Consider the following 114,847-nt stretch of genomic DNA (forward strand, 5'->3'; position numbering starts at 1 on the left):
TTTTCTTTCTCTTGCTGGGGAGATGCAAATGTTCAAAAACAAATTACACCACTAAGTGGCTTGAAATGACAATAATAAATGCTCGTGCTTCATGGTTTCTGAGCTTCAGGAATTCAGGAGAGATTTAGCTGGGTGCTTCTGAAACAGTGCCTCTCATGATGAAGCTCCAGGGAGATGCTGGCCAGAGCTGCCATCACCTGAAGACTTTGCTGATGTTGGAAGATCTGATTCCAGGCAGATGGCTCAGCTGGAAAGCTGGTTTTGGCTGGAGACCTGTTTCACGGGAACCTCTCCTCAGGGCTGCTTGGGTGTCCTCACGAAATGGCTGCTCACTTCCACAGAATGAGCAATGCAACAGAGAACAAGAGGGAAGCTGCAATGCCTGGTTATCATCTGGCCTTGAAAATGACATGCCATTACTTTGTCCTCATTCTATCATTTGGAAGTATTCATGGGGAGTGAAAGTGAGTCTCACCTTTCGAAAGGAGGTGTTTCGGTTTGCTAAAGCTGCCAGAATGCAATATACCAGAAGCATATTGGCCTTTTTTTTTTTTTTTTGCATGGGCAGACACTGAAAATGTATTGGCTTTTATAGTGGAGATTTATTGAGTTACAAGTTACAGTTCTAAGGCCATGAAAATGTCCAAATTTCAGCACCAAGAGGATACTTTCACTGAAGAAAGGCTGATTGCATCTGGGTTTTCTCTTGTCACATGGGAAAGCACAAGGTGACATCTGCCAGCCCTTTTCTCCCTGCTTTTACTGCTTTCAGCTCCAGGTTCTGGTGAACTACTCTCTGAGATTCTGTCTGTCTCCAAGCATCTGTGTCTTTCTACTTTCTGTGTCCACAGAGTTTTCTCTCATAAAGAGCTTCAGGAAAGGATTAAGACCCACTTTGAATGGGTAGGTTCACATCTCCATGGAAACAATCTAATCAAGAGGTCCCACCCACACAATAGGTCTGCCCCCACAAGATTGGGTTAAAAGAATATAGCTTTTCTGGGTGCTTCCAAACCAGCACAGGAGGTGAGGTAAAGAATTTACAGATGTATTTTAAAACCACTACACTGTCCGAATTGGCTGTTCCAATCAACATTCCCATCAGCAACACATGTTGTGCTGGTTTGAAAGAATGTATGCCTCCTAGAAAAGCCATGTTTTAATCAAAATCCCATTTCATAAAAGTAGAATAATCCCTGTTCAATACCATATGTTTGAAACTGTGATTGGATCATCTCCCTGGATGATGTGATTTAGTTGAGTGGTTGTTAAACTGGATTAGGTGACCACATGTCTCCACCCATTTGGATGGGTCTTGATTGGTTTACTGGAGTCCTATAAAAGAGGAAACATTTTGGAGAAAGAGATTCGGAGAGAGCAGAGAACGACATACCCACAAGAAGCAGAGTTCACCAGCCAGCAACCTTTGGAGATGAACAAGGAAAATGCCTCCTGGGGAGCTTTGCGAAACAGGAAGCCAGGAGAAGAAGCTAGCAGATGATGCCGTGTTCCCCATGTGCCTTTCCAGATGAGAGAGAAACTCTGACTGTGTTCACCATGTGCCTTCTCACTTGAGAGAGAAACCCTGAACTTCATCAGCTTTCTTGAACCGAGGTATCTTTCCCTGGATGCCTTAAATTATACATCTATAGACTTGTTTTAATTGGGACATTTTCTCAGCCTTAGAACTGTAAACTAGCAACTTATTAAATTCTGCTTTTTAAAAGCCATTCTGTTTCTATATATTGCATTCCGGCAGCTAGCAAACTAGAACACATGTATATTCCCCATACTCACCAAATCGTGATTTCATCCCACTTTACATTTCACCATGTTGATGTGTCAAAAAGCGGCAACTTATTTGCATTTCCTGATTAGTAATGAGACTGAACTCTACTTTGTTTACAACCAGGGTACTTCCTTCTCTGGGAATGCTCAGTAAATATCCTTTGCCATTTTTCTGGCTGGTTGTCTTTCTAATTACTATTGATTTTTAGAGGTCCTGGATACTAATCTTTTTTCTGTTGTATACATCGCAGATTATAGTCACTGATTCAGTAATTTGCATTTCTTTTACTGTCCCAGTAGGTGATGATTCTTCACAGTATTTATGAAGTATGAAGTTATTCTTCCACTTTCATGTATTAACTTTTCATGTCCTTTCCCATTTAACTATTGGAATCTTTATATTCTGTTACTGTTTTCTATGAATTTTTTAGATATTAAGGCTGCCATTTGTTATCATTTAGTTGCAAAAAAATGTCTTCGCCTTCTTTTTAAGTTGACTGCCATCAAATTGCTTTGCAGGCAGGTCTGCTGCTCTTTTCCTTTGTGATATCTTCCACTGGGTTGAGGCTTAGAAAGTCTTCCGTCATTTATAACCATCCTTTAGCCAGTCTCCCTGCTTCCCATTTCTCTCTGCTCCAATGCTCTCACTTTGTGTTTACCGAGCACCAATTGAGTACCAGACCCTGTTCTGGGTGCTGGGATACAGCTGTGGAGGAGCAGATGAAGTTCTTTCAGAGGAGTTCCTAGGAAGTGCACACATCCACGGGAGGATATCAGAAAATCTGCACACCACAGCTACAGAGGCCTCCTCCTATCCTGCCACTTTCCTTCTCTAGAACTTTCCAGTGGTGAACCACTGACCTGACCTGGTATATTTTGAGATGGTTCTTCCAGCTCAGAGATGTGTCCCCTTTTCCCCAGCCCCTTCCCTTGCTCCTCTGGCTGCCTACTTCTCACCTGTTTCCACCCTCTTCATCCACCAGACCCCTTCTCCCACCTGTGAAGGTACTCCCTTCCCCTCTCCCAGAATGGGCTTCCATCTGTCCCTCTCATCTTCCCAGCCACACCTCCATCCTTGCAGGCCAGCTCTGCCATCGTTGCAGATCCAGGGGTCATGCTGCTTCTCTCTTCAGGGTCTCTCTTGATACGTGGTCCTCAGCCCTTATCCCCAGTCACCTCTGTGGGTGCCTTTTTTCTGGGTGCTCCTGATGTGTCCATGCTTCTGTCCTCAGCCACTTCTCCTGACCCCATACTTTCCCCCTCAGTGGGGTCCTCAGATGGCATTGGCAGGCCCCTCAAACTTCTTGGGGCCAAGAGGGCCTCATCTCTATTCCCAGTCAGCTCCTGCTCTGCCTTCCCTGTCCCCCACCATTCCTTTCGGGCTCTCCACTTACCTATCATTTGTCCATATCCTGGAACTTGCCCCTTTCCCAGGTTTCCAGCAGCACCAACCTCTGTTCTCACTTCCTGCCTCTCAGCCTCCTAGTCCCTGCTCTGCAGAGCAGCTTGTGCAGCCCAGGCCACTATGAAATGCAAATCAGCTTCTCTGCTGCCCTCGGGGTCAAGTCAAGCCTCCAGGGGGAACCTGTCTGGTCTCCAGTACTCCCTTCAGGCTCAGAAAACCCTGGGGCCCTCCCAGTCACTCACACGGCTGGTTCTTGCCTCCATGCCTCATTCACACTGTCCCCTTTCCTGGAATGCTTTTCCTGCTCTCCAGAAGTCTCCGTCTGTTGTACAGCTCAGGGGTCACCTCCTCCAGGAAGCCTTCCCAGGAACGCACTCATTAGGAATCTCTGCTCCCTGTTGGGTTCTCTGGTACTCTCTGGGACATCATTCCTCTTTCATTTATTGTCTTCCCCTCCCCCTTTCTTTTTAACCATTAGCACTCCCTGTCCACACCTCACCCCACCCCCTCTATAGGTCACCCCCACCCCATCTATCTTGAGACCCTGCACTGTGACATCTGCACATGGCCATCAGATGTGGTGTTGGAGGACCCGGACCCTCTTGGATGCGGTGTGGAGAAAAACAAGCTCCAAGAGTCCCCTCGGGACGACTGAGACAAGGCCCGAGATTTTGGAAACTGGACTTAGTCCAGAGTCCAGGTCAAAGGAAAATAAAACAACTTGTTCACACAGGTTTCTTCCACCTGACTTCCCAGGGCCTGGCCCAGACTTAGGCGTCTCCTTTCTCCAAATCCACCTAGAGGTTCGGCTACTGGTGGAGGAAGGAATGAATGAGGCAGGGAAAGAAGGAATGAATGAATGAGTGAGCGGGAGGGAGGGTGGGCGTGAAGAGGGTGGGGGGTGGGGGATGAGAGAGGGAGGGAGGGTGGGAGTGATGGATGAGTGAGGGGGGCAGGAGCGGGGGAGGAGGACGCGGATTTACGCTGAGGGACCCTTGCCAGGCGGGGGTCGGTGGTCCTCAATCCTCCGCGCGCTCCCCCAGGCGCCCGGCGCTGTGCGGGTGGGGCCTCCTCCGCGGAGCAGCTGCGGGCTCCAGCCCCTGTCTCCGGCCTTCTCTTCGCCTCTGCGCCTGCGCGCGGCCCACGTGACGCACCCTCCCCGCGCCCCGCCCCCGCCCCGCGAGTCGGCCTCGGCCTGCGGCGGCTCCCCAGGTGAGCTGCGAGGCGCAGGGCGGTGTCGGCGGCGGGCTGGGGAGCGCCGGCCCGGGAACACTGGCGGGGGCGGGCGGGGAGGGCCGCGGCGAGCGGTGTGGGCGCACAGGGGCGCGGGGCGGGCGCGGTCTGAGGCGCGGGGGCGGCGGCCTGAGGCGAGCGCGCGGCCTGACGTGGCGGGGGCGCGGCGGGGGCGCGGCGGCGGGGGCTGGCGGGGGGCGGGGGCCCCTGGGGCGGCCTCTTCAGCCGGGTAGGCCAGTGGCCCGCGGCGGGCCTCAGCGTGACCTTCCCCGCGGCGCCCCGGGCCTGCAACAGGCGGCTGCGGCGGGGCTTCGGGGCGCGGGGCGGGGCCTGACGCCACCTAGGGCCTCAGTTTCCCCGGCCGCGCGCTCGCGCTCTGGCCACCGTCTGAGGGGTTCAGTGTGGGGGTCCTGAGGGGACGCGGAGACCGCGCCGTCAGGGGCCAGGTCCTGGGGCGCGAGGCGGGGTCCCGCTTTCGGGGAGATTCCCCCCCCCCCCAGCCTCCCTTCCTGTCCTCTCCTCGCGTACCCCTGGCCCATCGCTGTAACTCTTCCTGCAGGCTGCCTACATCCGGGGTTCGTCTTGGGGCTCCTCGGAGGATCACCTTAGGACCCAGTAAATGGTTGTGCAGTTGAAATTCTTTCTGCCAGGCATACCTTCATTATAATTATTTTTCTGTCCAGTCTGTACTTGATGGGGGTCTAAGGCTTACTCTTTGATTCTCTGAAACTTTGGAAGGCATCGAGTGGGAATCTGGGATCTGGCTGGAGGGATCTGGGATCTGGCTAGAGGGATCTGGGGAAGAGCCTCAGGGTAGTCCTTTGTAAAATACGTCGGGAGGGGAGGGTGCCACAGCTTCAGCTTGGAAGAGCAGTCTTTATTCCAGAAAACAGGTGTGAGAAGGGAATCATAAAGGGTGTGCTGCATTTGGCTTAATTTTCTGTTTTTTTAGAATGCTGTCAATTGTGGAAATATGAATTTATCTATATATGTATAACTACATTTACTATATATTAAACTATATAGTAAAAACTCTGAAATGCGTTTTTGCATTTCAGTCAGAGCAAAGACTATAAAGAAACACTATTGGTGAGTTAGGCAGTTTCTCATGCTTCTCAGGTTCTCGTGCTTTGCTGCTTGGAGAATAAGTTGGCATAACCTGTATGCGGGGCAGTTTGACAATATCCTTTAAAATAAAAAATATTCGGTGTACAGGTGGTTCACTGGTAGAATACTCGCCTGCCATGTGGGAGACATGGGTTCAGTTCTTAGGCTGTGCACCCCAAAAATAAGAAATAAATTAAAAATATACTTTAAAGTAAAAATGACTCAGTAGTTCTGTGGCTCAGTAATTTCCCTCAGATAACTGCCACATGTATGTTGTGGCATGCATAGTTGAGTTGCGGGGCCAAACTGGTTGCAATAACAAACTGCAGGAAACCCAGATGCCCCTCCACAGAGGATTGTTCAAATAAAAATGGCTTTCCATATAATGGACTGTGCAGGAATAGGGTATATTTTCCTGTGCATCCCCTTCCTTCTGGAAAGTGGAATGATAGTTGCGTGTGGGAGAAGATTAGTTAGGATGTAGGTGAAAGAAAAACTTAAGTTTCATGGTATACTTTTCTACTGTACCTTTTGAACTAGAATCACGTGAATGTATTAACACACTCAAAAATAAGTGAGATTTTATTAAATATTTCAAGCTGACAGAAAAATACAGAGAATGATACACCACCTGTCCCATTCAAATCCTAATGCTTTGTCTTGCCTTTTCTTTTTTAAGAAATAAAACCTTTGGTCCTTCCTGGAGGTAACCATGACCTTGAATCTTATTTATCATTCCAATGTTTTTGTTCTGTTTTATACCATCATAACATCCATCTGTAACCAATATAGGGAGAGCATTGTTTTACATGTTTTCGAACTTTTTGTAGGCACAATTGTGCAATTTGCTGTGCCCTCTCTGTTTCTCTCTGCATGACTTTGAGGTTTTTCTGTGTTGACTGCTGTGGTTGGAGTTCTCCTTGGCTCACTGAAACTATCTTCTGGTATTCTGTTGAATCTCCAAGGCAGATGTTTCTGGGGTGGCTTGTGTTTGCTTTACGAAGAGGGTTCTCATATGCTGTCTTGAACATGTTGCGCTCTGTCGTGTGCCTTCTGAGCAGGGAATGCTTTCATTTTTCTTTACACACCCCTGAACACCTAGCTTAGTTCCTCAAGTTGTGCTTGTTAAATGGGGGCTGGGCCTACTCAAGGAAACAGCCTCCCAGTTTTGTGGACTTGTTTTTGCAGTAGGCATTGAGGGGTAGCTGCCTTCCACCTCTTCCTTTCCAAAGAATGGGGGGCTGCTGTGCTCCAGGTGGCGTGGGGCCCCCGCCTGGGGACTGGGTGTTTGTGATTGCAGCCAGTCTTCTCTACTGAAGAGGAAGCCAAGGCTTGGGGTTTGGAGCTAAGTTCCCAGAGTCATGTTGTCAGCAAGTGGTGCAGCTGGCCCTGGGCTGAGCAAGTGCATGAGATAAAACGCCAGCCGTCCGGGAGCTGGAATCTCCTGGGTAGGTGAGCCTGCTGTGATTGATGGAGTGTGGCCCTCGTGTTCTTTGTCCTGGGGAGAGAAGTGATTGAACTAGACCTTGACCAGCTCTGGGTTGTAGAGACAGAAAAACTGAGGCAGGCAGGTGAAGGCGGGCAGAGGGTGATGGGTGTCCATTTGGGTCTAAAAGCTAGCAACAGGATGTTGACGGAAGTACAGCTTGAAGGAGAGTTGAGCCAAATTTGGGGAGCCCCAAGTGGTACTAGGAGGAGGCCATGCTTGAGAAGTCAGGAATCAGAGGAGGGACGTCGTGGGACGGCCGTGTGGCCTGAGCGGGGAAACCGGGAAAGGATCAGACAGCAGGATAGCGAGACAAGTTTGGATGTCATTGCAGGGGTTGAACGAAGGTGCTGGCTGGGGGTGGAATGTGGGAGTGACTGTCTGAGACAAGGGACTAGAGAAGAATCGTAACTAGAGGCTCTGGTCTCAAGAGACGGGATAATTGAGACTGTGGGGCTTCTGACGTAGAAGGTGGTGTTTGTACCAGTAACAAAACCAGAACAGTCGGAGGGCTTCTGGCTGGATCAGGTGTGGAGCTGGAGGAGGTGTGTTTGAGGTGAGGGTACGCTCTTGGAACCGGGTGGGCTGGAGTATGGTGTGTTGAGTGAAGGGAAGGGTCAGAGAGAAGGGTGCATTGCCATGGGGCAGTTTCAAGGCAAGGGAGAGTCCCAGGTGAAGAAGTGGGCAGTGGCTGTACCTCGGCCCCTGCCATCTCTGCAGCCTTGGTGCAAGAGCCTGCCCAGGGTGGTGAGGACGGAGAGGGACATGGGTGGAGGCCCCACGCTGAGAGGCAGGAAGGCAGTGAAAGAGCGCACATTGGGCTGTTTTTTGTTTATTTAAACACAGCAACATACAAACACAAACATTCTTCCCATATGATCATTCCATTCTTGGTATATAATCAGTAACTCCCAATATTATGACATAGTTGTATGTTCATCACCGTGATCATTTCTTAGAACATTTGTATCAATTCATAAAAAGAAATGAAAAGAAAAAAGAAAAAAACTCATATATACCACACACCATACCCCTCCCTCTCGTTGATTGCTAGTATTTCCATCTACCCAATATATTTTAGCCTTTGTTTCCTCTATTTTTTTCTATACCCCTTATCACTCCCTTTCATTGATCACTAGCATTTCAATCTACTAAATTTATTTTAACATTTGTTCCCCTTATTATTTATTTATTTTTAATCCATATCCCACTAGGCTGTTTGATGGGAAGCAGGAGAGGGGCCGGAGTGGCACTGATGAGTGTTCAGAGCAAACAGGCCTTGGAGTAGGGAGGCAGGGGGGAGTGAGAGCAAGGCTCCTGGGCTTGGGGGGTGAGGAGGGAGGCCTCCTCTTTTCACATTTACATTAGAATCGTTTTTCAATTTTTCTTGTAAAGAATAGTGGGGAATTGGAGAAGAATTCCACATATTTGGAAGGGCGCGGTGGAGTGATGTGCAGTGGAGAAGGCGATGTTCACAGCCTTGGAGGAGGCAATGCGGGCCCCAGAGCAGCCTGCTGTCCACAGGCTGTCCTGCTTGGCTTCAGAGTCCATGGCAAAAGTGTGTTGGCAGTAGGTTTGTTTTACTGATTGGATTTCCTAGGCTCCTGTTCAAATCAGTTTGTATTCTTTTAACATAGGGACCCGGTTGTGAGAAGGTAACCTGCGATTTCCAACGTAGTAAAGATGATGTCCGTGTGCTCATAGTTACTGTCCTTGAATCTCAGAACCTCAAGAAAGAGAATAGACCCTTGAACCCCACCCCCACCCCAGTCTCCTGCCCATCAGTCAGGCCTTGTGGTCAGTGTGTCCATTCACGCTGTGTGGGAGGACCCAATTTTGTTCCTTCTCAACAGGAGGAAGGAAAAGCTCTAGAGAACTTGGTAGTGCGGTGCTATATGTTCATCATTTGACTAATTTTATAATACCCCAGTGCGTGGGGATTTTTTTCTCCCTTTTTGCAGTTGAGGAACCTGGCCTAGGCCTGTCTGTCTCCTAAGCCCCTTTTGTCACACAGGAATGCTGAAGAACCCAATATGGGATAGAGGTTCTTGGGGTGAAGGGACAAGTGTAATTAAGAGGAAGGCCCAGTTCGGGAGGGGAGAGGGAATCGGGGTCTTTGAGACTCTAGAGAAGGTACAGGTGACCTTGAGGCAGGGACAGCAGGTGCGCTGGGAGCACAGCCAGCCGGTCCCTGGAGGGCTGGGGGCTGGCCTGCTGCTCACCCCTGGGCCTTCTGTTTTGCCAGCAGACCCACGTGGCGAGGTCTGGAGTCTCAGCATGGCGGAGGACCAGGAGCTCACCCAGCTGAGCAAGGCGCCCCCGCAGCCCACACACCAGCACTGCATCAGCAACACATACCGCAGTGCACAGCACTCCCAGGCCCTGCTGCGGGGGCTGCTGGCGCTGCGGGACAGCGGCATCCTCTTTGACGTGGTCCTGGTGGTAGAGGGGAAGCACATCGAGGCCCACCGCATCCTTCTGGCCGCCTCCTGTGACTACTTCAGGTGAGGTCTGCCTGCAGCCTGGCTCGTTTTGTTACATTTCGTTTGCAAAGGAAGTTCTCTTCTATTCCTACCTTGCAGAGAGTTTTTATCCTGAATTGCTATCAATCTGTTTTTAAATGCCTTTTCTGTCTCTACTGAGATGCTTTTTAAAATATATAATGAACTTTATTTTTAGAGCACAACTGTTTTTGTCATGAAAATGGCAGGTCGTCCCAGGCACGGTAGACAGATGTACTCCTGTGGCGTGCACCTGGGCCCCCTGAGGCCCTCCCTCTGCTGGGCAGGGAGAGCACGCGGAAGCTTTCACCTGCACTTCCCCCATTTGCTGCAGTAACTGTTGACAAGCCTGAGAGAAAGAAGGGGTTTTGGAGTTGTTTCATTTCCTTTCAGCCATCCCATCTCTCAGGCATGTTCTCTGTTTTCCTTTTTCATTTTGTGAGCAGCATGCTTTGGTTTGGTATTTTCATAAAATGAGTTTTCTACTTGAAGTTTAATATCTTGGTATAAAACAGATTTTTTTTTCCTAATCTGACTTTCATTCCCCACCCTCCCTACCCCCGACATTTGTATTTTGAAAAATTTCACACCTACAGAAAAGAGGAAAGGATAGTACAGTGAACACCCTATACCACGTGTTAACTTTTTGCTACCTTTGCTTTCCCTCTCTCTATACACACACCTTTTTATAAAAGACATCATGACACTTTAGCCAAGTGTCACCCCTTCCCCTGTGTTCATTTTTTTCCTAAGAAACTTTATTGAATTACAAATTTAAAAATGGATCACTTAACTTAAAAGTGGGAGTAATTTTAGTCTTTTCTTAAACTCGCTCTTTTCAAAAAAAAAAAACTTTACCTTTGAAATGACAATGCAATAGGTTAGTCTGTGAACTGACAAAGTAAAGGTGGGCTGGTGCCAGGGAGCCAGTTCTTACAAATATGGGTTTTAACATGGATGTTCAGATATTGTTTTCTTTATTACATCAGACTGATTTACAATAAGAAATGGGAAAAAAGGGAGTGGAGGGGAGTGCCAGGCATGGACTGAGGTCTTTTAGTGGTGTCTGCCAGAATGCAGGTTGAGTTTGATAGCATGTGGCCTTCGCAACAGCGGCCTCTCAGATGCACTGGAGCAAGTGCACGTCCAAGGAGCCTGGCAGAACAAGCATACACACCTCAATAAAAAGTAAAATTTTACTGCAAGAATTGTATATAAGACAACGAATGTTACAGCCATACACCCAGTTTGGTCAACAACCTTCTACAGCATGTAACCAAAAAGATCAGCACATAAGACTCAGAACGAAAATATTTTCCATCAACCTCGATATGAAAAGACTACAGCTGTTAATGGCTTGTACGATCCTTAAGCTTAACTCCTAGGTCAGTTTGGATTTCCAAATCTAAATCAAGTCTTGAACTGTTTACATTAACTACTCTATAATAAAATGCTAACATTTTCTACCCAGCACATCTTCCTATGAAGTACAAAAATGGTCCGAAGCTTTCATTCTTTGCTTATGCAGGGATTTTGTAAAAAAAAAAAATGCTAAACTATGACAGTGTTCTTCTGCAAAACTAAAATCAACTACAATGTGAAACAGGTAAACAAACAACAAAATCAAACTGATTTCAACAAAGTAAAGTCATGTTTCCAAAAGTAAAATCTATTAAGAACAGGTAATTTACACATACAAGAAATCACAAGAAATGGTGATCATGGTTAGTTAACAAATGCAAAATATCTCATTATCCCACGCTTCAGAACATAATATTTAAAATCAAATTCATATGCTGGTTCAAATATGTACAATTTAGATAAGCTGGTCAAGTATTATTTGAATACATACTACACTTGATAAATCTAAAATTATATTACCTTTTATTCTCCTTTAATATTTGCAGGTAATGCCAATATGGAAAAAAATGTGATTTCCATTAATGTATAAATAGAAAAGAATAACATTTTTAGCATAATGTTTCAGACTGTAAAAAAGTTAAGGTATATTTCCCTTTAAGAAGAAAAATTGAGTGCCAGAAGTTTAACTGATAAAAGTTCAATATCTTTTGTTGTTGTTGTTTTGGGAAAAAAAAAAAAAAAGTTCAATATCAACTTACTTATAAAAATGAAAAAAGTATTCTGAAACAGATACCATACAGTTACTTTATGGTCTCCCTACTGCTCTCTGAAACTATGGAAGGTATTTAAGAAAGGGATGTTAGGTCAAAAGCAGATTAACTCAAGGGGTGTAGGTGCTTTAAAAATCTGATTTGCCAGAAAACTGATTGCTTGGCAGAGTTTTTTTTTTTTTTTAACTTTTTTAAATGATAAAATATAACATATACAAAGCAAAGAAAGAAATAAGCAGTAATTCTTTTCATTCTGTTCTACATGTATTATCAGCAATTCACAATATCATCACATAGTTGCATATTCATCATCATGATCATTTCCTAGAACATTTGCATTAATTCAGAAAAAGAAATAAAGAGACAACAGAAAAATAAAACGAAAACAGAAAAAAAAATTATACATGCCATACCCCTTATCCCTCCCTTTCATTGATCACTAGCATTTCAAACTTAATTTATGTTAACATTTGTTCCCCCTATTATTTATTTTTATTCCATATGTTCTACTCGTCTGTTAACAAGGTAGATAAAAGGAGCATCAGACTCAAAGTTTTCATAATCACACAGTCACATTGTGAAAGCTTTATCATTTATACATTCATCATCAAGAAACATGGCTACTGTAACACAGCTCTACGTTTTCAGGCAGTTCCCTCCAGTCTCTCCACTACATCTTGAATAACAAGGTGATATCTACTTAATGCATAAGAATAACCTCCAGGACAACCTCTCAACTCTGTTTGGAATCTCTCAGCCATTGACACTTTGTCTCATTTCACTCTTCTCCCTTTTGGTCGAGAAGGTTTTCTCAATCCGTTGATGCTAAGTCTCAGCTCATTCTAGGGTTTTTCTCAATCCCTTGATGCTGAGTCTCAGCTCATTCTAGGATTTCTGTCCCACATTGCCAGGAAGGTCCACACCCCTGGGAGTCATGTCCCATGTAGACAGGCGGAGGGTGGTGAGGTTGCTTGTTGTGTTGGCTGGAGAGAGAGACCACATCTAGCAGTAATTTTTTAAAGCACAAGTAGTTTCAGAACAGATCCCAGAATTTGTCATGGGCCACCATTCCACCATCTCAGATTTTTCCTTGTAGCTACTCCTCAACACTTGAGGCTAGAAGGAATATTAATATAGTGATTCAGCAGTTGTACTCAATTGTTAAATCCCATTTTCTCTGTTATACCTCCTCCTCCTTTAATCCTTCTCCCAGTCTATAGGGATCTTTGGGCGATGCCTGTTCTGACCTTTTCATTGTGAGAAGGGGTGCCAACACTAAAGAATAGGGGATAGAACTAACTGATAACCCTGAAGAGGCTGGTCTCTCTGGGTTTAAGGATTCATCTGACCCAGGAACCCTCTGGGAATTATATGTCCCAGGAAGGCAAACCTAATGCATGTGACCTTTGTAGATTCTCACTTTGAGCCCTGAGTGTTCTTAAGAGTCAACAGGAGTGATGTTGCTCTTTGTACTCGTGTGTAAATGCAGTTATTCTTTTTACATCTGCCACAGGTGAACAAGTTGGTCTGGGTTCTGCTCATTTTGGCCATTTGATGCTCCCTGTGGCTTCTTTGGTCAGGTTTTTCCACATCTCTGAGCTCATCACTAACCGTTTCCTCTGCTGTCATTTGAGCCTTTAAGTTAGGAAGAATATTCTCACATGGTACATTTTTCATTAAATTTGGATTCTTTGCATCCTTAAGATTTGATATCCTACTTCATACTCTATTTTTGTATTCCATGTCCATATTCCTGATTTCTTGATGTATAGGTTCCTCGGTTTGCGACCCTGCTTCCTCATCCACTCTGATAGCAGTGTAGTCACCTGTTCGGAGAGCTCAGCAAACATCTCCCTACACTTTAATCCAACAGGACGAGAAGTGTTTGGTTCCCAAGGAAAAGATGAAACATGAGTATCTCGAGCATTTATCTCATCCTTTGTGCTTACATTGCCACCGGAGCTACTTTCTTCTCTTGCATTAGGGCTGTTCTGCAAGGCCATGGCAGTTCTTTTTTCTTTTCTTCAGAGTCTATCAGTTGATGGTTCATCTAGTAATTTTTTTCCAGGATTTGTTGAGAGACTTTGTAAAGATGTAACTTATTCGTCTTTACCTGCGAATAGCATTAGCTGACATTCCAAGTCTCATGTACATTAATAATTCTCAAGTCTTGGGAAAGTTCTTAAGCTTCTTCAGCACATCCAGCACTCCAGCCGTGTTCTTCTGCTCCATCTTGTCCATCTTGGCAATGTGGACCACCTCGTCCTCCATGCTCTGGCAGAATGTGGGCACATCCAGGTATTGGGGCCGTAGGGATAGCATCCAGGCACTCGGCAAGCCCCACATGCACTGCTCTGTTCTTGTGATCCTGGCTGGAAGGTCCACAGGAGCCCTGGTCACTTCTTGGGGCCTCTGGTTCCCTTTGGGTGCTGAAGCCCAAGTCAGGGGGTGATCACTACCATGTTTGTGTCATCAGCACAGCTGTGATTTTCACGACTTCCTGGCCATTGGCCATGCAGAGGCTACTTTAGATCCCCTGCCCTGGCCTTTCACCTTCTGGCTCACACCTTCTCATCCCTCAGGTCCCAGCCTCTGACCTTCCCTGTGGGGTCAGACTCTAGCCCAGCATCTGGCCTGTGGGAAAACTGGTGAATTTTCCATCTCGTGGAATGGGTTGAACGCTGGCTTTCATCCCAGCTTAACACTGTGATTGCCACAGATACTCCACAGATACTGTGGTGCAATGAGCAGATGTGCGTTAGTAGCAAGTCTGTTCACCATTACCACCCATTGTCTGTGCAGCTCGGCCCCTGGGGGTGGGGGCTGCTACCCTGGTTTCCCACAGGTGGAGGTTCAGATGGGGTATGTGCCCACCCAAGGTCTTTCCATTCCAGCTCACATTCTGGCAGATTATCTCGTCTTCAGTGCTAGGTGGTAGTTCTCTCTTTCTCATGTTAGAAATTATTGAGTAATATATTTCTTTATAGTTTAAGTGAAGGAATTTATGGAGCAAGAACCTCAGTAGTGGCTTGGCACAGACATATCCAGGAGTGGCAGTGGTGTTCCCTCAATTCAGTGTGGGGTTCAGCTGGGGTCGTTAATAAATTGGCTTTAAGATATGTGCAGGATGGTGTACGCAGGGCAGCTGGGGCCACTTGCAGAAGGGCACTAAGCCCTGAGAGGGCTCCCAGCCCAGCACTGGGACCCACCAGCTGAGGGGCTGTGACAAGAGAGCAGCAGGAGACTGGGGAGGTCAGCAGGGCTTCCGTGGTTCCCCTTTTTTTTAGCCCTTAAGTGTTTGATTCTTGTCATCATGCCACTCTAGCTAAAGACCGGTCATGGACACCTTCTTTCCCTTATTGATTAGAAACGTTCTGTGGCTTTTCCCCTCTAGAACCACTTCCCAGCCCCTTTCCACAGTGCTCAGAGTGGTGCTCTCGTCTCAGGCATGGTGGCTGTGCATGACTGCCACCCCCACACCCCCATTGCCTTTCTCTTCCACTATGAGGGGGCAGGGAGAGTTGCAGCATTATCCGGTGAACCCAGACTGACCCAAATACACATGAGAAAGAAATGCCTCCCAAGGCTCTGTGATCTGTTACTTGAGTCTGGTTACACAAATAAAGGGTTGTTTTGTTCCTACTAAGACGGTGAAAAGGTAAAAGATTTATATAATGCCTGTGCTGGTTTGAAAGGATGTATGTACCCTAGAAAAGCCATGTTTTAGTCTAAATCCCATTTCATAGAGGTAGAATAATCCCTATTCAGTACTGTATATTTGAAACTGTAATCAGATCATTTCCCTGGAGATGTGATATAATCAAGAGTGGTTGTTAAGCTGGATTAGGTGATGACATGTCTCCACCCATTCGGCTGAAGTTTCTGAAGTCCTATAAAAGAGGAAACATTTTGGAGAATGAGAGATTCAGAGAGAGCAGAGCAGAGTGACATAGCCACGAGAAGCAGAGTCCACTGACCAGCAACCTTTGGAGATGAAGAAGAAAAATGCCTCCCGGGGAACTTCATGAAACAGGAAGCCAGGAGAGGAAGCTAGGGATGACACTGTGTTCACATGTGCCCTTCCACCTGAAAGAGAAACCCTGAACTTCATCAGCCTTCTTGAACCAAGATATCTTTCCCTGGATGCCTTAAATTGGACATTTCTATAGATTTGTTATAATTGGGACATTTTTTCGGCCTTAGAATGTAAACTAGCAATTTATTAAATTCCCCTTTTTAAAAGCCATTCTGTTTCTGGTCTATTACATTCTGGCAGTTAGCAAACTAGAACAATGCCTATCAAGGGGAAGGGTAGAGAGAAGAGTGTTTCAGACAGTCTTTCTGGAGGGTATGCTGGCAAGGGCTCCCCAAAGGTTAGAAACCTGTACCCTGGGGCCCATGTTGAGCCTCCAGTGCCTGCCCTGTGAGTGATGTACCTGGGGCTGGGGAATGCACGTGCAGAGGCCACCGCGTTGTGGGAGGTGGCTGCGTGCCCAGTAGCAGGGGAGGGCTAAGGGTGACTGTATTGGTTTGCCAAGGCTGCTGGAATGTGGTATACCAGAAATGGGAATTTATTCAATTACACGTTAAAGTTCTAAGACCAAAGAAATGCCCAAATTAAAGCATCCAGAAAAAGTACCTTCAAGGAAGGCCAATGTCTGGCACATGGGAAGACTGGTGTCTGCTGGTCCTTGTTCCTGGTTCTGTTGCTCCCAGCTTCTGATGCCAGTGCTTCCTCTCTAAGCATCTGTGGGCCTTCACTTAGCTCCTCTGGGACGTAACTCTAGGTTCTGACTTGTTAGCATCTCATGGGAAGACACATGGCAACGTCTGCTTGGTGTTTCATCTCCAAACGTCTGTGTCTAGGTGTCCAATCTCTGTCACACTCTAGGCATCCTCAGATGTCTGTGTCTCTGTCGGCTCTGAGCTTCCTCCACGATGTTCTAAAGGGCTCTAGTAAACTAATCAAGGCCCACTGTGAATGACTGGAGTCACATCTCCACCTATTCAAAAGATCACACCCACAACTGGTGTGTCGCATCTCTATGGAAGAAATCTAATCAAAGTTCGCACTCTGTCCCCACACGTCTGTCCCCGCAAGATTGGATTAGGAAGGAGAAGAGCAGCACAGCTGCCGGAAAATGAGGTTGTTGGTGGGTTCTGAAAGGGGGCAGCCACCATGCCCTGTGAGGTGAAGAAGGGGAGTGCCCTGTGCTGGAGGAGCCCACCTCCGTGAAACTCTAGAAGGGACTGAACTCTGGGGAGAAGGAACTGAGCACTTTCATCCCTTTACTGGATTATTTGAATTATTTTATAGAGAACCCAAGGTTCACCATGTGCCCTTCCACTTGAAAGAAAAACCCTGAACGTCATCGGCCTTCTTGAACCAAAGTATCTTTCCCTGGATGCCTTAGATTGGACATATCTATAGACTTGTTTTAACTGGGATATTTTTTCAGCCTTAGAACTGTAAACTAGCAACTTATTAAATTCCCCTTTTTAAAAGCCATTTTTTTAGCATTTTAATTTTAGTAACACATATACAACTCCAGTTTTTCCCATTTTAACCACTTTCAGGGGTACAATTCAGTAGTATTAATTATGTCCATGGTATTGCACTACCATCACCAACATCCAGCCTCCAAACTCTTTCATCACCTCTGACAGAAGCTTTATACCCGTTAAGCAGTAGTTCTCTCTTCCCCTCACTCCCAGACCCAGGTGACCTGTAATCAAACCTGTCTCTGAGTTTGCTTCTTCTAGATAAGCAAGATCATACAATATCTGTCCTTTTTGTTTGGTTTATTTCATTTAACATGATGTCTTCAAGGTTCATCCAAGTTGCAGCATGCATCTGAATAACATTCCTTTTTACAGCTGAATTATAGTCCACTGTGTGGCTATACCATATTTTGTTTATCTGTTCATCTGTTAATGGTCACTTGGGTTGCTTAGGACCTACTTTTGAATTTTAAGAGATATTTGAAATCCTGTTTGGTGCTCCCCCCTGCTGGTGGAGATGCCATAGTGCATCGTGACCAGGGTTGGGAATTGCTGCCCCAAGGCCTTGAATGTTTGTGAATCGATCGCCTGGCCCCAGGGCTCCCCAGGAGTTGTCACCTCACTGCTTTTTCCTGTCTCATCTCCTACGTTATGTGCATGTGTTCTGGTGTTCTCCAGCCTGTGCTGCCATCCTCTGTCTTTCTTGCTGTGCAGAGTTACCTTCTTTCAAGGCCCATCCAAGTGCCCTCGCCTCTGTGGGCCTTCCCTTTTCCAGCCAGAGGGATGTCGGCCTCTGGCTCTTGGGCCCTCTTTGTTTGTCCCATCCCTTCAGAAGGCTGTCTGTGCCTTGGCTTTTGTTAGTCAGTTTCCATTGGACTTCTCTTTCGACTTCCGTGAGCCTGCCCTCTCCTGCTTTTCTTTGTACCTTCTCCTTGGCTGGTTTCTTCTCTTTTGGGCCCCAACAGTCAGAAAGACCCTGGGCTCTGTCCTGTGTACAGCCTTCCTGGGTAATGTCATCCTCCTTAGTTTTCAGTGCCATCTGTGAATAATAAGAGACTACTTTGCTCAACTCAGTGTGTATAATTTTGAAAATTTGGATAAAGCTGATAACCTTGTAGAAAACATAAATTGCCAGAAACCCTGAAGAGGAAGAAAGCTGTTCCTCCTGAAATCATGAGGCCAGTATGTTTTCTGGGGGCAGTTTTGTCTTTTCTGAACAGACTCCAGTGCCATTTAAACTCTTGCGGAACAGAGAAAAAGGGATGTTTCCAAATTTTTAAATGAAAGTTACATAAAACTGATACCAGAACTGGACCGACAGTCTACTGACAGAAAGTTTGCAGTTCTGTTATAAATGACAGTGTGAAAACCCTCAGTGGGACCTTGTCACATGGAAGTCGAGACACGCATAGCACAACTTTCAGAGTAGTATACTTGGACCCTGGTAGCATTTATTCCTTGAAGAAAAGGGTAGTTCCATGTGAGGAAATCTTTAATATAACACTTGGTAATAGATGAGGAGAGATAGCACACAGCCGTCTGCCTGTATGGTAAATAGGCATGTGACAATTTCATCATCCAATCCTGCAGTTTAAGTAACTTTCTTTGAATGGGTGAAAAGGTATTACCTGCTCTTTTGGTTTGCTAAAGCTGAGGAAACGCAATATACTAGAAATGGACTGGCGTTTAACAATGAGGATTTATTAAGTTGCAAATTTACAGTTCTAAGGCCATGAAAGTGTCCAAACTTAATTTGGCATCAACAGGATGATACCTTTTCTGAAGACCAGTTATTGGCGGGCTTGGGCTTCTCTGTCAGATAGCAAGGCACATGGTGATGTCTGCTGGGTTCTGCTGCTTCAGCTCCTGGTTTCAGTGGCTTCCTCTCAGGTTCTCTGGGACTTTTTTCTGTGAGCCTCTCTTAATTTCATCTCTTAGCTTTTATATTTGTTAATTCACTTGCAAAGGATAAAAGTAAAGAGGTAAAAAGTAAATAAGAAGGAAGAGGATTAAGACCCACCTTGGTTGAGGTGGTTCACATCTCATTTGAAATAACTTAATATGTCCCATCTACAGTAGTTCTGCACCCACAGGAATGGATTAAAAGAGCATGGTCTTTCCTGGGTTGCATAACAGCTTCCATCCACTGCTTCCTCTTCTACCCCTGTCCTTTCACCCCATCCTCCCCATGGTAACCATTTCTTAAACCTTCTTATTCATCTACAAAGTGTTTCATTTTTATAAATACTAATCCACAGTCCCTGAACTGCAATTCTGAAACCCCAAAAGTCCTGAAGTGAAAAGTTTTTTAAAAAGAAGCTTGGCATAAATCCACTGAACTACAAAGCCCGCTCCAAACTGATAGAAGGCTAACACATTTTTTATCCTTAGTATGAGTCTTTATATGATGATTTGGAAACATTAAGGTATTTGAAAATGAGGTACTGACCCGGATCCATTGGGTAACAAAATACCTGGCATATATACAAAACTTCTCAAGTAGAAACCTTCTGAGTTTTGAAACACACCTGGCCTCAGGGCTTGGATGAGAGATTACGACCGGAACCAGCAGACACATGGAAGTGCTGTTTTTCCCACCTCGTGTTCGTTCTGCACCTTGCAGTAAGTCCTGGAGGTGCTGGGTGGAGCAGTTGCTCAAGAGAATTGGTAAGAATTTATATTACAGGCCTAGTACAGTCCTGGAAAGCCAAAGAGCAAGCCAGCCAGCCAGCTACACAAAGTGAGTTAAAGTCCTGTGTAGTTCAGCAAGAGAAAACAATCAGTGCGATATACCACATTAATAGAGGGAAGGAAAAAACCGTGTGATCATTTCAGTGGATTCAGAAAAGACATTTGATATAATCAGCACCCTTTCCTTTAAGAACCCTCAGAAAACTGGTGAGAGGACAAGCAACCCAATTTAAAAATGAGTAAAAGACTTGAATAAATATACAAATGCCAATGAGAGCATGAGAAGCTACTCAAGACTTTTAGTTGTTAGAGAAATGCAAATCAAAACCACAGGAAGATACCGCTTCACACCCACTAGGATGGCTCCGGTCAAAAAACCAAAACATAATAAGTGTTGGTAAAGATGTGGAGAAATACTTTCTGTGTGCTCTGTTGGCCGGAATGTAAAATGGGGCAGCCACTGTGGGAAACTGCTTACAGTTCCTCCAAAATTTAAATATAGAATTACCCAGCTGTTCTTCTCCTATATATACCCCAGAAGAACTGAAAGCATTAGGGAACAGCTACTTGCACACCAGTGTTCATAATAGCATCATTCGCAAAGCTAAAAGATGGAAAGAACTCTGTATGGGAAGAGTTTCTTTGTCAACAGGTGAATGGATAAACAAAATGTGGTGTGTTGTAAATACCTACTGAACGGAATATCATTCAGCCATAAAAAGGAATGACGTGAGCCATGCTGTAGTTGAACCTTGAAAACAATATCTCAAGTGAAATAAGCCAGAGACAAAAGGACAAATAGTGATTTCACTTACGTAAGATACCTAGAATAGGCAAATTCATAGAGATAGATTAGGGGTTACCATAGGCTGGGAAGGGGGAAGAATAAGGAGTTATTTGCTTAATAGGTATGGGGTTTCAGTTTGAGGTGATGAAAAAGTTTTGGAAATGGATCATGTTTCTGGTAGCACAACGTTGCCATTGTACTTGATGCTACTGAATTGTACATTTTAAAAATGGTTAAAGGGCAAGTTTTGGGCTACATGTATGTTACCAAAATTTAAAATGACTAGGGTATGTGACAAAATGCCCTGAGGGGCTGAGCCTGGCATGAGGGGCAAAATCAGTCACCTTCAGAGCTACAGCGGCAATCACCTGGAAGGCTCAGTGGGAGGAAGCCCGATCTGCAGCAGCAGCACAAACGTGGAATGTCTGGAATCAACTCAGCATACGCGTGCCAGGTGTATGGGAAGATGCCTTGTGAGAGCTCCAGAGGGGACAGTGCACTGTGTTTGCTTTGGGTGGGGAAATTAAACATTTTACAAATGTGCAGTCCTTGATAAATAAGTCTCTGTGGACATGTTTCCAGTGAATTTACCAAGAGTGTTTATTGAGGGGAATTAGACAAGCAGATTCCCAGTGTGGAAGGCCTGGTGTCTGGGAGCAGAGCTGGGGGAGAGACTTCGGCCACAGACCGTTACATATTTCAGATTTTGCACCACATGTGCCTATCACCTAGTGAAAAAAATAAATAAAAAGTAAAAAGAACTACACGCTGATGTGACTGTTAGATTGAAACCTTTAGCCCGTGTCTCCTCTGACTGCAGCCTCTTACCTCTAAACAGCTTATTAGCAGTCTCCACTTGGATCTGAGGCCAGTATCTCTCACTGACTGTGCCAGGATGGAACTCCCACTCCCCTCTCTAAACCTGCTTCTCCCAAATTTCCACTGTCCCCCAGCTACTTCCTCCTGGGCTCTGTTCCTTTCACTCTCAGCATGTTCTCTCTACCCTAGAGCCCCTCTGCCCTTGGTCCAGGTCACCCCTCTGTCCATATACCCAGGGGAACTTCTGTCTGATGAGTCTTCCCACCTCTCCAGCCCCTTCTTCCTTACCCTACCCATAGGCCCATATATTTCACAGCCACCAAGCCCCCAGGACCTGAGAAGGCCTTCACCTCCACAGCTTCCTTATCCTCAAGATCTCTACCCCAAACCTGTCCTGCCCCAGAGGTACTGGTTGCTGCATCCTGGCCCTGTTTTCACCCTCCTCACTTCCTCCCTTCTGTCAGGGTTTTCCTTGCCTCTGGGCTTGGGGACCGTGTCTTCTTGCCTGGAGTGTGCACCCTCTGGCTGGCAGTCTATCCTGTAGGTTTCTGCTCTTCAGAGAGGCTTTGGCCCTGTTCCCCAAGAGTTCTCCGCTCAGCTTCCCCATTTCTCCTATAGCAGACCTCCCTCTTAGCATTTTACCGATCTGTACTACCTTGTTTGTTTTTTTCTTTCCTTTCTCTATTGTTGGTCTTCCTTTTGTAGTGTTGAATAATTCCTTACAAAGAGGAATCTTATCTGTTCAGTTTACTGTTACTCCTTCAGCACTTTGAGTGGTACCTAGCATTTGGTAGGAGCTCAGTAAATATATGTTGAATGGAATGGATTTTATTAGTTGTTTCCCTTTAATTTATTATTTCTTTCAAAACATGCTCTGGAGCTCCTGCTGTGGTCCAGGTCCGGGACTGATGGCTGCAGCAGAAAGTAAGCTGAGCCTGGTCCCTGCCTGTGGGAGGCTGACATTTGCCTCCTGGGCACACAGAAAGAAGAGAGACAGGGCGCAGTGTCTGGTTGGGCTATGTAGACTTGAGCAGGAACTTGTGGGCTCTTTTGGTGGGGTGAGTAAAGTGGGCAGTCTGCTTACTCAGCATGGAGAGCAAGCCAGCATTCCATCCTGCACCTTTGTGCTGAGCCAGCTCCCTCCTGTCCGAGCCCTGTGGCCAGGTGCTTCATTCCTCTTGGAATGCTCCAGCTTTCTGCGGCCTGGGCTTGTATCCCAATTGATAATAACTCCATTGTCTTATCTCTTCACTTTGCAGGGGAATGTTTGCTGGGGGATTGAAGGAGATGGAGCAGGAAGAGGTCCTTATCCACGGCGTGTCCTACAATGCCATGTGTCAGATCCTGCATTTCATATACACCTCCGAGCTAGAGCTCAGCCTGAGCAATGTGCAGGAAACCTTGGTTGCCGCCTGCCAGCTTCAGGTGAGGCTTGCCTTCTCAAGCAGGGCAGACCTGTACCCAGGTGGGCTCTCCCCAGGGTGCCTGCCCGGCAGTGCTGTTGGCATGAAGGTGGGTCAGGAGGGCGAGGACACCGACAGGCCTGGACAGCTAAAGCAGAGCTTCTCCCAGTGCCTCCTGGGCTCATGCCCCTCTTTTGGGTCTGTTCTTTACCTTTTTTCTGATTTATTTGCCTCTGGGCCTGGGTCTCCCCGCCACTGAGAAGACCTTGAGAGCCAGCTTGGGGCATCCGGGAGCTCTGGTCTTTGGCAATGCTGAGCTTCCCATCATTGCTGCCTGGGCCCTTTCTGCATGTCTGCTATACCTAACCTCTGATATCTTTAAGATTATTTTGCCTTTAAATAATTGTTTTCCTACAGAATTCAGAAAGTTTCCCGAGGGTTTGATCTTTATCTACCTTTATGCTGAGCCAGTACAGTACAACTTACATTGTAGAAGTTTCTGTTGAATATTAGTTCACCCAGGGCTGGGAAGAGCTGTCAGACGGCCTGAGACATCTCTTCCTACATTTCTTGAAAGTGAAATGAAATGCTGCATTGAGTTCATTATTCTCACCCTTTTTCTGGTCAGAGTGCATTCAGATCATTGAGGATCCTTTGGAGGCCCAGTCTGCATGCCAGCCCCTGGCCGCCTATCATGCTCTGTCATCCCCATGTGGGCAGGAGGGAGGCTTGCTGGATCAATTTGGGCCCCTGCTCACCTCTCCATATTCACATGCTGGGGAAGCAGCCTTTACAAGGGAAGAAATTCTCCTACAGTGTTTTGTTCAGGGCCCTTTCTGTCCCCTCTGCCTCTGACCTTACAACCCTTGACTTCCATTTTCAGCAGCCTTCAGCACATCTCCCCCAAGAGAGCCCACATCAGCATGGCTGAGGCCAGGCTATCCGTCCACTCCTCCCCTCACCCCTGCTGCCCTGCTTGTGCCCCCCTCCCGCTTCGCTGCTCTGGTTGTGGTACATCAGAGCCTCCGTGTCTCCTGAACCTTTCCATCTTCATTTCCTCCATCCAGGTTGTGACAGCATCCTTTTAAATGTTACTAATAGCACTCTCCTCTATTTCCATGTCCTTTCTCCAGGTCTTCTTTCTCCCTCCCAGATGCTCTCTTTGCCTCCTCCTTCTGTTCCCCTGCCTGATCACACCCCCTGATACCAAGTTATGTTACTAAAGATGGTTTTCCCTTTCTGTCTCGCCCTGCCACTCGCAGCTGTGGCTTCAGCCCATGCTCCTTGGAGCCCTGGGTGCTGTGGCCCCATGCCTCACTTCTTGAGTAGCTCTGCTTTGTTATTTTATTTAAGTGCCCAGACCTCCCATCTCATGTTTTTTCCTATGCTCAGTGACTGCCCCGTGTGTCCCCTGCCCTGGACCTGGGTTGTAGTTCACACTCTCCACCGTGTCCCCAGAAACCCAGGTCTCAATCCCAGCAAGACCGTTACAGTCAGGTGACTCTGAGCCATGACTCCCGCTTCCCGGCCCATTATGGGCTTCTGCCCATGATGGGCTGAGGGTGCTTTCTCCCCAGCACACGGCCCTGCTGCTCTGAAGGAAAGGCCTGGAGGAGATGGGCCACACTGGCCTTCTGCTGGGACTCTTTTCTCAAGGAGCTCCTCTTCAGGCTACTCAGATGCTGTTTTCTCTTACATTTCAACCAGAACTTGGTCTTCAGCATCCTGACTCATGACAAATAAGAAGTAGTGTTTTAGGAAGAAGAGGCAAAAACAGAAGACCCACTAAAGGAGAAAAGAGATAATAAAGGAAAACCTGTTAGGACCTAACAAAGCAGTGTGGGGATATTTGACTTAGGGCAAATGTTTGCCTGATAATTTTCAAATTTCCATTCAGCCCTCAGCAGATCACCTGGCAAGAAGTAAATGTCTTTTTTTTTTAATTAATTAACGGAAAAAAAGAAATTAACCCAATATTTAGAAATCATACCATTCTACATATGCAATCAGTAATTCTTAACATCATCACATAGATGCATGATCATCGTTTCTTAGTACATTTGCATCAGTTTAGAAGAACTAGCAACACAACAGAAAAAGATATAGAATGTTAATATAGAGAAAAAAATAAAAGTAATAATAATAGTAAAAAAAAACTAACTTATAGCTCAGATGCAGCTTCATTCAGTGTTTTAACATGATTACTTTACAATTAGGTATTATTGTGCTGTCCATTTTTGAGTTTTTGTATCTAGTCCTGTTGCACAGTCTGTATCCCTTCAGCTCCAATTACCCATTATCTTACCCTGTTTCTAATTCCTGCTGGACTCTGTTACCAATGACATATTCCAAGTTTATTCTCGAATGTCGGTTCACAGCAGTGGGACCATACAGTATTTGTCCTTTAGTTTTTGGCTAGACTCACTCAGCATAATGTTCTCTAGGTCCATCCATGTTATTACATGCTTCATAAGTTTATCCTGTCTTAAAGCTGCATAATATTCCATCGTATGTATATACCACAGCTTGTTTAGCCACTCTTCTGTTGATGGACATTTTGGCTGTTTCCATCTCTTTGCAATTGTAAATAACGCTGCTATAAATATTGGTGTGCAAATGTCCGTTTGTGTCTTTGCCCTTAAGTCCTTTGAGTAGATTCCCAGCAATGGTATTGCTGGGTCGTATGGCAATTCTATATTCAGCTTTTTGACGAACCGCCAAACTGCCTTCCACAGTAGTTGCACCATTTGACATTCCCACCAACAGTGGATAAGTGTGCCTCTTTCTCCGCATCCTCTCCAGCACTTGTCATTTTCTGTTTGGTTGATAATGGCCATTCTGGTGGGTGTGAGATGATATCTCATTGTGGTTTTGATTTGCATTTCTCTAATGGCCAGGGACATTGAGCATCTCTTCATGTGCCTTTTGGCCATTTATATTTCCTCTTCTGGTAGGTGTCTGTTCAAGTCTTTTTCCCATTTTGTAATTGGGTTGGCTGTCTTTTTGTTGTTGAGTTGAACAATCTCTTTATAAATTCTGGATACTAGACCTTTATCTGATATGTCATTTCCAAATATTGTCTCCCATTGTGTAGGCTGTCTTTCTACTTTCTTGATGAAGTTCTTTGATGCACAAAAGTGTTTAATTTTGAGGAGCTCCCATTTATTTATTTCCTTCTTCAGTGCTCTTGCTTTAGGTTTAAGGTCCATAAAACCGCCTCCAATTGTAAGTTTCATAAGATATCTCCCAACATTTTCCTCTAACTGTTTTATGGTCTTAGACCTAATGTTTAGATCTTTGATCCATTTTGAATTAACTTTTGTATAGGGTATGAGATATGGGTCTTCTTTCATTCTTTTGCATATGGATATCCAGTTCTCTAGGCACCATTTATTGAAGAGACTGTTCTGTCCCAGGTGAGTTGACTTGACTGCCTTATCAAAGATCAAATGTCCGTAGATGAGAGGGTCTATATCTGAGCACTCTATTCGATTCCATTGGTCGATATATCTATCTTTATGCCAATACCATGCTGTTTTGACCACTGTGGCTTCATAATATGCCTTAAAGTCAGGCAGCGCGAGACCTCCAGCTTCATTTTTTTTCCTCAAGATGTTTTTTGCAATTCGGGGCACCCTGCCCTTCCAGATAAATTTGCTTAATGGTTTTTCTATTTCTGAAAAATAAGTTGTTGGGATTTTGATTGGTATTGCATTGAATCTGTAGATCAATTTAGGTAGGATTGACATCTTAACTATATTTAGTCTTCCAATCCATGAACACGGTATACCCTTCCATCTATTTAGGTCTTCTGTGATTTCTTTTAACAGTTTTTGTAGTTTTCTTTATATAGGTTTTTTGTCTCTTTAGTTAAATTTATTCCTAGGTATTTTATTCTTTTAGTTGCAATTGTAAATGGGATTCGTTTCTTGATTTCCCCCTCAGCTTGTTCATTACTAGTGTATAGAAATGCTACAGATTTTTGAATGTTGATCTTGTAACCTGCTACTTTGCTGTACTCATTTATTAGCTCTAGTAGTTTTGTTGTGGATTTTTCAGGGTTTTCGACGTATAGTATCATATCGTCTGCAAACAGTGATAGTTTTACTTCTTCCTTTCCAATTTTGATGCCTTGTATTTCTTTTTCTTGCCTAATTGCTCTGGCTAGAACTTCCAACACAATGTTGAATAATAGTGGTGATAGTGGACATCCTTGTCTTGTTCCTGATCTTAGGGGGAAAGATTTCAATTTTTCCCCATTGAGGATGATATTAGCTGTGGGTTTTTCATATATTCCCTCTATCATTTTAAGGAAGTTCCCTTGTATTCCTATCTTTTGAAGTGTTTTCAACAGGAAAGGATGTTGAATCTTGTCGAATGCCTTCTCTGCATCAATTGAGATGATCATGTGATTTTTCTGCTTTGATTTGTTGATATGGTGTATTACATTAATTGATTTTCTTATGTTGAACCGTCCTTGCATACCTGGGATGAATCCTACTTGGTCATGATGTATAATTCTTTTAATGTGTTGTTGGATTCGATTTGCTAGAATTTTATTGAGGATTTTTGCATCTATATTCATCAGAGATATTGGTCTGTAGTTTTCTTTTTTTGTAATATCTTTGCCTGGTTTTGGTATGAGGGTGATGTTGGCTTCATAGAATGAATTAGGTAGTTTTCCCTCCACTTCGATTATTTTGAAGAGTTTGAGGAGAGTTGGTACTAATTCTTTCTGGAATGTTTGATAGAATTCACATGTGAAGCCGTCTGGTCCTGGACTTTTCTTTTTAGGGAGCTTTTGAATGACTAATTCAATCTCTTTACTTATGATTGGTTTGTTGAGGTCATCTATTTCTTCTTGAGTCAAAGTTGGTTGTTCATGTCTTTCCAGGAACCCGTCCATTTCATCTAAATTGTTGTATTTATTAGCGTAAAGTTGTTCATAGTATCCTGTTATTACCTCCTTTATTTCTGTGAGGTCAGTAGTTATGTCTCCTCTTCCATTTCTGATCTTATTTGTTTGCATCCTCTCTCTTCTTCTTTTTGTCAATCTTGCTAAGGGCCCATCAATCTTATTGATTTTCTCATAGAACCAACTTCTGGTCTTATTGATTTTCTCTCTTGTTTTCATGTTTTCAATTTCATTTATTTCTGCTCTGATCTTTGTTATTTCTTTCCTTTTGCTTGCTTTGGGATTAGTTTGCTGTTGTTTCTCCAGTTCTTCCAAGTGGACAGTTAATTCCTGCATTTTTGCCTTTTCTTCTTTTCTGATATAGGCATTTAGGGCAATAAATTTCCCTCTTAGCACTGCCTTTGCTGCGTCCCATAAGTTTTGATATGTTGTGTTTTCATTTTCATTCGCCTCGAGGTATTTACTAATTTCTCTTGCAATTTCTTCTTTGACTCACTCGTTGTTTAAGAGTGTGTTGTTGAGCCTCCACGTATTTGTGAATTTTCTGGCATTCTGCCTATTATTGATTTCCAACTTCATTCCTTTATGATCCGAGAAAGTGTTGTGTATGATTTCAATCTTTTTAAATTTGTTAAGACTTGCTTTGTGACCCAGCATATGGTCTATCTTTGAGAATGATCCATGAGCCCTTGAGAAAAAGGTGTATCCTGCTGTTGTGGGATGTAATGTCCTATAAATGTCTGTTAAGTCTAGCTCATTTATAGTAATATTCAGATTCTCTATTTCTTTATTGATCCTCTGTCTAGATGTTCTGTCCATTGATGAGAGTGGTGAATTGAAGTCTCCAACTATTATGGTATATGTGTCTATTTCCCTTTTCAGTGTTTGCAGTGTATTCCTCACGTATTTTGAGGCATTCTGGTTCGGTGCGTAAATATTTATGATTGTTATGTCTTCTTGTTTAATTGTTCCTTTTATTAGAGTATAGTGTCCTTCTTTGTCTCTTTTAACTGTTTTACATTTGAAGTCTAATTTGTTGGATATTAGTATAGCCACTCCTGCTATTTTCTGGTTGTTATTTGCATGAAATATCTTTTCCCAACCTTTCACTTTCAACCTATGTTTATCTTTGGGTCTAAGATGTGTTTCCTGTAGACAGCATATAGAAGGATCCTGTTTTTTAATCCATTCTGCCAATCTATGTCTTTTGATTGGGAAATTCAGTCCATTAACATTTAGTGTTATTACTGTTTGGATAATATTTTCCTCTACCATTTTGCCTTTTGTATTATATATATCATATCTGACTTTCCTTCTTTCTACACTCTTCTCCATACCTCTCTCTTCTGTCTTTTTGTATCTGACTCTAGTGCTCCCTTTAATATTTCTTGTAGAGCTGGTCTCTTGGTCACAAATTCTCTCAGTGACTTTTTGTCTGAGAATGTTTTAATTTCTCCCTCATTTTTGAAGGACAATTTTGCTGGATATAGGAGTCTTGGTTGGCAGTTTTTCTCTTTTAGTAATTTAAGTATATCATCCCACTGTCTTCTAGCTTCCATGGTTTCTGCTGAGAAATCTACACATAGTCTTATTGGGTTTCCCTTGTATGTGATGGATTGTTTTTCTCTTGCTGCTTTCAAGATCCTCTCTTTCTCTTTGACCTCTGACATTCTCACTAGTAAGTGTCTTGGAGAACGCCTATTTGGGTCTATTCTCTTTGGGGTGCGCTGCACTTCTTGGATCTGTAATTTTAGGTCTTTCATAAGAGTTGGGAAATTTTCAGTGATAATTTCTTCCATTAGTTTTTCTCCTCCTTTTCCCTTCTCTTCTCCTTCTGGGACACCCACAACACATATATTTGTGCGCTTCATATTGTCCTTGAGTTCCCTGATACCCAGTTCAAATTTTTCCATTCTTTTCCGGATATTTTATGTTTCTTTTTGGAATTCAGATGTTCCATCCTCCAAATCACTAATTCTATCTTCTTTCTCTTTAAATCTATCATTGTAGGTATCCATTGTTTTTTCCATCTTTTCTACTTTATCCTTCACTTCCATAAGTTCTGTGATTTGTTTTTTCAGTTTTTCTATTTCTTCTTTTTGTTCAGCCCATGTCTTCTTCATGTCCTCCCTCAATTTATCAATTTCGTTTTTGAAGAGGTTTTCCATTTCTGTTCGTATATTCAGCATTAGTTGTCTCAGCTCCTGTATCTCATTTGAACTATTGGTTTGTTCCTTTGACTGGGCCATATTTTCAATTTTCTGAGCGTGATCCGTTATCTTCTGCTGGCGTTTGGGCATTTAGTCAGATTTCCCTCGGTGTTGGACCCAACAAGTTGAAAGATTTTTCTGTGAAATCTCTGGGTTCTGTTTTTCTTATCCTGCCCAGTAGGTGGCGCTCGTGGCACACGTTTGTCCGCGGGTCCCAGCAGTAAAAGGTGCTGTGGGTCCTTTAACTTTGGAAAACTCTCGCCGTGGGGGAGGTTCGCCAGACGAAGTGGCTTGGAAGAGTGCCAGCCGGCCCGGGGGTCCGAACGCGGGGAGGGTCGCCGGTCGCCGCAGCCCGGGAGAGCGCCCGTCCGAATTTCCTAGTCGGCCCGGGGCGCCAAGCGTGGCAGGAGGGCACCAGCCGCCGCGGCCCGGGAGAGTGCACCCTTCCCAGCCGGACCAGGGAGTCACGTGTTTGTAAGGGACCCCCCCGGTCACCGTTCTCTGCGGCCTGGGGATTTCCGATACAGTTCTCTCAGTTGGTCCCGGTGGCCGCACGTGGTGGGGGCGCCAGCCGCCACGGCTTGAGGGGTCCGCCTGCCCAATTCTGCCAGCTGGCCGGGGAAGGAGGAGGGGAGGGACTCCGGCCGCTTGCCGCCCCGCCCGGGGAAGCCCGCGCCCCTCGGCGATTTCACTGGAGCGGGTTCTCCCAGCCGGTCAGCCGTTCCAAGATGGGGTACGCTGTCTTTTTGATCTCTGTCGTGGCTCCGGGAGCTGTTCTGTATCATTTCTACTCCCCTAGTAGCTGTTCTGGAGGAGAAAAGGTGAGGATGGCAAGGCTGTCGAGGATGGTGGCGGAGGAGCCGGTGAAGGCGAAGAGGGCACGGTGGTGGTTGGAGAGACGCTGGAGCAGGAGGAGAAAGGGAAGGATAAGATGGCGGATGGAGCGCCGCCGGAGCAGAAGGGGAAAGAGAAGGGCAAGATGGCGGCGGGAGCGCCGCCGGCAGAGAAAGAGGAAGAGGAGGGCTAGATGGCGGCGGGAGCGCCGGCGGAGAAAGAGGAAGAGGAGGGCTAGATGGCGGCGGGAGCGCCGGCGGAGAAGGGGGAAGTGGAGGGCCAGATGGCGGCAGGAGCGCCTGCGGAGAAGGGGGAAGAGGAGGGCCAGATGGCGGTGGGAGCGCCGCCGGCCGAAAAAGAGGAAGAGGAGGGCTAGATGGCGGCGGGTAAATGTCTTTTTTTTTTTTTTGGTTTGGACAGGCACCAGGAATCGAACCTGGGTCTCTGGCCTGGCAGGCAAGAACTCTGCCACTGCACCACCATTGCCCGCCCAACAAATAAATGTCTTTGAAATTAGGAAAAAGAATATTTTAAATGTTTATTAATAAGCTTCAGATACCAGCAAAATTACCCTATGTGCAATAGTTAATTTTGATTAATGAGGTACTCCCATTTTAAGAGAAATTCTAAATCCTGTTTTCCTAAAGAACTTGGGAATACCTGGCTTATGTTCCTGGCAGTTTTTCATGGAACACTTTATTTAATTTCATTCTGCCATGTTTTGATTCTATACTCCTCGGATGCTTTTTAACAGTTCTTGGAGCCCTGAGGTCTAATTCTGCACTCCCAACTGAACCCCATTTTCTCTCTCACCCACCTTCCAACCAAGTGACACTTATTCACTTTGTGCTAACTGCAACCTAATGTGTCTCTGCACGGGGAGCCTGAGGAGGCCTTCCCCTGAGTCAGGTGTCTGGGGCGGGACTGTCAGTGAACACTGCAGGGGATTCTGACGCACGTGGGTGGCTCCCACCTGCTCTGGAGGGAAAGGATGGCCTGCAGCTCTGGTTGAGGCTATAGCTACAGGATTTCTGTCAGAAGAAAAGAGCAGGGCATGGTTTTGCTTCCAGCACTTTTGGAGAGGCTGACTCTTCTAGAGAGCCCAGGGGTAGGGGGTGGGGTTGCAGGGCCCTTCTAACGTCTGACATGGTGACCATTTCTGCGGCTTCCTGTATCCCTGGAGTTCCAGTACTTTTCATCTGGAAGGTAACTGACATAGGCTAAAGGTCTACTATGTGCCAAGTAATTCCTGTGCACTGTCACTTTTAATTTGTTCCTCTCTTCTTTAGCTGGCCCCATTTAATAGATGAAGAAGCTAAAGCTCAGACTAAGTCAGTTTTTGAGTCAGGATTTAAGCCCAGGCAGTCTGGCATGAACCAGATGGTCTCAGGTGTGACAAACAAAAGTGTGGCCCTGGGCCTGGGTTAGGAAAGGTCAGGAGAGGTCTGCACAGCTGGGAAGGGCTTGGGCTTTGCTTTCCTCCTGGGGGCCGGTTGCAGTGGGCACCACACATACTGCATTTCTGCCGTTATTCTCAGTCTCCTTCCCCAGATGTAAATCCCCAGCCTGGGCTTGAGTGGGTGTCATTCTTTTTCCAGATACCAGAAATCATTCACTTCTGCTGTGATTTCCTCATGTCCTGGGTGGATGAGGAGAACATCCTCGATGTCTACCGGCTGGCGGAGCTGTTTGACTTGAGCCGTCTGACCGAGCAGCTGGACACTTACATCCTCAAAAACTTTGTGGCCTTCTCGCGGACTGACAAATATCGCCAGCTTCCCCTGGAGAAGGTCTACTCCCTTCTCAGCAGCAACCGCCTGGAGGTCTCCTGTGAGACAGAGGTGTACGAGGGTGCCCTGCTCTACCACTACACCCCGGAGCAGGTGCAGGCCGACCAGATCTCGCTGCATGAGCCCCCCAAGCTTCTTGAGACGGTGCGGTTCCCCCTGATGGAAGCTGAGGTCCTGCAGCGGCTGCACGACAAGTTGGACCCGAGCCCGCTCCGGGACACTGTGGCCAGCGCCCTCATGTACCACCGGAACGAGAGCCTGCAGCCCAGCCTGCAGGGCCCACAGACGGAGCTGCGCTCGGACTTTCAGTGCGTCGTGGGCTTTGGGGGCATCCACTCCACACCATCCACTGTCCTCAGTGACCAGGCCAAGTACCTGAACCCCATGCTGGGAGAGTGGAAGCACTTCACTGCCTCCCTGGCTCCCCGAATGTCCAACCAGGGCATCGCGGTTCTGAACAACTTTGTGTACTTAATTGGTGGGGACAACAATGTCCAAGGATTCCGTGCTGAGTCCCGGTGCTGGAGGTAAGAAAAGGCTCTTGGCTGTGCTTCTACCTTCAACTGACACTGGGGTGCAGGAATCAGGGATCAAAAGGGCTGGGGGCATCCAGTGCTCAGGTCGGAGATATGTCCCACAAGGGCAAGGCAACCTGAGCAGGAAGGTTCCTCATCAGTCTTTTATGTGGTTACAGCCTGTCAAGCTGCCAGAATGCAGAAACAGAATGACTTTTAAAAAGGGGAGTTTAGTAAGTTGCTAGTTTACAGTTCTAAGGCCGAGAAAATGTCCCAATTAAAACAAGTTTATAGACATGTCCAATCTAAGGCATCCAGGGAAAGATACCTTGGTTCAAGAAGGCCGATGAAGTTCAGGGTTTCTCTCTCAAGTGGAAGGGCACATGGCGAACACAGTCAGGGTTCCTCTCTCATCTGGAAGGGCATGTGGTGAACACAGCATCATCTGCTAGCTTCTGGCTTCCTGTTTCATGAAGCTCCCCAGGAGACATTTTCCTTCTTCATCTCCAAAGGTCTCTGGCTGGCGGACTCTGCTTCTCATGGCTATGTCATTCTCTGCTCTCTCAGAAATCTCTTTCATTTTCCAAAATGTTTCCTCTTTTATAGGACTCCAGAAACTTATCAAGACCCGCCCAAATGGATGGAGATATGTTGTCACCTAATCCAGCTTAACATCCACTCTTGATTAAATCACATCTCCAGGGAGATGATCTGATTACAGTTTCAAACATACAGTATTGAATAGGAGATTATTCTGCCTTTATGAAATGGGATTTAGATTAAAACATGGTTTTTCTAGGAGATATACATCCTTTCAAACCAGCATACAGGGGTGCCCCTATTTTATAGAATAAAGTTTAGGTTTATTCGCAGGTTGTGGATGGCAGTGAGATGAGAAAAGGAGGGCCTGCAATGCCTTCCTTCTCTCGTGTTGCCTGCTCCTTCTCAGAAGCTCGCTCACATTAGACCATACCCTGCTCAGTCTTGTGGAGAGGGGCTGGCTTGTGAGTAAGCAGGGTGCACTCAGACTGGCTGAGCATAAGGTGAAGGGGGCCTTGGTAGGAGGGGCAGTCAGGCCTTGGAAGGTGTGGGCCTGGGTGCTGGGGAGTGTTGGGCCTTCCCTCTTGCTCTCTCTTGAGCTTTGCATCACTAATCTCCCCTTGGCATGTCCTCTGAGGTCATCTCTTTAACCCACGAGCCGTGGTGGAAGGCGGTATCCTGCTACTGACACCAGAAGGGCAGTTGTTGTCCCATGGGAGTGGTCAAGGCTGACATGCATCACTGAGCCCCATGCCAGATTTTCTTCCCCCAGGCCTGTGGTCAGGCATATCTTGGGTGTGAAGTTTGAGAAAGGGTTTCGTCGACTGCTGTGGTCTGTGGGGTACTTCATGCTCTATTAGCCTGAGGCTGTGATCCCCACAGCTCCATCTTTTTGGGAAGAACAAGGGAAAGAGGTCAAGTCTCCACAGCCTCAGATACCAAGCAGATTCCCAGGGGCTCCTCCACTCTCTTTGGCTTGACTCGTTGGGATTTTATGCATGTGGAAAATCTCCACCTCTGGGAGCTGAAAGATAGTGCTGCAGAGAGAGCACTCCACCAGCTGCTTTTCTACACCTGTGAGCTGGGTGCTGACCGAACTCATATTCACGATTCCGTTTTCCAGGGTAAGGGTGGGTAGGGCTGGCCAGGCTAGCCCGCTCAGAGTCAGGGCAGAGACCACGGCCAAGGTGGAGGTGGCCACTCCTTGGTCACCTCCGATGTCCTGGCCTCAGGAAGTGGTTGCTTTTGTTTAGCTGATGCGACCCAAACTCAGCTTGGCAGCTCACTGTGAGGAAGGTAAGAGTTCTGAAGGGAGCAGACGGAGGTTGCCTCCAGCAGGTGTGGCAGCACCAGTTCCAGGTCCCTCTCTGGCTGGATCCTGACACTTCTTTTTCAGGGTGCTCACCGGTGTTCCAGTCTCTGCCCAGTGGGGGCGGGGACGCAGTATACCAGGCCAGGGGCCTGAAGGCTTTTGCACAGGGCCATCCCTGTAGGTGACAGCTGGGGACTCTTCCCTGCCCCTGCACTCCATCCTCTTGTTACCTGCTGTTGAGTTCAGGTCCTTTCAAGATTGTGGCGTCAGCTTCCCTTTCGCGCACACCACTGCATGTGCTGTGAGCCGAACTGGAGTTAGTGCTCATATTGGCCCCTGCAGTCAGTAACCACAGCTTCAGACACCAGTTGAGGGTGGTGAGGCCTGCTGGGATGAGAACGGGATGGGAGAGGGGCTGAGGTGGGGGGTGTGGGGGCACCGCCCTTGGGAACCCGGGCCTGCCGTCACTACAGAAGGAACAGTTCGTCACCCCCTTCTGGACTCTTAAAACTTCCAGATGACTCTCTTTTTTTTTTTCTATTCTAATATTTTTATTTTTTAACTTTTTGATTTGAAATAATTTCAAACTTAAAGAAATGTTGCAAGAATAATGTAAGAATGCCCTAAACACTTTACCCAGATTCACCAATTCTTTACACTTTGCCACATTTGTTTTATTATCCTCTACCCCGTCTCTATACATATATATATATTTTTCAGTCATTCGAGTGAATTGCTTATGTTATAACCCTTGTCACTTAATTATGTCAGTGTGTATTTCCTAATAGCATACATTTGCTTATGTTAACCACATACATTCAGGAAATTTAAGTGATGCAATACAGTCCATATTCCAAATTTTTCACAGTTTTCATTTTTTTTTTTTTATTTCCCTTTAATCTGGAGCAGTGTTTCAGCCTTTCTTTGTCTTTCATGACATTGACATTTTTTAAATACAAGCCGGGTATTTCGTAGAATACTTCTCAATTTGGGTTTGTCTGAAGTTTCCTCACGATAAAATTCTCAAAATGCGGTTTGAACTGAGTTGCTATGTAAATGAGACCAGATGACTCTCTTAATGTGAATGTTCTAACAGTTTGGTTCTCTCTCCTTTTCCTTTCAGTAGTTCACCAGCCTTCAATCTACAGATTCTCAGAATATAAGAAAACCAGACTTCAGGTTAAATTAGGATTTGCATTTTGAGCAATTTGCTGGGTGGTGATTTAAAGCAGTGGTACAGGAACTGCATATAACAAGTTACCTGTCTTGGAGCAAGTTGCCTTTGCCTCCAGGATGCCACTGCCTGGCTTTGATTTCTTTTTTTTTGATTGGCCCCATGTCACCCACGTTGTTTTTCTTTGAAACTTTTCTGTGCCTGCAGGCAGCCCTGTGGGTTCTGTTTTTACTGAGCACTCTCAGCAACTTACCTAGGAGTGGCTGTGTGTCCTGACTCCAGTTAAAATATCTTGTTTTATTTCCTTTAGGCATTTCCATGACCAATATTTTTTTATTTTTAAATGGGTATGTAATATAAATACTGAAGAAAATATGTTTACTAAATTTGGAAACCCCAGAAAATTTTTATGCCAACTTTAGATTTCACCCCTAAAGTTGCAATGGAACGTTCCAAAGAGTGAATTAAAGTGACTAAAACTATTTATATGCGTGTTTATGACAATAAAGCTTATTTTTGTTAGCAAAATACTTCTTACTAGAGGATTTATCCTGACAAAGTGGAAAGTAATCCAGTAAAGAGGATGATGTGGATATGTGGGACACAGTGGGGAGATAAGAAATCAGTGCAACTTTGGTTAAATCTAAATTATTGATATATAGCGTGAATAGATATGTGTGTGTCTGTGTGTTTGTGTTCTTCACCTGAAACCAAAAATCCAAACGAACTCAGCCTAGGAAGTGATGGCTGGGGACCAAATGGAAACAAGCAAAAGCTTCCCGAGGGTCTTGTCTTTCTGGCGGAGGATGCTGGTGCTGCCCTGCCCCAGCCTTAAACCAGGGGAGAAAAGCTGTGGCCATAATCACACGTGTTTAGAAGGTAAAAGGGGCCACCCAGCTGGTCTGCCCGAGCCTGGCCTGGCCCCAGCCTGACCTCCCTCGGCTCGTGCCCTTGTCTCTCAGGCCTCGAACACCATCTTCTCAGGGGACTTTTCCTGGTCGCCCAAACAGAGCTCTGCCCTCTGCAGCACCCACTGCCCAAAAGGTCGCACTCTTTATCCTATTTTTCTTCCTGGTGTGTGTCATGATACTGAGCAGTTGCTTCTTGCTCTATTCTCTTTGGTCTGTTTCCCATTTGACAGTGGAAGGCGGAGACCTGTCTCTCAAGCTTACCTCTGGATTCCATAACTAAAGAACCCTGCGTGGCCCATGTTAGGCAGTCAGGGACTGTTTGTAGGGTGGATGAATGGTTTCCCTGCTGGTAATCTGTTCATTAGTTTATGAATCCATCAGCAGATGTTGCATGATCTACCCTGAGTTAGATGCCGTACTGAGGCCTAGGAAGATAGCGAGGAGCCCCGATCCTCTGTGAATGCCCCTCGAGTTCACGAGGACCCTTTGTGTGTGGTCTTTTCCTGACCCCTGGATGGCTCTCTTAGGCAGGCAGTGTTGGCCTATTGGACAGATGCAGACCCTGGGTGATGCCTGTAGGAAGGGCTGGCGGCTCACGTATTTGGGGCTAAGGATGAAACTGGTCTCTTCACTAACCAACAGAGGTCTTTTTTTAAAAAAATTATTTATTAATTAAAAAAAAAGAAACGAAATAAAACAACATACATAATCAGTAATTCACAATATCATCACTTAGTTGCATATGCATCATTTCTTAGAACATTTGCATTAATTCAGAAGAAGAAATAAAAAGACAATAGAAAAAGAAATAAAACGAACACAGGAAAGAAAAAAAAAGATTATACCTACCATATCCCTTACCGCTCTCTTTCATTGATCACTAGCATTTCAAACTAAATTTATTTTAGCATGTGTTCCCCCTATTATTTATTTTTATTCCATATGTTCTCCTCCTTTGTTGACAAGGTAGATAAAAGGAGCATCAGACACAAGGTTTTCACAATCACAGTCACATTGTGACAGCTGTATCATTATTCAATCATCCTCAAGAACATGGCTACTGGAACACAGCTCTACATTTTCAGGTAGTTCCCTCCAGTCTCTCCGTTACATCTTGAATAACAAGATGATATCTACTTGATGCATAAGAATAACCTCCAGGATAACCTCTGGACTCTGTTTGGAATCTCTCAGCCATTGACACTTTGTCTCATTTCCCTCTTCCCCCTTTTGGTCGAGAAGGTTTTCTCAATCCCTTGATGCTAAATCTCAGCTCATTCTAGGGTTTTTCTCAATCCCTTGATGCTGAGTCTCCGTTCATTCCAAGAACCAACAGAGGTCTTAAGCCAAAAAATTGTTCACTCTCCTTTGGGCCAATTGAAATTTTTAGACTCTTTTCTCTTTGTAGTTCTTCTTACTCTGGAAAACTAAAAAATACTTGTAAGAGGCTGATATTCTTATCTGTGGGCAGCTGAGCAAGGAGGCTTCAGAAGCAGGAGCATGTCAGGTGTTGGTGTCTGGGTGGTTGCCCCAAGAAAACAGACAGACGTAGGTCAGGGCACCAGTGGGTTTGGGGCTCATGTGGTCCTGGCACATGTAGCTCTGTGGTGTCTGTCCCTCCAGACAAGCAGACCTGCACAGCAGAGCACTAGACCTGGGCACAGAAAGAGTATGGGGAAGCGGGACTTGTGGCAGGAGGTAGGGCCAGACTGGGCTGGGGCACAGGGTGCCCACACTCAAGATGTGAAGGGTCTTGGGTGTCAGAGTAAGACACCTGGTTTTTGTGGGTTTTTTTAAATCTGAGGTCTTATTTATTTCACAAAATTACTTTTAAAAGAAATACAAACCACAGGGTGACGTCACAAAGATGGCAACTTAAGACATCCCTAAGAAATTTCCCCTTAGAGACAGTTAAAGAAAAGAATTGATTAAATTTGCTTGGAACTCTAGAGGATGATAGAGACTGGAGAAAGACTCCACAAAGGCTGAATCAAAGTAAAACACAAACACACACACAAAAGGTAAAAGAGCAGCACAGCTCTTCCCATCTGGAGGCCTTCCACGCACTTGCCCTGCCTGGATTAAAAGACACACCGAGCTATGCTTGCCTGGGTTTTAGTGGGCAAGCAGCAGCTCTGCTGTCATGTATGTGACGGGAAGGTGCAGAGTAGGAAGTTGGAGTTGGGCTGGGGGCCAGCTGGAGAGGCTTTGGCTGTGGAGGTCATGGGGTGGCCTGGACTGAGCACAGCAGGGGGTATGGAGAGGTTTCTGGGGAAAATTCTGTGGGATCTGTGACCTTCTGACCAGGAAGGAGGTTTCTAGATTGGGGACTGGGGTAGGTGGTACGACCTGTAGAAGGAGGAAGTGAGTTGCGGGAAGATCAGAGTTCCATTGAGGACAGGTGAGCAGCTGGGTGAAGATGGCTGAGAGTGTCTGGAACGTGGGTCAGAAGTACAGGAACGAGTGATGGTGATGGTTGGTGGTCCTCGGGTGGATGAGGTTACCGAGAGTGGGAATCTAACTCTGAAGGGAACAGAGAGGGTTGCTGGAGAAGACAGCCAGACCGCTGTCTGTGGGAGTCCTGGAAATCCGACAGGACCCTGCCCGGGAGAGAGAGGGAGAGCTGCTCCCAGCTGGAGCAGTCAGGAAATCCTGAGAGCAGCTGACTAAGCTGGTCCTTATGGAGCATTGGCAGGCTGAGAGTGAGGGGAAGCAGTGAGCCAGCAGACAGCTGCATGCAGAAAGAATAGTCAACATCTTGACTCCTGTGTGAGGGGCATGATGAGGGTGAGCTGTGCTGGGAGCTTGGTGCATGTTCTGAGGGGCTAATCGGCACTGTGCAGGGCACGTCCTGGTCAGACCCCTGGGTGATGGAAGGTGGGGGCAGTGTGAGGCCAGGAGGCCTATGAGGAGGGAAGCTGTCATGCTGGACTCGTTAAGAGGGGCCATGGTTGGGGGCCTTCCTGAAAGGGAACAGGGCCCTGGGGACCATGAGGCAAGATAAAGTTGGATTGAGGTGCTTGCAGGCGCCCTGGGGTAAACAGGTTGGTGGGCTAGAAAGTATCTGAGGAAAGTACCCAGAAGGGACAGGCGTCATGGGACCCAGTAGCACACCCTCCAGGGCTGAGTCTAACAGCATGGCTGGCATTCAGACATGCACTGGCATGTGGGGCCCTGGGGCCAGGGTTCAGGCTGGACTGTGACAGAGGGGAAGGGCCGGGGCTGGAGGCATGGGTGGGGCCTGCTGAGCAGCCTTTCCTGCCTGGCCAATGTGGTATTGCTCTCATGTCTCTGAAAAAGGTATGACCCGCGGCACAACCGCTGGTTCCAGATCCAGTCCCTGCAGCAGGAGCATGCCGATCTTTGTGTGTGTGTCGTGGGCAAGTACATCTACGCCGTGGCAGGCCGGGACTACCACAGCGACCTGAATGCCGTGGAGTGCTACGACCCCGCCACCAACTCCTGGTCCTATGTGGCTCCGCTCAAGAGGGAGGTAAGGAGCCTCTTCTGAAAGAGACCTTCTCGTGCCTGCCTTCAGTCCTGGGGTGTGGAGAGACAGTGAGCTGTCATTGTCTCCGTGGAGACCCTGCACTGAGACCTGGTCATGCCATGTTGGCCTCCGTAAGTTGCTTCGACCCTACAGCTTAGATGTAGCCAGGAGCCTCCCCTTGTCTGTCCCTTAGCACAGCTGAGACCAGCTAGGCTGTTTCCAAAGATGCTAAACCGGAGATGCAGCCTTTCAGCAGCCACGTTCTCAGACTTTTTTGCCATAGGCTCTCTGGAGCATTGGGGCCAGAATTGCTTTAAGAGCCTTTGAGAAGCCAGTATTGCTTTAAGTTTATGTGTGTGTGTGTGTGAAAAAAAAAGATCATGTGCATTTTACGCATTACTTTATTCCAATTTGAAGATATTTAAAATCATACTCGTTGTGTAACGGTGATGCCCTAGGGAGGTGCCTTTCTTTTAGTCTGTGGTTTTGGAGTACTTGGATGCTGGCCCAGGAAGCAGGTGTGGGATCACAGGGGAGGAGGAAGCTGAGCTGGTCCCAAACTCCCAGGTCCCAGCCTCTCAGCACAGGGTGCTGCCCTCCTAGGAGCAGCACCACCCTTTGAGGAGCACCTGCAGTCAGTGGGGTTCCACCTTTGGGATCCCTCAGCCTCCTAAGGCTTGGTGGACATATGTGCAGGCGCAGAGCCACGCTCTGCCCACACGAACTCTGGGGCCTTGACAAGACTTTTGGCCTTTCTGAACCTCTTTCCGCTTTGCCTCTCACCCTCTTCCAAGCCCTCCAGGGCTTAGACCTTAGGGAGCTGGCAGTATTCCTAATTGGTCCAGCTCCTTGCCACCTGGGTGCGGCCTCACTCACACAGCAAACCCGGCACTCCTGGTCCCTCCAGCACCACTGCCTCCAGGGTCAAGGATTCCTGTCCTTTCTCACAGGCAAGAAAGGTTGGCCTTGTTCCCGGGTCCTCAGCTTTGAGGAAGAAAGCCTTTCTTGGGGGGCATTCCCTACCGTCATCTTGGAGAATGGAGCAGATTTTGCATGAAAAATATTTGGGGGTCATTGAGACATGATAGACAAGGATTGGCTCCTGAATTCTATTCCAGAGTCGTGGAAGATATGAAGGTGGGATGCCTCCTGGATGGGGGTTGAGAAGCGGAAGGGGCTTTAATGGTTCTTTGTCTTGGTTGCTTGGGGAAGCTGCAGTTCTCCAGCATGGCCACAGAGGGGCAGCCGTGGTCTTCCGCGAGCCACAACTGGCAGCTAGCTTTCCTTCTTTCTTTCCTTCATGCATTAATTCAGCAACTATGTATTAAAGCACAACTGGCCATTGTAAACCATTATACAAATCAGTAAGATAATTAACAGTATGGTAGGTGTGGTTAAGGAAGTCAAGAGGAGCCTGAACTAAAGAATTTCCTGGGAGGGGGCTTGGGCAGGACTAAGTTAGGTATATGAGTTGGGGGAGGTCCATCTGAGGAGAATTCAAGTAGAATGACGTATAGGGGAAGACTGAGTGGCAGCCATTTGGAGAGAGAAGAAGGAACTTGCAGGCCTGAAAAGGAACTTTTTACAGTTCATTATGAGAGAATGGAGAAGCTATGAGAGTACTTGATAAGAGAAGGGGAGTGAGAGCAGAAGCCAGGTAGTTATTGGGTGGTTTAGGTAGATGGCTGCGGGGGCTCTGAAGATGGAGGAGGCTGGGTAGAGTCAAGGCATATTTTGGAGGTGGACTGACCAGAGTTGTTGATGGATCAGATATTGGGGAATGAAAGAGGGATGGATCATGATAAACTCCCAAGCTCCAGGTGTGAGCACCTGGGTGGAAGGTGAGGCCACCCCCTGAGAGGACAAATAGGTTTTCATGAAAGGAAAGATTCCATCTAGAGCATGATAAATGTGAGCTGCCTGGGGGCTGTCATGAAGAAACGTTAGTTAGGCATTCGAGGTTTGAAGCCCAGGGGCATAGTCAGGCTGGAGAAAGCATTACTCAGCCCTGGAAGGAAGTGAACTGCTGGGACACACTACAGCATGAATGGGCCTCGAAGACATTTGAACTAAATAAGCCAAACACATAAGTTCAAGTAGTATGTGATTTCTCTTCTATGAAATACTTAGAATAAGCAATTCCACAGTGTCAGGAAGCAGAATATTGGTTACCAGGGGTGGGGGGACGGGGAATGGAGAGTTATAGCTTAATGTATATGAGTTTCTGTTAGGTTGAAGGATGGAGAAAAATGTGTCAAATCAAAGGAAAGAAGGATTGGCAATATTAATAGCAGATAAAGTAGAATTCAGAGAAAAGAAAATTACCAGAGACTGAGAGGACATTATATAGTGACACAGGGTCAAGCCATCAAGAAAACACAGCAGTACAGAATGTGTGTGCAGCAAATAACAGCTAAATATGTGACGCAGAAGGTCATCATGGAAAGGAGAAATAGAGAAACCCACGTGGATACTTTAACATCCTTCTCTCAATCATTATGAAATAACTCGACAGAAAATAAGCAAGGATACAGAAGAAAATTCAACCGCACCATCAGCCGAGTGAACCTACGTCTCTAGGGCACCCTCGGCAACAGCAGAATACACTTTCTTTTCAACTACCCATGGAACACATAGCAAGATGGATCATGCTATGGACCCTAAAACGAACTTCAACATTTAAAATAACTGAAATAGTACTAAGTATGTTCTCTGACCAAAATGCAATCAAACTACAAATCAGTAACAGAAGGGTGACAGGAGAGTCTCCAAACACTTTGAAACTGAACAGCACAGTTCTAAACAATGCATGGGCCAAAGGGGAAGTATCAAAGGAAATAAAAATGAAATACGTGAACTCAGTGAAAATGCAAATGTCAACATTTGTGAGAAATAGCTAAAGGGAAATTTGTAGCACTAAGTGCTCATATTAGAAAAGAGGAAAATCGCAGATCAGTCATTGAAGCTCCCACCTCAAGAACCTGGAAAAAAGAAGAGCAAAATAAACCCAGATCAACCAAAGAAAGGAAATATCAAAGATAAGAGCAAAAATCAATGAAATTAAAAGCAGAAACACAATAGAGAAAATCAGTGAAACAAAAAGTTGGTTCTTCCAGTCGATCATTAAATTGTGACGTGTCCACAAGACTGACAGAAGAGAGGACACATTTAAAATATCAGGAATGAAAAGGACATCACTACAAACTCTACAGACATCAAAGGCTAATGAGGGAATTCTATAACTCTACCTTATAAATTGTTTTTAAATTTTTGTTTAACTAGGCTATTACCTTTTTTTTAATTTTGAAATAATTTTAGACCTGCAGGTCAAATTCCATACAGAGAACTCCAACATATCCCCCACCTCCACCTCCAGATAATAAATATGACAACCTAGATGAAATCATCAATTCCTAGAAAAACCATAAACTACTACAAGTCACTCAGTAAAAAAAATAGGTCATTTGCATAGTCCTATAACTGTTAGGGGAGTTGATGTCTCCAAAAGAAATGTCCAGTTCTAGATGGTTTCACTGGAGAGTTCTATCAAACATTTATTGAAAAATTATCACCAATTCTACGCAGTAAACTTTTTCCAGAAACTGAAAGAGGAAGGAATAACTTCTCAGTTCTTCTCATGAAGTTAGTATTACCCTGTTACCAAAACCAGGCAAAGCCAGTATAAAAATAGAAAACTACAGACCAGAATCTCTCATAAATATACAAAAATCCTTTTAAAAAAATACTAGCAAATAGAATTTAAAACATAGTAGTATAATAATTATTCATTATGACCAAATTGGGTTTATTCCAGGGATGCAAGCTTGGGTCAGTATTCAAAAATCAACCTGTGAAGCCTACCATATTAATAAGCTAAAGAAGAAAAATCACATGGTCACATCAGTGGTCACTGAAAGAGCATTTTACTGCATTAAGCACCCCTTCATGACTGGAACACTCAGAAACAAAAATAGGAGTAGAGGGGAGTTTCCTCAACATGTTTAACAATCTGCAAAACAAAACAAAACAAAAAATTGCATAACTGATGTGAAAGATTGTATGCTTTCCTTCTAAGATCAGGAACTAGGCAAGAAGGCACATGCTTACCGTGCTGTTCCCACATTGTCCTGGAGGTTTTCCCAGTGGAATAGGGCAAATTAACGAAAGGCAAGACTCAGACAGGAAGGACTAAAACTGCCCCTATTTGCAGATGACATAATTGTCTAAGTAAAAAATCCAAAGAAATCTACAAAAAAAAACCCTGAAAAACCAAGTTCGGTAAAGTTGCAGCATCCAGGAAAAACACACAGATCACTTGTACTGGACTCAGGAACTGAACCACAGGCCTGACTGGAAAAAGAAATCATCTGTATTTCTATATCTAACAGTCACAATGTGGATGCTGAAATTAAAAATACCTTTAAAATAGCTGAAATAAATGGAGTGCTTAAGTATATATTTTATAAAACAGGTAGAGGATTTCTATACTGAGAACTGTAAAATGATGAAAGAGATCAAAGAAAATTAAGTGTTGAAGAGACGAACCATGTTCATAGATGGAAGTCTCAACATGGTAGGGGCGTCATTTCTTCCTCAGATGATACAAAAGCGTTCAATGTGTTGCCTTTCAGAATCTGAGCAAGGGTTTTTTGCATTTATGGACAAGACTTTAAACATCTATATGAAGGGACAAAGGAACTAGAATAGTTAAAACAGTTTTGAAGAAGAAAGGTAAAATGGTAGAAATCAGGCCCTGATTTCAAAGGTTCCTATATAATAAGCAATCACACTATAGTTTTGTCAGAGGGATAAACACAGAGATCAGTGGAGTAGAACGGACAACCCAGAAACAGACCCCCTCCCCCTGCCATGTAGCCCAGTTGTTTTTAACAATGCTGGAAAAATAGTTGAATGGATAAAAGACAGCCTTTTCACCCAACGCTGCTGCTAGAACAATTAGACGTCTATAGGCAAAAAACAACAACTTCAACCTGAGTCTTTCACCATATACAAAAAATTAATTCAAAATAGATCACTGAGTTAAACATGTGAAGCACCCAACTATGAAACCTTTAGATAAAAAAGATTAGAATAAAATCTAATGGGCTCTGGGCTAGGCAAAGAGTTCTTAACTTGACGCCAAAAGTTTAATTAATAAAACAAAAAGTTGATAAGTTGGACTTCATGAAAATTTAAAACTTTTACTCTGCAAAAGACACTGATAAAACGATGAAACCACAAGCTGCAGGGTGGGAGGAAATATTTGCAAGCAACGTATCAGACAAAGGACTAATATCTGATACCTATTTATATATGTCTAATATACATATAGGTATATCTATCAAAAGAACTCTTAAAACTCATCAGTAAACACACACACACACAAACATAAATATTCCCATTAGAAAATGGGCAAAAGGCATGAAGAGATATTTCTCCGAGGAGGATATACAGACAGAAAAGTACATGAGAAGATGTTCACCATCATTAGCAAAATGAAAAGCACAGTGAGCCATCACCACACACCTACCAAAATGGCCAAAATAAAAAACAAAAATGGTGGCAACAGCGAGTGCTGGTGAAATGCAGTAAATAGGTCACTCATCACTCACGCAGTTCTGCTGGGTCTCTGCCACCTACTGGACAGTCCAGCACTTGTGCCCCTGGGCATTTATCCCAAAGAAGTGAAATAGCCAGAAGCTGGAATCAAATCAGATGTCCTTCACTGGAAGAGCACTTTAAAGAGTGGTAGAGACACACCACGACCTACCACCCAGCAGTAAAAAAGAATGAACTGTTGAGGCACCCAGCAGTGTGGATGAGCCTCGATTGGCATAGTCAATCTCCAGAGTTGACTTAACATATGACTCAACTTACATCACATTCTAGAAATGTCAGAACTGCAGAAAGGGAGAAGAGATGAGTGGTTGCCAGGGGCTAAGGAGGGGTCTGGTCTGGAAGGGAAGTGGGATGTAGCCATAGGAGGGCGACACAGGGACCCTTGTGGTAATGGAAATATTCTTTATCTTGACCATGAATTTCAGTGTCCTGTCTGAGATCGTATATTACGGTTTTGCCCAGTGTCACCAATGGGAGAAAATGGGATAAAGGGACCTGGGATCTCTCTGTAGTTTTTTACAAGTACATGTAAATCTGTAATGATCGTAAAATTAATTTTAGGATAAATTGTAAAGGGCCTTCCCAGACCCCCACTGTCAGAGGGAGAAGATCCCAGCCCTCAGCCTGCGTCCTGCCCACGGTGCTGCCCCATCCTGAGCACCCACGTAACATGTGTGTCAGTTGCCAGCCTGTGACAGCACCCTGGGGCCTCCACACCTCTAGGCATGGAAGCTTACATGGGCTTGAGCAGGGTGTGGTGAGGGGACTTGGGACGAGAGTGGAGGCTCGGGAGGTGATAGGGACCAGCGTGGAGGTAGGAGGCCAGGAGTGCCTGGAAGGCACAGGCGAGGCCGAAGGCCTGGTGCCCTGGCCTCCCCACAGGTCCCTACCACCCAGGCGGGGTGGTTCTTTGTGTCTGATTTCACACCTCATGTTTTTCCTCACCACATCATGTGCTTTGTATCATTAAATGTCATTGCAAAGAGACACATTTTGTGAGCGGGGTAAGCAGGCCTGGATGAGTATTCAGCCATCGGGTGTGGGGAGCGGTGGGGGCTGTGGGGAGCTGCCCCGGGGCTGGCTCTGAAGAGGATACTCAGATTCCCTTTGTGTCCCCCTCGCAGATGTCTCCTTTAGACAGAGGGAAGGCGGAGGCTTGGCTCTCCTGCTCGTGGAAGCTCAGTTGATCCCAGGTCACCAAAAGAGTCGTCTACTGGGAAGAGGTCAGGCTCTGAAGAGGATACTCAGATTCCCTTTGTGTCCCCCTCGCAGATGTCTCCTTTAGACAGAGGGAAGGCGGAGGCTTGGCTCTCCTGCTCGTGGAAGCTCAGTTGATCCCAGGTCACCAAAAGAGTCGTCTACTGGGAAGAGGTCAGGCCCCCATAGATAGGACAGTGCATCTGAGAGAAACCCAGGAGCTTTCCTGTCGGATTTTGGAGGGTTGCCTGGGTGCCCTGGGGCGTCTGAATCCACGGCATGGCAGGTGTCGCTGAGCAGCCTCAGCGCTGGTCCAGGCCCCTCCTCACACCCTCTGCCCTGCCGGCCCCAGGTGTATGCCCACGCGGGCGCCACGCTGCAGGGGAAGATGTACGTCACCTGCGGCCGCAGAGGGGAGGACTACCTGAAGGAGACGCACTGCTATGACCCGGCCAGCAACGTTTGGCATGCCCTGGCCGATGGGCCCGTGCGGCGAGCCTGGCACGGCATGGCCACCCTGCTCGACAAGCTCTATGTGATCGGGGGCAGCAACAACGATGCCGGCTACCGCAGGGACGTGCACCAGGTGAGCCCACATCTGGCTGAGGCCGCGGGTCCCAGGCTGTCTGCAGGCGCAGGAGATGGTTTTCCGTCTTCCACAGCCTTGCTGCTGTCCTCTCGTTTTCCAGGAGAGTTAGACCTGGGATTTTCCAGTACAGCCTTCCCAGAACCCAGCAGTATTCCTGTCCCTTCCAGTGTTACTGATAAAAAAAGGAATTGCTACTTGCTTACCAGTGTCTGCTTTCTTAAAAATAAGTTGACTTTAATTATAAAGGTAACATACCCACGTTGCAGAGCCTTAAAAATCAGGACAGGCAAGGGAACGCACTCACAGTCCAGCCACGGGGGACCTTCTGGGGTGTTCTGTCTGGCTGTAGTCGGAGGCTCTCCGTTTTGCGTTTCTCACTGAGCTTCGACCTAGCACTTAACTATTCCCAGTAGTAGTACTTCCCTCATAGAGCTCTCCAGGTGGTTTGGCTCTTCTCTTAGGTTGGAGCAGTGGTTCTGGGGGGTTCCTAGACCAGCATTCCCAGCCTCACAAGTTCTCAGGCACTACCCTAGACCCACTGAGTCGGAGATGCTGGGGTTGGGGCCAGTTCTCCGTGTCTAACGAGCCCCCCGACTCCCCAGTGGGAGAGACACTGGGCTAATGTAGTGAGTGTCTTTCTGCCGAAAAAATTAGCAGCTTAAAACAGAAATCTGACATGGGCCTCACCATGCTGAGAGCAAGGTGTCAGCACTGCTGTTTCTTCCTGGGGGCTTGAGGGGAGAGTCCATTTCCTCACTCAGGCAGCTTGTTGACAGAATTCAGTTCCTTGCAGTTGTAGGACTGAGGTCCCCATTTCCTTGCTGTCCATCAACTGGAGGCCAGTCTCAGCCCTTGAAGGCCAAGGCCATCCCTGGCTCATGGCCTGTTCCATCATCAAAGCAGCAGCCATGGCCTGGGTCCTTCTCACACCTCACCCCTCCCTGTCTTCTGCCTCACTCGCTCTCTTTCAAGGGCTTGTGGAATTAGATGGGGTCCCTGGATAGTCAGGACTGTCTCCCCACCTCCAGGCCTGCATCCTTAATCACCTCTGCACAAGTCCCTTTTGCCATGTGTTGGAGTATCTTCACAGGTTTCGGGGATTAAAGCGCGGGCATCTTTGGGGCCCTCTGTCCTGCTGTCTTTGTTTGCCAGGCTGCCATGACAAATGCCCCCCAGTGGATTGGCTTAATCAACAAGCATTTATTGGATCTTGCCATCTTTTGAGGCTATAACAAGTCCAGAATCAAACCATCGGCAGGAACTGCTTTCTCCAGGGGCCTAACGTGCTCTGGAGCTGGCTGCTGGCAGTCCTCAGGTTCTCTGGCTCATTTCTCTGACTTCCAGCTTCCGGCTTCTTCTCTATATAAGGCCTCCTGACATCCAGATTAGAACCCACCCCCGTTCAGTGGGCCACACCTTAACCAAAAATAACATTTTCAGGAGGTCCTGTTCACCCTGGGCTCAGCCTCGGGAGTGGGGGTTGAAGAGTAAGAACCTGTCTGCCTTGGGGTACATCATCCAGCCTACCACACCTACCTGCCACAGAAACCAGGACTAATAAGTCAGAAAGGTGTTCTTGTGAACCATCATCGGATTGCTTTCCTGAAGTGTCCAACACACGTACACTGGTTCGCCTTTACACCTGCACCAGCGTCAGGTTTTGTGGAGGTTTTCCCCCCTAGCGGTTTGCTGATTAGCAGCTGAAAGTCTGTCCCTGATGTTTTATTTTGCGTTTCTTGGATTATTTGTAGGTTGTCCATTTTTCCACCTTTTTTTTAATTGTCTTGGGTCATCCAGCCTTGTGAAGGGAGAGGACTGCTGCCCTCTGAGCATGGGAGCTAGCAGCCTGCTAGCAGACACCACAGGCAGCTCAGGGGCCAGCGTGGCTGGAGGAAGGGCTCGGCAGAGCTGGCCGCCTCCGGGCAGGGTAGGATGGCGCCAGCCTGGCCTCTGGGGGGGTCTCACAGTACTGAGCCCCAGGCCGTTCCTCCAGGAGAGCCCTTTGACCCAGTGTGCTCTGAACTTTAGCCTCGGGCTGAGGTCGTGCCTTCCGGGGCCCTGGTCCTCCTGGATGCAGCTGGCTCAGATCTGGTCAGCTGGCCCAGGGCCAGTGGGTGTGGGCCTCACTCCCGCCCTGCCTTGCAGGTGGCCTGCTACAGCTGCCTGTCCACGCAGTGGTCGTCCGTCTGCCCACTCCCGGCTGGGCACGGTGAGCCTGGCATTGCCGTGCTGGACAACAGGATCTACGTGTTGGGCGGCCGCTCTCACAACCGTGGCAGCCGCACCGGCTATGTGCATGTCTACGATGTGGAGAAGGACTGCTGGGAGGAGGGGCCCCAGCTGGACAACTCCATCTCGGGCCTGGCCGCCTGTGTGCTCACGCTGCCCCGCTCCCTGCTGCTCGAGCCGCCCCACGGCACCCCGGATTGGAACCCCGACCGCAGCCAGGCTGACCCAGACTTCGCCTCTGAGGTGATGAGTGTGTCTGACTGGGAGGAGTTTGATAACTCCAGTGAGGACTAGGTTCCCGGGGACGGGGTGGGAGCGCGGGGGGCCCAAGGTCCCAGGAGGCCGCCAGGGCCAGAAGCCCTTGACCCAGGTGTGCGTGGCCCTGCCCCCCTGTGCCCAATGCCTCGCCTGCCCCTGCCGCCTCTCTCCACACCAGCACCTAGGCCAGCCCCCAAGGTGTCAGGCCGCACCCATCATTGTGGGTCGCCTCGTGCTGGGCAGTATCTGGAAGGGCTCTGGTCCTCTGCAGGACTCTGCCAGGCCCTGTCCTCCTCAGCATGGCCAAGGCCCACTGCCACCAGCCACCCCCTCCCTGCTCCAAAGAGGTTTGAAAACTGGTAGCCCAGCTGGCGGAGGCCCAGGCACCTTGGCCCCTCTCCTGGGCGAGTGTGGGCAGGCGTGGGGAGGTTCAGGGCTGCAGGTGGGTGGCTACCTGGGCAGCAAGGGAGGGCAGCTGCCTAAGGTTGCCTGGGACTGGTTCTAGTGAAAATAGGTTCCCCTGCAGCTGGGTTTTTCTGACCCCATGTTGTTGATAAATGAAATAAAGCATCTCACGAAAGTTTTAATGTTTTCCTGTGCCACAGACTCACTTGCTTTCAGCACAGCGTGTCTGAGCCGTTTCGCCGTGAAGGGCGCTTCCCAGGCTTGGCGCCGCTGAGGTGGGACAGCCGGGCCCGGAGCCACAGAGTCACCTGGGGGGCCGAGGTCCTGACCTCAGAGGGATGCGCACAGTGGACCCCTAAGGCTGAAGGGGCACCACCCGGTCATCCCCCTGCCTGGTTCAAGTGGCCCCCCCAGCCATGCTTGAGCACCTCCTGTGACAGCAAACTTTCCCCACCAGCTCTAGTTAGAAACCTGCAGGCCCTACATATGGCTGCAACCCATGTGCAGGAGCCTCGGTACCTGGTGAGGGAGAGGCCTGCTCAGCCCCTTCCCATCCCAGGCCCCCGGTGCCTGGACCTCCTGCTCAGGCCTCATTCCTGCATGGCCAGCACCTGGGCTACCCAGCTCTCCCCACCTGGATGCCCCATGTTCACCTGTGGTCTCCTTGTGGGCCTCCCAGATGGGCTGTGAGTGTGGGGTTGTCCAGGTCTTTTTCCTCTGCCCCGCAGTGCCCTGCCTCTGGCCTGCTGTATCTGGCACCCTGAGGTGGACAGAGGGAGAGGCGGAGGGACAGAGTATGTGCTGGTTGAAGGGAGGGAGAGGAAAGGGCCCCCACACCCCGGCCCCCCATGTGACCTCACACACATACACCTTGGGGGGGCAAGCCCAGGGTCACTCCTAGTGCCACTTCCCTGCTCCCCAAGGGTGCAGGACGTGGGCTCAGTTGGTTGGGACCCCACTCTGTGAGTCCAGGACCCAGCATCCCCTGTGTCTTTTTGGCCACCTCTCAGGCCAGGGTCTTGGAGAGGGGCACCAGGAGAGCCCAGCAACAGTGACACTGTGCCCCTACCTTGCTGGTGCTGTCCCCCCACCCAGGGCCACAGTGGTGGCTGCAGATCTGAGGAGACGACCCTCTGGTCTTGGAGCAAGGGCTGGGGTAGAGGGTGTGGGCCCTGGATGCAGGACGGGGAACTGGGCAGCAGCCTGGCCTAAGTAGCACCCAGGTTAGCCTGTGCCTGCGCCCCCCACCACCTTCCTGCCCTCCCAGACCCTGGGCCTCCCAGCCTGGCCCAGTTCTTAGCCTTCCTCCAGCCCCACCCCCCATCCATCCCTGCATTCAGCCTGAATACTGGTCCCTTTCTGCCTACTCCCTGAAACCACCCTGCTTGGACCAGCCAGCCAGCTCGGGGTGTCTACACCTGTCTGTCGCGTGTAGGCTGGGGCCCAAGGGCTGGTGGGTGGTGGAGGGGGAGGCCTGTGAGCCTACAGCTTCTTTGGCCTGGCCCTCCCCCTACCCCAACACTGGGCTGGCTCAGGCATGGTTCATGCGCATGCACCTCTCAGCCCTGGTGAGGGTTGCCGGGTGTCCAGACTCCAGGTCAGGAAGGCCACTCGCCACAGGGTGGCACAGCAGATGGGCCTGGTGGCAGGCGTGGGTGGGGCATTGTCCCCAGGGCAATGGGGCTGGGGCTGGCTAGGGCAGCAGGTCCAGGTGGCACCCTTCCCAGGGATGTGGGGTGGGCGGGAGACAACAGGAGGCAGGAACTGGTCTGGGGAAGAGGAAAGAAGGCAGTGGGGTGTGAGATGCCCGTTAATGAACTTGGTCCAGCCCCGGGATTCACAGCTGCCAGGAGCTGCTGGGGTGGACACTGTAGCCGGACTGACCCCCTGAGGGCCCAGAGTAAGTTAGTGGCAACCCCTAGGGGCCTGTCCCCCTCCTCACTGCCAGGGCAGACCTATGCCAGGCTGAGCTGCCCCGGAAATGTTTGCATTCGTGAGCACACTGGTGCGACTTCTTTGCAGCCAACCCTGCCTCTGCCCAGCCTTGCCCACTGCCCTGGAGCCCCTGCACCAGCACTGCTGAGGGAGGGGCCCCGGCCTCTGAAGGCCCCGGGCCCTGTGCCTCTCAGTCCGCCAGGTCCGTGATGGCCCTGCTTACTCTGTCCACGGCTCTTGTCCCAAGACCCCTCCTCCAGCCCCTGCAGCCCCATTTATCCTTTCAGGGTGTCCCTGGCAGGTCCCTCCCCTGCTGTGGCCCCTTCCCCTTCCCTCCAACACCCTTTCTAGGGCTCTCGATTCCCACATCAAGCTCAAAAGACAAATGCATTCTGACTGGAACCTGTTGTCCCCCCCCCCTTTTTTTTAGGAGACATACAAACACATTACCCAGACAGTACAGTATTTTGATACTAGCTACCCTGGTCTGGGGAAGGACTGCATGACTTTTACTGCCTCATTTATTTTTAATTTAAAATTTTACTTTATTTGCATTTTTTAAAACTTAGGATCATTCCATTCTACATATATAATCAGTAATTCACAATATCATCATATAGTTGCATATTCATCATCATGATCATTTCTTAGAACATTTGCATTAATTCAGAAAAAGAAATAAAAAGACAACAGAAAAAAATTCATACATACCATACCCCTCACCCCTCCCTTTCATTGATCACTAGCATTTCAATCTACTAAATTTAACATTTGTTCCCCCATTATTTATTTTTATTCCATATGTTTTACTCGCCTGTTGATAAGGTAGATAAAAGGAGCATCAGAGACAAGGTTTTCACAATCACACAGTCACATTGTGAAAGCTATATCATTATACAATCGTCATCAAGAAACATGGCTACTGGAACACAGCTCTACATTTTCAGGCAGTTTCCTCCAGCCTCTCTGTTACATTTTGACTAACAAGGTGATAACTATTTAATACTTAAGAACAACCTCCAGGATAACCTCTTGACTCTGGAATCTCTCAGCCACTGACACTTCATTTTGTCTCATTTTTCTCTTCCCCCTTTTGGTCGAGAAGGTTTTCTAAATCCCCTGATGCTGAGTCTCAGCTCATTCTAGGATTTCTGTCCCATGTTGCCAGGAAGGTCCACACCCCTGGGAGTCATGTCCCATGTAGATAGGTGGAGGGTGGTGAGTTTGCTTGTTGTGTTGGCTGGAGAGAGAGGCCACATCCGAGCAACAAAAGAGGCTCTCTTGGGGGTGACTCTTAGGCCTAATTTTAAGTAGGCTTGACCTGTCCTTTGTGGGGTTAAGTTTCATATGAACAAACCCCAAGATTGGGGGCTCCTGGGCCACAGACAGGGACCTGGACCTGAGTATGCCCACTAGGGCACCCAGCGCCCCCAGCTCACAGACCCAGAGTCCCTGCCTCCTCGGACTCCCACCTGCTGATAGGCTCTGGGCACTTAGCACCCCTCCACCCCCCACCCCACCTCCGCCTCCATACAGGGGCTCCCAGCTTCCAACCTCGAAGCTGGAGACCCAGCAGCATCCGCCTCCCAGGCTCCCGGACCCCTCACGCCCCTCAAGCAGCACCGCGGGGGTCTCCCAGGCACGGACAACTGCCGCCCACACTCCGCTCGCTCCCCCCAGCATCCCACCTTGGCGACACCCGCCCCGCCCCCCTCCCCCCACCCGATGCTTCTAGCCCTGACCCTCAGGCCTCCAAGCTCCGGGTTGGCAGGCTTGGCGCCGGGAGGAGCAGCCTAGCTCCACCACCCGGAGCTCAGGATGGGAGAGCCCCGAGGCCAGCCCGCGGCCTGGACGCCCCTGGACGGCTCTGAGGCGCTGGGTGCCTGGGGGAAGCGGCCAAGGTCTGTGGCGCCCGCGGCGCTGGGTCCCCGCGGCGGCTCCCTCCCCCTGACCCACGCGCCCACCGGCCTCCTGCCAGCACGCCCCCAGGTTTGCAAGCGGCCGCGTGGGGGCGGCGACGCGGCCGGAGGGTGGGGTCTGGCGCGCGGGGCGGGCGCCTCCGCCTGGCCGGCCGCGGCTGGCCCGGGATCAGGGAGCCGATGTGGAATTTCCTGCCCGGCCCCGCGCCCCTCCTGCCGCCCCCCGCCCGGCTGCGCACTCCGCTTCCGGCCGCGCTCGCTTCGGCCGCACCCGCGCCCGCGCCCGCCCCGCGCCTGCCCCGCGCCGCATGGAGGGCGCAGGGGCCCCGGGGGCCGGGCCGGCGCGGCGCCGGGGAGCCAAGGGGCCGCCGCCGCCGCTGCTGTTGCTGCTGCTGCTCTGGCCGCTGCCCGGCCCCGCGGCGCCCCAGGAGCTGAACCCGCGCGGCCGCAACGTGTGCCGCGCGCCGGGGTAGGAGCCCGGACAGGCTGGGGGAGGGGGCCCGCGGCCGCTTGGGGAGGGGGCGCCCGCGGTTACCCGCGCCCATCGCGCTGGCCCCGCGGGCCGCTTCGGCCGCCCCTGCCGACGTCAGTGCCCCGGGCCACGACGGTACCGCCGAGGATGCCCGGGGCGAGAAGGAGTGCAGGGCGCCACCGGAGGGGTGACACGCGATGTTCCGGAGCAAAGGGACTCGGGCTGGGTCGTGAGAGGCTGTAAAGAGGAGCCGGGGAAGGGCTTTCCGGGCTGAAGGAACGGCATGTGCAAAGGCTCTAGGGCACGACTGTGTGTCCTGCCGGGGTGGGGGTTCGGGATGGTGGCAGGAAGGAGCGGTGGGAGTCGGAGTGCAGGTCTTGGGGCAGGCGAGACTTGGGAGCACAGATTTGTATCTTAGGAAGAGCGATCCTGGGTGGGAGGAGGGCGAGAGGACAGAGTTGGGATCCGAGGAGCCGACGCTCCTAGTGGACCAGAAGCGGGCATAGAGAGGACAATGACGGGCGCCGGGGGCGGGAGGATCTAGAGCCCCCGGCGACTCCCGAGTGGGGGACACTGGGTACGCAGAGGAACCGCGCAGATTTGGGGCACCCCAAGGGGTCAGCTCGGGAACCCGATTTGGGACAGGCAGGGGACAGGCCTGGCTGGAGGGCAGGACATCAGGAGTGGGCGCAGGGGTTCGGGGAGACGGGGGAGGATGGAAGTGGGGGTGCTTGATGGGCCGGTCAGAGGCCACGGCGAGGTCAAGGGCATCTCCAAGCCTGGGCGAGGAGCCGGCGTCTGGTGCGCGCATGTTTGGGGCGAGGGTGGGGGTGGGGGTGGGGGGGCCCGGTGCGACCGCAAGCATCCCGTCGCGGTGCCCTGGGCCGGGGAGCCGGGGAAGGCCCCGTGTAGCGGCTCGGCGGGCTCCGCAGACAAGGGGAGCTGAGGGGGCCGCTCAGGGTTTCCAAGCTCGCATCCCGAGGCGCGCAGACCCCTCCCCGCTGCGAGCCCCGCCTCCGGGGCGGGGGCCGACCTGGCCCGCCATCTGCTTCGCATCGACGCCGCCGCCGCCGCCTCCCCGGCCTCCCGGGCCCCAGGAATGCAGCGGCGGCGGCAGGCGGGGCCGCGCCTGGAGAGGGGGAGGGAGCCACCGCCGCGGGGTCCCTCGGTCGGCCCCCTGGCCTCCCTGGGCGTCGAGGGCTGGGACCCGGGGGCCCGGAGGCAGGCTCGAGCTTGAGGGGAGGCCTCTGCGCGAGAGGCCGCCTGGTCCCACAAACCTAGAGCCTGGGACGGGGGCGGGTGGGGGGGGGGGTTGTAGCACTCCGGGAGCGGGTTTTGGAGGGAAGGACCCTCTCGGGGCTGCAAGGGAGGGGGCATGCACTCTGCCGATCAAATCGTGCCAGCCTGTCATCAGTGCGCAACTGGGGGTAGGGGTGGGGGACAAAGCAGCCGAGGAACAGGCCCCCACCCCCTGGATGGGGAGGCCCCGCAGTCCCGAGATGCAATTACATATAGACCAGGCCTAAAGCTGGAGAGGGAAGGGGTGGAGCTGGGGGGGTGTTGGTTCTTGTACGGTGATCGGTAATCCGGGGAGACCCTCTGAGGAGGTGATGGTGGAGCCACATATTTGCAGCGCAGGAGGTGGGAAACCGGTGGGTTTCAGGAGCAGGGTCCTGAGTGGAGGGAGCAGGAGGGGTGTTGCTGGGTTGGAGGTACATGAGAGAGCCATGAGGGCAGAGCAGAGCCGGCCAGGGGACAGAGGGGAGGCCAGAGAGTGAGGTGGGTGGGAGTAGGTGGCTCTACTTTTCCAAGGGTCATCAGGACCCCAGGGAGGGCTGCCAGCTGCTGCATGTGTGCTGGGGCCAGCTAGGAAGTCGCTGGAAGAATGCAGGGAGAGATGATGGCTGACAGGGTAGGTGGAAGTGGTCCCATTCTCCATTAGTTCCGAAGGTGGAGCAGGTGGGTTTCCTACTGCATCTGGGGTTTCGGCTTTTGAGACCAGGATGCACTGAGACCTGGACGACAGTGGGATTGGGGGGCGGGGGAGGTGAGGGGCGGGTCGCCAGTTCAGTTTTGGAAAGGTTGCAGGTGAGATGCCCATTCTGGAAGGTTCCAGACATCCAGAGGGCATGTGGATTTGCAAGTCTGGTGTGGAGGAGAGAGGGTCTGGCTGGAGGTGATCAGGGACAGGGCCCAGGGTGGTGGGGTTGAACCAGAGAAGGGGTGCCCAAGGGCAGGAGGAGAACTGGGCAAGTGACAAGGCTGGGTGACATGGCGGGAGGAGCTGCAGGGCTTAGGGGGCAGAAAGGGGGGGCTTTTCTTGCTGCTAATGGTGATCTAAGCTGTCCCCCACCAGTACACGGCCAGGGCCCTTCAGTGTGGGTCTTCTCTCCCCCGAAACCGCCCCCCACATATGCTGTTGTACAACTGTGAGAGGGTGGGCTTGCCCCCTGCCACGGCTTGTTTCCCTGATCTTGGTGAGCCTGTGTTGGCTCCCTTTGGCTGGGGACTGAAAACTGGATCCAGAATGGGCTGGAGAGCAGCAAAGTGACTTAAATAACAGCCATGGATAGTGTGAGCTGTTAGTTTTTGCCGAAAGCATCACCCACCTGGGCTCTCCTGCCAAACCTGTGGGCCCCATTCTACAGAGAAGGAGCCGGATGCTCAGAGAGGTCAAGCCACATGCTGGGGGCCACACAGCAAGCCGCACAGCCAGGCCTCAAAACCCGGCTGGTGCTTCCTGGGTGACCCATGGGCCATCGGGGAAAGCTGCCCACAGAAAGATACCCTGCCAGAAAGAGACATGGGTTCAGAACTGGTAGAAGAGGCAAGAGGATGAATGGATGGATGGGGTGACTGCCTCCTGCTTGTGGCAGGGACGCCCTGCAGGTGGGCACCCATGAGGTCCCTGGATAGGGCTGAGCAGGGTGGAGACGGTAAGGGACAGAAAAGACCACGCTCCATGCTCCTGTCTCCAGGTTGCAGTTTTCTTTGTGGGAAATACACTGAGCCCCCCTCTCGTGGGCCGGGATTTTGTGGGTCCTATTTCCCACATCCCATCTTTAGCCTGAAGGACAATCAAGCCCTGTTATTGGGGTAGGGGTTTCCCTAGGGTCCCAGCACCCCACCCAGGCTTGGAGATGACCTCGAGCTGGGGAACAGCTCCTGCAGTCTGTGTAGATGCCCTCACCCCAACCTGACAAAGGGGGGGGGGATATGCAACCAACTGAAGCCTGTCCCTTGCCAGCCCCCTCCCAGCCCACCAGGCTCCTTGGACTCCCTCCAGCCCCCATCCACCGCCGCATCCCTATTCTAGATTCAGAACCTTCTGAAGAAGCTAACTCCTTTTCCCTGAAATGTCAGTGCTGCATGGGATTTTGGGATTTGGGCAATAATCCCTCCAGATCTGATGGAACCCTACATACCTGCAACCCCCAGGCTCCCCCTGTCCTCTAGATTTGGGTGCACCCCAGTTTGGCTCCCCACAGACCCCTCTCAGCGCTATATGTGGATGTCTCCCCCAGGCAGCTTTTGAGCACCCTTCCCAGTGGCCAGGGACTCACTACTTTAGTGGTCTCCAAAGCTTTAGGGCCACGCACCCCCATTGGCCCACGAATCTAGAGCCTGCACCTTTCTGAAGTGTGACAGTTGTCAATCAGCTACCTTCCATGAGCATGTAACTTTAAAGCCCAATAAAGGTTGCAAAAAAAAAAAAAAACTGAAAAGAAGTATAAATAGACTTTCAAATATCTCCTTCCCACCTTGGACCACTTCTTCCACCCACCCCCAGGCCTCCTGCCCTCTCCAAGGACACCCACCCATCCTGGCACCTAGCTCCTACTGGGTGTCACATTACGCTGTGTGACTGCCTCTGTGTCTCCAAGCCAGCCAGTCTTGACCCTGTCCTACGATGTCATATGATGCCAGCCCCTGATGCCAACTCCAGGCTCAGGACCCCCTGCCCCCAGGGGGTAGCCTCTCCTTGGTGGAACCGTCTGGTCCCACTGTTGTCCCTTCTCCTAGGACACGGGGTGGGGGGGGGGAAAGAATGGGAGTCCCGTGCTGAGTGGGGTGCCTGTAAGGTTGGTTGTGATGTGGCCTCTGCAGCCTTCAGGGTCCGTTGGAATTTGGGATCTTTGACCTCTCCCAAATGCCAGCACACTGTCATTACCTCCCGAGAGCCCCCATGGGGGCTGCTGGGACCACTTGGAAGGGGACTGGGAGGGGAAAGACTTAGGAGACATCCCTCTGTCTGCAGCTCCTCGTTGCCCACGTGCTGTGCCGGCTGGAAGCAGCAGGGAGAGGAGTGTGGGATTGGTAAGTGTGGCATTCCCCCCACCTCCACCCCCTCAGGGGTGCGGGGAGGAGGGGCAGGGAGAGGAGGGGACAGTTGGGGTCGGGATGGTGGGGGGGCGGGGGGAGCCGGACGCCGGGGCAGCTGGGGCCTGTGTCATCCCCAGCGGTGTGCGAGGGTAACTCCACGTGCTCGGAGAACGAGGTCTGCGTGCGTCCCAGCGAGTGCCGCTGCCGCCACGGCTACTTCGGTGCCAACTGCGATACCAGTGAGCGCGGGGGACGGGGCAGGGTGGTGATCCTGGAGGGGCTGCGGGGCCTCGGGGCCCTAGAGGTCGGAGGGGGGGGGAGGGGAGGCCCCGGCGCCCCCGTGAGTGCCCGGCCCTTCCCCACTGCCCCACCCCACCCCCACCCCGCGCCCCTCCTCGGCTTGTCCCCGCAGAGTGCCCGCGCCAGTTCTGGGGCCCCGACTGCAAGGAGCTGTGCAGCTGCCACCCGCACGGGCAGTGCGAGGACGTGACGGGCCAGTGTACGTGCCACGCGCGGCGCTGGGGTGCGCGCTGTGAGCACGCGTGCCAGTGCCAGCACGGCGCGTGCCACCCGCGGAGCGGCGCGTGCCGCTGTGAGCCGGGCTGGTGGGGCGCGCAGTGCGCCAGGGCCTGCTATTGCAGCGCCACGTCGCGCTGTGACCCACAGACGGGCGCGTGCCTGTGCCACGCGGGCTGGTGGGGCCGCAGCTGCAACAACCAGTGCGCCTGCAACGCGTCGCCCTGCGAGCAGCAGAGCGGCCGCTGCCAGTGCCGCGAGCGCACTTTCGGCGCGCGCTGCGAGCGTTACTGCCAGTGCTTCCGCGGTCGCTGCCACCCGGTGGACGGCACGTGCGCCTGCGACCCCGGCTACCGGGGCAAGTACTGTCGCGAGCCCTGTCCCGCCGGCTTCTATGGCCTGGGCTGCCGCGGCCGGTGAGCGCGGGCCCCCGGGGATCCGGGCTGGGGAGGGAGCGGTGGATGAGCGCGGTCGGGGTGGCCGGGGACCGGCAGACGCGGCGCCGAGCTCACCGTCTCCCGCCTCTGCCCAGGTGCGGCCAGTGCAAGGGCCAACAGCCGTGCACGGTGGCGGAGGGCCGCTGCCTGACGTGCGAGCCCGGCTGGAACGGCACCAAGTGCGACCAGCCGTGCGCTACCGGTTTCTACGGCGAGGGCTGCGGCCACCGCTGCCCGCCTTGCCGCGACGGCCACGCCTGCAACCACGTCACCGGCAAGTGCACGCGCTGCAACGCCGGCTGGATCGGCGACCGGTGAGCAGCCCGCGCCGGCCTCGGGCCCCCCTCCCAAAAAAAAAAAAACGCGGCTCCCCGGCCCCTCCTTTTCAAGGCCCACCGCGGAGGGCGCCAGGGTCTTGTCCGTTTGTACCGGTTCCGGCTGACTCCCCCTCCCCGCCTCCGGAGGTGCGAGACCAAGTGCAGCAATGGCACTTACGGCGAGGACTGCGCCTTCGTGTGCGCCGACTGCGGCAGCGGCCACTGCGACTTCCAGTCGGGGCGCTGCCTATGCAGCCCCGGCGTGCACGGCCCCCAGTGAGTGCCCCGGGACCCGAAGGAGGGGACGCCGGCCAGACCCCTGGGGGGAGGGGGCGGAGGCCGCTCTTCTGGCTGGCCCATGACTCTAGCTAGCGGGTGACAGCAGGCCCTTTGGTGCCGAGCCGGCGCTCAGACCCCAGGGCTCAGCGGGCTGCAGCCTGCAGATCCGAGGTGACCCCGCGCTGATCCTTACACCGGGGAGCCCCCCCTTCCCGCCCGCAGAAGAGCCAGCTGGGTCCCCAAAACCCCGCTCACGGACTGTGTCCGGGGTTGGGGTGGCGGAGAGGCTTCCGTCCCTAGGGAAGGGGCGTGGCCGCAGGGTGAGGGCGGGGGCGGGGCGGGGCGCAATACCGGAGGAGGCCCCCGCTGACTTCGCGCCCCCCCACAGCTGCAACCTGACGTGCCCGCCGGGGCTGCACGGCGTGGACTGCGCCCAGGCCTGCAGCTGCCACGAGGACTCGTGCGACCCTGTCACCGGTGCCTGCCGCCTGGGTGAGGGGCGTCTCGGGTCGGGGTACAGGGGAACGGGGCCCGGCACCCAGTGCTGACCCCTTGCACCCCACCCCACCCTGCAGAAACCAACCAGCGCAAGGGCGTGATGGGCGCGGGCGCTCTGCTCGCGCTGCTCCTGGGTCTGCTGCTCTCGCTGCTCGGCTGCTGCTGCGCGTGCCGCGGCCAGGATCCCGCGCGCCGGTGAGGCCCCGCCCCCCGCCCCGCCCCCCGCGCCTCAGGCCCCGCCCCTTCACTTAGCCACCCCTGGTGGTCTGCTCCTGCCTCCGCAGGGAGCTCTCGTTGGGCCGCAAGAAGGCTCCGCACCGACTGTGCGGGCGCTTCAGCCGCATCGGCATGAAGCTGCCCCGGATCCCGCTCCGCCGGCAGAAGCTGCCCAAGGTCGTAGGTGAGGGATGCCCGCGCGGGGGTCTCCGGGGAAACGCGGCCCCTCGCCTGGGTCTCCAAGCGCTGCCCTGGGCCCGTCCAGGCTGTGCCCCACCCTCCCCAGCCTCCTTCACCCCATCACCATTTAACAGGAGGGTGGTGTGGGCAGGGCCGGGCAGGGCCCCTGACAGTCGTACCTCCCTTCCTCCCCAGTGGCGCATCATGACCTGGATGACACGCTCAACTGCAGCTTCCTGGAGCCCCCGTCGGGGCTGGAGCAGCCGTCACCCTCCTGGTCCTCCAGGGCCTCCTTCTCCTCCTTCGACACCACGGACGAAGGCCCCGTATACTGCGTACCCCACGAGGGTGAGCGGCCCCAGCTCAGGCTCGGGAGGCAGCACAGTGTGCCCCCTTCAAGGTCTCTGGGCTCCTGGGGGACAGGCGACGCAGGAGAGGAGCACGATACCGTCAACCCCTCCCTGACCAGGCTGCCTGGTGACCGTCTGGGGAGTTGGGTCCCACTCTCCCGGGTCCAGCCACAGCCGAGGCTCAACCGCTGGGGGACACCCGGCACAGAGAAGGTCGTGGGACGGGGTACAGACGGGAGAGGAGGAGGCACTGGATATGAGACTGCGCCTGAACTCACAGCCTCGGGCGCAGGGGCAGTGCGAGAGAGCCTGATTGGCGGGGCCCCACCCGCCTCTCTCTGCCCTTGATCATGCTCCCAGGCGTTCACGGAACAAACAGGACGGCAGGTCGGCGGGGAGGGGCGAAAGGCCAGGCCAAGGTTGGGGCTAAAGTCCCGGGAACATGCCCCTCTGGCCGCCAGCGCCCAGGGGACCTTTAGATGGTTTGCGGTGGATGCCACGATTGTGCCGAGCCCGGGTGGTGGGAAGGAAGGGAGGGTTTGTGCCCCGAGACCCGGCCGGAGGTCTTCCCGGAGGCGGTGACGGCCCGCGCTCTTCCCTTGGCAGAGGCGGCCACCGAGAACCGGGATGCGGAGCCCCCCAGCGCCGCCGAGGGGCCGTCCCCCGCGCCCGCGTCGGCGGAGGAGGCGGCGCCCTTGCCCGCATCCTCGGACAGCGAGCGGTCGGCGTCGAGCGTGGACGGGCCCGGTGGGGCGCTGTACGCGCGCGTGGCCCGGCCGGCCCGGGCCCCGGGCGAGACCGGAGGCCTGTCGCTGTCGCCGTCGCCCGAGCGCAGGAAGCCGCCGCCTCCCGACCCGGCCACCAAGCCCAAGGTGTCCTGGATCCACAGCAAGCAGGGCGCCGCCGCCGCCGCTGCCGCCGCCCGTGCGCCCTCACCCGCGCCCCCGGGCCCGGAGGCCGCGCCCAGCCCCAGCAAGAGGAAACGGACGCCCAGCGACACGTCGTCGGCGAGGCCGGACGAGCGCGGCAGCCCCCGGGCCCGCGACCCGGCGCCGCGACCCCCGGGGCTGGCCGAGGAGGAGTCGCCGGCCCCCGGCGCGCCCTCGCCGCCCCGGGCGCGGGCCCGAGGCCGCGGGCCCTCAGAGGCCCCCGACGCGGGCGGCCCCCCGCGCAGCGCGCCCGAGGCCGCGTCCCTGCTGGCCGCCGAGTTGCGCGGCAAGACTCGCAGCCTGGGCCGCGCAGAGGGCGCCCCGGGCGCGCAGGGCCCGCGGGAGAAGCCGACGCCACCGCAGAAGGCCAAGCGCTCGGTGCCGCCCGCCTCGCTGACCCGCACGACCCCCGCGCCCGACGCCCCGGGGCCCGAGAAGCCGGCGACCCCCGCGCCCGAGACGCCCCGCAGGAAGACGCCCATCCAAAAGCCGCCGCGTAAGAAGAGCCGGGAGGCAGCGGGCGAGCGGCCCGGGGCAGCGGCCGCGCCCAACCCTTAGCCCGCCGCGGCAGCCGCTCCCCAGGCTTCGCAGAGCTGCTTTGCCACCCCGCCTTCGCGCCCCGGCAACTTCCCATTGGCGGGGCGCTGCGCTCTGGAGGGAAGGCTCCATCCATTGGTCGAGGCCTGACCGGCCGCTTCGCGGGCCGCACGCTTCCCCTCCGGAAGGGTTCAACCCGGAGACCACCTCTTATTGGCCAGGAGCGCCCTCGCTGGGGCCTCCTTATTGGCTGAAGCCAGAAGCACTTCTGCCTCCCGCTGCCCCTCATTGGCCGAGGCCTGGCGCCTTCGGCCCGCGTGCTCCTTCCCCTGGTCGAAGCTCGAGGCCCCACCTGCCACTGGCCGGGCCGCGGGGCGTCTGGTTGACCCGAGTGCGGGGAGGAGGGCTGGTCTCTGCTCCTCTGGGGGGGCGGAGGGGCGTGGCGCCCCAGGCTCGGCCCCGCCCCCGGGCCGTCGAGCTGGGTTTGATGGCCTCCCCACCCCCCACCCCCCACCCCCGGTGCCCCAGGACGGGCACCTCCCGGCGGGGCCCCAGCCACAGCTTTCTTAATAAAAGTGCCCTGTTTGTCCCCGGCTCGAGCGCTTCCTGCTTGTGGGACCCGGCGGAGATGCGTGACCCCTACCCCGGCCTGCACCCACCCTCCCGGCAACGATTCCCACCCCCCACCCGCCCAGGCCTAAATGCAGGGCGCTCCGGTGGGCTGCGTCCATCTCCCTGGTCACCGGGCGGATGGGGCACCCCATGCTGCCTTCCCGCCCCGCCGCTGCCCTTGAACTTGGTCTCCAGAGCTGCTGGCGAGGTGTGTGTGTGGGGGGGGGGGGGGGGACGAGGGGGCTGGATGGGAAGCGGCCAAGGGTGCAGCTTCCAGCCGGGCCTCCAGCAGCCCGGCGGCAGCCGCCGCTCAGAGCCCCGCTGGCGGCCTCAATGGGTTGCTTGTCCTCGGCCGGAAACTGCGCACCCGCCCCGGCCGCCCGTCCCGGGGCTGAAGGGGGAAGTGGGGGGAGGGAGGGCGCCTGCCCCGCCGCGCCTGCGGTCGTCTTGGGCTCTTTGTCCTCCCGAGGTCTTTGGGCTCCAGGACCCCAATGTTTCACCCTACTCAGGGAGCGGCCTAAACCCCAGACCTTTCCCTCGTCGTGCTCCCCCCAGAACCTCTCCCCACAACTGCGTGAGCTCCGTGCACCTGGGCTCTGCTCTCCCCACACCCCCACTCACCCGCCTGAGCCGAGACCCCGGTGGCACGGGGGAGGGGGCAGGGGGGATGGGGGACATCTGAACAGCCCGCAGGGACCCCCAAGTATGGGCCCCTTGTCCCCGGCCGCAGAGTCCTGGGGTGGGGTGGGGTCTCAAAGTTAGCCCTTCGTCCGGCCGTGTACCCTCCACCCCCAGCAGCAGCAGGCAGCCCCCTGATCCCCAAACTCAGGTGAAGCTCTGGGGGGGAGGGTCTCTGTCCTACCCCCCCTCCACCTTCAGGATCACACCCCACACACACTGTGTGTGTGTGTGTGTGTGTGTGTGTGTGTGTGTGTGTGTGTGTGTGCCCAGACACGGGGTCCCCCCATTTCCCTCAGCCAGCCCCTCTCCCCCTATCCCCGACTCAGTCGAGAAGCACCCCCCCAGGAGGGTCCCCCAAGCCCTCCCCAACCCCCCCGCGCGCCAAGGGCAGGCGCCACTGAGGGAACCACGGCGGCTGGAACCGACGTTGCCATGGGAACGGGACCGCAGGCAGCACATCTGGGAGCGATTGAAGAGGGAGAACTGGCGGGGGGTGGGGGGGGGGGCGGCCGGGGGGAGGAGCGGGAGGGATGCGGCCGCGGGGCTGCAGACGCCGCCACCCGTGCAAGGCACCAGGACGCGCGGGCGCAAGCACACACGCACACACGCATACCCCGCAGCGCAGGGGCGCGGGGCCAGGCACACACTCACCGCCACCCAGTGCGCTCGGAACACAGCGCAGAGGTACAACGCGCACCCCCAGGAACTTCACGGCGGACGAAGCCTGCGACATGCACACACGGTACACGGCGCACACACACACACACACACACACACACACACACACACACACACACACACTATGGTCTGCCTAAAGACCAGGGCAGAGCTTACCCTGCCACACGCGACTGGATGCAGACAGGACTCCTCAACACATACACACAGGAAACACAGGACACACTCAACACACACACTACAAAATGCACAGAAACAGGGGACACACAACACACTACAAAATGCACAGACCCACAGGGACACAGAAACATTACGAAGCACACAGGACACAACGCATACTCAACACACACTACAAACACAGAAACACAGGGACACACTCAACACGCACTACGAAACACAGAGTAACATGGACACACACTCAACATGCCCACTACAAACTGCACAGAATCACAGGGACACACACTCCCCCTAAAATACAAACACGGAAAAGGAATTCACCCTGCAGCACAAACACTCCAGCAGACACACGGACACACAGAGAAGGCCACCTTGCAATATGCACACACGCCCCACACCTAGCTCTCCACTGAAATACACACCACCCAGAAATGCACATGCATGTGCCACCAGATTCACTCTGAGACAGACACACATTTTCCAAATACACCTCCACACCCCCTGACACACATGCACATACCTCCATAGAGAGACCAAGGGACAGTAAGAGGAACACACACCTTGCACAACACACAACTACCAAACCGGTCGAGTGGCGAGTCTGCCTCCCACAACAAACAACTCTAGAATCCCAGAAACACAGACACACACCTGGCAACAAACACACACCACCAGATCCAAAGAAGCACATGCAACCTGCAACACACACATGCAAATAAGACTCACACCAGCACAAGGACACACACACACCACTTCTAATGCACAAACAGAAAAGTGACACAAGGAGACCCACGCAAACAGAGACAAGCAGCAAACAGGCATGCAGAAACAGAGGGATGCACGCCCTGCCTCGCACACACACACATACACACACACACACACACACTTCTTTACCCACTGAAAGAGACACATGCAATTCACACACTCCACAGACATACAGAAATATGCTCATCGTGCAACACAAACCCGCACATGAAAAGATGCACAGACACCCGCAAACTAACACAACACCCCCCACACACACACACCTGTCTTAGTTTCATGGCTGCTAAAATAAATACCACACAATGCGTTGGCTTGACAATGATTTAGTGTCTCCTGTTGTCAGAAGCAGGAAGCAGGGCTCCTCTTGTGTTGGTATCTTCTGGCTGGCAGCGGTTTTGGGGGTTCCTCAGCCAGTCTCTGGGGTTCCTTGGCTTTTCCCATCTGGCTGTGCATGCAGCACCTCTTCTCCCTTTTCCTCCCGGGTCCGCTGGCTTCCTCCTTGTACTGCTTCCATGGCTTCTCTTTCCATCTGATCTGGACTCGGGGAATCCAGATTAAAGCCCACCCTGATTTGGTAGGGTCACAACTTACCTGGAGCCACGTCTTGAAGAGATTTATTTGCAATGGGTTCCTGTCCCAGTTTGAAAGTATTATGCACCCCAGAAAAGCCATGTTTTAATCTTCATCCAGTTTTCTGGGGGCAGCTGTTTCTTTGAATCTTAATTCAATATTGTAGGGCAGAAACTTCAGAGTATTTGTACGGAGATGTGACTCCACCCATTTCAGATGAGTCTTGCTTAGTTTACTGGGGTCCTTTAAAAATGGGAACATTTTGGAAAGAGTCAGAAACATCAGAGCCAATAGAAACTTCAGAGAAGAGCTGACACAGATGCTGACACTAGGAGAAGAGACACAGAGGTTTGGAGATGCTTGGAGCCCAGTAGATATCACTATGAGATGTTAAGCAAGCCAGAAACTGTTGAGAGCCAAGGGAAGCCAAGACATGAAAGCCAGCCCCAGAGGAGCAAACTGAGGAGCCCCCACAGGAACCCAGGCTGAAAGCCACAGGGCCCAGGAGCAAAGGACCAGCAGATGCCAGCCACGTAACTACCCAGCTGACAGAGGTGTTCCCATTGGCTTTTCTTGAATGACCCATTGGCTTTTCTTGAATGAAGGTATCTTTCCCCGGATGCCTTAGTTTGGACATTTTTATAGGCTTAGAACTGTAAACTTGCAATATATTCAATTCCCCTTTTTAAGAGCTGTTCCAGTTCTGATATATTGCATTCTGGCAGTTTGCACGCTAACACAGATTCTATCCCCAACACACACACAGACATAGAAATAGAGACAGATACATTGACACACCACCAAAGAGTAATGCACCCCCATAAACACAGCGCAGACAACATACATGCCCCACCAGGCCCAGCGAAATACTGAGGTGTAAACTCACTCACACACACACACACACACAACCCCACTTGAGACATGGGAATGTGCTAGATACACACCCCATAAACACACAGACACACCACCAGAACTCCAAGACAGACTGAGGGTGTGGCTATGTATCTGAGCCCCGTGCTCTTGGGAAAGTGGTGATGTTGGGAAATCCTCCCTCCACGTCTGTGCTCTGAGAAATGGCTAATCCTAAAGGACTACGCTGCCCACATATTCCAAGGTCCGCCCCTATTTTTCTTTACGACTCCCCTGTTTATACACCTCTATAAAACCCCAGCTCCCCTACTTTCCTGGAAGACATTCCTCATCACAGAACTTCCTTTCTATTGCAAATAGCCTGAACAAAATCATCTCCTTAATTGTCCGGGACATTTCCCTGCCATGGTTTGGGAGCCATGACTTGGGATGGGTTGGACTTGCCTTCAGAGCCCATTTCTCACCCAGGTAATAAGACCTCTCAGAGCCTTTGTGCAACATTGTTAGTTAACGGTGACCCAGGACCCAAGGGTGAGGCTGTGGTGCCTGGACCTTTGTCCACTGCTAGCATGAGAAGAATTTGATTGTGATTATTTTTAAGTTCTCGCTTGATTCCTGGTGCCAGATTCTTCTGGTTTCGCAGTTGGGCCATTTGGTGATTTCTGGATTTCACGGCGTAGAGTTGGCCCTCTGTTGGGCAGGATGTGACAGAGAATCTGATTTGTTCGCCCTTTCCTGTCTGCCTACTTGTCTGTTTTGAGCTTAAAGAAGGGAAGAGTTTGTACCCACTGGGAGATGGCCTGGGGATGTGGCCGGTAGAGAATGGTTTGTGTCATCCGGAAGGCTTGATTGAGAAGGGTAGGACAGGCTGAACCAAGAACAGGTAAGTGACAGTGGCTTCTGAGGCACCCAAAAATCAGTCTGTCTCAAAACACGGGTTTTTCATTCAGTGAGGCTGATATAAAAATGATGTGTGACCCAGAATGATTTGATCAGTGACTGGAAAAGTATTTGCAAGCCCCCTTCGGGGAATGGTGAGAGTGGGGAGAAATTCAACTTCCCCAAATTGAATTCTTGATATTCTCACAAGCAGTGTGGACAACCAAAGCTATAGGCTGAGCCCCCAGTCTTGGGGTTTGTTCACATGAAACTTGACCCCACGAAAGATAGGTCAAGTCTACTTAAAATTTAGGCCTAACAGTCACCCCCAAGAGAGCCTCTTTTGTTGCTCAGATGTGGCCTCTCTCTCCAGCCAATATGATGAGCAGTCTCACCACCCTCCCCCTCTCTGCGTGGGACATGACTCCCAGGGGTGTGGACCTTCCTGGCAACGTGGGACAAAGATCCTGGAATGAGCTGAGACTCAGCATCAAAGGACTGAGAAAAACCCTAGAATGAGCTGAGAATAAACATCAAGGGATTGAGAGAACTTTCTAGACCAAAAGGGAGAAGAGTAAAATGAAACAAAGTGTCAATGGCTGAGAGATTCCAAACAGAGTTGAGAGGTTATCCTGGAGGTTATTCTTACGCATTAAGTAGATATCACCTTGTTGTTCAAGATGTAGTGGAGAAGCTGGAGGGAATTGCCTGAAAATGTAGTGCTGTGTTCCAGTAGCCATGTTTCTTGATGATGACTGAACAATGATATAGCTTTCACAATGAAACTCTGTGAATGTGAAAACCTTATGTCTGATGCTCCTTTTAGCTACTTTATCAACAGAAGAGTAGAACATATGGAATAAAAATAAATAATAGGGGGAACAAATGTTAAAATAAATTCAGTTTGCAATAGTGGTAAATGAAAGCGAGGGGTAAGGGATATGGTACGTATAGTTTTTTTTTCTCTATTATCATTTTATTTCTTTTTCTGTTGTCTTTTTATTTCTTTTTCTAAACCGATGCAAATGTACTAAGAAATGATGAATATGCAACTATGTGACGATATTAAGAATTACTGATTGTATATGTAGAATGGAATGATATTTAAATGTTTTGTTTGTTAATTTTTTTTAATTAATAAAAAAAGTTAAAAAAAAAAAAAGATGTGTGATGTCTCCTGGGGGAGGCATCTGGAGAGCAGAGGTCTGGAGAACCCAGAAGAAAAGGATTGAAAGACAAGGGGGTGGAGGAGATGTTTGGTGGGATGTATTGTGGGGGCTGGGGTGCAGGGTGAGCTACCTGGAGTGAGGACAGTCGTGTGGGGGTTGTCATGGGTGATTGGCCAGACTTCGGGGCTGTCACATGAAGGTGTTTCCAAGGCCATCAAGAAGTTGGTCCAAGTTAAGGTCATGGTTTGCAGCACTCCTGGGTAGCAAAGTATGTAGAGAGCAGTAGAGGAGGTCACTGCCTGTCTGGTCCACGGAGACTCCCCAAGGGGCCATCGATACTTCCCAAGTGGCCATTCCAGGGGCTTTTCCAGAACTAGTCCAAGATATCCGTTGAGAAGCCAGGTGCAACCAGACACGATAACTCAAGGGGCTATTTAATGGACATGGGTGTGCAGATGTTTGTGATCTTCATTCAGGCTTCGATTCTTTGTGGGGTATATCCTTAGAATGGGGATGGCCAGGTCGGATGGTTAATTCCGTGTTTAACTTTCCGAGTACCCAGCTGGCTTCTCTTTTATCCTGAGTGGGGGGTTGTTGACATTTTGATGCCATTTCACTACTTCTCCTTCTATGTATCATTAAAAAAAAATCCTGGTATTGGATGGGCACACACATACCCAAAGAGGCTATTTAATAGTGGGGCATTCAGCACATATAATGTGTGCTGTTTCTTGCTTGTGATAGCCTTTAAACTGCATTAAAAACCCTAAGACTTTTTTTTTTTTTTTTTTTTTTTTTTTTGCCAGCAAGGCAGAAATGGAGTTTTGGTCCCATCTAGTGGTGAGCTATGGCAGTTACATTGAAGAGCCCAAATTAGAGCAGTTCTCAGCGTAGGGGAGGGATAGCCCAGCAGTCGCAGGACTGCCTGGGGGATCTATCCAGCGGGACACGGTGTCCCAGGCCCAGGTGAGCCCCCAAAGTAGGGAGTCCCAAGGCCTGGCAACACGATACAGGTGGCTGCCTGCAGTGGTTTGGGGCTTTGGGCACCCTAGAGAAAACATGTTCTTCCATAGAATTCACTGCTGTGGGTGTGGACCGAGTATAAGTAGGACATTTGGATGAGGCAACTTCAGTTAAGGCGAAGAGGACTGAAGGAGCTTGAGGTTCCAACCAGCTCCCACCGTGGAGGAGACTCAGGTGACCCCTGACCACCTTGGTTGGGTCTTGTTCATTGACACAGGAGCCGCCTACTCTGTCCTTGGCCATCACCCTGGAAACTTGTCCTCAGAAAACTTGCACTGCGGTGGAAGTTGACCGTAACCCAAAGACCCACTGGTTCAAACCACCCATGAGTTGTAAACTGAGGGATGTTCTCCTAAGTCATGAGGTCTTGGTAGTCCCTGGTTGCCAAGCAAAGATCCCTTACAAACGTTAAGCTTTATCGACATCTTCTACCTTCCTTTCACTCACATGCAGACTCATCTTCACCTTAGCGTGGTCTGGCTGGTGTACAGTTAATCTCTTCATCCCACTACATGTGTCCGTCCTTGTGGGTGGTCTTAGGTGGGGCCCACGAATATGAAACTCTGGGCCTTGGCCCACCTATTTAAACTGCAACTACACCTTTTAAATCACCGAGCACCCTCAACCCCCCATCAGAGGGCTGCCCAGTTCTGCCATGGTCGCCAGGGGACAGAAGTAAATCTCCTGTATTATCTTCAGACTCTTTTTTTTTTAATTAAAAATACTTTATTGCTAAAAAATGCTAACCATCATTTGAACCTTCAACAAGTCATTATCTTTTTTGCTTTTGAGGGTTTGGGCTCAATGGGTTGGAGTAATTGTGGCAATTTTATAAAATAAGACAGCAATTAAGTTTGCCACATTGATCAACCTTTCCTTTCATGAAAGATTTCTCTGTAGGACACGATACTGTTTAATAGCATTTTACCCTTAGTAGAAAAGTGGAGTCAATCCTCTCAACCCTGCCACTGCTTTATCAACCAAGGTAAAATAATATTCTAAACTTTTTATGGTCATTTCAACAATGGTCAGAGCATCTTCTACCAGGAATAGTTTCCATCTCAAGAAACCACTTTCTTTGCTCATTTATAAGAAGCAACTCCTCATTTATTAAAGTTTTTTCATTCAGTCCCATAGTCAGGTTCCACTTCTTAGTCTCCTTTTCTTGCTATTTCCACCACATCTGTAGTTACCTCATCCACTGAAGTCTTAAATCCCTCAAAGTCATCCTTGAGGGTTGTATTAGTTAGGGTTCTCTAGAGAAACAGAATCAACAGGGAACAGTCACAAATAAAAAATTTATAAAAGTGTCTCATGTGACCACGGGAATGCAGCGTCCAAAATCCACAGGGCAGGCTGTGAAGCCAACGACTCCGATGGAGGGTCTGGACAAACTCCACAGGAGAGGCTCGCCAGCCAAAGCAGGAATAGAGCCTGTCCCTTCTGAATCCTCCTTAAAAGGCTTCCTATGATTAGATCAAGCATCACTCATTGCAGAAGACACTCCCCTTTGGCTGTTTACAAATGGAATCAGCTGTGGATGTAGATGACGTGATCATGATCTAATTCTATGAAATGTCCTCATTGCAGCAGACAGGCCAGCACCTGCCCAATCAGACAAAAAGGTACAACCACTTGGCCAAGGTGACACATGAACCTGACCATGACAAGGGTTAGAATCAACTTCTTCCAAATGCCTGTTACTGTTGATATGTTGACCTCTTCCCATGAATCACAAATGCTCTTAATGGCATCCAGAATGGTGAACCTTTCCAAAAGGTTTTCAATGAACTTTGCCCAGATCCATCAGAGAAGTCATTGTCTATGACAGCCATAACCCTACAAAACGTACTTCTTAAAAAAGAAGATTTGAAAGTTGAAATGACTCCTGACCAACTGGCTACAGAAGGGCTATTCTTGCGTGAAGGCTTGGAAACAACCTTAACTTCATTGTATATTTCCATTAGAGCTCTTGGGTGACCAGGTCCATTGTCCATAAGCAGTCCTATTTTGAAAGGGATCTTTTTTCCTGAGCAGATCTCAACAGAGAGCTTAAAAAATTCAGTAAATCATGTTGTAGATAGATGTGCTGTCTTCCAGGTTTTGTCATTCCATTTGTAGAAGCACAGGCAGATAAGATTTAGCATCAGTCTTAAGGACCCTAGGATTTTTGTAAGGGTCAATGAACATTAACTTCAACTTAAAGTCACTACCTTTATTAGCCCCTAACAAGAGAGTCAGCCTGTATTTTAAAGCTTTGAAGCCAGGCATTGACTTCTCCTCTCTAGCTATGAAAGTCCTAGATGGCATTTTCTTCCCATATAAGGCTGTTTCATCTACATTGAAAACCTGATGTTTAAAGTAGCCACTTTTAGATCTTCTGGATAACTCGCTGCAGCTTCTACATCAGTACTTCCGGCTTTGCTGTGAATTTTTTATGTTATGGAGATAGTTTCTTTCCTCAAACTTCATGAACCAAACTTTGTTCGCTCCAAACCTTTCTTTGGCAGCTTCCTCACCTAGAGAGTTAGGGCTTTGTTGGGATTAGGCTTTAGTTTGAGGGCATATTGTGGCTGGTTTGATTTTCTATCCAGACCTTTAAAACCTTCTCTGCTTAGCATCAAGGGATTGAGAAAACCTTCTTGACCAAAAGGGGGAAGAGGGAAATAAGACAAAGTGTCAATGGCTGAGAGATTCCAAACAGAGTTGAGAGGTTGTCCTGGAGGTTATTCTTATGCATTAAGTAGATATCACTTTGTTATTCAAGATATAATGGAGAGGCTGGAGGGAACTGCCTGAAAATGTAGAGCTGTGTTCCAGTAGCCATGTTTCTTGAGGATGGTTGAATAATGATATAGCTGTCACAATGTTACTGTGTGATTGTGAAAATCTTGTGTCTGATGCTCCTTTTATCTACCTTGTCAACAAAGGAGTAGAACATATGAATAAAAATAAATAATAGGGGGAACAAATGCTAAAATAAATTTAGTATAATTTTTTTTTCTTTTCTTTCCTGTGTTCATTTTATTTCTTTTTCTATTGTCTTTTTATTTCTTTTTCTGAATTAATGCAAATGTTCTAAGAAATGATGAATATTTAAAAATAAAACCTTACATGCTATATATATATTGGGTAGATGGAAATACTCATGGTCAATGAGAGGGAGGGGTAAGAGGTATGGTATGTATGAGTTTTTTCTTGTTATTTCTTTTTTCTGGAGTGATGCAAATGTTCTAAAAAATGATCAAGGTGATGAATATACAACTATGTGATGACATTGTGAGCCATTGATTGTACACCATGTTTGGAATGTATGTATGTTAAGAATGTATGTGTTTGTATGTTATTTTATGAATGAAATTTTTTTTTTAAAAAAAAACCTTCTCTGTATCAGCAATAAGGCTGTTTCATTTTCTTATCATTTGTGTTTTCACTGGAGTAGCACTTTTTTGTGGCCTGGGACATGCACTTTAGTGTATGTGACCCCAGTGCTCAAGCTACAAAGTAGAAATGAGACTTTTCCAACCCCAGCTTCCCAACCTGTCATCCCAAATTGGGATAAAAGAGCAATTCAGTTCCTAATTCCACTCCTAGCTGCCATCAGGACTGGGGGAGCTGTAGAGTGGGTCCACCATAATCTCTGCCTTGACCTATCCACTGGCAAAGAATGAACACCCTCCACCTTAACCCTTCTCCAATCCCAAATAAATTCATTAGCATGCATTGTCCTCCAAAGCCAAGGATTCCTAGATGCCCTTACAGAAGCTCATGGGGGAAGATGTGCATTCCCGGGGTGGGGGGGGGGATTGTTGCTTTACATCTTAATTGGAGCTCAAAAATAACATGAGGCATTAACTTCCTTAGACGTCAGGCCACTCAACCACCCACCAAGTCCCCGGTCCCCTACTTGATTTATTTGAGTTTCTGCCAGCTGTGATAGGCACCATTCTTTGTGCCATCCTTTCTGTTTAATGGGGCTAACCACCCTCGTTCTCCTTCGCTTTTTGGGGGGGTTTTGGTTTCACTCACTCTCCTAGAATGCTGGGCCTCAACAGTTAACAGCACGAGTCTTGGTACAGATGCAACACACTTGTAAAATGTTGAAAGACAACCAAGGGGTCACACTAGAACAAGAAAGATGCAGAAACCCCATACCCTCCCAGAAGAATTATTAAATATGATAGCCAGAGGATTCTGCTCCCATTATAAGCAGGGACAACACCCCTCTGTCAGCAGGAAGCAGTTATAGAAGACTGAACTCCCTCCTTCAGCATACCTTAAGATTAAGGGGCGGAAGTCTCCAAGAGGGGATTGCGATAGATAGGGGAGGGGGAGGGGGAAGTGACCCTAAGAACCATAACAAAAAGTTCCTTTCAGCATGCACACACATAGCCTCTCCTCCCACAGCTAGCCACCACTCAGGTTGACACCTGAAAAGAACCAATGAAAAGTGCATCTCATCAATCCCTTATTAGCATGGCCAGAGGGCGAAGTGCCCCTCCAAGTCCTTATAATGCAAAGATCCCAGACTTAGACGGCTGTGGTAGTTAGATTCAGTTGTCAACCTGGACAGGTGAAGGTACCTGGTTCTCTTGCTGTGGACATGAGCCAATGGTATGTGAACTTCATCTGTTGCTCATTACATCTGCAGTTAGCTAAGAGGCATGCCTGCTGTAATGAATGATGTTTGATTTAATTGGCTGGTGCATAAATGAGAGAGCTCAAAGTAGCACAGCCCAAGCAGCTCAACATACCTCATCTCAGCACTCGCAGCTCAGCCCAGGCCTTTGGAGATGCAGAAAGAAATCACCCCGGGGAAAATTGTCGGAACCCAGAGGCCTGGAGAGAAGGCCAGCAGAGATCACCCTGTACCTTCCCACATAAGAAAGAACCTCAGTTGAAAGTTAACTTCCTTTCCTCTGAAGAACTAACAAGATAAATCCCCTTTTATTAAAAGCCAATCCATCTCTGGTGTGTTGCATTCTGGCAGCTAGCAAACTAGAACAAGGGTTTCTCCTCTTTTGGAGAATGCCTGCACTTATCTTTGAGCATGTCCTTTCACTACACATTAAAGTTTTGAGGTGTAAAAAAATTTAGCCCCAATTAAGGCATCAACAGGACAATACCTTCTCTGAAGAAAAGCGACCAGCATCTGGACACCTCTGCCGTATGGGAAGGCACAATGCTGGCATCTCTGGTCCTTCACTCCCAAGTTTTGTTGCTTTCAGCCTCTAGTTCCAGTGGCCTCCTTTTCTCTGGTCTTCTGTATGTCCCCTGACAGCATCTCTGGGGTTTTTCTCTCTTAGCTCTTTCAGCTTCTTCTCTAAGCTCTCCCTAAACTTCTCTGGGCATTTCTCTCCGAGTTCTCTGGGCTTATCCTATCTTTTATCCTCATAAGAGACTCCAGTAAAGGATTAAGATTCTTTGCTTTACATCTCCATTGAAACAACCTAATCAAAAGGTCCCACCCACAATAGGTCTGCACCCACAGGAATGGATTAAAATAACCTGGCATTTTCTTTTCCAGAGTAGATAACAGCTTCAACCCAGCACACACAGTGTGCTCTATTTTCTCCAATTTCATTTATCCTACTGACCATCTTGGAGACTGTTGGTGCTGCTTTAGGGGCCAAGAAGCTATGCAACAAAATAAAATCATTGATGTTCACTAGGAAATGTAAAAAATAATATCCAAATAATATTAACTTCACTGTATCCATTGATTCCCTAGAGCCAATGCTCCCTGGTGGTTGTGGTTGCTTGTGACTGCCAAACCTTAGACTTCGCACTTCCACTATGGGAGGCATTTGTTATGTTACGGGCACCTCTTGCATCAGGTGGACAAGCAACATGGGCAAATTTTCTCAGAGCACCAACAAACGAGACAAGTGTAAGATAGTTAATAAATGTCGTTCAGATGGTTGAACAGATGCCCAGAACATCCTGTCTTTTCTCCTAGCTGTTCCCACCCGCCTGGGGTGATGAGGTCCATATACTCTTCCAAGAACTTCTCATTCACCCTGTAGTTGGCTGGTTAGGCTTATGGCTCTTAAGCTTTTAGACACATTCAGCTTTGATAAGTGAAAAATCGCATATTTCGGTCATTGAAGAAAGATCAGAAGTGAATTGAAGTACAACTTGATTCGATTTTAATATTTGCCCCACCTCCCCTCTCCCCTTCTGCCCCACATCTGGGCCAGATGATTAAAAAAAAAAAACACGAGGCCTCCTGTTCCATGCTTGGCACCTGCAGAACTTCACAGTTCTGCAGGGCTGCAATCTCCCAGCCCTTCCCTGAGAACCTTCCCTAGTTCCACCTAGTCTAAAGCCCCAACCCAAACTCTCTGCCATGCTCAAGCCAGCCAGGAGCTGCTTGTTTCCACTTTTTTCTTCCCAGGTGCCCCTTGCTGACTTATAAAATTTCTTTCTAATAGTCTCATGTGAACGTCATTGGCCTCAACATTTGACCTATTAATTGGAAGAGAGTCCCTTCCTTCTCTGTTGAGGGTCTGGACTTCATAGTCCACCACTTTTTGAGATCTTTCTTCTCTTTCTCTGGGTGACTAACAGAGTACAAATCACTCTTCGTGCTGTGTAGATGGCTCTGCTGGGTGCTGGATGCAATTGAGCTGGGTAGTGCTGTGTTTGATGAGTGCTCCTGAGCCTTTGTCATAGACTGATGACCTGGTGCTGGAAGTTTCCACAACTGGCACTTAGGGAGAGGAGCACAAGTTTGGGGGCCTCTTTAACATGTCCCTGGTTCACATCTCAGGCTGGACCGATCCGTGTACCTCAGATTGCTTTGGGTGTCTTGTCCAGCAGGAGCTGGAAGGCTCAGGGGAAGGTTTCTTATCCTATAACTGTTGGTTATGGGTCTCACCCATGCAGTCACCCTGTTCCATAGGGCACCCAGGGAAAAGACTGATGTTCTGTGTGATACATGGGACCATTGGGTGATCACTTTGTGAAGAGCTGCAGTCATGCTGAGGTGGGGTAACGTCTACCCCTCCCAAGAGCAGGTGGCCCACTAGGATGCTCCAAGGCTTTAAATGCCTCCATGGCTGCTGCTCCCCACACCTGATTCTCGGGAAAATAGGTGAAAATGTGCAAGATGTCCCATGGCACAAACACTTAGGGAAAATGGTCCTAAATGTTCTATCCCAGACTTTCCTAGAGAGCTGGAGGACATCTAGGCAGGAAAAGGTCAATTCGGCAGGCCTTGGTTGCCAGACCTTGCACACTCCAAACAAAGGCCTGGCTTCAGGACTGGCCCTTGTCCAGTTCCTGGGAGATGATCTCCAAGGTTTGGAATATTCTACCTGATGAAAATGTTTTTAAATGCTGGAGGCCCTGGGCCATGAGTACCAGTTTGTTTGGATGTGATTTATGGAGAATGTTTTTTTTTTGCTCGGGTGTGGGGTGGAGGATGGTGGGGGCTGGAGACTGATAAGCTGAGCTCAGGCATGCTCCATGACTCCATGACTTTGACCCTCACCAAAAACCCTGGGCACTGAGACTCAGGCAAGCTTCCCTGGTTGACGACATCTCACCCTTCCCTGCAAGAAGCTGCATATAGAGGGACCATCCCCTGCCCAGGTAGATCCCACAGCTATTCCCAAAACAATTTTACAAGGGCGGAAACTGAAACCAAAACAGAGATCTGTGATTTGACTCTATGGGAACTTCAAAATTGTTAAAAGAATTTATACAATTAGAATAGAAAAAATTGCTTTTGAGTGGTTTAATACGGATGCTGAATTAACTTCATCTTCTACCCAGTTGTGCCAACTGGTTGGTTTATTTTGTGATCCTCCATGATGGGATTGGCTGCATTTATGGTAACAGACATGCAATTTCCTCCTATCCCAGTGTTCACAGCTGTGACTGCCAGACCTTTCCTCGCCCAAATGAGTGCTCATGGCATGGAAAATAGCCCACCTAAATCCTAATCCTAATCCCTAGCCATCTTAACTTTAGCTAGATTCCTAACCACTTTAAACTCTAACCGTGACCCAAATCCAACTCAAATTCAAACTTAAACCCCAACCTGAACTCAACCCCCACTCTCGTTTCATTTGACCTTGCCTCAGTCCTGACCCTAACTAGGACTCAGATTCTTCAAGGAGAGGTGCTTTGACCTCTCAAGTAGGCAAGAGGTGTTTTGGGCTAGGAAGGTCAAATCTGCTCTCTGCTTCTTGGGGAAAGCTGGGAACAAGAGGCCCTTTCTGCCCTCCTCTCACCTCCTGGTCTCTACCCATAGGGCAGCAACTTTTGGTACAACCTACCTGGAAGTGAAGTGGCAAGGAACAGGGTTTGCAGAGTCCCAGCTATTGCATACTACAGCAGATTCCAGGAGGGGTGGACTTGGCTGGGAGGTGATATGCATGGTACCAGTCTCTCCCTTCTCTTATAAGTCTTTGCATTAGTGAAATACGAATTCAAGATTGAAACACAACATTTGTGGAAGGGAGAGGCATTTGAAGCAAGGATGGTTTGATCTCACTTCCTTCTGTGTCATGGTGAGGACATGTTACTTGCATGCCTATGGTGGCGGGAAGGAAGCTGGGTTATACTTTGCTTTCTGATGGTGTTCATCATCCTTATTTTGTGATTGCTGTCCATCAGGTGTGACGATGTGGCAATTCTCAAAAATGAATGAGCACATGGGATGATGAAATTGTTCTGGAAATAGTGGTGAAAGTTACACAAACATTGTCAATGTACTTAATGTCACAGAATTTTCACTTAAAAAGTTAAAATTACTTTTATGTTATGTATATTTTACTGCAATTTTAAAAAGTTATTAAAGTGAAGTTAGGTTGCATATACAATAGAATAAACATTTTTTAAAAATCCATGGGACTGCACTACACAGTGAATCTTAAGTTAAACCATGGACTCTATTAACAAAACAATTATAAAATTGTGCCACACGATGCACATCAACATAATGTGTTAGTAATAGGGTGGCATATGGGAATCCTGTATTTTATGCATGATGCTTCTGTAAACCCACAACCTTCCTAGTGCAAAATATATATATATAAATGAATAGACATTATCACTGTTTTTGGAGGACCAACATTGAGGTTTCTAGTCCATCTGCTGAAGTCATGGTTTTGGTCAAGACAGGAAAAACTGTGTCATTGTGAAGCATGGCTTTGGAAACTATGGATCCTAAATTTTTTTTTCAAAGTGGAAATTGCTTATGATACTGGTTACAAAAGTAAGAAATGTCATTTTTATCATTCATCTAGAAGGACAAAGCATCTCATGCATCTCTTTGCAGAAGCCCTGTACGTTAGAGGGTTTCTCGAGGATTCTCTCTCAGCCACCAGGCCATCTGGGGACCACGACCACTTCTGGAGGAGGGACCTCACCTCTTTGGCTCTCCTTTTTTCTTTAAGACCAAGAGGGAGAATAATCTCATCAGTAGAGCAATGAATAGACTACTTGAGTACATCTGGGTTCGGATGCCAGCAAGTTACAGGAGTTGTCAGAGCAAATCGGTCATAAGTTGCTGTTGGGTGCAAGAGGAAGCTGCCAGCCACAGGTATTCCTCTCCAGGCAAAATAGGGTGAAATAATCGTAGAAATTAACACCCCATTACCAAATGGGACTCATTCCAGTAGCCCAAAGATATGATTTTAGAAAATCTTTTTATATATCAAATTAAATATCCGTAATGAGGAAGGAGACCCATGTCATCATTTCTGAGATATGCCCAGAACGTATTTAGTAAAATTTGGTGTCCAGTCCTGATAAGTTATGGCAAACTAGGCCTGTAAAGATAATTAACTAACATGATAAACAGTCATAATTTATTAAGGGTTGATATTTCATATATGAGTGAAATACTAGATGTTTCACTTTATGTCAGGATAAACACACAGATGCTGTACCAGTGAGGAATGAAACAACCATAAGTAATGACAAATGTAACTCAGCTGTTTATTTTCTTACATAACAAGAGTTCAGGAACTTGAATGTCCATGATTAAAACAGCTGCTCAAAAATTGCATAAAAGCCTAGGATCCTTTTATTTTTCCATTCCATTATCCTTAGTGTGTGGCTCTTATCCTCAATTGTCTTATGGTTATGAGATGGCTGCCACACCGCTGGGCATTAGATCCAAGTTCCAGGCAAGAAGGAGAAGAGGAGGAGGAAGGAGCAGGTATCCTATCAGGAAAGCAAAAGCTTTTGCCCCAAATCTCTGGGGTTCCACTTGTACCTTATTGGTCATAACTGGCTTAAATGGCCACCCTAGCTGCAAGGGAGTCTTAAAAGGCAAACTATTTGAACTGATCCCCCAACCCAAACAGAATGTGCCACCAATTACTACTATCAACACAGTCAGTGTTGCTCTAGAAGTGCCAGCCAATGCAATTTAAAAAACAAACAGAAAGAAAAGGCTACCTATTCACAAAGATAGGCAAATGTTTTACTTCTAGGTAATATGACTATTTACCTAGAATATCCAACAAACTGATAGAGACTCACTAGAATAACTCAGTAGAGTGGCTAGGTATAAAACAAATATGTAAAAAAGACAGAAACAATCAATAGCTTTCCTATATATTTTATAATGGAAAGAACCATTTATAAACCACAGAAAACTAGGGTAAACTTAAGAATAAATATAAGAACATAGATGAAGGAAACTATAAAACTTTTCTGAACGCTGGAGTTAGATTTGAATGAACAGTGCTCTACCATGTTCTCTGAGGAAAGGGCTTAATATTTCCTATAACAATAATTCTTCACAAATTAGCAAGTTTTATTCAATTCTAACAAAAATCCCAATGAGAAATGTATGGGCATGAACAGGCTGAGTTCTGGGTTAACTGTAAGAATAGAGTAAAAAAACAACAAGCTTTTAAAGACCTACTAAAAACTACCTATATTAAGCAAATTATGATGCTACAATAATAGAATAGATGGGTCTACAGAATAGTGAGGAATAAAATTCAAGAATGACACCGGGACCTTGGATTATATACCCTAAACAGGTTTCAAATGGATTTCAAAGCTAAATGTAGTTTATGGGACCCCAAGAGGATTTAAAAAAAGATTGGAAAGGGGCAGTCTGAGTTAAAACAATGAAAAAAAAATAAAGAAAAAAATCTAATAGACCTTATTATGTAGAATTTGAAAACCATTTTTCTTAAAAATACCATGAGAAAGATTAAAAATGTTCATGATAAAAATGTACAGACATGGATTAAAAAAACACACAAATAAACAGACAAGCAGACAAAAGACAGGAAGAAACAGTTCACATGAGAAGAAAAATAAACAGTAAATATGAACAAATAACATTCTTAACATATCAAAGTGGCTAATAAAGACAGTAAGGAGATAATACCAAGTGTTGGCAAGGCTGTGGAGAGGGGGACATGAGAGAATAAAATGGGACCGTTAGGCTGGATACAACCTAGAAATCAACACTCTTACAATGTGCATGGCCTTTACCCAGTAATTCCACTTCTCAGAATTTATTCTGAGGAAATCATCAGAAATGGGCACGTAGGTTTATGTTCAACAGTTATTTACAGGGACAACCAATCTCACTTGACAAAGATAAATTATGATATAAAATTATAAGGTAGAAAATGACATAGCTGTCAAAAAGGAAAGAATATACATGTATTATTCTTATAATCCAAAAACGTTGTTTATATGTAAATACAAGGAAAACATCAAGGCCCCAGTGGAAGGAGGGCAAAGAGAATATTCAAATAATTTTCAAGAAGACTAATATAAAAATATTTTAAATAGGGTGCATGCATGGTTCAGTGGTAGAATGCTTGCCCTCCATTTGGGAGACCTGGGTTTGATTTCTGGCTCATGCACCCCCCCAAAAATATTTTAAATATTCGAACTTGCTAGTTAGCAAAGGTGCAGAGTAAAAGAGTAAGAAGCCACCTACAGCTTACTGAATGGAAAGCACTGCAGGGCCGATAGGAGGCACAGGGCTGGATACTGGCAGAGCTCACAAAAATGTTTTAATTTATTTTAAAATAAGAGGAACTAGGAATATAATAATAATGCCTATACAGCAATGAATGAAGCCTAGCTTATACTTGTCTTTCACCAAAGCAGTAGTCCAATATAATTTTAAATACTACACATATTTGCAACTGCCAGAATGAGACCTGGAGAGAATGTTCTGACAAGCCAGCACACATTCACTCTTGGGAAAGATGACTTAGCACCCCCAAAGAATTAATATGTTGTCACCAAGCACCCGAACTTCTAACAGTATCTTTCTTGGGGGATGGAAATCTAGGGGCTTTCCCACTTTATCAATCCTGCCAATGAAGTCCTAACAGAGGAACTACTGCTTTGTAAACACATGACCAAAAAACACTCCCCAAACTAAAATAATTCCCTAAAAAGTTCATTTCCTTCATCTTCAGCTTTTCACTTATAGAACTCTCCTTTGAGAAAACACTAAAGAAGTAGAATGCGAAAAGATGCTCAATGGAGAATGACACATAATAGTGAAAAATAAAGGAATATTAGTTCAGCTTCTAACAAAGTAATATATAATAGAATGATAGAATACTACACCTCCACTAAGAAATATAAACCTAAAGATGATACAGTTACTTGGGAAAAAATTATGCTTTGCAGCTAAGCAAAAAAAAAAGACAAAAGATGATATATACACGATGTTTAAAGACATGTAAAAAATGCAATATGAGTGCTCGCTTTGGCAGCACATATGCTAAAATTAGAAAGATACAGAAGAGATCAGCATGGTCCCTGCGCAAGGATGATATGCATATTTGTGAAGTGATCCATATTCTTAAGGGAAAAAAAAATGCAACATAAAAAAGCAGAAGGTGACATACCAAAGTGCAAAATGCAGTTTATTCCACATTTTCCGAAATGTGCTTATATTGCCTTGATAGTTTAAAAGGCATTTTAAAAGCATTCCATGAGCTCTAATACTCTATACAAGAGTAAAGTGGGATCACTGAAAGGGAAGCTTCTACTTGCTTAGAGCTGAGTAAGGTTAACGTTAGTTCCAGATGAGCACTCTGTCCCTGTATCTGCTGTGAGTATTGTGACGCAGGAGGGTCCCCGTGTCCTGGAGACTGTGTAACAGCTGCTGTCTCCCTGGAGCTAAGACGCTCCTCCCAGACTTCCCTGTGGAGAGGTGCCCCTTCCCACCTCCTCTGAGCTGAGCTGGGGAATGGAGCTAAATGGTGAGAGCAGGGGCCGTGCAGGGTGGTCCCACCAGAATGCCCCATTGGGGCCTGGCCCAGCTCTTGCCGTCTGCAGGCAGGCTTCTGGACACCTCTATCCCGATGCTGTGCCCACCTTCCCACACAGCAGGCATCAGCCAGGGTGCTCCCGACTAACTGGCAAGGCATGTGGTAGGCACATCGGGACCTGGACACACTGGTGCTGGGCTGGACTTCAGAGGCCACCGCGGGGCAGACTGCTGACAGGGCTGGTATTAATGGTCTAGGAAATTCACTTTTGTCCCTAAACCCACCATCCAAGATACTCTCCCCTCCTGGAATAGGATAATGTCCACTTGGAAGTAACAGTGTTCACAGCCATAGCTATATTCTCCTGGGTTTTTTTTTTTTTTTTAAATCATTATCCTAAATATAATAGTTTACAGAGGAAATTCCTGATCAAAAGCATGTCAGGAGCCTGCCTATGGACTCGACAAATGACATACCTTCTTTTTATCTGCAGGAAACATCTATTCTCCTTGTCGATGACCTCCTAAGCCAGGAAGGGAAACAGTATGGCAGGCCCTCCTCAATGTCCCTCAATATGGAGGTGACAAATTCTAACTAAAAGAGGGGTCCCAGCAGGTGACAGATCTGAACAGGGGTGATACGGCAGGTCTCACACATCTGTAGGTACAAGTTGGTCTGGATATGTGAGCCACTTTGCCTTCCCAACTCACCCTGAAGGCAGGAACAAGACTGGTTGAGGTAACTAAGAAAGTGGCTACCATGAAGAAAAGTGCATCACATTAATTTCCAGGCTTGCTACCCAGGGAGAAATTCCTGCTGGGTGAGGCCTGAACCACACACAAAAGCTTTGCCATATCCATTGCATTTATTGGGTCCACATCACTTATCCCCGTGGTCCCTGCCCGGAGCAGACTGCTTGGCATATAGTACGAGCTCAGCAAGTGTCTGTTGAATTGAATGGAAAAGGGCTTCTCTTCACTGTGAATTCTCTGGTGTTCAGTGAGGTGTGAATTCCAGTTGAACATCTCGCCACATTCGTTACATTTAAATGACTTCTCTCCAGAGTGAATTTTCTGATGTTTAATAAGACAATGATTTTGGCTGAAAGCTTTGCCACACTCGTTACATTTATAGGGCTTCTCTCCAGTGTGGATTCTCTGATGCACGATGAGGGAAGAATGGCAGCTAAAGGCCTTCCAACATTTACTGCAATCAAAGGGCTTCTCTCCGGTGTGGATTCTCTGATGCACGATGAGATATGAATGAGAACTGAAGGCTTTCCCACATTCGTTACATTTGAAGGGTTTCTCTCCGCTGTGAATTCTCTGGTGCACGATAAGGTAGGAGTGGCAGCTAAAGCCTTTCCCACAGTCATTACACTTAAAGGGTTTCTCTCCAGTATGAATCCTCTGATGGAGAGTGAGGCGGGAACGATTATTGAAGGCTTTCTCACATTCGTTACATTTAAAGGGTTTATCTCCATTATGGATTTTCTCGTGCACTGTAAGGGAAGAATGGCAAGTGAAAGCCTTCCCACATTCGTTACATTTGTAAGGTTTCTCTCCCGTGTGAATCCTGTGATGCCGCGTGAGGTGTGTCCTCTGGTTGAAGGCCTTCCCGCATTCAGCGCATTTGTAGGGTTTTTCCCCGGTGTGAACTCTGAGGTGCATATTAAGTAGTGAGCTGCAGCTGAAGGCCTTCTCACAGACGTTGCACTTGTACGGTCTCTCACCAGTGTGAATTCTGTGGTGCACGTTAAGTGACGAGTGGCAGCTGAAGGCTTTCCCACACTCACTGCAGAAAAAGGGCTTTTCTCCGGTATGAATTCTCTGGTGCTCGGTGAGGTTGGTGCTCCATGTGAACGCCTTCCCGCACTCACTGCATTTGTAAGCTTTCTCCCGGGTGTGCCAGCGTCGATGCAGGGTGAGGGATGAACTCTGACTAAATGCTTTTCCACATTCTCCACACACAAAAAGATCCTCCCTGGCCTCCGCGTTCTGCTGCTTGTCCAGATGTGAATATTTTCTGGGTTCACTTGGCTTGACAGAGTTTCTTCCTGCACACGTTTTCTGGTGTTTAGTGATGCCCTCAGTGGGTTGGAAAGTCTTCAGGTGTCGTTCTTGAGAGTCTTCTTCGGGAGGAATTCTGTGTCGGGTGAAAAGGGCTGACCTGAGCAGAAAGTCTTTCTCAGGTGTGTCATGTCCCCAAAAACTCTCTTCTGGGGAGGTGTCCTCCCAGGGGGCAGGCACTTGCTTCCAGAGCACATCCTCGCTTCTGCACAGAGTATGGTCCCACACTTCGCCCACACTGGAGCTGTGAAGACGGGACCTCGTCAGCTTTTCCACTGTTGACTCCTGGGATGGTTCCTCTTTGTCACTGTCCTGCTTTGGGGATGACTTCTCCTTCACATCACAGCTAGGATCCCATTCTAGAAGACATGGAAAACGTAATTTCCTGTAAGCAGGTAGAAATACGGCACTGGAATACAGATCTGAGATCTGACCTGGGGATGTAGATAAGCACAGAAAAGAGGGCAGAACCCAATAAAGTGGCAAAGTGTGAAGGAATGAAGGCAGGGAGACAATGCAAGTACCAGGACGAAACGCCTAATTCCACCCTGGGCTGCCTCCAGGGTGTGACACATTTTCTGTCCCCCACAGCCCGGCTGGATCATTCCCATGCCCCCTCTCCATGGCCCACCTCCCATGGCCCTCACAACACCCCCTATCACTGCCAAACCTTCAGGTGGACACCCTCTCCCCAATCCCCTGCTGTTTTATTTTTCTGGTCACCATGTAACAAACTACACCTGCCAAATACTTATGTAGATTTAGAGATTATTTCTGCCTCCTCCCTCAGAGGGTCAGCTCCATGAAGACGGGCATTTTGGTCCACGCTGTCCCCTGCCATGCTTCCAGCACAGCTTCTGGCACATGGCTGGTGCTCGATAAGTTCAAGGAAGGAAGGAGAGGAGGGAGAGATCAAGAAAGGGTACTGGGACATGGGAAGAGGGAACAGAAAACTTGGGATGGAGATGGAGAGGGCAAGAGAGGGAGGCAAGAAGGAGGGTGCCCCGGGTCCTCGGTCAGAGAAGTCTGGCCCCTTCTACCTGGCAATCACCTGCTCACCTGGACAAGCACCTCCGGGGACTTCTCTCTGCACCTGCCATGGCTCCTCACCTCGTTCCAGGTGGGAGATCACATCTGGCTTGCAGACTGGAGGCCCTGCTCCTGGGGATGGGGAGAAAGCAGCTTGGCCATCTGGGCTGCTGCTCTCCAGGCTCAAGGCCTCGGAAGGATGTAAATGGCACAGCTCTGTCACCAGCACATCCCTGGGGGTTCAAGAAAAAGAACCTCTAGGCCCCAAAGTGGGGGGGTCTCATATGCAGAGTCCAAATGGAAGCGCACACTTGGAAGACCCCTCTGCACCGATGCCCATCTTTCATCTTCCACAGAAAAGTTCCAGGGGAGGCTGGGCCCAAAGTCCCCTCTGTCCCATCCTGCTCCCTGCTGGCAGGCCCCGCTCTCCCCTGTGCCCAATCTCAGCCACAGCACTTTTCACAGCTCCTCTGGTCCAAGCGATGATGAGGCTGGCTGCTCTGCCCACCCTCTGATGCCCTGGGCAGAGACCACATATTCTGTGTCTTGATGTGTCCAGCAGCAGGGCTGGTGCCAACGTGATGCTTTGGCACAATCTACTGCATGGAAGGACACCCAGAGAGCAGACTTTGAGTCTCAGGAGAGCCATCTTACCTAAGGAGAGAAGGTTCTGGTAGTTCTCCAGCATCACGTCCCTGTATAGGGCCCTCTGAGGGGAGTCCAGCTGACCCCACTCTTCCTGGGTGAAGTCCACAGCCACATCCTTGAATGTGACCAATTCCTGAAATGACACACACACTCGCAGTCACCCAGGGTGACCCCTTGCATGGTGCCAGGCGAGAGGTCAGAGAACAGTTTGGGGGAATTAGAAGCCAACCACAGAGGAGCAGTTCTGATTGTCTTCGTGGTCTGAAGAGTCCCACTTATTTATTAAAGATGTTATGCCTAAAGGGTAAACCTCAGTGGACCTTCTCCCAGCACTATTTCCTCGAAATGTCCTGAGTTCAAATGAGCATGGAAGATGATGCTCCAGACACGGCCTGTCATAAAGCCTTGGCCTATGGGTGATGTCTGGATCAGGAGGGCTGGGAATCTGCTCTCCATGCCTCCCCTTCCTCTGTGAGCCTCCTGGACTGGGAGACCACAGCAAAGATGGACACTGCCACATCCTGATAACTCAGCTGTAGTAGGGCCCGGAGGCTGCACATGGCTGTAATAGCTGTGGTCAAGGTGGCCGTGCTTTCGTTGGCCTTGTCAAGAGCTGAGTTGAGCTAAGAGCTGAGCTTCTGGGCATTAAGTGATCCATTAAGACAACAAAGATGAAAATAAGAGTCAAGCCTTCAATTGCTTATTGCAATAATATAAGCAAGAGGTTTCAACTGAGAAGGAGCCAAACCCTCTCACCTGTTCCATTTTATCCCATGGAACCCCACTTGCCATGGGCCAGATGGATCAGGATGGATGTGGGGCATCATCTCACTGCTGAGGGGACCCCAACACAAGGCCTGTTGCTCTATGGACCCCAGGGCTGAGGGGGTGATGGGGAAGCAGGGCTAGGAGGGGAAGAGTACTGAGTCAGAGTGGGGAAGAGTGTCTTCACATTCCCTCCCCTCCCCCAATAAGGAGGCCTCTGAATGGAGGCGCTTAGGTTAAGAAAGGAGATATGGCCAAGAGCATGTGGGGCGGAGTCCTTAGTTGCAGCTTCTTCCAAAGGGTGCGATGCACTGGCCAGCCACAGAGGCTGGAGTGGAAAGGGCAGCTCCCTGTGAGGCCTGGCAGGCAAAGCCTTTGTCATTGTCCATGGTCAGGTCTGAAAGCCCACACATAGGGTTTTGGCCGGGAGGGTGCAGAGAATGGCAGCTGGACAGCTGTGGGATCTCCTAATGCCAGTGATACTGTGTGTTCCGTGTTTCCGGTCCTACAAAACCCCGGGAAACTGGTGCTGGGTCAAAACCAGAGTGCCTGTTAGTGTGTGGCTGGCAGTGGTGGTGGTAGGGGAGCTGCCTGTGGTGCCAACGCCATGCCTGGCCTGAGACTCTGCACAGGGACAGTTCCTTCTGTGATGAGGACAAAAGCCTCATGAGCACCAAGCAGTGGAAGACCAGTGCCACTTGACAGCTTTAAAACAAGTCCCCTGTTGGGAAAGTTCTGGTAATGGAAGGTGGCAAGCATACTTACCATTATCAGAACCTTTCCATCACAGGCTTGTTTTAAAACTGACAAGCACAATGAGAAAAAAAAAAAAAAGAGCAACTAAAGAGACACTGACAATTAAATGTAGTCCATGATGCTGGACTGGATCTAATAATGGAGGAGAAAAGGTCAAAAGGACATGATTGGGACATACAGACAAACTGGAATCCAGACTAAGCTTTATACCAGGGTTAAAGTTCTTGATAACTACATTTGATTAAAGTGGTTACATAAGTGAATATCCTAGTTCTTAGGACATGTAAAGGGAGATATTAAGTGTTCATGGAGCAGGGTGTACACATCTATGCACAGATGTTTAGAAAACACACAGACAAAATGATACAGCAGATGTGGCACAATGTTAAAATTGGTGGACCTGGATATATGGGGAGGGATGTGTTGGAGTTCACCATATGGGTTTTGTATTATTTTGCTAATATCCGTTAGTTTGAAATTATTAAAACAAACAGACAAACAAGTCCCACGGCTGGGCCAGGGCTGAAGAGCAGCAGTCAGGCTGGGTGCGAGTGGCTCAGGGGGCTCTGAGGGTGGAGTCTGAGGACAGGACCATTCGAGAGGGTGAGGCATGCAGAGCAGGGGTCAGAAGAGATGACGGAGCAATGAAGAGGTTGGAGGGCAAAGCAGGAGCTCTGTAGGCTGGACAGAAAGGGCTGGTGGGAGCTAGGCCTGCCTGGGGACGAGGCCCCACGGACAGTAGTGCCATCTTTTAGGGAGCATCTGTTCCATGAAAATCCAGGGCTGCCTCCAAGAGTGACCAGTGCTGTGACAGAGGACCCAGCAGCCACAGGGGCAGGCTCTGCTCCAGCCTGACTTACAGATGCCATGGGGAGGCCTGAGGAAACCATGTGTTTGCCAAGCCCTAGCAACCCCGAAAGCAGGGAATGGAAAGGAGGAAAGGAAGCCATTTCAGAAAGAGGAGGGGTGCTTCAGAGGAGGCAGCTGGGGTGGTGTCCAAGTTTTTGGCCTTGGGGACAGATCATTCCCCAAGGTGTGAAAGGCACAGGGGGGGTGGGCTATGCTTTGGAAATGGTGTGTCCTGGATAGCAGGGTCCACAGTGGAGATAGCAAATGACCTTCTGGATGTGTCAATGTCACTCGCTGTCTTTCAAAAATTGACAACCAAAGGTTTCAGGTTAGGAAACTGAAAGGCACTGAGACTTGGCGAGAAGGGCCTGGACGTGAACTGCAGGAGTCCAGTTGTGCTTCTTGGTCTGCCACTCATGAGTTGTGAGGCCTTAGGACCCACTGCCCAGAGCCTTGCTTTCCTGTTCCCTGAGCTGGGGACGAAATGCTCATGGACAAGGTGTACAGGCTTACTGAGAGGAAGCAAGTGAAACAATCAATGTAAAAATACTTTCTGAAACATAAGTGGCAGCCTTCCTGCCTTCCTTCCCGCAGCCTTACCAAGTCTGGGCAGGAATGGCAGCTAATGCTAGCGTGCTCCAGAGCAGGTCCCAGCAGTGACCCGTGATGGGTGACTTGAGAACAGGGCTGGGGCAGGGGGACAGGACAGCCTGCTGGGATGACACTGGCTACCTACGGGGAAGTTAAACAAGTAAGTAAATATATTGAGGATAATAGGAGCCTGGCTTCTCAATGATGGAGGAAGGAGGTCCACATTAGGAAAGGGGGAAGACCAGAATGAAAACCACAGGACTAAACTGGACTTGGAGTTACTGGTGTGAATACAGGGTTTAGAATATAAAGATAGATACAGAAATAAATCTAGAAGCAAAGCTTGCATGGATATGGAAGGAAACTTCTGAGTTTTGTCTGTTAAGAGGCCCAGACAAGGCATATACCAGGTGCCCGGATCTTGGTTCTTTCTCTTCCTTTTTTCTTTATTTAATTTTTTGTTTCTTTATTTATTGAGAAATCTTAGTTTCTAAATAGTGTTCTAGACTAAAAGAACTGGACTCCTGGGAGAAAAGACGGTGTCAGAAAGTAAGGAAGTGCTCAGAGATAGGTGGGGGCATGGCCAAAGGGCACAGGGGTTAGCCTGAAGGATGCTGTGCTGGTTCAAAAGGCTATACGTCCCCTAGAAAAGCCATGTTTTAATCCTAATCCCATTTTGTAAAGGCAGCCGTTTCTTCTAATCCCTATTCAGTCAAGAGAGGTTGTTAAAATGGATTAGGTAGAGGTATGTCTCCACCCATTTGGGTGGGTCTTGATTAGTTTCTGGAGTCCTATAAAAGAGGAAACATTTTGGAGAATGAAAGAGATTCGGAGAGAGCAAGGAATGCTGCAGCACCATGAAGCAGAGAGTCCACGAGGCAGCGACCTTTGGAGATGAAGAAGGAAAACACCTCCTGGGGAGCTTCATGAAACCGGAAGCCAGGAGAGAAAGCTAGCAGATGACGCTGTGTTTGCCAGGTCCCTTTCCAGCTGAGAGAGAAACTCTGACTGTGTTTGCCATGTGCCTCCTCACTTGAGAGAGAAACCCTGAACTTCGTCGGCCTTCTTGAACCAAGGTATCTTTCCCTGGATGCCTTAGATTGGACATTTCTATAGACTTGTTTTAATTGGGACATTTTCTCAGCCTTAGAACTGTAAAATTCTCAGGAATTTATTAACTTCCCCTATTTAAAAGCCATTCTGTTTCTGGTATATTGCATTCCAGCAGCTAGCAAACTAGAACAGATGCCCACTGGCCAATCCGGAACATTCTGAGCATTAACACAAATGATCCTAATAACTATACCCATGGAATAAATCCATGAGTCCACACTGATATAAATAAACAAATGAATAAATCAATGCAGAGAAAAGAACGCTCTAGAGTAGAGTGACAGCTGACAAATGTAGAAGGATGGAGGTGGTTACGTAATCATCAGCTGGCAACCATCATAGTGATAATTAAGTGAGGCAAGAAACTTCAGTGAACCCTAAGACAGCTGTGTCGAAGTGGAATGAGGACCAGGACAGTCACAGAGTGGTCAGAAGGAAAGCGCTGCACATTATTTTAAGTGAGAGAAGCCAGACACGAAAGGCCACATATTGCATGATTCGACTTCTGTGAAATGTCCAAAAGAGGCAAATCCAGAGAGACAGAAAGTAGAGGACTGGTTGCTAGGGCTGAGGGGAGGGGAGCAGCAGGAGTGAACTTTTTTGGGACGGTGCTGAAAATGTTCTAAAATCGACAGTGGTGATGGTTGCACCAACTTTGCAAATACACTAAAAACCACTGAATCTTACACTTTAAAGAATGAATTTTATGGTATGCATGGTGCTTTGGAGCTTGTAGCCCAGAAAACCATGTTGTTAAACCTAATTTGTTTGTGTGGCTGTGAACTCATTTTAAGTACAACCTTTTGATGAAGTCCCTTCAGTGAAGGTGTGACCCAGTTCCATCAGGATGGGACTTAATCCTATTTGTGAAGTTCTTTATAAGCAGAAGGAAATACAGACAGATAAAGGAAAAATACAGAGGAAGCAGCCAGAGGCTGAGATCAACGGAACCTGGGAGAGAAGGGAGAGGCCAGAAGCGGCAGCCACATGCCCTGGCACGTGGCAGGAAAGCTAATGATCAGGGATTGCTGGCCTCAAAACCATGAATTAATAAATTCCCATTGTTTAACGCAACCCACTGCCACATATTTGCTTGATCAGCTGGGAAAAATAAAACAGTATGTGAATCGTATCTCAATGCAAAAAAGGAAAACACTGGGTTTGTGCACAATATGATTCCATTTTTGAAAGAATCCTTTTTTCTTGTATGCTGTGTGGTGGGGGTCACATTTCAGTCTTTTCCATGTGACTATCCCGTTAGCACGGCAACATTTGTGGAATGGTTTTGTTTGGTTGGTTTTTTGGAATGCCCGGGCTGGGAATCGGACCTGGGTCTTCCGCCTGTTAAGAGATTATTACAGAGGGGAAACAATACTGGCTAAGCAAGGCAACAAGGTTTCCACAGAAGGGCTAACTGAAATCACACAAAAGTAAACACAGATGGAAGAAAAACACTTTCCTTACTTCCTACCATTCCTTGCATTGCACCAAAACTTTTGGTTTTGAGAGAGAACTGCATGGAGATTATGCAAAAGTTGACCTATTTGTTAGAAAACTCGACACGTTGCATATCTTAAGCCAGAAAATGTTAAATTGAACAATCCCTTGGCACACTACCATCTTTCTCTTCGATGCTCTCTCCTGTTCCTTCCTTTTTGGCATGGGAAGTATTTTACATTTCCTCTTCATCAAGTCAGGGGCTCAGGCTGTACTTTACTCCTTCCTACCAAGGGCGCCAATTCATAATTTGTCTGGCTTTCCTCATTCCCTTAAGGATGCTGGATGCTGATCTTAAGTTATTACTGGTCAGAAATCTAGCCAAAATAGGAGAGTGCTTATCCATACTCCTTTTGGATTCCTCAATTCACACACACACACACACACACACACACAGATGCACACTTTACACTGCTCACTATTTCCTGGAGCAGGACAAAGGGGGCAAAATTCTATACCACTCTTCACTGCATCACCCTTCTAAACTCTATCTTTTCTCTTCAGTCTACTTTAAAATTCTCCAACAGGATTTTTTTTTTAAACAATTCTTGTAATTCCCATGTACTCTTCATTTTTTCTCCTTGTTTGTTTTTATCTCACACCTATCATAGTGTCCTTTGAACTCAGCAGTTTAGAATTCAGTGTCTTTGCTCTTTGTGATCAAGAAGGAAAAAAACACAACATTCCTTTCAATATTCTAAGTTACTTTTTTTAAACACAAACATTCTTAATATACAAACATTCCAAACATGGTGTACAATCAATGGCTCACAATATTATCACATAGTAGTATATTCATCACCATGATGAACTGAATAAAAATGAAAATACCACATAAGAAATTTGTGAGATATACCTAAGCAAGGCTTAGAGTACAAACTTATGGTATTGAAAGTTTATGGCTTTGAAAAGAAGAAAGGTGTCAAATCAATTTTCAATTAAAGTCTAAGTTTCAATCTTATAAAACTAAAGAAAGATGATACCAAAGAGCAAAGATCAATGGAACAGAAACCAGAAAAGCAAATGAGAAAATCAATGAAACCAATTTTTACTGAAAAGATCTATAAAATTGAGAACTAAATATATATTTATTATATAAATCATCGGTTCAACTCCTAGGTATTTACCCAAGAGAAATTAAAAGATGAGTTCATACTTGTATTCAAATATTTATAGTGGCTTATTTATAATAGTCCCAAACTGGAAACCACCTAAATGTCCATCAACTAGTGAATGGACAAACAAATTATGGAATATCTGTACAGTAGAATACCACTTAGAAATAAAAAGGAACTACTGATTTGCACAAAAACATGGATGAACTCAAAAGCATTGTGCTGGTTTGAAATGATGTATGGACCCTAGAAAAGCCATGTTTTAATCCTAATCCCATTTTGTAAAGGCAGGAATTTCTTCTAATCCCTAGTCAGTATTTAAGTTTGGAACTGTAATTAGATCTCCCTGGAGATGTGATTTAATCAAGACTGGTTGTTAAGCTGGATAAGGTGACAACATGTTTCCACCCATTTGGGTGGGTCTTGATTAGTTTCTGAAGTCCTATAAAAGAGGAAACATTTTGGAGAATGAAGGAGATTCAGAGAGAGCAGAGCAGAATGACATAGCCACAAGAAGCAGAGTCCACCAACCAACGATCTTTGGAGATGAAGAAGAAAAACGCCTCCCAGGGAGCTTCATAAAACAGGAAGCCAGGAGAAGCTAGCAGATGATGCTGTAATCACCATGTGCCCTTCCAGTTGAGAGAGGAACCCTGACCGTGTTCACCATGTGCCTTTCCAGATGAGAGAGAAACTGTAACTGTGTTCATCATGTGCCTTCTCACTTGGGAGAGAAACCCTGAACTTTATCAGCCTTCTTGAACCAAGGTATCTTTCCCTGGATGCCTTTGATTGGACATTTCTATAGACTTGTTTTAACTGGGACATTTTCTTGGCCTTAGAACTGTAAACCAGCAACTCATTAAATTTCCCTTTTTAAAAGCCATTCTGTTTTCAGTATATTGCATTCCAGCAGCCAGCAAACTAGAACAAGCATTATGCTAAACGAAATAAACCAGACACAAAAGACCACAAAGTGGATAATTCCATACGAAATTCTTAAAAAGGTAAACCTACGGTGGTTAGCCAAGAGGCTGGGGGAGAACAGTGACTGCAAAGGGGCATGAGGGAACTTTTTGGGGTCACAGAAATGTTCTAAATCATGATTGTGGTGTTTGCTGTCCAACTGTATAATTTGCCCAAACTCATCAAAATGTATACTTAAAGTTGGTAAAATTTATTGTGTATAAATTATACTACTGTAAATCTGATCCCCAACAAATGGGTTTCAGGGAGATGAGAAGGTGGGGGTGAGGACACATGTGGAGATCACTACCCAAAGTTGAGGCCCTCAGAGATAAAGGATAATGGTGGGGCTGCACTGGCTGAGGGTAGGAGAGAACAGACCCTGGTAGGTGCCCAGACACCTGAAAACAAACTCAGAGTATGAATGAGACTGTTGGGAGAGAATGCCAAAGGCAAAGAGTACTTAAGAGAGAGGGACAAATTATTCCCAGATCAAACATGCAATTATTTAGAAATAACACACATGCATAAGAAAGGTACACACACACACACACACACACACACGCACACACTTTTGCTGGACCATTTGAAGGTAAGTTGCAGACATGGTGACATTTCATTCTAGATTCTTCAGTTTGTGCCTCCTGAGATAATCTCACACATTACCATACCAAGAAATTTAATATGGATGCAATGCTACCCTATACAATAAATATACAGCATACAAGCAGAGCATTTTCAAATTTTCTCAACTGTCTCAAACAGTTTTTTACCGATTTGGGGGGTGATCCACAGTCAAATTAAGACATTGCACTGCATGGGATCCCTTCAGTCTTTTAAAGAACCACAGAGCCTTCTAGCACATAACGGACCTGATGCCTCTCACCACACATGTTTTACAGCTTTTTCGACTTTTCTGCAACTAGATCTCACCCCTTTCAAGAGGGAGATTAACAGAATCAGAAAATCCTAAAAAATCAAAGGGCCTTCCATTGTCCAGACCTTTTCACTACACCACACTCTCCTTTCTTCTGCACTCTTCCTCTAACTGCCATGAAGGGGGCAGGGGTGGTTTAGGTGGTAGAACAAAATGAAGAGCACAGGCTGTAAAAGGAAGGCTTTGTGGCCAGCTTCACTGTGGACCTGGTCCCAGATCAACTCCCTGATGAGCCCCCAGATTCTCTAAAGCTCCAGGTTTTCCCACAAGGGCCCATGTTGGGGATGTGGTACAGGAGAGATGCACCCACTATCATTACTCTTACCTGGATGTTGCTGTGCAGCCCTTCACTTAGTTGTTCAGAACTGCCTGCCCCACCTCCCCACCTCATTCGATTTTATCCCATTAAGCCCCCCTCCCCTAACTAGGACCAATTGTCCCAAACAGCATCTGAGTCTCTATCCAACCCCAGGCAACCTGTGGAAATGACTCAGGGGCACTGGAGGGAGCTGTCACAAATGTTGCTTGGGTGCCACTAAATTCACAGAGCTCCTGGTTCAGGGGTGGGTGAATAGGTCCAGGAAAACTTAGACTCCCATTGGACCAAGTCAGGCTGTAAGGGCCACCTCCAGAGCACAATTTGGGCCTGGCCCTGTGACTCTCCTCCTCAGTGCGTGCTGTTCCCACTGCCTGGAGCTTCCTGAGGAAGTCTATGGTTGACTAAAGAAAGGTCCAGGGCAGGGGAAGACTCATTCTCATGATAAAGAAAAACACGTGAAAAAGGAAGGAGGCAGTCACTCACCTCGGACTCAGCTTCCAGGGGCTCCAGACCCAATTTATCATTCTTCTTGAGGGGAAGGAGAGGGTCCTGAGAGGACAGAACTGGGGAAGGAGAAATGAGTCAGGCCACCAGGCTCAGACTAAGCCAAAGCCCATCCCAGGCCTGGCAGAGAGGAGGGTGAGGGAGGAGCCAGAAGGAAGGTGGGGTGGGGAGTGAGTCTGGTATTGGGGACAACCTGATACAGCATCAGGGATTGATTCTGTGTGTCAGTGTCTCAAGCACCCCAATAAGTGGAGAGAAACGCGGCCCTTCCCTTCCTCCCATCAGCAGGCCTGGGATGGCAGGAACAAATGGGTGTGCAGGGTGAGGAAGTGGGAGGTCGGGTTCTGCTGGATGCTTCTGGGAAACTGGCTGACCTCTCCGGGTGACAGTCTCCTCCAGTGCCAATCCGCAGCCCCCCTGCCTGGAAGGGCGAAGCGGTGGTACCTGTCTCCTGGGGCTCCCGGGCGGGGGCCTCCATGACGCCCCTCGGCGGCGTCCCCCGGCGCGGCGGGCAGCTCTGCGGCTTCCTGGGTCTCCGGCCAGGCCCAGAGAAGCGGGTCCTACTCCCGGCGTGCGGGCACACCTCCGGGGCCGCACACACGCAAGCACACTCGCCGTTGCACATTCACGCCGAGACCCCTTCCCGGAACCCCAGCTGGGGGCAGGTCGGGCCGGCTGGGAAAGAGCGAACCCAACCCCGGCCCGGGCGCGGACACACTCGTGCGCACACACACACACACACACACACGCGCGCGCGCGCAACCCCGGCCCGGGAACACACACACTCACGCGCAAGCCCGGCCCGGACCCCCCCCCCCCCCCACGCGCAACCCCGGGCCCACACACTCACACACGCGCCATCACGCCCGTCACACACTTCTCTGGGAGAAAACAGGGCCTCGGGCTCAGCGGCCCGAGGGCACGGCCGGAGACACCCTGACACCGACGAGAGACCGAGAGACGGACCGACGGACCGCCGGCCTCCCACAAAGGCCAGCGACCGCCACAAAGGAGTTGCCGGGCGGCCGCCGAGGAAACGTGCGCCTGCGTGGAACAGGCACGAACTACAACTCCCGGTAGCCTTTGCGCCGCGCAGGCGTAAACTCCACTTCCTCTAAGGGCCCCGGGCCTCTCGCACAGCCTTCTGGGAGGTGTAGTTCCTGGCGGGCGGCCGAGGGCTGAGCCCTCCCTCCGCGCCCATGCCTTGGCACATCGCTGTAATGCTGGCTGCGAGGGAATGCCAGCAACGGTAATTGCCGGTATTTATCGAGAACCGACGCTGCTAGGCACGTTTGCGTGGGCCTGACATGTTACTTGGCAGAAGGGTCGCAACAGCCCAGCGAGGTTTGTTGGCATTTCCATTTCGGGATGAAGAAACTGGTGTGCAGGGTTTGGGTGACCAGGTCTAGCAGGCAGGCGGCGGTGGAGACAGGTTCTGACACGGCTGAGTAACTCCAGAAGCGCAACTCGCTGCCAGGTATGGAACGGCTGGTCTGGGGCTGTGGGTGCCGTGAAGACCGAACGCTCCTTCGGCTCCCACCTTGATCCCAGTGGGACTCTGCATTTGAGCCTCACTAGTCCGCATGTGAGTGTGTATGCGTGTGTATTGGCATGTGACTGTTGTTTACAGACCTGACCAGTGTGTTAGTCTTTGTGCATATGTGCATCTGTGTATGTGTTTGTGTCGTTCTTTGTCTTGTGGGTCCAGGTTAGTGACTAGATATCTTGTGTATACAACCACTGTATGCTTATTTCTGGCTTTGTGTGGGTCTTGCTTCACATATTTCACCTGTGTCTGTGTGCTTCTTTGTAATGGTGTATACAGGTGAGTCTGTGCCTGTGTGTGGCTGCTGTCTGGTATGTGTGTGGATCCAGGAGTGGCTGTAGGAGTGTACCTTGTGTGCACTTGTATGCTTGTTTGTAAGCCTCACAAGTCTGGTGTGAGTTTGGGTATGTTCGCATGTGGCTGTTGCTGAGCCTTTATGTGTACGTGCTCATGTGTATCTGTGTACAGGTCTAGGTCTGGGTGAACGGCTGTGTGTATATTGTGCATGTGTCCACTGTTCATTCTCTTCTGTTATTGTTTGGGAATGGCTCTTAATACCATCAAAGTCTGAAACCTGGGTGTTTTGTGTGTGCCTGTACCTATGACCAAGTGAATCTGTACACCTGTGTGTGTGTGTGCGTGCCTACATCTGGTGATTTGGATCCTACTCTGTGTGTGTTGACTCACAGGACATGTGTATGTCACGGTGGGCCCCTCAGAGCTGAGTGTGTGGCATTACATCAGTAAGTTTGAGCCCTGGGATTCTATGTTGAGTGTTCTATCCTCAGAAGTAATAATGCAGTAGCAACAGGGACGTGCATGGCCTGGAAGAGGGGAGTAAATGGAAGGATGCTGTTATTGCTCCACGTTGCCTGTAGATTTCTGTAACTAAGCAAGGCATTTAAATCAAGAGTCTCAGATAGATAGAGACAAATACCAGGTCCTTCTCTGACTTCTCAGTTCTCCATCCACACAAAATGCTGAGGACTGTTATTTGGGCTTTGTGAAAAACTCCAATGAAATAGTGGTGTGTAAGCCATTTTAAAAGCAAACAGGATTTAATAATGAAAGATTTTAAGACCAAAACATTAATAATGTGTTCTTGCATGAAATCTTTGTTGTAACCACCTAAAAATGTTTTCAATACCTGTTGTAATAATGGCAAAGAAGCTTGTGTCACACTAGACGACTTGCTAATAACAGTTATAAATTTGTACTGAGGAATAGATTTCAAGGAGAAAGCAGTGGTTTTACTGGGCTGAGAATATAGAGATCAGAGTTTGGGACTACCAGAGTGGTTATAAATTGAGGACAAATCCAGGAAATGAGTTAGCCATATACGGGGAAGCCTCAAAATTGCATAAAAATTTCTCTCAAATCCTTGGGTAACTCCTAAATTGAATAATTCCAAGGAACCAGTGGAAAGCATCAGCTGGAAGGCTAAACATCTCAGTGGTGCTGTCAACAGAGTTTGGTTTTCAAATTCAACCAAGGGATTTTAAAACCATCTCAGTTAGTCCAGGGAACTCCAAAAGATCCACCCTTAGGGGTTAGGACCACAAGCCAAGACTTGGGCCATGCTCTAAGACTACTGACAAAACTGATTTAGAATTATCTTAACAAAGTCTAAAAACAAGCTTCCTCTGGATCAGGGGTACTTTAACTGTCTGCTTGGATGAAACTAAGCACTCTTTACAAGAAAATAGCAAAATCTAGAATCCCCTACAAAGTATCATTCACAATGGCCAATATACAATTAAAAATTACTAGATATGCAAAAAAGCCAGGAAGTATGACCAGTAACAATGGCAAAAAAAGTCTATATAAGCAAACTCACAGATGACTCAGATGATGGAATTAGCAGAGAAAAATGTTTTAAAAAATTATTAAAATATGTTAAAGACTTTACAAGAAAAGATAGGCAAAACAGGTAAAGCTAATAAGAGATCACATTTTGATGTGAATCATGTAAATGTTGATAACATGCATTGTTTTTATACATTTAGTGTTTCAAGAGATTCACTTAATTGCCTTTTTTGTCCATGAATTAGTTTGCAAGTTGTTGGAATGTGATATACCAGAACTGGAACAGTTTTAAAAAGGAAATTTAATAAGTTACAAGTTTAAAGCTCTAAGAAAGTTAAAGTGTCCAAATTAAGACACCAACAAGTGGTTACCTTCACTCAAGAAAGGCCAATGGGTCTAGAACACCTCTGTCAGCTGGGAAGACACATGGCTGGCATCTGCTGGTTCCTTGGCTCTGTAGTTTTCAGCCTCTGTTCCTCTGTGGGTTTCTCACTTTGCTTCTCTGGGGCTGGCCTTCATGTCTTGGCTTCCCTTGGCTGTTGCCAGTTTCTGGCTTGCTTAACATTTCATGGTGATGTCTACTGGGCTCCAAGCATCTCCAAACACCCTGCATCTCTGTTCTCTGAAGCAACTGGTCTCCAGGTGTCTACATCTGCTCTCTCTCTGTTGGCTCTGAGGCTTTTGTCATTTCTGTTGGCTGTCTCTCTCCAAAATGTTTCCTTTTTAAAATGTTTCCAGTTAACTAATCAAGATCCAGCTGGTATTATAGCTACCCCAGCTCTCTTTTGTTACTATTTGCATAGAATATTTTTACCTTCCTTTCACTTTCAACCTCTGTGTCTACGGGAATGGGTGGAATCAGATTTCCATCTAATCAAATATCACACCCACAATTAAGCATGTCACATCTCCATGGAAATAAACTAATAAAAATTTTCCAACTTGCAGTATTGAATCAGGACTAAAAGAAATGTCTGCTTCCACAAAACTGAATCAGGATTAAAGCATGGCTTTTCTGGGGCACATAATACTTTCAAACCAGCACAGCCCACATATATATATATATATATTTTCACATGTATTTTTTTATAGTCTATTTTACAGCTTTTTTAAAATTATAAACAGAATAGTTTATGTCAAGACACATAAGTGGACTTTGTCACCCCACCTGTATTTATGGGTGGTGGTTCAACTGTTGTGCTAGTCACAGAGCTGTATTATCTGAATAAAAACGTGTTTGTAAACTGTATGGAAACTAAAAGTTAGGAATAAAACCACTTTCTTATATGGGGAGGGGGAACCTGATCCAACAATATGTTGTTACAGGAGAGTCACTGTGACCAGTAGACACAGAGGTTGAAAGTGAAAGAAAGGAAAAAATAGTCTATGCAAATAGTAACAAAAGAGAGCTGGGGTAGCTATAATACTGGACAAAATAGATGTTATTCCAGAAGTCTTTCTTGTTACACAGAGAAATGAGCATGGTGTGGGATCCAAAGTTCTCTCTCTCAGAGTATGCACATGTAGCCTGCCAACCCAGGGGTACACTTGAGGAGCAACGATGGGAACTAGTGTGCACTCATAAATCTTAATGTTTCCTGCACCGTGTCCTTACTTCAGTGGGTCACCATGAAGCTTGCACATCAAAGAAATGAAACAAAACCACAGTGCTAATATACTCACAATAATGGCCAAGACTAAAAGCCTGACAAAATCAAATGCTATCAAGATCATGAAGCAACTGGACCTCTCATACAGTGCTGGTAGAAATGTAAATTGGTGCAACCACTTTGGAAAACAGAAAAGTTTCTTTTTAGCTACACATATATCTCCCACATGATCCAACGATTCCACTCTTAGAAATTTTCCCAAAATGAAAGAAAACAAATGTTCACAAAAACACCTCTACAAGAATGTTTATAACAGCTTTATTCATAACAGCTAATAACTGGAAATAATTCCAAAATGTTCGTCAAGAGAAGAATGGATAGGGTGGGCCATGGTGGCTCAGCAGGCAAGGATGCTTGCTTGCCATGCCAGAGGACCCAGGTTCGATTCCCGGTGCCTGCCCATGTGAAAAAAAAGGGGGGGGGGTAAAGAGAAGAATGGATAGACAAATTGGTATATCTGTGGAATGGAATACTACTTAACAATAAAAAAAGAACTACAGATACATGCAATATTGACAAATTTTTAAAAGTTATGGTAATCAAAAGATGCCAAACTCTAAAGAATATAAGTTATATGATTTCATTTTCATGCAGTTAAGACCAAGCAAAAAGTAATCTATAATGTTAGAAATCAGAATATTCATTGTCCCAAAGCACATAACAACATGGATGAAACTTGAGGTCATAATACTGAATAAAATAAGCCAGACACAGAAGGATAGATACTGTATGATTTCAGTACTATGACTCTGGTAAAGGTAAACTCAGAAGTTCACAGTGTAGATTATAGGGGACTTAGAAGTACACAGAAGCTAGAGATGGGTAAATGGTTACCCAGTGACATTGAATTTGAATGTAAGGGAAAAGATAGCAGTGACAGTAGTGCATTAGTGAGGAAATGAGAAACACTGCCATATTGAAGGTGAATGCAATTGAACGCAGTTGTATAGAGTCATATATCCCAACAATTAACTCCACAATTATAAACAAGTTCTTGCATGAACAACTTCAAAGGTTTGATCTTGCACAAAGAATTAATAATAGAGAGGTATGGGGGAAAACAAATATTGCATGCTATGGTATATAGTTAACAGGAAGACATCAACAGTACCACATCATATTAGGGGTAAATAACTGGGGAGGAGGGACAAGAGATGGGGGAAGGTTTAGATTTGATATTTGGTAAGGCCATATTTATAGGTTCTTTGTCTCTCTGAACCAATGAAAACTGTCTAAAATTGAGAAAGCAGGTGATTCTACAAGTAAGTGAGGACACTGTAAGACATGGATTGTTTAGTGTTTTGTTTTGTTTTTTTTTGCATGGGGATGCACCGGGAATTGAACCCGGGTCTCCGCCATGGCAGGCGAGAACTCTGCCTACTGAGCCACTGTGGCCCGCCCTGTTCAGGGTTTTTTAAAAATATTTTTATTGTAAACAACAAACATACAAACATTCTATATATGTGGTGTACAATCAGTGGCTCACAATATCATCACATGGTTGTGTATTCATCACCATGATTATTTTTTGAACATTTAAATCTCTCCAGCAGAAGTAAAAAAAGAAAAAAGAAAAAATTCATACATGCCATACCCCTTATGCCTCACTCTCATTGGATTGTTTAGTTTTGACATTATCCATTACACCCAAAGGATGGAGGTGGCTGAGGGGTGCATTGACTGAGAAGCAGAAAGGCGGACAATGGTGTACAAATAAGATGGAATATTGTGCGGCTACAGAAAGGAAGTTGGGAAGCATACATCAATGGTGAATGAACTTTGGGGTCATTAAGTTGTGCAAAATATGCCAGAAACTAGAGAACAAATATGGTATGGTCTCTTTTAAAAAAACTTGAAAGAAAACTAGGACCTAGATTATAGGTTTGAATACCAGTCACAATTAGATTGGAGCTGTAAGTGTTATGATTAGATTCTGTGATGTACAACATGTGTATAACCTGGTGTTCCTCTGGAACACTGGGTATCTGTATGACACCTAAGACCCAGAGTTGGAGTTTTGCAGCTTTGAAAGTCCAGGTTGCTCCCTTGACAGATAAGCTGTGAAAATTCGAGGTATCAGTCTCTCATAGAACATGAACCAGTTGCATTCCCCTACCCCATAATGTCAACACCCCTTTTCAGCATGAAGTTAGAATGGTCAGAGCCCAAATATCCCTGAAGATTTAGAAAATGATCATGAGAGGGAGGAGCTATAACAGGGAAGTTAGGATATAACAAAGAATTATGACTACTGAAATCTTATCTAGATTTTTTTTTAATTTTCTAGTGTATTAGCCAGAAAGAAATATCAGAAACTGTGGAACTACAAGCTATACAGTACTTTGAAATTTACTCTATAACTACTTATAAAACTGTACTGTGAAATTTATCACTTTTCTGTATATATTTAGTATTTCACAATAAAAAGTGTTAAAAAAATTAAACTAAATATAGAGAAAACACTGTCCTGGGTGAAATGTCTCAATATATAGATTGAATTTTTTCTTGGCTGTTAAATGCTCATGAAGGTGGCATCCATCCACATTACAGCCCACATACTGGGCAGTCTCCAGAATCTCTTTAATGGTTCCAGAATTCTCTGGCTCAAGATCAGTGCTGCATCTATTGGACAATGTTGAGAATTTCACCAAAAGTGGTGTTTCTGCTGAGCTTAATGCTTTTCGCTCTAGGTGGTTCCTTAGAGGCTTTGATGACAGGGGAGGCAGAATGCACCCCCTCTACTGGGGCCTTTCTGTTCTAAATGACCAGTTTTACTGTAATCCTTAGACCATACATTAGTTGCCTTAACCATATCATCACCTATCTTTTTTGGAGACATACCAAGGAGGCTGGTTTTGAAGCAGATGTGACACAGAGCTCTCAACCGTGGACAGACTCCTCAGGTCCACAATTTTTATTTCATTGGAGTCAAACCTGGGTGGCATGGCAGAAGGAGCTGGTGTAGGATAAACTGTTGTGGTATGGCTCAAGAAAGTTGCACCCTGGCTTCCTCTGAGGTGAAAGTCAAAAGTAAAGATTGAATTTTTTTTTTTTTTTTTTTGCATGGGCAGGCACTGGGAATTGAACCAGGATCTCTGGCATGGCAGGCGAGAACTCTGCCTGCTGAGCCACTGTGACCCACCTAGATTGAATTTTGAAATATATTTTGGAGATTCTTGATCCTGGAGTTTGTCTAGAAAAACAAGTAAGCAAGAGGTGACAACATAATCTTTTAAATAAGGGCCCAGAGAGCATAGAGATACATGGAGCCATGTAGCAACTCAAGCTCTTAATTGACAAACCCAAGGAGTGGGGATCCTGCTCAGAAAAGGCTTTTTGCTTTTTATTTTTTACTTCTTAAACAGTTCATGAGATAGAATTGGAAGCACTCTTAGCTCCAGCACTGACCCACGCAAAGGCAGAACTAAACTTATCTGCGAGATAAAGTAACTAGTCAGGTAAAAGGGTTAATTCCCTAAAGGGTGTATCTTCCCCAGGAATATGAGGTGGGGCCACCTCAAGTGGAATTCCTGCTTCAAGGAATTTAGGGCCCAGAGGCTGGAAAACAGAAGCAACTGAAGCCAACCCACTACTGTACCTCTGCCTCAACCATGCCCTGGGTAGTGAGAATCAGCTAAAACTAAAGGCACCAGGTCACTTTAAGCTGGTGGGAAGCTGCAGTTAGATGGGTGCCATAAGCTGGGCAGGATAGGAAAAGCAAAGAATTTAGAGGTTTCACAGGGAAATCTGACAATACGCTGGGCCTCACCATCAGGGAAAACTGATGGTGGCTACTCTTTTCTCCTGAGATGTAGGCCTGTCTGGTCTGGGAAAACTTGACTGGGGTTTATATCTGGAGACCCTCCTCAAAATAAATAAATAAATAAAAATTAAAAAAAAAAAAAGCTCCATAGAGGCAGGCAAGAAACAGAAAAACAAGAACTGAAAAATTCTGATCAGTTAAACAGAGCCTATGCTAGAGGTCTAGAATAAGTTGAAATGAATGTCAAAGAACAGATAGAGAACAAAGTCATCCAGCAAGAAAACCCTAAGTAAAAGAGTGAAAACAACCTCCAGAATAATCTAATTAAGTAAATCAGATGCCTAAACTCCAGGAAAATATAATGAGTCGTACTAGGGAAATTGAAGAAATGGCCCAGTCAGATGAACAAACCAACACTTCAAATGAGACACAGAAATTGAAACAACTAATTCAGGATATTTAAACGGACATGCAAAATCTCATAAAAAATAAAACCAACAAGCTGAGGGAGGACATAAAGAAGACTTTGGGAGGGGGGGCTGCAGCAGAGCGAAGCGAGCTCGCGGCCCGGCGGGCGCTGCAGGTTAGGAGGAGCGGCTGGAGGGGTTAACAGAGGTTTGCAGCCTGGGGAGCACGGAAAAGCATGGGCAAAGAACAACTGTCATTGTACTGGATGGATTGCTAAACCATTGAATTGCTTTCATCTTTTGACCACACTGCGAAATTGTCCATGGAGTTGAAATATTTATTGCAGCAATTTCTGGCCTTACATAATTGAGGCAGGCACGAGGAAACTCTTCCATATAAATTTGATAATTGGCTTTTCCATTTCTACAAAAAGGCTGTTGGGAACTTCCAGAGAAGATGGCGGCTTAGTAAGACGCGCAGGTCTTAGTTCCTCCTCCAGAAAAGCAACTAAAGAAACAGAAACAATACGAAACAGCTCCCGGAGCCACGTCAGAGACCAAAAAGACAGCGTACCCCATTCTGGAACGGCTGAACGGGCAGGGAGAATCTGCTGCGGTGAGATACCCGAGGGGCGCGCGTTTTCCCGGCCGGGGCGGCTGGCGACTGGGGTCCCCTCCATGCACGTGGCTCCCCGGTCTGACTGGGAACGTTGGATAGCGGGACCCTCCCGCCACGCTTGGCGTCTCGGGCCAGCTGGGCAATTTGGACCAGCACTCCCCCAAGCCGCGGCGGCCAGCGACGCCCCCTCCACGTGCGGTTTCCCGGGCCGACTGCGAGATTCAGATTGGCAAGTTAAAGGAGCCACAGCATCTTTTACTGGTGGGACCCGCAGACAGACGAGCGCCACGAGCGCCACCTACTGGGCAGGAAAAGAAAAACAGAGCCCAGAGATTTCACAGAAAAACCTTTCAACCAGCCGGGTCCCACACCCAGGGAAATCTGATCAAATGCCCAGACACCAGCAGAAAATAATGGATGACGCTCGGAAAATTGAAGATATGGCCCAGTCAAAGGAACAAACCAATAGTTCAAATGAGATACAGGAGCTGAGACAACTAATGCTGTATATACGAACAGAAATGGAAAAACTCTTCAAAAACCAAATCAATAAATTGAGGGAGGACATGAAGAAGACATGGGTTGAACAAAAAGAAGAAATAGAAAATCTGAAAAAACAAATCACAGAACTTATGGGAGTGAAGGACAAAGAAGAAAAAATGGAAAAAACAATGGATACCTACAATGGTAGATCTAAAGAGACAGAAGCTACAATTAGTGAACTGGAGGATGGAACATCTGAATTCCAAAAAGAAACAGAAACTATAGGGAAAAGAATGGAAAAACTTGAGCAGGGGATCAGGGAACTGAATGACAATATGAAGTGCACAAATATACGTGTTGTGGGTGTCCCAGAAGGAGAAGAGAAGGGAAAAGGAGGAGAAAAACTAATGGAAGAAATTATCACTGAAAATTTCCCAACTCTTATGAAAGACCTAAATTTACAGATCCAAGAAGTGCAGCGCACCCCAAAGAGAATAGACCCAAATAGGCATTCTCCAAGACACTTACTAGTTAGAATGTCAGAGGTCAAAGAGAAAGAGAGGATCTTGAAAGCAGCAAGAGAAAAACAATCTGTCACATACAAGGGAAACCCAATAAGACTATGTGTAGATTTCTCAGCAGAAACCATGGAAGCTAGAAGACAGTGGGATGATATAAATTACTAAAAGAGAAAAACTGCCAACCAAGACTTCTATATCCAGCAAAATTGTCCTTCAAAAATGAAGGAGAAATTAAAACATTTATAGACTAAAAGTCACTGAGAGAATTTGTGACCAAGAGACCAGCTCTGCAAGAAATACTAAAGGGAGCACTAGAGTCAGATACGAAAAGACAGAAGAGAGAGGTATGGAGAAGAGTGTAGAAAGAAGGAAAATCAGATATGATGTACATAATACAAAAGGCAAAATGGTAGAGGAAAATATTATCCAAACAGTAATAACACTAAAAGTTAATGGACTGAATTTCCCAATCAAAAGACTTAAGACTGGCAGAATGGATTACGACCCAGCAATACCACTGCTAGGTATCTACTCAAAGGACTTAAGGGCAAAGACACAGACGGACATTTGCACATCAATGTTTATAGCAGCATTATCTACAATTGCAAAGAGATGGAAACAGCCAAAATGTCCATCAACAGACGAGTGGCTAAACAAACTGTGGCGTATACCTATGATGGAATATTATGCAGCTTTAAGACAGACTAAACTTATGAAGCATGTAATAACATGGATGGACCTAGAGAACATTATGCTGAGTCAGTCTAGCCAAAAACTAAAGGACAAATACTGTATGGTCCCACTGATGTGAACCGACATTCGAGAATCAGCTTGGAATATATCATTGGTAACAGAGACCAGCAGGAGTTAGAAACAGGGTAAGATAATGGGCAATTGGAGCTGAAGGGATACAGACTGTGCAACAGGACTAGATACAAAAACTCAAAAATGGACAGCACAATAATACCTAAGTGTAATGTAACTATGTTGGAACACTGAATGAAGCTGCACCTGAAATATAGTTTTCTGTTTGTTTGTTTGTATCTTTTGTTTTTGTTTTTTTTTCCTTTTTTATATATATATATTTTTTATTAGTATTATTATTTTAATTCTCTTCTCTATATTAACATTCTGTATCTTTTTCTGCTGTTTTGCTAGTTCTTTTCCTAAATCGATGCAAATGTACTAAGAAATGATGATCATACATCTATGTGATGATACTAAGAATTACTGAGTGCATGTGTAGAATGGAATGATTTCTAAATGTTGTGTTAATTTCTTTTCTTTTTTTTTGATTAATAAAAAAATTAAAAAAAAGACTTTGGGTGAACAAAAACTTGAAAGTTTGAAAAAACAAATTTCAGAACTTATGGGGATGAAAGGCAAAACAGAAGAGATGAAAAAACAATGGAAACCTACAATAGATTTGAAGAGGCAGAAGAAAGGATGAGTGAGCTAGAGGACTAGACTTCTGAAATTCAACACACAAAACAAATTATAGGGAAAAGAATGAAAAACATGAGCAAGGTCTCAGGAAATTGAATGAGAAAATGAAACACACAAATATACATGTTATGGGAGAAGGGAACGGAGAAGAAAAGGGAAAAGGAAGAGAAAGACTAATGAAGGGGAAAAAATCACTGAAAATTTCACATCTCTTCTGAAAGACATAAAATAACAGATCCAAGAAGTGCAGTGTACCTCAAGCAGAAGAAATCCAAAAAGACATACTATAAGACACTTACTATTAGATGGTCAAATTTCAAAGACAGAAAATTTTGAAAGCAGCAAGAAAAAAGTAATCTATCACATACAAGGGAAGCTCAATAAGACTACATGTGGATTCCTCAGTTGAAACCAAGGAGGTGAGGAGGCAGTGGTATGATATATTTAAGAATCTAAAAGAGAAAAAGAGCAAACCAAGAATACTATACCCTGCAAAACTGCCCTTCAAAAAGGAGGAGATTAAAATATTTTCAAACAAATAGTCACTGAGAGAATTTGTGTAAGGGATTGGCCCTGCAATCAGTACTAAAGGGAGCACTACAGATAGACAGAAAAAGGTAGAAGAGAGAGGTGTGGAGAAGAGCCTAGAAAGGAAGACTACAAGTAAAGGCAAAAAGAGAAAAAAAGTTAGTTATGACATATAAAATGCATACAACAAAATGGTAGAAGTACTGCCTTTACAGTAATGACATTAAATGTTAATTGATTAAACCCTCAATCAAAAGACATAGACAGGCAAAATGGATTTAAAAACAGGACCCATCTATAAGCTGTCTATAGGAAACTCACTTTAGACCCAAGGACAATAATAGGTTGACAGCAAAAGGTTGGGAAAAGATATGTCATGCAAACAATTTGAAAAGAGCAGGATCAAGTTATATAATATCCGATAAATTAGATTTCAAATGTAAAACAATTAAGACAAAGAAGGACACTATGTATTAATAAAAGTAACAATTCAACAAGACATAACAATCATAAATATGTATGCACCGAGCCAGAATGCTCCAAAATACATGAGGCAAACACAACGCTGGAGGGAGAAGTAGACACCTCTCCCATAATAACTTCAATTCCCTGCTCTGATCAATGGATAGAACATCTAGACAGAGGATTAATAAGAAAACAGAGATTTTGAATAATACGATACATAAACTAGACTTAACAGACATTTACAGAACATTACACCCCATCACAGCAGGATACATATTTTTCTCAAGTGCTCATGGATCATTTTCAAGGATAGACCATATGTTGGATCACAAAGCAAGTCTCAATGAATTTTAAAATGTTGAAATCATACAAAACACTTTCTCGGATAATAATGGAATGAAGTTGGAAATCAATAACAGGCAGAAGGCCAGAAAATTCACAAACATTTGGAGGCCAAAGCAACAATCAGTGGGTCAAGGAAGAAATTACAAGAGAAATCAGTAAATATTTTGAGGCAAATGAAAATGAAAACACAACATATCAAAATATATGGTATGCAGCAAAGGCAGTGCTGAGAGAGAAATATATTGTCTTAAATGGCTATATTTTAAAAAGAAGAGCAAAAGTTGAGGAGTTAACAGTTCACTTCCTCTAATGAGAGAATAGGGAACTAACCCCAAAGCAAATAAAAGGAAATAATGAAAATTAGAGCAGAAATAAATGAAATCAATACTACAAAAACAATTGAGAAAATTAACAAAATCACAACTTGGTTCTTTGAGAAAAACAATAAAATCAATAGACCCTTAGCTAGGTTGATAAAAAAAAAAGAGAAAGAGAGGATACAAATAAATAAAATAAATATGCACTACAATATGGATAGGACGTTGAATACATCATGTTAAGTGAAATAAGCAGGGGACAAAAGGACAAATATTGTATAATTCCACTCTTGTGAGGTATGTAGATCTGGCAAATTCATAGAGACAGAGAGCACAATAGTGGATACCAGGGGCCATGGGAAAGACTGGGGAGTTATCACTTAATAGGCAGAGTTTCAATAAGGGACAATGAAAATGTAATGGCAAAAGAGGGTGGTGATCACTGTATAACACTGTAAAGGTATTCAGTGCCAGTGAATGGTAGAGATAAAATGACTATATGTGTGAGGATTTTTCAATTAAAAAATGGTTAAAATGGAATAATATTAGGTATATCTCACAATTTAAAAAGAATAAAAGTAAAATTTTAAAAGCTGAGGAAACAACACACAAAGTTCTGATACATGCTACAACCTTAAAGACGTCATATTGAATGAAATAAGCTGGACATAAAATGTCACGTACTGTATAATTTCACTTATATGAAACACCTAGCATAAGCAAATTCAGAGTCACAAAGTAGATTAAAGGTTACTGTGAGGTGGGGTGGGGAGGGGTGGGGAATGGGAAACTAATGCTCGGTGGATACAGAGGTTCTCTTGGGGTGATGAAACAGTTTTACTAATGGGTGGTGTTAATGGTAGCACAATGTGAGTGTAATTGTTACCACTGAATTATTCACATGAATGTGGTTATAATAAAAAATACTCTTGTATCTACTTATCTCAATGAAAATTTTTTTTATTAATTAAAAAAAATTAACAAAACATTTAGAAATCATTCCATTCTACATGTACAATCAGTAATTCTTAATATCACATAGTTGCATATTCATCATTTCTTAGTACATTTGCATCGATTTAGAAAAAGAAATAAAAAGACAACAGAATAAGAATTAAAATGATAATAGAGAGAAAAAAAACCCTATACCTCACATGCAGCTTCATTCAATGTTTTAACATAATTGCATTACAATCAGGTAGTATTGTGCTGTCCATTTCTGATTTTTTATATCCAGTCCTGTTGCACAGTCTGTATCCCTTCAGCTCCAATTACCCCTTCTCTTTTTTTTTTTAATTAACGGAAAAAAGAAATTAACCCAACATTTAGAAATCATACCATTCTACATATGCAATCAGTAATTCTTTTTTTTATTTAATTTTTTTTATTAATTAAAAAAAATTAACAAAACATTTAGAAATCATTCCATTCTACATGTACAATCAGTAATTCTTAATATCATCACATAGTTGCATATTCATCATTTCTTAGTACATTTGCATCGATTTAGAAAAAGAAAAAGACAACAGAATAAGAATTAAAACGATAATAGAGAGAAAAAAAAACCTATACCTCACATGCAGCTTCATTCAATGTTTTAACATAATTGCATTACAATCAGGTAGTATTGTGCTGTCCATTTCTGAGTTTTTATATCCAGTCCTGTTGCACAGTCTGTATCCCTTCAGCTCCAATTACCCCTTCTCTTTTTTTTTTTTAATTAAAGGAAAAAAAGAAATTAACCCAACATTTAGAAATCATACCATTCTACATATGCAATCAGTAATTCTTAACATCATCACATAGATGCATGATCATCGTTTCTTAGTACATTTGCATCGGTTTAGAAGAACTAGCAACACACCCGAAAAAGATATAGAATGTTAATATAGAGAAAAAAAATAAAAGTAATAATAGTAAAAAGAAAACAAAACAAAAACCTATAGCTCAGATGCAGCTTCATTCAGTGTTTTAACATGATTACTTTACAATTAGGTATTATTGTGCTGTCCATTTTTGAGTTTTTGTATCTAGTCCTGTTGCACAGTCTGTATCCCTTCAGCTCCAATTGCCCATTATCTTACCCTGTTTCTACCTCCTGCTGGACTCTGTTACCAATGACATATTCCAAATTTATTCTCGAATGTCCGTTCACATCAGTGGGACCATACAGTATTTGTCCTTTAGTTTTTGGCTAGACTCACTCAGCATAATGTTCTCTAGGTCCATCCATGTTATTACATGCTTCATAAGTTTATCCTGTCTTAACGCTGCATAATATTCCATCGTATGTATATACCACAGTTTGTTTAGCCACTCGTCTGTTGATGGACATTTTGGCTGTTTCCATCTCTTTGCAATTGTAAATAACGCTGCTATAAACATTGGTGTGCAAATGTCCATTTGTGTCTTTGCCCTTAAGTCCTTTGAGTATATTCCCAGCAATGGTATTGCTGGGTTGTATGGCAATTCTATATTCAGCTTTTTGAGGAACCACCAAACTGCCTTCCACAGTGGTTGCACCTTTTGACATTCCCACCAACAGTGGATAAGTGTGCCTCTTTCTCCGCATTCTCTCCAGCACTTGTCATTTTCTGTTTTGTTGATAATGGCCATTCTGGTGGGTGTGAGATGATATCTCATTGTGGTTTTGATTTGCATTTCTCTAATGGCCAGGGACATTGAGCATCTCTTCATGTGCCTTTTGGCCATTTGTATTTCCTCTTCTGAGAGGTGTCTGTTCAAGTCTTTTTCCCATTTTGTAATTGGGTTGGCTGTCTTTTTGTTGTTGAGTTGAACAATGTCTTTATAAATTCTGGATACTAGACCTTTATCTGATATGTCGTTTCCAAATATTGTCTCCCATTGTGTAGGCTGTCTTTCTACTTTCTTGATGAAGTTCTTTGATGCACAAAAGTGTTTAATTTTGAGGAGCTCCCATTTATTTATTTCCTTCTTCAGTGTTCTTGCTTTAGGATTAAGGTCCATAAAACCGCCTCCAGTTATAAGATTCATAAGATATCTCCCAACATTTTCCTCTAACTGTTTTATGGTCTTAGACCTAATGTTTAGATCTTTGATCCATTTTGAGTTAACTTTTGTATAGGGTGTGAGAGATGGGTCTTCTTTCATTCTTTTGCATATGGATATCCAGTTCTCTAGGCACCATTTATTGAAGAGACTGTTCTGTCCCAGGTGAGTTGGCTTGACTGCCTTATCAAAGATCAAATGTCCATAGATGAGAGGGTCAATATCTGAGCACTCTATTCGATTCCATTGGTCGATATATCTATCTTTATGCCAATACCATGCTGTTTTGACCACTGTGGCTTCATAATATGCCTTAAAGTCAGGCAGCGCGAGACCTCCAGCTTCGTTT

The 114,847-nt window shown here is 47.6% G+C and overlaps 3 protein-coding genes, 1 non-coding gene and 1 pseudogene across 7 annotated transcripts; 3 read left to right on the forward strand and 2 right to left on the reverse strand.

Annotated features, from left to right (window-relative positions):
- The first annotated feature begins 4,361 nt into the window (after nt 1-4,361).
- On the forward strand, nt 4,362-51,028 carry KLHL22 (kelch like family member 22). 3 transcript variants are annotated; one of them, XM_077160320.1, is made up of 8 exons: nt 4,371-4,405; nt 8,415-8,588; nt 9,265-9,523; nt 22,711-22,876; nt 32,412-33,130; nt 40,356-40,548; nt 47,714-47,947; nt 50,096-51,028. In XM_077160320.1, exons 3-8 carry the CDS (start codon nt 9,297-9,299, stop codon nt 50,471-50,473), a joined length of 1,917 nt encoding a protein of 638 aa, XP_077016435.1. In that variant the 5' UTR covers nt 4,371-4,405; nt 8,415-8,588; nt 9,265-9,296; the 3' UTR covers nt 50,474-51,028. The 3 variants fall into 3 exon arrangements, with proteins under 3 accessions (XP_077016433.1, XP_077016434.1, XP_077016435.1); XM_077160318.1 differs by lacking the exon at nt 8,415-8,588 and having other exon boundaries at nt 4,362-4,405; XM_077160319.1 differs by lacking the exon at nt 8,415-8,588 and having other exon boundaries at nt 4,365-4,405; nt 9,268-9,523.
- On the reverse strand, nt 13,069-13,923 carry LOC143682144 (transcription elongation factor A protein 1 pseudogene; annotated as a pseudogene).
- Nucleotides 51,029-55,004: 3,976 nt separating the features above from the next.
- Nucleotides 55,005-63,850, forward strand: SCARF2 (scavenger receptor class F member 2). Its single transcript, XM_077159113.1, has 11 exons — nt 55,005-55,165; nt 59,427-59,485; nt 59,629-59,730; nt 59,904-60,423; nt 60,540-60,758; nt 60,909-61,037; nt 61,429-61,532; nt 61,616-61,733; nt 61,823-61,938; nt 62,130-62,282; nt 62,891-63,850. The coding sequence occupies exons 1-11, from the start codon at nt 55,005-55,007 to the stop codon at nt 63,769-63,771; spliced, it is 2,562 nt and encodes an 853-aa protein (XP_077015228.1). The 3' UTR covers nt 63,772-63,850.
- Nucleotides 63,851-81,098: 17,248 nt separating this feature from the next.
- On the reverse strand, nt 81,099-98,606 carry ZNF74 (zinc finger protein 74). Of its 2 annotated transcripts, XM_077160322.1 has the most exons (5): nt 97,997-98,606; nt 97,532-97,611; nt 88,147-88,273; nt 87,523-87,624; nt 81,099-86,822 (listed from the first exon to the last, which is right to left on the reverse strand). In XM_077160322.1, exons 1-5 carry the CDS (start codon nt 98,175-98,177, stop codon nt 85,174-85,176), a joined length of 2,139 nt encoding a protein of 712 aa, XP_077016437.1. In that variant the 5' UTR covers nt 98,178-98,606; the 3' UTR covers nt 81,099-85,173. The 2 variants fall into 2 exon arrangements, with proteins under 2 accessions (XP_077016437.1, XP_077016438.1); XM_077160323.1 differs by lacking the exon at nt 87,523-87,624.
- LOC143685331 (U6 spliceosomal RNA) lies at nt 83,878-83,984 on the forward strand. The gene has a single exon (XR_013176577.1). It is a non-coding gene; the product is annotated as a U6 spliceosomal RNA (small nuclear RNA).
- Nucleotides 98,607-114,847: the final 16,241 nt, after the last annotated feature.

This window comes from Tamandua tetradactyla, chromosome 5, assembly GCF_023851605.1.
Source record: "Tamandua tetradactyla isolate mTamTet1 chromosome 5, mTamTet1.pri, whole genome shotgun sequence".
Classification (NCBI taxonomy): domain Eukaryota; kingdom Metazoa; phylum Chordata; class Mammalia; order Pilosa; family Myrmecophagidae; genus Tamandua; species Tamandua tetradactyla.

What these genes read in the sequence shown, in the direction of transcription:
- KLHL22 (XM_077160318.1), top strand. Translation starts at nt 9,297, where the DNA reads ATGGCGGAGGACCAGGAGCTCACCCAGCTGAGCAAGGCGCCCCCGCAG. An exon ending in TTGCCGCCTGCCAGCTTCAG is followed by an intron (nt 22,877 to 32,411) that starts GTGAGGCTTGCC and finishes TTCTTTTTCCAG; the next exon opens with ATACCAGAAATCATTCACTT. An exon ending in TGGCTCCGCTCAAGAGGGAG is followed by an intron (nt 40,549 to 47,713) that starts GTAAGGAGCCTC and finishes TGCCGGCCCCAG; the next exon opens with GTGTATGCCCACGCGGGCGC.
- ZNF74 (XM_077160322.1), bottom strand. Translation starts at nt 98,177, where the DNA reads ATGTGCAACGGCGAGTGTGCTTGCGTGTGTGCGGCCCCGGAGGTGTGC. An exon ending in CCAGAACCTTCTCTCCTTAG is followed by an intron (nt 87,625 to 88,146) that starts GTAAGATGGCTC and finishes CCCCATCCCCAG; the next exon opens with GAGCAGGGCCTCCAGTCTGC. An exon ending in CCCCGGAGGTGCTTGTCCAG is followed by an intron (nt 86,823 to 87,522) that starts GTGAGCAGGTGA and finishes CATGTCTTCTAG; the next exon opens with AATGGGATCCTAGCTGTGAT.
- SCARF2 (XM_077159113.1), top strand. Translation starts at nt 55,005, where the DNA reads ATGGAGGGCGCAGGGGCCCCGGGGGCCGGGCCGGCGCGGCGCCGGGGA. An exon ending in GGCCTGGGCTGCCGCGGCCG is followed by an intron (nt 60,424 to 60,539) that starts GTGAGCGCGGGC and finishes GCCTCTGCCCAG; the next exon opens with GTGCGGCCAGTGCAAGGGCC. An exon ending in GAAGCTGCCCAAGGTCGTAG is followed by an intron (nt 61,939 to 62,129) that starts GTGAGGGATGCC and finishes CTTCCTCCCCAG; the next exon opens with TGGCGCATCATGACCTGGAT.